The 140,834-nt window shown below is 34.8% G+C and overlaps 4 protein-coding genes across 4 annotated transcripts; 1 reads left to right on the top strand and 3 right to left on the bottom strand.

The window, feature by feature from the left end:
• Window positions 1–24,784: 24,784 nt before the first annotated feature.
• MS3_00003628 (uncharacterized protein) lies at window positions 24,785–26,708 on the bottom strand (the record flags this gene model as incomplete). The annotated part of the gene is made up of 3 exons (XM_012939132.3): window positions 24,785–25,080; window positions 25,105–25,720; window positions 26,663–26,708. The coding sequence occupies 3 exons, from the start codon at window positions 26,706–26,708 to the stop codon at window positions 25,011–25,013; spliced, it is 732 nt and encodes a 243-aa protein (XP_012794586.2). The 3' UTR covers window positions 24,785–25,010.
• A 7,534-nt stretch (window positions 26,709–34,242) lies between these two features.
• Window positions 34,243–42,281, top strand: UQCRFS1 (Cytochrome b-c1 complex subunit Rieske, mitochondrial; the record flags this gene model as incomplete). The annotated part of the gene is made up of 4 exons (XM_012939133.3): window positions 34,243–34,485; window positions 34,521–34,667; window positions 35,443–35,745; window positions 42,115–42,281. The coding sequence occupies exons 1-4, from the start codon at window positions 34,290–34,292 to the stop codon at window positions 42,279–42,281; spliced, it is 813 nt and encodes a 270-aa protein (XP_012794587.2). The 5' UTR covers window positions 34,243–34,289.
• A 9,585-nt stretch (window positions 42,282–51,866) lies between these two features.
• Window positions 51,867–106,032, bottom strand: TGIF1 (Homeobox protein tgif1). Its single transcript, XM_051211469.1, has 9 exons — window positions 105,959–106,032; window positions 103,540–103,795; window positions 86,333–86,892; window positions 84,288–84,379; window positions 74,391–74,467; window positions 63,965–64,480; window positions 57,575–58,324; window positions 54,553–54,946; window positions 51,867–52,921 (listed from the first exon to the last, which is right to left on the bottom strand). The coding sequence occupies exons 3-9, from the start codon at window positions 86,588–86,590 to the stop codon at window positions 52,165–52,167; spliced, it is 2,844 nt and encodes a 947-aa protein (XP_051071533.1). The 5' UTR covers window positions 86,591–86,892; window positions 103,540–103,795; window positions 105,959–106,032; the 3' UTR covers window positions 51,867–52,164.
• An 8,247-nt stretch (window positions 106,033–114,279) lies between these two features.
• On the bottom strand, window positions 114,280–137,040 carry TXNDC11 (Thioredoxin). Its single transcript, XM_051218763.1, has 10 exons — window positions 136,867–137,040; window positions 136,602–136,809; window positions 136,100–136,565; window positions 134,999–135,229; window positions 129,477–129,843; window positions 123,051–123,463; window positions 121,780–121,828; window positions 120,433–120,736; window positions 119,461–119,541; window positions 114,280–115,161 (listed from the first exon to the last, which is right to left on the bottom strand). Exons 3-10 carry the CDS (start codon window positions 136,202–136,204, stop codon window positions 114,597–114,599), a joined length of 2,115 nt encoding a protein of 704 aa, XP_051071532.1. The 5' UTR covers window positions 136,205–136,565; window positions 136,602–136,809; window positions 136,867–137,040; the 3' UTR covers window positions 114,280–114,596.
• Window positions 137,041–140,834: the final 3,794 nt, after the last annotated feature.

Genomic DNA, 140,834 nt, shown 5'->3' with positions numbered 1-140,834 from the left:
GTTTCAAACAGCCGTTAGCAGTGACGCCTGATATAGGCGATTCTGTTCATTTGGAACTACTCAAATAAATTTGTCAGTATTCTAGTGTTTTTAATCTCACTGAAAACCTTATCCATGACTTCGAATCCGAGAGTGGTGTTTACTAAGCTAATGCGTCGTCATGACCACTAGATTGTTCAACGAGTGCTCATTTAAGGAGTTTATATTTTCAAAAGAGACTGATTGAATCTAGTTTCTCATACGTTCAAAAGGAAAACCTAAACCCTTTACATTTTTGGAAAGGTTCATAGATAATTTATTATTTTCTATATTATGTTCATTCTAAACTTTAAGGTAACCAAATAACAACATTGTTATCATTTCTAATCTGGAGTAAATTCTGTTGGAGTCAACTGCACTATTAAGTGATTTCAGAACTGTCTCTTGGCTCATACTGAGTCAGGATTGACAAGTACTTTGAATACAATTAGGACAGCTTTCGAGCAAACCACAAAAAACTATATTTGTCGTATATTGTTAAACTACAGACATAAAAAGCTGTATTACTTTTTATAAGATTTTACAATGAATCATCTACATATTTACCCATTGGACTGACTAATTCATAATCTTATACATGAGAAAAATTGAATAACTGCTCACCGTAATTAAATATGTTCCATTGTTATACAGAAAATTTTTTATTTAAGGCAACGGTTTATAAAACGTGAGTTGATCAGTCTACATTCAATAAAACTAGTCATTATTTCTTTTCTCAGTGGATGAGAGATTGTAAAGCAAACTTATACCACAATGGTGAATTTTTCAATTTTATAACAAAAAAAACATAAACCACTGAGTCAACAGTTGACAGAAGTATATAACAGTCGCAGTTCATCATCAATATTCTCAGAATGTTGATCCTTTAGTGATCTCGTAATTCATTACATGATTTCGTGTCTTGTCCTGTTCTAGTATTGACCAAGTAAGTGGTTGATATCGCTTTAGTCGATTGACTTAAATAAATGTCATTCGATATTAGATGAAATCATGTCTATGAACTGTTGAAGAGCCCCAAAGTCAAACACAATAGCTGTTCAACACTTTATGATTTCGAACGCTTCCCTTGAAGATAACAGTTCATGATGAAAATTACTTTAACAAATCTGATTATCAAACTAATGATAAAAACTTGAATTTTGCCGTAATGAATATATGTACATGGTCTACCAAATACAATGTGTGGTCATTTCAAATAACTTTTTTAATCAAATAGCATATCAAATGTAAAGTGACAAATAAATGGATATTTTATGAATGCTGAAGATGTAATTTCTGCTTTCAATAGAATTTTATTTCCTAGGTATTTCAATCATTCTTTTTTTTCTTGAACAGAACATTAGCTCATACTGTACCATAAATGTTTTGAATATACAATAATGCTTTTTGTTTTACAAAATGAATAATCTATTCTCTATTCATTGTTTAATTACTTATAGTTCAATCATTAACATAATTCACTTGGTATTGTTTTACTTGAATCTTCCCATTGATGTTTTTAGGACTGAAATTGATCAGTCTCTTATTGGCATATGTTCATACTGTGAGTATGCCTCGATATTGCCTTAATTTACGAGCATTATAAGCAAAGATGGATAGTGGCTAGCAATGGAATCCAGGACGCGCATTTCGTTCTGTTTGGGACTCGTCAGCTGGATGTACCTGCATCACCCCCATTGCACAAGCAAGTGGCTATCAGGACTCAGTAGCTAAGTGGATAACGCGATGGCGCTTGAAGCGAACGGTACTAAGTTCGAGTCCCAGAGTGAACATCAACTCTGAGATGCGGGTACATCCAGCTGACGAGTTCCGAACAGGACGAAACGAGCGTCCTGGATTCCACTGCTATCCACTATCCATCCTTGCTTATAACATTTACATAATTGTCTATATTCTTTTACTTCTTCTTTAAAAAAAACAATAAACTGTCAACAAAACGATTTCGTTTATTTATTTTTTATAGAAACTAGAAATGTTGTTTGCATTAGTTTCAAACCAATAAGGATAGTCGATCATTAAAGCTTGAAATCTCCTGTTGTTGATTTATAAGTTTGAGGTTATATGTAAGTGTTCTAATATTTTGTCTCAGCATCATTAGTGTATAGTGGAAAAATCTATATTATCGACCTCGTATGTTACTAGAAACTGAATACATTACTCGTATAAATCACTAGCAGTATATCACAAATGGCAAGAAGATTAATTAGGCTTCAGTAACGGAATTATTAAGTGATCAGTATTAAAAGTGATTAAATCCTTAAACAAATATTTTGGTATTTAATAATACTTGTATACTGAATTATACATAAGCTCAAATAGATTGAAATAAATGTTCTCAATGTTACTACTGGTCCTAATGAGCCAAACTCTATTACAACACATCGTTTCTAAATAGTTTTAAGGCAGTGAATACTTTAAAACGATAGAGAAAAATCAGTACAAAACATTTGAATTCTGTACAAAAATACTAGCTTATTCGGTCAAACTGTGTTACGACAACGTATAATGACATGTAAAATGAATGCCAAAAATAAATTACTTAGTATTCACGTACAGTTTTGTAAATTAAACTCGAATTTACAATCATTTTGTGTGATACTACTTAACTTCGCATACCAAGCTAGTGAGTAGCAACATTCAAACTTACAGCTCGTTAACTAAGAGTCAAATAATTTAAGGCCCTAACAATGCAAATTGATAGACAATGGCTTACAGAATCACCGACATTTCAACGATCTGCTTGTGATCTGTCCCTTAATAAAAGTAACAATAATTGAAAAAATGCTACCTTGATGTGGCGGTTGTGCTTGCCTATTTTGATGATCCAACCGAGCTATGTTGGCTGGAACATTCATTACTTCAGATCTCACAACCTCAGGAAGATTGATTGGAGATCGCTAGTACTAAAAGCAGTAGAACTGTGGTCCGAAGGTGTTATTGTACTACCAACTGTACAAAGGTACGATGGTATTAGGGTTTTTGCTTCAAATAAATGTTACCTACACAAATGCAGCCCTTATATAACGCAAGGAGAAGGTACAAAAATATCGAGTCCGAAATCGGAACACACCTACTGAGTTCCGTCTGTGGTTGGAAGGCCTTGAACGAACTACATTTTCTCGCAAAACGTCATGTGTGACCGGTCTGAATTAGCTGTCTAATCACCGACTAACAGAGTTATCATCTGATCATTATGCTTAGGTTTTTCTCTCACCAAGGGAAACAATGCATAAATTGTCAGTCAGTACTTCTAAAATTTTGACAAACACTCGTGATCTAAAATAGTCAATAAAACTGATCAAAAGAAAACCATCGATAATCAAACATTTAGCTTCATTCCATAGGTTGTCGATATAATCTGTGAGTGTATTTTTCATAAATATTAACCAGCTACTCATTTATTTCAAAAAGAACCAACCTATGTACGATGTTTTTACTTACTAAATATGATATGTGAAAATAAAGATAAACAGTTACCATGATATTTACTTGGATGACAGTTGAAATTTACTACAAAATTTTGAGAAATAATGTTAAAGGGTACTTATATTTTAACAAGATTATGTTAAAGCCTTTTAGATCTGTCAGATAGGCAGCATAATAAGTCACATTATAACTTTATATGAATCAATATTTCTGCACTCTAAAACCTCGTGCGATTTTTTGTATTTAAATAATACAGAATTAAAACAAGTAGATTTTTGTAGATTGTTTAAATTGTTCTTCAGTGAAAAATATTAGACAAAAGAGTTTAAAAACACCCTATAGAATATTTATAAGAACTCACAAGGATTATTTACTAATTTTCGATTTCTATTCGAATGATCAACAGAGTGTCTGTAATCAGAGTAGTATAAATTAATGTCTAAAAACAAAATAAGTCTGCACACAATTTGGAGGATGATACCATTCTCAAATTGTGACCAGTCTCTCTGTCCCTCTCTCTCTCTGTACATATATATACATATCCTTTGAAAATTTCTTTAATTGTTTATCAGCTATCTAACACGACTAAGTGAAATACTTAGAAATCGACTATTCATTAAGTAAATTATACTTTTCTCATTTAGTAATTTATTCTAATGTAAAGTAATTACATTCATTTAATTAATTACCAAAATCGACTTCAGTGTTCTTTAGTTTTTTTCTCCATATTTCACGTCAAAATGTTACCTAATTAATAGTTAACTAAAACTTAGAAAAGAAATTGCATATTTTATTAAAAATAAAGTCTGATTTTCCTGTTCTAATGATATAAAACTTGTCGGATAAACACAACTAATTAGATTGATTTAAGGTACGTCTTTCAACTCCGCCTGAAGCCCCTCCGGTCCTAAGCCCGGATAAAGAAGGAGGGTTGGGCATGGGACTAGTCAACCCATCCCGTAGAAAACTAACTCACTAAAAAAACGCTAATTAGAAAAAATAATTCAAACCACTCGAACTCTGCTCTAGGAGTTAGAAGGTCTTCATTTAGAAGAACACAATACGTTGAGAAATGGCGAAAAATATGAAAAGAATGAACATCAGTTAGATAAAGCTAGAAAGGAAGGTCCAGAACAGAGTGGGTTGGAGGATGCTGGTGGACGGCCTACGCTTTATTGGGGGTGATAAGTGTAAGTTAATAAGTAAGTCAGTAAGATGATTCTTTTAGAATTTCAAATTGTTTTCTTGATAATAAACTAACATTGATCAAATACTTATTGATTGTCTAAAGGTATTTATTTTATATACAACCTCTATCGAATCAAGGTACATATAAACCTCAAATCAACATTACCGGATAAATAGCACAACGTGAGAACATCAAATTCGTACTTAAAATGTAATAATATTAGCGTATAATGTAGAGTGATGCTAGATAAAAGAAAGGGATAATAGCTTGTTGAATGCGGTTGACAAAAACTGGTTATTTTATTGTTTAGTTTAAAATTAACTAAACTTAACCAAAAAAAACCCATAAAATGTTGTTCTGAATTATTTAGATACAATGACTTAAGATGTATCCCCAACCTGTGCAAAAAGGTAAAATAAATTTATATTATGTTGTATGAAAAAGCCATGTTTATCCACATTATAAGTATAATCCTACAACGAAATGAAAATATTTTTATTTATCTTATGAATTAGTTAAATAGCTGTGTTGTCGAAAATTTCACAGATCAGTAGATTTATCTGTTCTGCAATTCCATGTGAATGGGATTACCGAGGAATCTTTTTGTTAACTACTACTTTCTTCACATGAGTAGTATAGCTGATAAATTGATATTTTCCAACTTCGGAAAATATGATCCGAAAAAATGGACAAACCAAATACTGTAACAAAATATAAAGTCAATAATTATTTCATATTTGTGTAGACTATCTGTTTCTCGACAAAACAAAAAGGTTCAGTGAAGTGATATTTTGTTTCAATGAATTGATTCTTCTTTGATCATCAGGAATTTTTAATACCAATAAATAAACTGTAAATCAATCAGTGACTATCGAAGGAAATAAAAATCATATTTTGGTAGGATTTTGTACATGATATTATCCACTGTTGATGAATGCAAAAATACTGAATTATTCAAATACTCAAAATTAGCATTGAAGACTTGAGTATCATTTGTATTTGTTACCAAAATACGTACTGGTTAGAAGTAAATGAACTACTGCTATTAAATAATCCTAATCTAATTAACAGTCATCACTTACTTCAAATTTACTATGAAACAATCATCGGAATAACATAATAAAAATGCTATATACATAGTATTAGGTTGAATACCCATGCAATGCATTACAATAGGACAAATTCATATTCGACGGCTCATGTCGTTATTTTGGTCTACAAATACTGTAAATTCATTAAATTTGATTAAAATAAAACACAAGCAGAAATGGATAGTGGCTAGTAGTGGAATCCAGGACGCGCGTTTCATCCTATTTGGGACTCGTTGACTGGATGTACCTGAATTTGTTACAATTGACTCTCTTACACCTCACATGCATACCATTGATACAAATGCTTGCACTCTCTCACTTCATGACATACATATAAGCACAATCACTTTTAGAGACGGTTGGTGGTCACCTCTCCCAAGTATTTGCCACCGTATCTTTTCGTTATATCTTCAGCCTGTTGGTTTAAACCGTTGATTTTATTAGACATAGGACAGACATTTGCGCTTACGTTCCTTTTGAGAACCTAGCCCGTACCCATTACATATACATACATACGCAAATACAAAGCCGATACCCATGCAGTTCGTATACATCAGCATACAAATCAGGCAACCCGCTAGATTTGAGAGCCATTTTCAGCATAGTAGTGGTGGGTAGATCCGACCTCTCTTAACCGACCAAATTAATTAGCAAGGTTGCCCCCACTATCCTGGAGCGTTACGTGGAGGCCTTAAGTTAGAATTTTCTGTCAATAGCCGGTAACACCCGATGTCCACAGGCGGTCACGCGTGCGAGTGCTGAACAGACCCAATGTCGCTTAACTCCAGTTACCTGGCAAGGTCCAGTGTTTTCGACGTGATATGGTTGTCGGCTCTATGATAAGATTTTTATTTCATGTTTGACCGAATATAATTCACATATAATAAGCAAAAAATCTTAAGTTCTAACTAATTAATAGTATTATATTGACGATGAATTGCCACTATACTGTTACATGGATAAATCATTAATTCAATGTTTTTTGCTGATAATTTGAAATCACCTAAAACATTCTATCGATATTCAGAGAAAAATTTAATAGAGAAATAATTCTTCCGTAAATTCTACATTTTATGGAAATTAATTGACTAGAAGCTGAAATGCTCAGCCGGTTGATTGCAGTAGAAATTAATGACGAATTTGAGGGAATAATTGTACGATAAACATACTTGATAATACTATATATATATATATATATATATATATATATATATATATATATATATATACAAAATGTTATTTAAGACTTTTGATGTCACAATTTCTGCTAAATTGAGTAGTTATGCCTAAGTAAAGAAAACCATTTGCTTTCGAGACATCTGCATTACAAATGATCATGTTACTCCTAAAATCAATATTGATCATGGTTAAGTTTTGGTCAAGCCCTTGTTTAGCTTACTTAACAGACAGTGTTATTCGAACAGTAACAATATCCAAACTTCTTTGTACTATTATGATCACTACCATATCTGTCTAAACGTGTACGCTTGATCACATGACAGACTCTAGCTAAAATGTTGGTAGCTTAAACATCACTCGATGAATCATTCTCTTCTCCATGTATACATGTACTCAAATCCTATTATTAGCCTTTGCCTTGCCTAACTGAGCCTTATTCATTTGACTATAAAGTTGCCTCTGCATTTGCTCGCATACACACATTCGCCTCTGCTTCAAATTCACTCGAAGTGCATATAGCTTTGTGATCTGTGCCAACCACTAATAAACTGTGGTCGTTGCTTCTTATCACCTTGTAATTTCAAACACCGTGGGATTTATGTAATATCGGTTACCAAGGTGATTGTCTAACGAAGCTAAACCACTACAAGTCTGAATATGGAATAACGGTATTGGTTGAATCAGACATTCGCGATTTATAACTTTTAAAAAAACTAAAAATATTTGAATATTCCTAAGTTCATTTTATATTAAGTAATATTTAACAAGACCAATAATATTCCTTTTCGGATAAATATTTTACCTAACACTGACAACCTATGGTTTCTTTGCACGTGTAATCAACCATTTCATCTTAAAAACTATTAAACTCAAGGAATAAATATCTTCTGATTACAGACTTTATGAATAATAGGTATAAAATTTTCGAATCTTCGGCTTATAGTAAGTAGATCACTGTTTATTTCATATACACATGACAAATGATACTAAGTAATTGGGCTCAAAGTTAACTCATTCTAGAAACAAATAGTTATTAGAGTATAGTTGCAGTAAGTATCCATAATTTATCTATTGGATGATATAGAATAGTGAAAGCTTCACCTAGAGAACTCTTCTTGACCAACTGATTTGCATTATCTACAATTTAGTTTTAAGTAATCGTTAATAAACACACACAATAATTTGCAACAGAATATAATTATAGTTGTTTTCTGACCATCATTTTGATCATAAGTTAAATTGTTAGTACTCTGAACATATTTCAGTTTCATATAACAAAAACGAAGAGCCGCCTTGTTCGATACTCAGTTACTCTGTTTTGGTTTGTTGTCAAGATCTTCTATGATTAAATATAGTAGAGGACCTTTCAGTTATTCAACAATAAAACAAATTATTCATTACCTTGTTATTACACTCATATATTCTTATTTCGATTATTGGTAATATCAGAAGAGGTTTTTCGTACAGATTGTAGTAATTTCAACAGTTGAGATCATGAGTCAATTGAAGCTAGACCACCATGGATAACCTGGAAGCATTGGATGGCCGTTTCGTCCCAACTTCACAATGGTGGATGTGTCGCTTAATTTCGTGGATTAGTTGAAGTTAGATATTAACACCGTTGGATGCCGGCTCTGTGGTCTAGTCGGTTGAGCGACTGGTAGGTCCTGGGTTCGAATCCCGCGAGGCATGGTCGTGGATTCGCACTGCTGGAGAGTCACACAATAGGACGAAACGGCCATCCAGTGCTTCCACGTTTTCCATGGTGGTCTAGCTTTAATTGACTCATGATCTCAACTGTTGAAAATATTTGTAATATATTTTCCTTCTATTAAAAGAATTTTGTATTTCATTGCCATTTCCAAGAAGTATTTCTCGTACAAAATCATACATTAAATATAAATTTTGTTCAGACAGATTTACACCAACAATATCTCCTACATTTATTAGAATAAATAAACTAATTCAAAATTGTTAAAATATACTATTCTTCATAATAAACTATTACATATGATATAAATTGGATTTGTCATTTAACATAAATAAAATCAACATTTCAGTAAGTAAACATTCAATATGCCATAGAATCCGAATAATCTACATGATCTAGTCAGGTGACAATAGATGGTTATAATGATATTTCATAGAGGATTTTATGAATGAAAGCAAAACACTATTGTTAGTTTATTTCCTTATTAATGTTAATTTGACGTTTTTTTATTTTTTTTTTCTAATAAAAGCTTATAATAAATACTTTTTATCCTGTGGCGTTTACTTTAATACTTTCAACGCAGAATAAACTGAAATTATTAAAATTCGTCACAAAAGTTAACTATAAAAGTGGAAAACGCATGTGACCAAATTTTTGACAAGAGTTTATGGATATATATATATATATATATATATATATATATATATATATATAACTGTTTTGCCTATGAAACTAGCGGCAACTTATACAAATGACTAAAACGCTCAGATCAGGTACTTTTACATACTTTATATGATTTACAAATGATAAAACAGAGGCGAATAAATAATTTCATCCTACTTATAAACTATGCTGTAAAATATTGAAATAATTTAAAAATAATGGCACATTTCTTATTGATAGTGAATGTTAATCTTCTTTTTCCCCTGTTTTTTCTTGGTTGAATTTTTAAAGCATTTTCATTTAACTGATGTTTATGTATGATCTCATGATTTGTAATGTCAGAAGATGAAATAAAACATCGAAAAAAAAAACTCAAACTGTGCATAAATGTGATTCTCATTAACAAATGCACATTATCCAAATGTTATGTGACAAGTAAATAGATAGTTAAATGTCCTTTTATTTTAACAATTAAAATAAATACACATTTAATGCTATATAATTTGTAAACATAATGAAAGTTAACCGGATTAAAATTCAAAAGATTGTAGATAAATGTTATTAACTGCTAACTAGCTAGAAATCTAAGTGTAGAGCTTCCAACCGATTGTTGGCTAGCATTTAGTATTAGAAGGGTCGAACATTAAGCTGAGTCACTGAAATATAATTATGATGATTAGGAGTAAGTGTATTATAGTAAAAACTAAGAATCCCAGAAATAACACAATTTAACCAAAAAGTAGTAGATAAGCACAAACGAATATACTGTATTTGGAATTCGAAACCAAGCATTCAACAAGTACAAAGGAATCATTAGTTCATTCAAACACCACAATAATACGAGCAATATAATTCAATAACTAATAGGGACTAATTAGCATGCCGTCTACCGCCTGGTAAGTAATTATAAACAAGAAACAATACTTGCCGTCCAATCTCTACTTAGATTTCTATAGTATATTATAAGTTATTTAAGATGTGTATTGTGATTTAAACAAGCATGTTGACGATATCTATGAATGAATTCAACTTTTAATGATCTCTTTTGTCGGAGGGTAATCGAGATTAGACAATTAACAAGAATGAAATGAATCATTCAAAATTGTTTCACTACTGAAAATTCAATGACCACTATATTGTAATTTCTGATATATTACTTTGATAAAAGCACTATTTACTTGTGAAAGTAAAGTGACAGGAATTCGTGGCATCCTGACTTCATAGAAAGTGAGAATTTTATTGAACATTTATCGACTGCTCATGTTTAGATTTTGTTTGTTATGTCGAGGATTGGTCAACAATGTGCTAGAAAATGCTTCTTATCTTCAAGCCATATGCTTTTGTTTCTAAAGTGGCCTGCTCCTACAATATTACTTACATTTGTTAACACAGTTGGAGTGGCTTTGGACACACACCAGCATTCACCATCGAACCCAGTCCTGGGAAATCCTAGGTGTTTCCAGTTGCTACTCATCCTTTTCATGTCCGCCTCCAACTCCCGGAGCAGTGCGTTCTTTGGTCTTCCTATTCTCTGTTCCCCTTCAGGATCCCAAGTTAGTGCTTGCCTCGTGATGTAGTTTGGTGATATCCTATCCACCTCCATTGTTTGTTCCTAGCTCCCTCTTCAGTTGAGCTGGTTTGTTCTCTCCCATAGTAGGCTGTTGCTAATGGTATCCGGTCAACAGACGTTGAGTATCTTGAGCGGACAATCGTTTATCAATACTTGTACTTCTTTATGATGGCTGTAGTAGTTCTCCAAGTTCCAACTCCGTACAGTAGAACTGTCTTGACGCTCGTATTGAAAATTCTGACTTTGATATTGGTTGACAGTTATTTTGAGTTCTACATGTTCTTCAACTGTAGGAATGCTGCCGTTGCTTCGCTAGTCCTTTCCCTTATGTCTGCATCAGATCCACAACGTTCATCGATGATGCTGACCACGTACGTGGAAGTTCCCACCTCTTGCAGAGTTTCTCCATCAAGTGTGATTAAATTAGTGTTCTCCATGTTGTATTTGAGGGTCTTGCTTTTTCCCTTGTGTATGTTGAGGCCTACTGCTGCAGAGGCTACTGCTACTCTGGTTGTGTATGGGATAGAAGAGCCAGGTCATTTGCGAAGCCCAAATCGTCTAGTTGCATCCAAGCTGCCGATTGTATTCCGTGCTTCCCTTGAGATGTGGAGGTCTTCATAATCCAATCAACCATCAAAAGGAAAAGAGTAAGTAGCTTTGTCGAACTCGGTCCTTACTGGGAATGCGTCTATCGACTGTCCTCCATGCACGACTCTGCAGTGTGGTCCGTCATATGAATTCCGTATGATATTGACCATCTCAGGTACACCATTATGTCGAAGATGGTTCCACAAGGTTCTTCTATCCACACTGTCAGTCAGATGGGATTACGTTCAACTCCCAGATTTTAGTTAAAATATTAACCAACCTAATTGCTAAAATTGAACCGCCATCCTTAAAGACCTCTGGAGCCAATCCATCTGGACCAGCTGCTCTTCCTCGTCCTATTCTAGCTATGGCTTATGAACTTCAATCAGAGGCGGGAGACCTACTTCAATATTCCATTCAAGCTGTTTGGGAATGGTGGGTAGCTGTAAAGTAGCTTAAGATATCAGCTCCTTAAAGTGTTCCGCCCATCGTTCTAAACGTCTGGACTGATAGCAGATAAGTGTCGTCTTTTCCTGACATCGTCTCACATTTGACTTCTTAATTCGAGTCTATTTTGTTGGTCTGGAAGACTGTCTTGTGTTGCCTACAGCCGCTGCCTTTTCCATCTCTTTTCTTTGCATTGCCCACCACTGATCACGGTCGTTCCTTAGACTTTTGATTAACCTAGATCTGATTTGTTTTCGCTCTTCATCGTGTTCGGAACCTGATGGGATGAGTTTACGAGAGTCTATCAGTGCAATAGACTTAGCAGAAATCCAATGGTTCTTCCTGACCCTTTGGTTCAAATCACTAATAGATGTCGCCGCTGTCTCTACAGCTGTTTGTTTATCTCTCCAAGCAACATCTGGGTCAGCCACATTTTCAGAACTGCCTAAGTGTGACCTCAGTTGTTCCTGGAATCTACTTTTGTCTTTCTCAGCCCTAGTGGGTCTTCCCAATGTGGTTTTTTCTGTATCCAGTGAGGCGCAAGCAAATGCGTGCTCGTATTAGAGCATGATCAGATTCTAAACATGTACTCCAGAACTAGTTGCAGTCTTTTACCGAGCCTCTCCAACAATGACTGATGGCAATATGATCTATTTGAGTCCACCGTTGGTTTGGTGCAGGGGGTCTCCATGTTAGACGATGTCTCTCCTTATGCTTAAAATTAGTGCTTGCTAAAAATAAACAGTGGTTTGAACACAGTTGCAGCAGACGATCATGATCATGTTCTCTGAGCAGTGATATTAAGTACCCACCAATGTCTTTCTGTTTGGTTTAAGCTATCTACTTGAGCATTAAAGTCACCTGCTACAAGTACTATGTCTGAACGTTTAGCTTTTTGAAGAAGTTCAAAAAATTTTCTGTAAAAGTCGTCTTTCACTTCATCCGGGCTGCATCCAGTATGAGCGTGGGTAGGAGACGATGTATGTCCTTATCCTTCCGAGTTCTTAAGAAGACATTGAGCCGAACAGCACATAAGTGACTGTTAACAGGAATCCGTTATAATGGTGCTTGTTATGCCCTCGTATATAGTACTATGCCCACACTTGCCAGTTCACGAAAACTAGCCATCAGGTCGCCAGGTACACGGAGGGTATATCTCGTCGGCTCTCCGTTTTGGCATTGTGAGGTCAAATGAACGAGCACACTAGGATCCTGTATGCGTGTTTCGGAGACACAGTATACGTCAATGGTACGAGATTCTAAGGTTTTAGCTGAAGAGACCTGTCGGCTGATTTGACATAGGGTGAGTACTTTGAAGGCTCCAATCTGTAGTTTGTAGAGAGGTTTCAGTAGACGTGGGACAGTATTTCGCGCAGTAGAATCGTTGGTGATTGATGAGAAAGTTTGGAGTTGAAAGTCGAGGTAGGAGAAATAATAGAAAATGAAGAGGGAAAATGAATATGAATACAGTGATCTTGAGTGTATGAGAGCAGTTTACACTTTCCAGTTTCTCACTCAGTGGAAGGGTTCTTCTAGAGGTACCTGAAGAGGGAATTGTGTTAGGGGTGGTCTTAGTGACCTGAGAGCGTGACCGCAGTGCCCAAGAGACAACTGCTTGTGGTCGGTCACACATGACCTTTTTGTAAGTAGTTTTCGTGTTACCTCAGTACTTGTTGGGACCTTACCACCGGAGACGGATATCTATTAGATAAAACAAGGTGTGCATTTTTAGAGCCAACCTTTTCTAACCCCACTCCCTCTTGTAGAAGGCAGCATCGCTTTTATGCTGGGCGTCTGTGGAAAACAACTTACTGAAGTACCACCTCTGTACAGTTAACAGTACGACTTCGCTTTTGGCGCTTGAGTTTGCCGCTTTTAGTCTTACCGTTTTTCAACCACAGCTAAGGCGGTCGCAAGAATAGTCAGATTTTATTAGAAAGGCTAAGGTCTCTTCTCGCATACTTTCTATCAATTCGATTTTCCGCATGACCCTTGCCTTCTGATTGGTTGTCATATTCTTTTACTTCGCTAAATTGCTACACGCTCAAAGGTCACATTCTGCTATTATAGTAACAACTTTTGTGTCAATTTCGTTTGAGTTGCTTGTTCTACCACATATATCAAGTTACCTGCAATTCCGTCTTCTTCTTGTCTTAGCTTTCGAAGCTTGATGTGTTGACTATAAATGACTCTTGTCAGTTTTGAAGAGAACCTATCGTATCAGAGAAGCTCAATCGTTCTCGTTCCTAAATCCGTAACATCGTAGGCCGTACTGAACCCTAATAACAAGGTATAAAAACCAATACTCCCATACCACTAGTTCTTCAATCGATTACTTTTCATTTTGAAAATTGCTTTCATATTTAAGAGTCATCATTTAATTGCCCTCAATTATTATATAAAAGAGATCAGTTTGGCTCATTATACAAATGTTATAATGCTATTCCATAAATTTTCATTTTGATGAAACAGATGAAGACCATGAATTCTGATGCTTATGAACAGAGGTGACTATACTGCCAGATTTCGACTTCGTGTTTTGTTATAGTACTGTTAATGTCAAGTGATTACGATTCACATGGAATGAATGAAATCTTTAACAACACTGATGTAGACTTAAATCGGCTTACATAAATACGACTTTCTCTTGATAACTTTTGCTTAAATGACTTAATATTCAGGGAATAAAATGCCTATAATCAAGACAAGTTACATAGATCTTGTAAGATCTAATTATCATGTAAGACGAAAAGTATATATGATTGACGAGACAGTATAGTTTTAATTAATGTTTAAAATCTGGTGTACTTCTGTCACTTAACATAAATTTTACACGTTAAAAAATGATGAAAATGGATCTCCATGTAGCTCTGAAAGCACAAATAATGTGAACTCCCTACAAGATCAGTAGTTGAACAGTACAAAGAAAAAAACTATTCAAAGATATATAAAAAATGCAGGAGAAGACGACCAATGTAGTAGCAGCCTCAGAAGCAGTAGGTCACAACATACTTAAAAAGAAAAGCAAGATTCTCCGATACAACACAGTATGCATTAGTCAAATCACACTTGATAGAGAAGCTTTGGAGGATGTAAAAACCTTTACATATGTTGGTAGCGTCATTGATGAACACGACGGATCTAATGTAGATGTGAAGGCGCGGATCGATGAAGCAAGAGCAGCATATCTACAACTGAAGAACATCTGGAACTCAAAACAAATGTCAGCCATCACCAAGGTCAAAATTCTCAGTACAAATGTCAAGATAGTTCAAGTGTATGGGGTGGAAACCTGGAGAACTACGAAAGCCATCATCCAGAAGATACAAGTGTTTATTAACAGTTGTCTACGCAAAATACTTCGGGTCCGTTGGCCAGACACTATCAGTAACAACCTACTATGGGAGAGAACAGACCAGATTCCAGCGGAGGAAGAAATCAGGAAGGAGCGCTGGAAATGGATAGGATACAGATTGAGGAAAGCACCCAACTGCGTCACAAGGCAAGCCCTTGCATGAAATCCTCAAAACCAAAGGAGAACAGAAATTCCAAAGAACACATTATGCCGAGAAATCGAGAGACATGAGAAGAATTAACAACATTTGGATATAACTAGAAAGGAAGACCCAGGACAGAGTGGGTTGGGGAATGCTGGTCGGCGGTCTATGTTCCATTAGGAGTAACAGGAGTAAGCAATTAAGTATTATGTTATGCTTCAAATGATCAAAGTCAAATAAAAAAAACGTTAACTGGTTATTTAGATGTATTAAATTAGTGTTACAATATGCCAATCGAACTGTATAATAAAATACAAACCAATGTTATTAAATGTAAAATTTGCATCAAGTACTTTGGGAGTACCAATTTGATGTTAATAATAAACAATACCACTTATGCTACTTACAATTTTATAAGTAGACAAATGAAAAATTGAATTGTTCAGCAAAAATGTCAACTGTTCAACAAATGATATGACTGATATCAGAAGGGGTTTTGTGGACATTATATTAATTTTAATAGTTGAGATCATGGGTCAATTGAAACTAGACCACCATGGAAAACCTGGAAGCACTGGTGGACGAGCTTCAATTGACTCATCATCTCAACTACTAAAATGATATGACATTATTCTTAAAGAAATTGTTAATTTCTTCATAAACGGACAAATAAGAATTAGACAAACAACGAAAGGATTTTGTGCTGCCTAATGCTTATGTCTATTAAGTTTGTGATTTTAGAAATTTACAATTTGATTGGCATTTCATGCATACACCTACTAACTTGAAAACAGAAACAATGATTTGAGCAAAGTAACACAAATCTATTTTACTAAGTTCACGTGTCATCAGCTATCCATAAATAATATGATTTCAATATCAAGAATTACAAATGGAGCTTAACACAGGTATAAACATAATTTGGTCAAAAGTTAATTTGAGTATATTTTTTTTATTAATTGATTCACTTATCAGTCAGCTACAACGTAGGACCAGGCACATTTATGCATCGGTCCAAGTTGCCATACCTCATTAACACAACAAGATGGACACCACATTCATAAAAGTAGTTAATTCGGAGGTGGTAATATATAAAAGAAAGATTGCAATAAGGATATATTACAGGAAGAAAGAATTAGTTCGTAGAAAGAAAGATATGAAGCAATTTTAATCTCTTAGTTTAAGGGAAGATAGAGAGTGTATACACCGACGCCATTGTGATCGATTCTGAGCCATGTCACCAAGTCTCCAACCATTGGTTACGAAAGTCACGCGGACCCCAACCAAGTAGTCTGCATCTACCAACATGGCTCAGACTAGAAGTTAGTGACTTCAAGCACTGGTGCTACGTTTTGGTTCGGCCGCCTCTTTCTTCCAACCATCCCGAACGCCGGTTAGCATTGCACGTCGTGGTAATCGGTGTTCGGGCATACGTAACACGTGGCCCAACCATCTCAGTCGATGAAGATTCACAACCTCACCAACTGATTTACCATCCTTCCCTAATACCCTGCATCTAACCTCACTATTTCTTACCCGGTGATCCCAGTAGACGCCAGCAATATTTCTGAGGCATCTGTAGTCAAATACTAGTAGCTTACGAGTGTATTCTAATCTTAATGGCCATGTTTCGCTGCCGCAAATTAAAACAGAACGGACTGCCGCGCAGTATACTCGTCCTTTTATCGATAGACGGATATCTCGCCTTCACCATAGGTGACGTAAGTTGGCAAAAGCCAAGCGAGCTTTTCGAATCCGTGCTGAGATTTCGTCAGACACCAACCCATTAGGGCTGATCAGACTTCCGGGATAAGTGAAGTTGTCAACGCGTTCGACTACTTCACTCATTCACTTATATGTTTGCGCCATCCTTTAACCACTGTTGGGATGGTAATTTTATTTACTAACCAACCTGAATTAACCCACTTCATCCTTAGTTATCACGATTCTTTATCCCGTACACTTAATCCCAATCCTATAATATTTTGTTCCTATCACAAGTAATAATAACATCCACGTTGACTGCTTGATTCGCAAGGCCATCATGTACGAATATGAAGCTAAAGAAATATACGTATCTCAACGTATAAATTAGATAAAATAAGGCTTAAGTAGAGCAATTCAGAGTTCAAACTACCTCCACAGTTACATCTACAGCAAGAGAACAATTTATAGACGAACCATTAAGAGTTAAGATAACGAGTCTTGCATTTTAGCCCGAAATTCACCCATCTATATGGCCAAATAGAATTTTGGCATTGCTATATCCTAGCGAAGATTAAATTACTATAAACTTCTGAGACCTATTAATGGACTAATATTATCTATATATTCTTATAGTACAACTATTCAGTAACTAGATTGCGTATATCTATACTCCTCTTATTATAAGCTTTATTTTGAACGATAGATTATTGTACGATTTGCTGTTCTTAAGTTATGTTCAGTCCCACGTTCACAGCTACATTCTGGCTTTATTGTGTATAAATGTTATTTCCTATTTTATGGTGTGATGAGGTCTGTTTGGCTGGTAATATAAACCAAGTATGTTTGAAGTAAATGATTCGCATAGTGGAAGCTGTTATTGGTATTTTGGACTCAACTGGACGGGTTAGGAGAGCAAAGTACCAATAGGACGCTAAGTTGATCAGACAGGTCGAACATCGTCGGTTTAGTACAAGAGTGAATCAGTCGTATTTTTATTGGCGAATAATATTACGTGATAAAAAGCCACATTTAAAGCCACAACAGGCATTATAGCTGATGCCAGTTTGTGATGAAAACTCTAACTCCTGATTCTAGTTTCGCACACTAATTATAACCCTCTTAAGACCCCAGGAGGTAGGTGGACTCTCTTAAGGTCACTCCAGCGTCGCTCAAAAGTAGTTCACAAATTTTAGTCTCACCGCATCTAAACAAACAAAAAACAGTTGAAACATACAATTAACACTAAGAATAGTAAGTGATTGCATCCTGTACATTATAAAGCACCACGAAAGAGAACAGTCCACCGTGGACGGCATAAATGGCTGTAATTCATTCAAGTGCACACGACACCATGAAAACTTAGGGAGAGGTACTAAGTAAGCCAATTATTAAAAACCAGATCTAATCAGAAAATTCCGTAATTACATTTAATTGTCAGATGATTCAAGAAGCAACCATTTAACTAATGTTGAATTACCGACACCAACACAAAAATCTATTAAAAAATTGTCAACCCAACATCTCATGAACAGTCAGAATACTATATGTTCACGATAGCAAAACTTTTAGCAGAAAGACTCGTCCTTTTTTGAGATACTGCTGTCAAATACAGATGCTTTAAGCAGATAAAGTGAAACAACAGTCACAAGATCACTGATAGTTTCATAACATTTTTTTAAGCGCAGTAACATAACCGAATAGGCAATCGATCATCATGATAGATAAGACTGTTCATACAGCTCCCCAGCTGCTTGTGACTTCTTATTAGTCCTCATGTGAACATGTATATCAACCAGTGATATTTGGACGAGTAATAAGTGCAAAAGATTAGTTATGTTTGGGTGCAAATTGATTTCATGGCCTCCATTGCTATGAAGAGGTTGAATTCAAAGACTCTTATTTTCAACAAAACTCAAGAAATTGCAGCCAGGTATGGTTATATTAAACCCATTGAATTTTTTATTACCTACCTGCTGTAATTTAAACAATTAACCCATTGTGTCTCAGTCAATACAATGTAAGACCAGACATATACATGCATTGGTCCAAGTGTCTGACTGAACACATGTCCGCACCTCAACTATATCTATCCTCCCATTGGTTGCTGATACAGGCAACCATTAGCTTACCCACAACTGATTAACACTCATAAAACACATGGATATTCTAACGTTTTACTCTCACCTTCTCGCCTCCCAATGTGGTTGCCTTTTGTGCGCTTTTGGATTTGATTAATCATTAACCATGTACTATCCCAACAATTGGTGTTCTGGCTTTTGGATATTTTCGAGTAACTCCATAGTACGACTCAGAGAATTTGCCTGCTTAAATACTCAGCTAACGGAATATACATCTATTAGAGTCAGATGGAATGGAATCAACCTCTAAATAATAATATACTTGACTGGATTCTCAGTAGAAATTCAGCCAACTAACTGAAGTGACATGTGAACAGCAGTAATAAAAGAGTTCTCCAGATTCAATAATTAAGTGCACCATAACTTTACAAGAAATAAAGGACTAGTTGTTCTCGAAATAACCAATAGAAAAACTACCAAACTTACCTTTATTATGAATATTACAATATCACACAGGAAACTGAGATTTTCAGGTGGCACTAATAGTCCTCATGTTATGTTGGGAAATTACACAAGAATAATTGTAATTATTAGTCATTCTGATATAAAGAGAAAAAACCGATAACAATGGGAATAAACGAAGCAAATTTGGTGTTTTATCATCCATCTCATTAATTTCGTGATCAAATTAGAGAAACAGCAACTCAGAGTATGAGAGCACTGATAAAGCTTGACCAACAACTGTTCTCCAAGAAATTTGACGAAGAATACAAATGAGACCCAAAAATGAGTCAATTTTGCTATAACTTGTTGTACAGGTTAGAAATATTGACTCTAGGGAATGTAACAGGAGTTTGGTCATTACTATTAACAAGTCATGGTTTCATGTATCTAGAATATTTTTCACTTGTGAACACACATGAAACATGAGCAAACGAACTTTACGTTTTTCTAACACGTATCCAAAGAGCGACAATACTGAGACAGATTTTAGCCGGTTATTCATTTAATGTCGTGAGGGAATATATTTATATACCAAGATTAATATTAAATATAAGCAAAAATAAAGCTCATAAATTTCAGGCCGACGAATCAGCAGTTAAATGGTGTGATTTTCAGTACCAATCGGGATTTATTGACAAAAAAACGTAGTGTACATCAAGAAATTCCTCATTAACTCGATTAGCTATGCTGATGAATGAAATGAAGTCAGCGCCCTCAGAAAATGCTAACTCCTTAACCACTACGAATAAACTTTAGTGTTAAAGGTCGAAAAGTTGAAATAATTCCCACTAAGTAAAAAATGTTTCAACAATTGCAATCCTTTATTAAAACAAATAATTAATTTACCATAGGTATCAGTTAAAATGCATAGAAAATCAGAATTATATAGTTTAAAAAATAAATACAACAAAATTCAAAGAAATATATGAAGACAGTGAATATAACCACTTTAGTAACAGGTGCATCGTCACCGAAAATCTATTGTAAAGTGAAAAACTATGCACATAAGCGTTGGTGTAAATATCCGCATCAACTCGTAAAAATCGATCAATCCATCATGAGATCTCGGAAATCCCAAACGAAAGCAAGAGAAGAGCTCTCTACTCGAGGAACAATATTTACATTACATTATAACAGTCAAGTTAGCATATATATAAGACCAGTACGTCAAAGACACTACGTCAAAGTTCGGTCTTTACTGCATGTGGAGAAAATACACAAATTATCTAAGGAACTATAACATGGAAGAATAATGAAAATAAACAAAATAATAGCACATATCCCACAAGGTTTACGCTCTAAGAAGAAACAAACAAGGAATAAAAGTATATATATTGCATGATAAATATCTGCGGCCGGATTAGATGGCTTCGGTAAAAAAAGCAATGGGATTATCAGTTGCAGGCAAAACATCTACAAAACAAAAACAAAATTCCTTTATAATGTATCCATTAAAAAACACAAGTTATTATGAGCGTATTACACTCATTTACCATGCATGGATTTATGTAGTCGGCTCCGAATTGCACATGTTGTATGGGGGCCAGCGATACTATGTAGCTGTTTAAACAAATGTAGATGGCGCAACGTTTGAATGTGACATGCTGTCAAGTACCCGAACCCTTTAAACCCTACGCTTTGGCCCCAAACATTAACAGAGAAAATATGAAAACAAGATTGGCTATCAGACCAATTTATAGTGTATCAACAATAACAATAATCAGAGAAGCCTAAAAGGAAACAGAAACGAGAAAACTCTCGCAACACAACATAGAACGATAAGTATCAAATTCTTAACCATGCTAACTACCCTACCTAACTTACTTAGAGAACATAAAACCGCTACATCACCCACTTCTTGTAATGATTTGAGCTAGCAGCTGTTATGAGGGGCAACTATGACATTATTATTTAGAAACATAAACATTGATACAAGTAAGCAACAAATACATGCGCCACATAAACCATTCGATATGTGAGGGCTGTGATACTACTCGGACACCCAAACCAAAGCAAGTGGTTTTCTTAGGGGGCCACAACGCAAGCCTTTGACGTAAAGGTCTAATCCACAAGGTAGTGGAGCAACGTAAGGAGATACAGTACCACGGTAGCCGGCGACCAACAATAGGTTCATACGCCAATTCTTTCCGTAGGATTTTGCAGCTCATCTGCACCATTGGTTTGGAATCAAGGTTTTCTAACTCCACTAGGTGGATCCTCTGTATCTACTAACCCGATTAAAGCTCCGGATATTCGCTTTTCGTCCTCTTAATTTCGTGAACAACAACCCCGCCGTGAGAAGGCAGTGAGTAGGACTTTACTGACAGTAGCTGTATGTACGTGGCAATGTAAGAGCATTTCGAGAGGGAGAGCTGAGTCTTATCACTCGCGGACGTACTAGAGCATTTGGGGGCTATGAATATCTAAAGCAGTGTTTTGGATGTCGGAGTGATAAAACAAGTTATCTAATCCTATCGTTATGACACTTAATTTCAATTAATTTCCCTTATAGTGATCTGTACTTTGTACGTGATCTTTATCACAGATATGAATTTTACACTGCTCACAGCTCGATAATTACCAATTTATTTATTTATTTGAACACATAAATATTGGTATAACTGGGCACCAGATACATATGCGCCACGCAATAACAATGAGAATGGGGAGAGAAAAAGTGTAACGTGCGTATAAGAGAGAAAAAAGGAAAAAATAGAGGACAATAACGACCACGGATTAGTGTATGGTAGTGTAATAATAATGGGAGGAAACGGAAAGGTAAAACCAGAATGAATTCCTTCAGTTAAGGAAGTTACGGTCACTTCTTATGAAGAAAGTAAAAGGTTACAGCAGGATCGCCACTGGCTTCTATTCCGAGTCATATCTGATAACGTCTCTAGCCCCTGTGTTGCATCATCCATTGAATCCCAGCCAGGGAGTCGAGAAGGACCAACACAAGCCAGTCCTGTACAGTTCTCTTTCCTGTCACGGCACCATGTCATACACTGACCACCTCTCCGCTTTTTCCAACCAGTCCCAGAGTCGGCAAATAATGCACGACGAGGGATTCTCCGGGACGACATTCGTAGAACACGTCCAAGCTACCAAAGTCGATGTTTCAAGATGGTGACACCAATTGAATTATCGTCTCTGCGCCCGAACCTCCGCATTACTAACATGATGTTGCCATTGGACGGCAGCAATCCTTCGGAGACAACGATGACCAAACAGAGAGTTGTCTAAAATCCTCAACTCGGAAAGGCCAGGTTTCACATGCATAGAACAAAACTGCTCTCACCGACGCGTTGTAGATCCGACCTTTTACAGCCAGACTAACATTATGAAGGCACCAACGATGGCCCAGATTGACATAAGCCGCTCTGGCTTTCACTACACGTGAATTGATCCCATTACTCACGCCGTCACCAGCACTTATGCAGCTACCTAGGTACACGAACTTCTCGACTACTTCTATCTGCTCACCATCCAGGGTGAGTACAGGATTAGAATCCTGCCAGTCTTGTGGAAGTACTTTGCACTTCGGAGGTGCGAAGCACATACCGTACCTACGAACACTGATTGCCAACTGATTAAGTGCGGACTGCATGGCTTGGGTATTATCACACAAGCAATTACCAATGCAGTCATTAAACCCAAGTATAACGATAAAAACATGTGTTATGGTGTGATATGATACTGAATGCTGACAAGCACTCGAAAGGCATCAAACAAAATTCTTCCGTCATTGAAAGACTATGGTGCAGGAGATACCATTGACATGGGACGCTCGAAATTCATTTAATTAGGGGGCAAATCTATGAACCCACACTTGAATGATTATGAAAGGTACATCCAACAACCAATAACGCAGATAAGTCAATTAGAAAATCTTCTACACACTTACTACATCATACGTTTTCATCCCTTTCAACTGTGGTTTATATATTGTGTACAACTTTACTTAGTTTTTCATCCCAAAAACAATAAGCACCAAATAAATCGATTTCAGAATAAAATTGCGCTATATAGGGTACGCCAATTTTTAGTGAGACATTACAAAAGTAGAATCTCACTTGACATCACATAAGATTATTTGTCAAGAAAAGGTTTGCCATAAGCTCTAGTTATTCACGCAGCTGTGCAAAAATATATGTCAGTTAGTCAAGCACAATGTGGAACTTGACGCGTGCAAACCGGTTAACGTTGCGACACCACATTAGCATAGTGAGATGAAATTGTAAGGGCGAATCCCAGAAAAGTAGAGGTAGTAACCGTACTAGTGGTGATAAAAAGTATTAGGTATCAAAGATACAATTCGAGAGGAGCATATAAATTAGCGAAATAAAGAATAACAGGGAATTTGGAGAGTTAGTTTCTAAAGGGAAACAAAGTGAATGCATCTGCACCCCTGTGAACGATTCTGAACCATATCACCCATAGTTCCTAACCACTGGTTACAATAACCACACAGGTAGTAAGCTTCTACCTATATGGCTCAGACCAAATGTTTGTCTTAATGGACTTATCCCATGCCTTGGTTTGGCGAGCCCTAGCTTTTTTCAATCTACTTCTATAACGGTCATCACCACGTGTTGAAGCGGTTGGTGGATGGGCATGCGTAACACATGCGTAACTATTTTGGTAGATGATTCATTACCCCATCAAACAATTTGCCGTTTTTATCTAGTACAATGTGTCCCACATCGATAATCATCTAACGAGTTGTACGTGAGCTTAATAAGTTGAAGGATTTTCCACGAATATGCCAGCAATCGCTCGTATTCACCTTACTTTAGAGTACTTTAAAATCTAAGATTAACTACGGGCTTGAACTCCACTTCAGATTTTTTCCATTTCGATTACTTTATACAATGTAGGGCTTAAAACGGACGACACATACCTATAATAGGCAACTGAGTTACACTGTAACAAGCAAAGTGGGCGGTTACGTTAATCATCTACGAACCAGGAGTTTGAAATAGTTCTGATAAGTCACAAACATTTTAGATGCATACGCATACAAAATTCCTCAAATGGATGAACACAATATTCCAGAGAGGGAAGATGCAGTGACTTAAAAGACTTTGCTTCCTACCTGCTCTACAGATCCCTCGACATATTTGAAAACTTATTTTCAGATACGTCAGCCGTACTATAAAAGTCTACTTGCAAGCAGGAGTGATCTGAAACACAACACAACAGTCAGGACCGGTAAATGCCACTGAAGTAAGAACACGGCGTACTGGTACAACAGATATATTTACAAATTGAAAGACGCGGTTCGAGTACAAAGGGGGAAGCTTATTACAAAATGGGTTGATTCATTGTTTTGCAGGTTCAGGCTGCTTAAGGCTTGTTCCTCTTCTTCTAGTACGTTCACTCTTTGTTGCCCTGTAGTAAGGAAAACAAACTCACATTAGCAACGTCATATGTAATGATTTTAATACCGTCACAATACCCCCTCTCCATGAGACACTGTCCTCAGTGCCTAGTGCTGGACATGGGTATGCTACCCCTCCTTCTGGTGGCACTTCATAGTGGCTGACGGCAGTCAGTGGATTGACAAACGGGGTATCTGAGTGCATCGTCGTTCTGTCTGGCTTCAATTGGTTGTAGTGTGCCGTTATAACATCGTCTTGGGGCCATTGGAGGTTACGTAGGACGAATGTAGTGGGAGACCGAGCAAACACATCTTCATAAGGTCCTTTCCAAGGTTGGTGGAACTTGCTGCATGTTCCTGGTGGGGCCAAAGGACGGTGCAGCCAAACACGATCTCCGGGTTTATACACGGGTCCATTCGCCTTGCGGTCGTACACATCATTTTGGTGTTTGCTAGCATTTTGTAGGTTGATCTTAACTAGGTGATATGCGTCGGCTAGACGGCTGCGAAGGTTACGGATGTATAATACATGATCTTGAGCCTCGCATGGTAACAACGGTATTTGTAGCTCAACAGGTAGGCGTAATTCATGTCCAAAGAGTAAGGTCGCAGGTGAAAATCCCGTGGATCCGTACACTGATGCGCGGTACGCTAAAAGACATTGTGGTATCACATCATCCCGACATTCCGTTGACAACTTACTGCCAGAGGTAGCAGAATTTTGCTACGTCTTCATGGAATTCTATAGAATTCCGTCCAAAAATTATCAAGCTTATTTGTACATTTTTCAGCTCTCTAAATGGTCTGAAATAATTTCCGCCCACTTAAAGAAAGAAGTAAAATGATGCTAAGAAAAAAGTTTCCAGGATATGCTTACCAATGGTCTTTGATTTGAGCATAAAGTCACCTGTGACAAACCAATTTAAAACCCAGGCATTCAATATCCAATACCTCAATGTAAAAACATCAAAACCCGAAGACACAGATGAGCAAATAGATCTTCAAAGTAAATACTTTTGAAAGCCTTCGGCATTCACGTCGACCTCATTAGTTTTAGTAGACACATCATTAGCTGAAGCAGCTCAGTTAAACATTTACATTAAATCAGATAGTTCGCACCGTACGGCATGCATCTCACTACAACTAGTTAGATTCGACTAGTTACAAAAAAAAAATCTCCAAAATCATTCGCTGATAACCACTGGTTTGCCTGTCTACAAGATACTCGTACAAAGATAAGTTGTGGACAACAGTGTTTTCAAGAAAGTCGAACTATGAATAAAAGTTCATATAGATATATTTCGACTAAGCGTCATGAGTTAAACAAGGATTAGGCAAGTTACGTATTGATTGCATGCCCATTTCGCACATTTAATATAATTCTATGCATCTTTGACGGTAAGCGAAATCCACAAACCAAATAGTCCCATAATTCCTCTACATTGGTGCTGACCTCATTAATTTTATTGCACTCATCTCGGCCACACATCCGCATCACATCACGATTGGGTACGTAGTGTTACACATCCCTTTAGACTTTTAGCTAGCTTAAACGAAACGCTTCTCGACATTTAGATAGCTCTCCAAATATACCTTCGAACCTCTTCACTTCTGACTTCTGATTTGACTGGTTTGGCATACTTTGAATGTGTTACCAAACTCCGAATACCTATAGCGCCCTTAACTTAATATGGTTTAGGAAGAGCCGAATCTCCATAGTGTTAACTATTAAGTGGACAGTTCTTTTATTAACATGACCAAAAACATGCCTCAGCGTTACTAGTGCCAAGTTTGCTCGAGACGCACTCTTATCACAGCATAAGATTTTTTTTACTATTGGGTACCAATAACACATCTTCAACACATGGTAGCACTTCTAGGGGAAAAATACACATTTGGTTTGTAGTATCTCGCAGATGAACTACTTTGTACGCTTAAGAGTTAAAAGCGATCCATTGCTGTCTTTCGAACCTTAAAGTTGATTAAACTTTTCCTTAAGTGCTCGCTCATCGTCTTTGTTGTCAAATTCTCTCCGAAACTCAGTATCTTTGTCAAAATTTAATATCACAGAGCCTACTTGCTGTGTAAGGTTATTCCTATAAATAGGAAGACTAGAATTCCTGCTACTAGGCCATGTGAGACCTATTCAAGATGCTTCGTAGACTGGGTTAATCAGGTTCATCTCCGAAGTTCCTCTTGTGCTGCAGATTATATCCTTGCCTATATGGGTTCTTCATAACGGTTGGAATGCTTAAAACACTGTATTTTGCAATAGCACCACGGCGTTAACTTCAATGTTGTTTGTGCGTTAAGGACCTAACGACTTTGGTTCCACCCTATCAAGAGGAGCTTGCATGGTAAAGCAAGATTTCGCATTAAAGACAAATATACTGACTTCCACTTAATGCGTTTGAGCAATCGTTCCTAGCTTGTTAGAACTACTTATACAATATAGCTCCTGCACTGTTTGTACTTTGTCCAGTAGTGTCTCTTTTGTGTCGACAATTTGGTGTCGTGATTTCATGTAATTTCAGGTTGCTTAAAACTCACAGTGAACGTTTGTAAGAGACACTGATATGTAGTACATATTATCGTGTGTAGTAGGCAAAAATATAATTTAAAATGAAGACAATCCACCTGCTAAACATTATCTATTATATCTAACACAATTAAATTTTTAAAATTTCAGAAGCTTTCTTGTGGACGTAATTGATTTACGACAGACGTTGGCCAAGTTGAAAATTATCTTATACAGTCGTTCTTAACTTCACTGCTCGTCAACAAGGAAACTCTCCACAAGAATTGGAAATATCAACGTTGTAATTTTTGTTTTTTAGTTTTCATAGTAAATGGAATACAATAGGGATCTTAGATTCAACTAGACGATTTGGGCTTCGCAAATGACCTGGCTCTTCTATCCCATACACAACCAGAGTAGCAGTAGCCTCTGCAGCAGTAGGCCTCAACATACACAAGGGAAAAAGCAAGACCCTCAAATACAACATGGAGAACACTAATTTAATCACACTTGATGGAGAAACTCTGCAAGAGGTGGGAACTTCCACGTACGTGGTCAGCATCATCGATGAACGTTGTGGATCTGATGCAGACATAAGGGAAAGGACTAGCGAAGCAACGGCAGCATTCCTACAGTTGAAGAACATGTAGAACTCAAAATAACTGTCGACCAATATCAAAGTCAGAATTTTCAATACGAGCGTCAAGACAGTTCTACTGTACGGAGTTGGAACTTGGAGAACTACTACAACCATCATAAAGAAGTACAAGTATTGATAAACGATTGTCCGCTCAAGATACTCAACGTCTGTTGACCGGATACCATTAGCAACAGCCTACTATGGGAGAGAACAAACCAGCTCAACTGAAGAGGGAGCTAGGAACAAACAATGGAGGTGGATAGGATATCACCAAACCACATCACGAGGCAAGCACTAACTTGGGATCCTGAAGGGGAACAGAGAATAGGAAGACCAAAGAACGCACTGCTCCGGGAGTTGGAGGCGGACATGAAAAGGATGAGTAGCAACTGGAAACACCTAGGATTTCCCAGGACTGGGTTCGATGGAGAATTCTGATAGGTGACCTGTGTTTCTCCATGAGAGGTAACAGGCGTAAGTAAGAGATCTTCCTTATCGGTGTTTTATGTCTCAATCCCTAGGAAAGAAAGTCATTTCATGACTGATCAGTTATACTTATCACTTAGTAGTTTTCTGATTGGCCTACTGTATCACTCTGCCTTACTGAAAAAAAGTGTGAGTTCCCTGATCTAGCTGAAGGCGCTGGGATGGGTGCATATCTTCTACTATTTTGAGAAACATGTGAAACCGAAGGTTTATTGCTTCTGGCTGCAGATAGTTTGTAGCTCTAATCATATATTTTTCAAACCCCAACATTCATACTGGTTGATTGGAATTTACCTGCATGCAGTAATTACGGGATCATGTCACAAGATTCATATTTTTAATGTCTGGTCGTAGTTTAAGTTACTCCTCAAATTCAGCGTTCACATAAAACCAGTCACAAAGAAGAAACTATCAGGGAAATATAGTAAGCCAGAGACCAGTCAAGAACAAAGAAGGCAAGCCAATCACTGAGACTCAGGAACAAAGCGAAAGACGGGTAAATCACTTTGAGGAACTATTGAATAAGCCAGTTCCACTGAATCCATCGGCACCTATAAACATTCCCATACATATCACTCCACCAACGATCGAAGAAATCACGATGGTTACCAGACAAATCAAGTGTGGGGAAGCAGCAGGTCCTGACAATATACCAGCTAAAGCACTGAAGTCAGACATGGAAGCAATTGCGAACATGCTCCACGTTCTGTTCAGGAAGATTTAGGAGGAGGATCAAGTGCCGACAGACTGGGAAGAAGGATACCCCATCAAGATACCAAAGAATGATCTGAGAAAATGTGAGAACTATGGAGGCATCACACTACTATCAGTACCAGGAGAAGTTTCCAACAGTGTTGCTGAACCGGATGGAAGACTCAATAAACGCCCAACTTCGAGATCAACAGACCGGATTACGTAAGGATTGATTGTGTACAGATCAAATCGCGACAATACGGATCGTCGTTGAACAATCAATTGTATGGAATTCGTCACTATACATCAACTTCCTTGACTATGAGGTGCTTGACAGTGTGGATAGAAGAACCTTGTGGAACCTTCTTCGACATAATGGTGTACCTGAGATGGTCAATATCATACGGAATTCATATGACGGACCACACTGCAGAGTCGTGCATGGAGGACAGTCGATAGACGCATTCCCAGTAAGGACCGAGTTCGACAAAGCTACTTACTCTCTTCCTTTTGATGGTTGACTGGATTACTCCTCGAATCCAGCTTTCAGTTAAAACCAGTCGTTTTTGAAGTCGCTACTGTAATATACGACGCAGACAAGTCTAACAACATTGATTTCAGTCGCGCAAACAAAACCGATCCTCCAACATAATGGAGGTGTGTTTAGTAGATCTGTTACTGCTCATCGGCGCATTGAAAGAATATGTGCTCCAACAATCAAATCCGAAACCACGCTGAAAAATCAAATATATTTATTGATGTAATTGATATATTTCTTATTGAAGTAAAGAACAAATCTATGGTAGGGGAAGGTCAACAAAGTCCCTGATTAGGTAAACTCTGGACCATGTTCAAATGTTCTTTATCAGATTCCATTCATTCTAATGACCCGATCATGTCGAGTGAAATTCAAAATAATTGAGAAGAATGTTTCAAATAAATCAAATTCTAAGCTTTTGGTGTCATATTAGTTGCTTGTCTTCGCAATTCATTTTTCAGTGAATAGCATATTTAATGTGGATATCAATATGTTACACATAATGATCACGCCTACAGGTCTGATCCATGCCACACGTTCTTTCTTGCTGACTTCCTCTCCACATTAAGTGATGAATATGAGTTTTTCCAGTCATCTCATTTTCAGCTTCGAGGATCATGTGGTTCAAACTAATACAACTAAAACTGGTTTCATAAAATGTGCAGACCGTTTCACACAATAGGCAGAGGCAGTACTCATCAAGAACATTACTGCTGAAACAGTGGCTCGCACCTTCGTTGAACAGTGGGTAGCAAACTTCAGCCGCCCTTCGACTGTCACTACAGACCATAACTCCACTTTCAACTGCAAATATTACACAATGAATAGAAGCTCTTCCACTCATTTAACTCCGCATTTGCAGTGCTATGAAATCTGACATTGGATATACTGTAACACAACTGGCTTACGAAACAACGCTCCAACTACTAGGACAACATGTGGATGCTTCATCTTCCTCAATGGATACGGGCCTAAGCTTTTACATGAGCAGGCTTACAAACACCATGTATTCAATCAAACCTGTTTCAACTTGACCTCAGTCAACTGATATTTTTGTTCAACCTATCTTACGACAGTAAACACGTTTTCCTACGTTGTGACTCACTTCAACGACTTCTCGAAATGACATACGAAGGACTCAACAAAATTCTTCAGTGTGAATTTTAGTGCTATATTATCGGTAATGACAGAACTAACGATATCATCTACATCGATCACCTCAAAGCTGGGTACTTAAAAGGAAATCGTAGTCATATGTATTCTGCTTCGATATAATCGAAAGACATGAGTCTCACAACTATGATGCCTCATCGGATAATCAACAATCACGATGAAACGTCATTGGTGCCCAACAACCGACTTAAAACAACGCGTTTCCGGAACACTATAAATGTCACTGTGCGTAGGACACTGACTAGCATTTTGTTCTATCTCGTTTGTTTGTATTGTTACGCCAAAAGAAACTGAAGACAAACAATACATTATCAGATATCATGATACGTATATGTATACTTTTACCGAAAAATGTCCAAAAGGAATACATTGTACATATCCACCACTTTATTTTTTTTCAGACCATTTGTGTCCTTATGCATGTACGAATGTATTTCGACATGCACTCACAATCTCTTTTTTTTCCTGGACGGCTGGAAAAAATAAAAAACCGATGAGAAATGCGATGAACAGAAAATTTCATCGAATAAATCATCTACAAATTTACTTGTATTGCATAAGTATTTAGCACGATCAGAATTCTTACCTAATTATGCCAAGCTTGAATCTGTTACGCAACATGGACGCTATGCCATTTTGGAAAAATATTTGAAAAACCGTACTCAGTGCAATACTAAAACATAGACCTAGTCACTAACGCTCTGAGACATCTGATTTCAATTATTTAACGACCCTATTTGGGAAGCATACTGTAAGTGTGAGTACAGCAGTAGGATCTAAAAAATAGTTTTTTGGGTCTAAACGTAAATACATCGCCAGTGTAAAGGAACAAATTATGAAAAAATGCAGCAGACTCATATATGTGCATTTACTAAGTCACTGTTCAACAAAGAGTCTGAATAAAACTGCTATCATTTCTTACCAACGAAGATTTCAAATATTTCTAAATATGTAATGCAGTGATTTGACTGAGATACATACACTTTATATAAAAAGTCTTATTTCATCTAAAGCTTTCGGTTATGCAGAAAAACTCATTTTGCGGATGCAACAAACTTTAGCGAAGTTGACAATTATCTTATACAGTCGTTCTTAACCGGACTGCTTGTTAACAAGAAAACTCTCCACAAGAATGAGAAATATCAATATTTTTATTTTTTATTTTTATTTTTCAGAGTTAATGGGGCGGAATAAGATACTGAATCAATTGCGTCCATAACAAAGCCTCTGAAATTTTAAAAATTTAATTGTGTTAGATATAATAGGTAATGTTTAGCAGGTGGATTGTCTTCATTTTAAATTATATTTTTGCCTACTACACACGATAATATGTACTACATATCAGTGTCTCTTACAAACGTTCACTGTGAGTTTTAAGCAACCTGAAATTACATGAAATCACGACACCAAATTGTCGACACAAAAGAGACACTACTGGACAAAGTACAAACAGTGCAGGAGCTATATTGTATAAGTAGTTCTAACAAGCTAGGAACGATTGCTCAAACGCATTAAGTGGAAGTCAGTATATTTGTCTTTAATGCGAAATCTTGCTTTACCATGCAAGCTCCTCTTGATAGGGTGGAACCAAAGTCGTTAGGTCCTTAACGCACAAACAACATTGAAGTTAACGCCGTGGTGCTATTGCAAAATACAGTGTTTTAAGCATTCCAACCGTTATGAAGAACCCATATAGGCAAGGATATAATCTGCAGCACAAGAGGAACTTCGGAGATGAACCTGATTAACCCAGTCTACGAAGCATCTTGAATAGGTCTCACATGGCCTAGTAGCAGGAATTCTAGTCTTCCTATTTATAGGAATAACCTTACACAGCAAGTAGGCTCTGTGATATTAAATTTTGACAAAGATACTGAGTTTCGGAGAGAATTTGACAACAAAGACGATGAGCGAGCACTTAAGGAAAAGTTTAATCAACTTTAAGGTTCGAAAGACAGCAATGGATCGCTTTTAACTCTTAAGCGTACAAAGTAGTTCATCTGCGAGATACTACAAACCAAATGTGTATTTTTCCCTAGAAGTGCTACCATGTGTTGAAGATGTGTTATTGGTACCCAATAGTAAAAAAAATCTTATGCTGTGATAAGAGTGCGTCTCGAGCAAACTTGGCACTAGTAACGCTGAGGCATGTTTTTGGTCATGTTAATAAAAGAACTGTCCACTTAATAGTTAACACTATGGAGATTCGGCTCTTCCTAAACCATATTAAGTTAAGGGCGCTATAGGTATTCGGAGTTTGGTAACACATTCAAAGTATGCCAAACCAGTCAAATCAGAAGTCAGAAGTGAAGAGGTTCGAAGGTATATTTGGAGAGCTATCTAAATGTCGAGAAGCGTTTCGTTTAAGCTAGCTAAAAGTCTAAAGGGATGTGTAACACTACGTACCCAATCGTGATGTGATGCGGATGTGTGGCCGAGATGAGTGCAATAAAATTAATGAGGTCAGCACCAATGTAGAGGAATTATGGGAGTATTCTTGTTTCGGAAAACTTTTATTCACACAATTAGAATAGGAAAATAATTCAACACATCCTCCGTCGAGGCTCAAAATATATACAACGCACTAGGGGCTGGCTTTGTAAGGAAAGTTTTAAATTGACCGGTCTTTATCTATGGGAATAAAAGGAATGTTGATGTAGTCGAATATCCTTCAGAATTCTAACACTAATAGTCTTCTTTTAGTCCAGTTCGGAATCAAAATTTTCGGAAAATACACATAAATTGTAGAAGAAACTTGTAGAGTTGAGAGTTGGAACATGTCATGTGGTGAGACCATAACTTATGGACGATCTTTGAGCCTATTATCCTATACCTCATTGGTTCGTCCTTAAATTAGTCTCGTTTCCCATGCACATAACAAGTGGTCAGCTCTGGTAGTTTAAACAAATCTTTAGGTGATCTAAACAGCCCGACTGATATCCTGTAAGCAGAAATATTATATTTTCCCTAATAACTAAGGATTGTCACTCTAATTTACTGATTCCTTCCATATTTCAGTTTATTTTGTAACTGTAGGATTTTTTTCGACGCACTAGGGATTTATTCTCAGTTGCAATTTCAGCTGGTTTAGTGAATTCTTCAATCATGTTTTTATTGTTTTAACCCTTAGAACAGATGTCGTCAGAGCGCAATATTTCAGAATTGTTTCGTTATGCGTTACCTTAAGAATTTGGGAGGCGTCGTCAAATGCAGAACTATCCCGTTTTGTTGTGAAAACAATGAACTTTTCACTGTTGTGCCTAAAAAGAAAAACGTCCTCCCTCTAAAACCTATTGTAAAGTCTCCGCATAGTCTACTCCGAACACTTCCGAGATCTCCGTACACTTCATGCACTTGCAGTTTATCTGGTAATATATATTCTCCTAAAAAGTATTTGTATTAGCTCCAATGCAGATCCGGTTTGTGCACACGGACGTTACAAATGTTCCTGATTTCACGAAATACCGCCTAGAGTCAACTAAAGACCCTCATTCACGGGCTGCTGACAGCGAAGTGCATCGCAAGATATTCTCTTATACGATGATGTTTGGTGAGTGCCTTTCAATGCCATTTAGGACAGATATCTAGGTCGCTGGTGCATCCGCCAGGTCGTACTATTTCGTTTTCTCGCAATTCTTGGGACTGTTGTTCTCCGTGTAATTGGGAAATGCGTCATTCGGCCTCACAGTCTGAGATGTTACCACTGAGTTCTTCAGACCGCCCAACAAGCTATGAGCACATTTAGGGTGGAGCGGTCTTTCACACTAGCACTCAGTGATCGTCTATCATATATGTCGTAGTTCATTACGCCAGTCCTTGGTGTGTACCTCTTTCCCGAGGTGTTTAGTAGTAGATTTTATTAAAATTCCGAGTTTTTGAGCATCCGGGTATGTCACCTTCATAAGTCAAGTTACATAAAATAACATCTTCATAGCTTGGCCATTATAAATTAGCTTCCTGAGACCAACAATGAAGAGGCTTTATTGGTTACAGGGGAATCTCACAACGTCGGTAATGTAGGCTATTTGTATATTGCCCAATGATTAGTGTTGATAGTGTATGAACTCATCAATCCACTTACGTACATTTCAGGAGGCTTTTGTGGGTCAGCTGCTTCTTACTTGAGTTAATATGCTCAGTTCATTACTTGAACATCATTTTGACTTTGGTAGCTCAGAAACATTTTAGCCACTTCATAACATAATTTTTGTGTAGTCCGCCGCAACTGACTTGCTGTATTTATGTGGGCTGAATTATTTCTGTTTTATTCTGTAAAAGGTACTCAATTAGTTGCGTAAACAATCTTATCGGTCTCATTATTTCAGCGACTGCGATGATTGCCACTACATCAGCCAAGTACACCGTTAGAATGTTCATTGAACCTCTGGGACCTTCCTCTAAAACTATGGCGGAGGCCTCCACGGAAGTCAATTTGGCTTCCATCCCTGAAGGGAAAAATATTACAGTCAAATGGCGAAACAAACCTCTTTTTATTCGCCATAGATCAGCGGACGAAATTGCCCGCGAACGCGCTGTGCCTCTGGAAAGCTTAAGAGATCCTCAGCTCGATCAAGATCGTGTCAAAGTAGATAAGTGGCTAATTTGTTTGGGCGTATGTACACATTTAGGTAAGCATAAAACTTATTATATGGTTAATACTTCGTTTCCTTAATTTTCTTCAGATCTCACTGTTGGGACAGTATATGCCTTTTTTACTTTAATCTATGTTGGTAGTTATTTATTGGCTCACTAAGTTCACTCATTTAATTTTCACTATAAGCTGCAGAACTGAATGTTATCAATCTTACATGTCATCCACTTAAAGTATTCACTGCTGCTGTGTTAACTTTCATGAAAACAGCAATAGTGTAAAAATAAAGGTGACGTGTACTTTTGTCTTTTTTGCTTTGTTCATGAAATGATTATTTTGTCTGAGAGCTATTTCCAACCCTTGAACATTATTTAGCCGCCTTATGACAAGGTTGTATGGGTTACTACACCGGTTAGAGAATACGATTTCAAACGTCATCTCTGAAAACGACAACCGTTACTTTAGATTGGAAGGCAACAGTTCGGTAAACGATTTGAAATCGGATATAAGAAACATCCTACATGCGACTACTGACCACTATGACAATGTAAAAGTGGCAGAACAAAGCGACAAAAATAACCTGTGACAAAATATTTATTCCCGATAACATTTATCTGGTTGCATCGTTATTGAGTGGTCTCTATAAGTAACTTATCTACATTTGATAGAACACAAGATGCTACACAAACGTAGTCACAATCCATGATGATAAGATTTGGTGCCATTTATCGTGCGATATCTTAATTTTTCCAATTATGCAGTGTTCGTTTGTATTCATTAGACAGTAGTTGCTTAGTAGTTCGTCTTGTACTAATGAATCGATGGCAACTTAACAATAGTTCCTTTATATTGTTCAGGATTCTTGTCAGAAACCATAAATAAGTCCTGTGCTTGATTTATCGAGCACTCAAACTGGAATGTCGAGTTCACGGGCTAATGTCTAATTATAAAAGAATTTTCAGCCTGGTAACTGTCAGCCAGTACTTGTATTTGAATGGTAAGTAACGAAAATTATTTCTGTAAAACGGTCAACTGACTTGGTGTTGGGAAAGGTGAATCAAACGACGCAAGTAAGGGCACAAAGATGTTGGATAAGAATTTATTTGACTCCTTGAAATAATATATGAACACCCTGTATTTTGTGTAATTTGTGTACAGTCTGGTTTGTATAAAGTGAATCGAGTGATTAACATCAATTAGTCAATAACTCACTATGTGAACGTGTTTCTAATATAATGTTATTAATCATCTTTAACCAACAGATATTTATATTTTATTATTTATTTTAACACATAGATATTGGTACAAGGAGGCACCAAATACATATGAGCCACACAAATCTCATTTGACATGTGTGAGGGTTGTGATATTGCCCGGGTGCCCAAACCGAAGCAGGTGGTTTTCTTAAGAGGCCACACCCCGAGCCTTTGACCTAAAAGTCTGGTCCATAAGGCAGTGGAGCATCGTAAGAAGATGCAGTCCCATGATAGCCGGTGACCAACAATTGGTCCATGCTCCATTTGTTCCTTCAGGATCCTGGAGCCCATGTGCACCATTGGTTTGGAATCAGGGTTTTCCAACTTCCCTAGGTGTACTCTCCATGTCCAATAACCTGGTTAAAGCACCGGACCAACATATATAACTTGCTAAGTTATATAGCTACTCAAAATGTGACTACATTGTACAGACGATTGGTGAAAAATTAACTAAATGTTATTTGCACTCAAATTGACTAAGTTATTGCTCCCCACATCACGTTCCCTGACGAAATTTTATGGGATCCTTATGTGATAGCATTGGAGCAATGGTGGTACTTCTGACTTGTTTGGTATTTACTTTTGTTTTTATAGAAACCTTTTTTTTGTTTCGCTCACAGACTGGACTTTCACTATTGGTGTTATGCTTAAGATATTCCTTCCTGATTGTTCATTACGCCCAAACTTTTAAGATCGATTCCTCTCACTGAACAGATTACTTGTCATATAAATTGACTTATAGCAACATAAGCAATTAATTGCCATAAACTCAGCTAAAGATTGTGAAATTAAGACTAAATGTGTTGAACTTAAAATGAGGAATATTTCGGAAAATTTTGACTGCGATGTCTTGGCTGAATTTGAACCGGTAGTGGCTAAAAAACTTTCCACAGACCCTGTTGTTTTACTTCCTCCAACTTTATTTTTATGTAAACTAAGATTTTCATTTAGGGCGTCTTCTTCCTGACGTGTATTTGATTCTGGGTAGATAATTTTGGAGTGGAGGAGTAGGAAATCTTTCATCTTAAAACGTCTTCCAAGATCCTCAGGAAGTAATCTGGGATGTCGTCTTTGTAATATGTTGATTAACTTTGTTAGACCTTTTCATGATTCTACTTGAACTCCATGAGATATGAAAACATTCAATACCTGCCATAACGACATCAGGAATGTGAATTGGATGTGACTCATTTAAGTTATAATTCTCACATTGATTAGAAAATTCACTGAAAAATGAATTGCGAAGACAAGCAACTAATATGACACCAAAAGCTTAGAATTTGATTTATTTGAAACATTCTTCTCAATTATTTTGAATTTCACTCGACATGATCGGGTCATTAGAATGAATGGAATCTGATAAAGAACATTTGAACATGGTCCAGAGTTTACCTAATCAGGGACTTTGTTGACCTTCCCCTACCATAGATTTGTTCTTTACTTCAATAAGAAATATATCAATTACATCAATAAATATATTTGATTTTTCAGCGTGGTTTCGGATTTGATTGTTGGAGCACATATTCTTTCAATGCGCCGATGAGCAGTAACAGATCTACTAAACACACCTCCATTATGTTGGAGGATCGGTTTTGTTTGCGCGACTGAAATCAATGTTGTTAGACTTGTCTGCGTCGTATATTACAGTAGCGACTTCAAAAACGACTGGTTTTAACTGAAAGCTGGATTCGAGGAGTAATCCAGTCAACCATCAAAAGGAAGAGAGTAAGTAGCTTTGTCGAACTCGGTCCTTACTGGGAATGCGTCTATCGACTGTCCTCCATGCACGACTCTGCAGTGTGGTCCGTCATATGAATTCCGTATGATATTGACCATCTCAGGTACACCATTATGTCGAAGAAGGTTCCACAAGGTTCTTCTATCCACACTGTCAAGCACCTCATAGTCAAGGAAGTTGATGTATAGTGACGAATTCCATACAATTGATTGTTCAACGACGATCCGTATTGTCGCGATTTGATCTGTACACAATCAATCCTTACGTAATCCGGTCTGTTGATCTCGAAGTTGGGCGTTTATTGAGTCTTCCATCCGGTTCAGCAACACTGTTGGAAACTTCTCCTGGTACTGATAGTAGTGTGATGCCTCCATAGTTCTCACATTTTCTCAGATCATTCTTTGGTATCTTGATGGGGTATCCTTCTTCCCAGTCTGTCGGCACTTGATCCTCCTCCTAAATCTTCCTGAACAGAACGTGGAGCATGTTCGCAATTGCTTCCATGTCTGACTTCAGTGCTTTAGCTGGTATATTGTCAGGACCTGCTGCTTCCCCACACTTGATTTGTCTGGTAACCATCGTGATTTCTTCGATCGTTGGTGGAGTGATATGTATGGGAATGTTTATAGGTGCCGATGGATTCAGTGGAACTGGCTTATTCAATAGTTCCTCAAAGTGATTTACCCGTCTTTCGCTTTGTTCCTGAGTCTCAGTGATTGGCTTGCCTTCTTTGTTCTTGACTGGTCTCTGGCTTACTATATTTCCCTGATAGTTTCTTCGTCGTGTCATATAGTTGTTTCATATTTCCTTCTGCAGCTTTATCCGCTGTCGTTGCTAGGTCTTCTGTGCATTTCTGCTTGTCAGCTCTAATATTGCTCTCCACTTTCATGTTTGATTGTGCTTGTGCGTTGAATTTCTCTGCTCCTGTTCGGCTGTTGTCAATCGATGTCTTCCTGTTCTTCCTTTCTTGAATATTGTCCAGGATTTCAATGGAGATCTATTTCTTGTGATGATGATTCTTTCGGTCGAGGACCTCCTGACATGTTAAAGTTAGTGCTTCTTCGGTCTTTTTCCAATTATCCTCCATAGTAGTTTCTTCTATGAGTCGATCTTGTAATGCTTGAAACTTGTTGCTGAGAACTATCTTGAATTCGTTGAGCTTGTCAGAGTCTCGAAGAAAGTCTGCATTGAATCTTTGTAATGCTGTTTACCCAGTTGTCCAGTGCTTCTTTAGCTTCAGATTCGTCTTGGCAAACACCATTTGGTGGTGATCTGAAGCTATGTCATCTCTCTTGGTTCTCACGTCTTCTATTGACCTTCTGAATTTTCTAGTGATGCAAATATGATCGATTTGATTCCCTGTAGTGTGTCCCGGTGATACCCATGTAGCTTTGTGTATGTGTTTGCTGGGGAATATAGTGCCATATATAACCACTTTGTTGAATGCACATAAAATTGTAAATCTGTCACCATCCTCGTTCCTTCCTGCTGGTCCATGTCGTCTCATGATATCTTCATAACCGATGTTGTCCATTCCGACTTTGGCGTTTAGGTCTCCCATAAGGATGGTCAGTTCCTTTCCTGAGCACTTCGCTATGATTGGTTGTAGCCTCTCATGAGACTGATTTTTATCGTCTTCATTGCCATCATTGATGGGTGCGTAACGTTGGATAACATTTAGTGTGATTTCCTCCCTTTGTTTTGAAGGATGCTTTGATGATTCTGAGTCCATGAGATTCCCATCCGATAAGCGCTTTTAGTACTTCTTTGGACAGCATCAGTGCAACTCCCTGAATGTACAGAACATTTTCTTCTTCGTGACCAGAGTAGAACGGTAACTCTCGAATCTAATTTTCCCCGTCAAATTTGGGTCCAATGTGTTTCAATCATTCTGAGCTTCACCAAATATCTCCTTATTTCCGTAACTATTTGATTGGTCACTCCAGTCTCCCACATTGTCTGGACATTCTATGCACCTATATTCACTGTTGGTTTGGTGCTTATAAAGGGCATGAGCCTCATGACTTTCGAAGTATCTCAGCTTTCACCATGAGGTATCATAATTCTTCCTAATGAAGATCACTTCTCTCCCAGAACAGAGTTTAAATGGGTAAATCTGTTTTGTTCTAGTCAGCGTTTTTAGGAAGTTGATTTCTACGGGATGGGGTTGCTGTCCCCATGCTCAACCTTCCTCCTATTTGTGGACTTGAGACCTGCAGTAACCCTTGAATAGCTAAAATCGGAGTTCCACTATAACAAGCTTGACTGAAAATGTAGAAACCTATGACTTTCCTTCAATCTTGAGATCCTTGATTCCAACATATCAAATGAAATCTGTGTGGCGCATATGTATTTGGTGCCTCCTTGTACCAATATCTATGTGTTATATTAAATTGAAATAAAATAAATGGGATCTTTGATTAAATTGAGAAACAAGTATCATTCTCACATGCACCCGAATCATTGTTCCCTTAGACAACTTTTGTTGGATTGTATCTACATGGTGACGTCTAGATTACCTAAGACTGAGTGTAACATTAATTTACCCTTTTTATGTGCTGTGGTAATACCAGCCCATATACATTTGTCTTGATTTCCACATTTTTTAAATTGATACGTTGCGTCCAACATTTTAATCAACTGGTTTAAAAGTTCTCACCTGTGATTTCTCAAATAATTAAGTATCAGCTAAATATAGTGTTAACCGTTAAAGTGCTGAGTTTCAATAATGAATTCTTTCCAACTATTGTTTGGTAGGCATTTGATGGTAAGATTATAACAAGGTTTGAAGTATCTTCCATGTCTTTACTTTAAAGGTGTTGCTGGGAAAAATATGACTGGTGTGACGGTTAAAGTACTTTGTCGTTCCCTCGTTCATCGAATACAAAATATTACTTTTTACATTTCTTGACTTGTAGGCTTGTATGTAACACACATGCCATCTAAGTAAAAATTAGATAGTGTTCATCTGAAATATTTTCATGATATTCACGTATCTTGGTATGCGAGTATCACTGAAGAATTATTGCTCTAATATGATTTGTTCATAACATCGATGTGGTTCCAATGTGTGATAATGTTGTTGAGATTTGCCTTATGATGTAACATTTATTGTACAAACTGTTAAGTATAGAAATTGGTTTTCTGTTTAGACTTGCGATCATCGTAGTATTTCCTCTCATACTTGATAATCACTATACCCATGGTTGATTAGGGTTATAATAGAAAAACAGTATAGAGTGGGATGAGAGTGAACTACTATGACACATTACTAAAAGGAGCCATAGTGAAGCATCATGTAAGGTTTTATGGACTTCCTTATTATTTTGCTGTAATCATGTTAGTAAACACGTTGCCTCATGTGTTGTGCGTTTGGTCTCATGTCTTGTAATTGCTAACCTTTCTTCTACAGGTTGTGTTCCAGTAGCACACGCCGGCGATTTCCCCGGAGGTTATTTCTGTCCTTGTCACGGTAGTCATTACGATGCATCTGGTCGTATAAGAAAAGGCCCCGCTCCTCTTAATTTGGAAGTACCTCAGTACAAGTTTGTGGATGAAAATACCGTCATTGTGGGATAAAACGGTGATTCAATCTCCTTGTTCGGAACACTAATTATAGCGATATCTCCCTTTTTCATAACAGAGGATGCTTCTGATTTCTATTGAGTGTATTTTGAGAAGTACTAACTTATCTTTTCGTCTCACTGTTAGAAGTTACATTTTCAAATATTAGTTTATCTCCACGCTCTTCATGTTTATTTCAAAAATATATTTCTGAGCTTAGATGACAGTATTAGTGAAATCGTCGACGTACTTATTAGTTAGCCTTTATCTGACATTCCTCGAAGTCTGCTTGTGTTCAGGTAGAAGTTTTGCGTGTGATGTTCGGAAAAAAAATTCTGCGAATAAGTCATTCAGTTCGGATGATGAAATCTTGCCGAAATAATCCACTTGAGCTACAAATCTTCATCTCAGGAGATATCATTTTTATAAACTCATACTAGGTACAGACTCGTGTGTTTCGAGCCACATGTTACGTGTGAGGGTTGGTGATACTAACTGGTTGCCCAAACCTACATAGGTGAAGTGAGGTTTGAATCCGCAACTTTGTGGCTACAAGCCAAATGCCTTGATCTTTAAGTCACCGCTCCACTAGCCACATGGTTTTTTATTGTTAGTTGAGTACATAAGTTATTCTTATTGTGGTGAAATGGGTGAGAATATATATCTTTTACAATCCATTAATACATGAACCAACCCTCGATGAACACTTGAATACGTTCCATACTTATTTCCAATTATTCCGATATTGATGCATTCGATGGGTATGTATTCAATGATAACTGCCCAATCCCATGTACGACATGATTTCTGGGACTCTCAAGTGTGATAACGTAAAACCTAGTTGACTAATTTAATTAAAAAGCATGTGCTTTCAGGTTGTAGTGGCTTGTTAATTACTGAAACCAAGTCTTGATCCTGCAGTTACCCCTCGTTGTACATAGAAACAGTGGGTAAATAATGTTGAAAACCGATTCTACAAAACTTCCATGAACTTTTGAAGGTGAAATATTATAGTTTCTCATTCAGATGACTGAAAAGTATGTGAGCATATAAATTTCTAGGTAACGTAATGTACCTTATTTACATTTTCCCTGGCCAATCTGGTTGTAAAATACTTCACCAAGTTCATCTGAGGAGAATAAATGATATTACGTCTTTGTTGTACAGACGAAAAACTAGGCCATCTAATCTATTCACGACTTCAAGTGCATAAATTCTGGGGTAATTGTTTGATTTATTTTTCTTGATAGTCTTGTAATATGAAGATAAAGAGAGCTAAATATGTGTAGCGTTGCAACTATCTGGCTGTATTTATCCCAATTAGCTTGAACTTGTTTGTTTTACGCGATAAAAGTATAAATTTTGTGAAAAGTTAGGTTTCCAATACGTGACACAAAATTCATCTATGAATAAAGACGTTCGCTTGGTTAGTTTCCTGTGAAATATTCTTTATATCACTGCATATTCCTTAAGTGTTGTGAGGAATTAATACCCGTTTGCTACTATTAAGCCATTCATCTCTAACGACCTTGCTTCTGACGGGTTTTATTATTCTTATGTTCACGTTTGTTTCTACGAAGGTTTCGCTCATTCGACTTCTGACCATGTGACTGGTTGACCTTTTCTGCGTGGATTGCCTAATTGGATGTTTGTGTCCGCTGTCTGACCTAAATACCACCCTTCCACCTAAAGCAAGCCCCAATGATGGGCAAAAACAATAACGAATACTGGACAGTTAAACCACACAGATCAAAGAACTCATCAGCATACCTATATGTATGTTCAGAGAGAGGATGAGGAACTAAAGTTTGTCTGGAGTACATTAACTGAATTTTGAGGAAAGCTACTTAGGAGTAATCGAACCAAGCACTAACTAGGAATTCCCAAAATAGTGCAAGTTAAGCCAGGTAGAACTATATGAACACAAGCGGGCGTATTGTATTTGGGATTCGTAATAAGCGGAGATCAAGTACAAATGAATCATTAGTTCATACAAATACAACAGGGGTGATGTGTCCAAATGGTTAGATCCCTTCTCTAATTAACTTCACGAGAGCATAAGTGTAAAGTTCGCATCACGTTACCATTTGTACCATTTCGACCGAAAAGAAGTCATCAGAAGATAAACTCCGTAACAGAAAGAATGTCAACGATGAGATATCTGTGAAATAGTCAGTGTATGTCTTAGTGGGAAGTGAAGTGAATAGTATATTAATATGAATTCAGGTGAAGGTAAAAATTGAATACACATGTACCATTGTGATGAACTTTAAGTCAGGAGATTCTAGCTGATTCCATGATGACATTAGATGTAGCTTCAACCAAGTGCAAGTTCATGTAGTTGGCTTTACCCCACGCTTTATTTTGTAATCTGTGATATTGGTTGGGTACCAAAATTTATGTAGACGAGATGTGGTTTGGATTCTTAACACATTATTATAAACTAGAGTCCTTTGACAATTGCTATCTTCGAATACTGATGCCTATAATCTCGAGGACATCAAACAAAAAAATATAACCATCCCAGCTAACTATATAAGCTGGTCCTGTTTCTCATAACCACTGAAGGTGCCACAGGTATTTGAAGTTTGACAACGTATTAACCAGTAACACCTACTATGAATCGTACCCACCAAGTGAAATCAAAAGACAAGCGAGGAGATTAGAAGATATACTTGACAGGCTATCAATATATCGAGGATCGACTGGTCTAATCTGGTTAGCGATCCCAGGGGATGCTGAGCACGGCGTCCCCACTCGTGATCTGATGCGGATGCATGACCGAGCGCCTTCAGCTAGGTGAGTCCATTAAAACCGATGCGGTCAGCGTCCAATGTCGAGGACGTACAGAGCTATTTCCTTACCGCTTCAGATCACTACCCCCTTGTAGGGTAATGATGACCTTAAGACGTGGCCAGCCAGAAGTTAAAACCCAACGAGTTTGTCTTTGGTAAACACTTCTGATAGCTTGCTATGCTTAGCAGCGTCTGGTCGTCTTTCCTTACCATATATTACAATGAAAATTTCGGTTCCTCAGAAACTTCATCGTTTTCTTATCGTCTCTTCCAGCCGTCCTGTAAAAAATATGTAAGTGCATGTCGAAATACACTCGTACGCGCTGGCGAAAAAAGGAAAAATTCATACACATGCGGTAGCGTAAAAGCGATTTTTAAAGAATTTCTTGCGTTTTTATAAAGAAAAAAATAAATATACACATAAGCAAAAAAATTTTAAATAAATATATAAGTATATACATATTAAGTTTTTTATCATATGTAATACAAAAGAAAATCGAGATAAACCAAACTGTTAATTGATGTCTTACGTGCAATAATCGTTTAAATGTTCTGGATTTTCACATAGAAATCCTTTAACTAGTATTTCAATTGTAGTCTAGCAGTTTTAGCCTCCTTAATCACTTAATGTCCAAAAGTGTTATCGATCGGCAAAGTCCGAGTAGCGGAAATAAATCCCCATAATCAATAGTTCTGTTAATCTTCGACATTTGATGCTGACATCATTAGTTTTAATGGACTCACCTAGCTGAATGCGCTCGGTCACCCATTCGCAGCAAATCACGATTAGGTACTTCGTGCTACACATCTACAGCCACTAGTCAGCTTAAATTAACCACTCCTCAATATTGATATTCTATCAGATATGTCTTCGAACCTCTTCACTTCTGATTTGACTAAGTTGGTATTCTTTGAATATAAAGGTATTACTGGTTAAGGCGCTATCAGTTCCGAATACTTGTAGCCTCTTTATCTGTCTTGAAGGTAGTACCTAAACACAACACTCCACTCATATGCTCAGTTGAAAAATACTTTAAAGATGTGAAGAATATGTATAATAAATACAACTTAATCCTTAACAACTATGTAAAGAAATAGGTTTTATCTCAGCGTACGGTTACCTGGCTTTCATAACCCATGATAGTTACTAGACAAATCATAAACTCCTTAGGTACAATAGGCTGGCAGGTCCTCAAACTGGCTACTTGTTCACTTGCGTTAATGTTTCTCGCCAAATATGTATTTATTCGTTTAAACACATAAATCCTTGTACAAAGAGGCACCAAAACGTTTGTGCCTCACTTAGTGAGAAAGTGAAGAGATAGAGGAAGGGAAGTGAGTATAATCAAAAAATATCATATGATTAAAAATTCGTGAATGAGAGTAAAATAGTGGTTGGAAAAGCAGTCCATGAGAAGAAAGACAACCAAGAAAAACTCTCTTGGTTACCGAAGTCCCACTCACTTATGAAAAAAAAGAAAATTACAGCAGGACCGCCACTGGCTTCTGTGATGAGTCATGTCCGATAACGTCTCAGGCCATTGAGTTACACTGTCTTTAGGACTCCGACCAGGGGGTCGTACAGAACCCTTGGATGTCAGGTATTTTTGTTCCAGTACCCTTAGTAATCTTACTTACTTACTTACGCCTGTTACTCCTAATGGAGCATAGGCCGCCGACCAGCATTCTCCAACCCACTCTGTCCTGCTTAGTAATCTGATCACCTCTTTTTGCAACCCATCCAAATGTCAGAGGATAACACAACCTAGAACTGATTGGGGTGACATTCGTTGCACATGTTCAAGCCATTGCAGTCGGTGTTTCAAGATAGTGACATCGACCGAGCTGTTGCCACCATATCCGAACGCATGTTTCCGAACCTCAGCATTACTAACACGGTGTTGCCAGTGAATGTTGGCAACCTCTCAAAGACCACGATAATCGAATTCCGAGAGTTGTTGCACATCATCAACTTAGAGACCAGGTTTCACAAGCACAAGGCAAAACTGCCCTCACTAACGTATTGTAAACATAACGTTTTACAGCTATACTAAGAAGATGAAAGCGCCAAGAATGCCCTAGATTGATTAACTTTGTTAGACCTTTTCATGATTCTACTTGAACTCCATGAGATATGAAAACATTCAATACCTGCCATAACGACATCAGGAATGTGAATTGGATGTGACTCATTTAAGTTATAATTCTCACATTGATTAGAAAATTCACTGAAAAATGAATTGCGAAGACAAGCAACTAATATGACACCAAAAGCTTAGAATTTGATTTATTTGAAACATTCTTCTCAATTATTTTGAATTTCACTCGACATGATCGGGTCATTAGAATGAATGGAATCTGATAAAGAACATTTGAACATGGTCCAGAGTTTACCTAATCAGGGACTTTGTTGACCTTCCCCTACCATAGATTTGTTCTTTACTTCAATAAGAAATATATCAATTACATCAATAAATATATTTGATTTTTCAGCGTGGTTTCGGATTTGATTGTTGGAGCACATATTCTTTCAATGCGCCGATGAGCAGTAACAGATCTACTAAACACACCTCCATTATGTTGGAGGATCGGTTTTGTTTGCGCGACTGAAATCAATGTTGTTAGACTTGTCTGCGTCGTATATTACAGTAGCGACTTCAAAAACGACTGGCGTTCATATCTTTGACGAGGATAAAATATGATCGATACATCCTCAACCAGGAAGAAAAGCAGCCGGTGTTTTTACGATTCAGTCTTTCCCGTGTTTTGAAAAACCTGCGACGTTTGATGGAAGGCAGTACTTTGGATGCAGTCGAAAGCAAACCTTTCGCTTAGTAGTTGTCGTTGCTTAGGCGAAGTAAATAATTCTAAAGACAGAGAATCTATTGCATCATTCCAGGATGTTGGAACTCTCTTCAATTTTTGAACTTTTGAAACAGTTTGCAACCAGTCTGAAATAAATCTCAGTTTTCTCGCTTACAACAATGAAGCACTCATTTGTTTTAACCGAATATCTGCGCTAGATGCTGTTCAAATGTCTATTTTACAGGACTTCAGCACAGCTGGGATCACGAACACGTGATTGGCCTGAATAGAGCGTGAGTGTATTTTCATATCAACAACTGACAACTTTTAAAATAACAATAAGGGTTGGGAAATGTATAACATAACTAATGCCTATCAGACTATCCACTAGTCTGATTAGGTAAACAATTGATCATTATTTACCTCATCCACATTTCGAAGTTCTGTAAACAGTAGTTCATCTATATCTTTAAAAAGGATCGGTGATAAGTCGCCTAGGCCTAAAATTTATTGCGCTTCTGGAGCTGGAGTTCCCTGCAAACTTGCGACTAATCAACCATCACCATCCATGGATGGCGGAACATTCGGATCGATGTTACTTGGATAGTGGGCCAGATTAACAGATCCCTGAAGAAATCTTTTAATATTCAGGACGCCAGTATGTTTTACTGATTAGTGTTCTATCACTACAGATTGTTTCACCAATATCAGGCTGCTAGCTACGATTGACTCGAATGAGTCGAAAGAGCTCCCGGCAGTTATAAAATTCACCTGCTACTTCCAGTATGTTAGCGTGGTTTTACCACGAGGCTTCTCAGTCCCTACACATACCTTGCTTAATTTCATTACCTAGGTATCTACGTCTATCATCAAACTCACTGTCAACCGTAATGAACCGATATGCCTTACGAAGTTGTAAGGAGCTTGTATAAACACAGTGCCTATGGGCGGAACGTTTCGCGAAGCTAGGGTCGACTTTGCCCGCTATATCTATAACGTCGTGTAAGTGCGGCCAGTGCTCATTCATGATTTTAAGTGGGTTTATAGCCAGCGTTAAATTCATCTTGGTTTTGATACTTCGTCGCATCAAATGCTTCTGTCGACTTGCTAACATCGATCCGCCTGGGGAGATGAATCTGTTGGGGGCCGGAACGTAAGATGAGATTAGCGCAAACAAGTGCATGGTCAGAGTACAGATAACCACTTCAAAAGAAGCAGAAGTCTTGTGCGAAAATATACCAGCTGTAGCAGATCGCTATTTGGTCAATATGAATTCAGACTTGAGTTTTAGAGGGAGACCTCTAGGTAACATATCGGAGATGGCTGCGTTGAAAGTTGTTGTTGATCAGAAACAGGTCGTGATCTGTGCGAAGCTGGAGGAGGTGGTCACTACTTTCTGATTTGAAATCAAGGATTCCCTTCCGGCCATCGAAATGACGCAGGTGATTTTCTGGATGAAGCTACAATGCTTGTTGAAAAAAAGGTATCGTTTCTCCCCTCGATTTATCACTTTGATGAGGCTATCTAATCTGACAGCATATAATTGACTGTTAATAGAGGTACAGTCCATTAGTGCTGCCTCAGTTTTTGCGTTTAATGCGACATTAACTCCAGCAAAACAAGACGAAGATGCTAAAGAGTTCACGGATTAGTGCATATGAGATAACCTGTGCAAATTGAAAAATGCAGAGTGAATATGTTATACTTCACTAGAGTCTTGAGAATGGGTCTAGGACAGGCAACAGACATCAGTGTTCAGATTTTCTAAAGACACAACCAACCGTATCTGTTATTCAATCTGCATTAGGATGCGAACGTTGAAGGAAGTCAGTTTGAATTGTGTGAGTGGTTTCAGAAAGACTGTTTCAGTAATTGTAGTCGGTGGTAGCATTCAACTTTTGACCAGTTACTAACTTCGGGCCGTTTAGAAAGACAGAACTTCCACCACTGACGAGTTTCTGTATGAAATGGGGAACAAAATACAGAAAATGGGGATAAGAGGAAATTAGCACGTGGCGCAATGTGGAGCGAAAATGAATTTTACCAAGCATTCGTGAATATGATTCGCGAGAATGTGAATCAAAGCGAAAATGTTTTCACTGGTATGAAACACCAAATTCATGTTTGGGCTAGAATGATGCATTTTGTATAGGCTGAAGCTTGTATTTTTCTTAAGTGGCCACTACCCAAGCCTTTGGCATAAATATATAATCCACAAGACAATTGGCCACTGTTAGAAGATGCGGTCCCATGTTGGTCGATGATCAAGAATAGGTTTATACTCAATTTAATCTCTCAGGATCCTGGAGCTCATATGCATCGTCGGTTTGGAATCGAATTTTCCTAACTCTTTGGGTGGGTCCTCTGTACCCTGAATACCTAAAGTGTTCAACATACATAACTTCCAATTTTAAGCTATTTGTTAGTACAAACCAGTCTTGAAAGTTCGTACTGTATTTTGGAGTTGTGAGAAATGTAGATCATTCTTGGTTACTGTGGTGTTTGTATGAACTAATGATTCTTTTGTACTTGATGTGTGCCTAATTTTGAATTCTAAACACAATACGTTCGTTCGTAATCATCTAGATCCGCTTGACTTAAATTGCGTTATTTCGGGGATTCCTAATTCGTATAATAATTAGAACATTTTTAAATATCACAGTTACCTCATGTTAATTATCATTTCAAGTTTAAATGACATCTCAACCAACTCGAGTAAAGCTGTGAGTCTTTTAAACTTTTCTAAACGTCTTACACCTAATGTTTCAACCAACTGGTTTGAAAAGCCACTAATAACACATCTCCTCTAATACTGATTCTCTGACTAACCATCATCTCTCGGTCCCGTCCCTTTAATATGTCCAACCAATTGCTGTCTATTATATGACATCCAAGCCTTTTCTATCTCTTGCTTTCACTACATTTAGAGGGGATGATCTTTTCGAAGACAAATACGTAATCCTCAGCATACAAGTTTCGGCCGCCTGAAATAGAAATCACATAACTTCAATAATAGTTATTAAAAATCTCCTATGTAAGAAAAGTAACACAGTAACTTAACACAGACACCATTGTATTTGATCAATGAGGTCCCAGTTTATTTTAATCGTATGAAATACTGTTTTATGCAGCTTAATTTGAGTCATTGGTTTGTTCCTTTTGTAACTGAGGATTTGGTTAGGGTTAGTAGGCTTTCCAGTCTTGAGTTTCTCTATATTGATTTTGATGATAAACACCTTCAAGAAGAAAATAGCTCGTTACTTGATCCCATTCACAAAGCGAAATTTATGTTATCGATGTTATTGTAAGTGCTTGCAGCCTATCCGTTTTCCTGACGAATGTGTCGTCTACAGAGTATGCCGAAATTCTAGGCCTGTTTACTGACAGGATCGATGTTACCAGCTTCCACATTACCGTTTCTGTAATTAATCCAGATATTAGTGACCCAACTAGTGTTTTTGGACTGTTTGTGTATTTTGTAGTTGAATTGGAAATATATTGTAAGATATCAGTCGATGAGTTTTATTAAAATTTGGCTTTAAAGACTAACGTGTCTTATTCATCGCCAGTGATACAAATCATTTAGTATATATATCTGCTTATGACAACTGATTAATAATTTTCATGATCACTGTACTTATTTGCCTAGACAAATCTTTTGAAAAAAGACAAAATGTAATTTAAATAAACTGATAGTCATTTAACAGTCTACATTTGTGATTGTTTAGATTAATAATCCACTAAGTTGTGTATTTCCGACCTTGAACCCTTACTGATGAACAGCTGACTTCTCTACTGAAAAGTCGGATACATATTCCATTGTAAAACTTTGAATTGGTTATAAGTAGAAATATCTTCCATCTTTTTATTCACTTGATCGATCAAATAGTCGGTGGTTTCTAAAATACATTCCTCTAGAAATGCTTGTGTTCAGTTAACTAAATATCTACCAATATTTGAAAAAAGTGTAACATTATATATTTCTAATAAATCTATTTACGAGTAATATAAAATTTTCCTGAGTTTAATAATTAAGTAAGGAGAAATATGGAGTTTTATTTATTAAGAATGAGGTAGGCTTTTCTTTTGATTGACTAATGAAAGTACTGTACAGCAGCTCACGGTGTCTTAAAGTAATTTCATTTGTTTATTTATATATGTAATATTATTTAAGAGAAAATATGTACACATTTCATGTTAATATTCCGAATGTGTACCCTTTTATTTCTTGACAATAAGCGTATTTACTCGATGTAAAGATGAATACTGCTGTAGGATGTTCCGCTGATTGGGATCATTTAAATGTATTCTCCATGTCTCGTATAAGGTATGTCAGATGAAGAAAATGAACGATTCATATTATTGGTTATATTCTCTCTTGCTAGGAAAGATAAATTCAGTGGATTGGATTCACTATGAGATATCGTATATCTTTCATTCAATGATGGTACAGTATAAATCTTAGCATCAAACTTCTTTTCAAAATCTCTGACACGTTTATCACACTTAGTATCGTTATTAGCTGTGCTGCACAGACTGCCACTTAATGACTGAATTTTGTTGTTTAATAAATCTGTGTGTTTTTCCGGTCGTGTTTTTGAATGAAAATGACATGTTTTATGTTTATGTGAATGGTTAACTCGTTGAATATGTTCTGTATGCATAAAATGTTCGTTGAAACATTTCCTCGAACGTTTGCTAGTACGAGTAATACTTACATCAGTTGTAGCAGGAGAATCAGAGTCAATAATTTGTGCTTTACTATCAAAATGTTTTGAATGTTTCTTGTTGCGGTACCCACAGTGTTTGACCGTATACATACCGCTTGATTCTGATACACTACCATCAGAATATACACTAAGAATATAATGTCTGTTCCTGTCATTTTTGGTATAGTGATCTAGAATGAGATGGTTGTTGACCATACCTAGATGCTCTTTATGTTTTCTTCTATAAAGCTTCCGGTTATCACCACGCTTTGTTCCAGTTTTCTTATTGAAATTAGTGATCATCTTAGTATTTTGCTCTTTTCCTACAGTTTTCTTCAGTAATAACCTAAAACAAAAGAAAATATTTCAATAAGATTTTCAATTCTAAAATAAGGTACAATAACTATACTTAAGGTGAATTCAGATTGTTCTAACTGCTGAAGACAAGTGAAATTTGCATATTTCACATTTGACGATGAGCCCAATTTAAGATTTAGTTTAACTCAGCAACGATGTATATACTTGTGAACTTGTCTTTTGGCAATGTTTCAGTATATGAGTACTTGTTTTGAGACTCAGTGGCCCGAAAAATGACTCTGATTTGAATTAAAGATTACGATTCACCAGTCTAAATTATAGCTATTTAACCGATAAGTCACTGATTCATGTTTTGAATTAAAACCTTTCTCTAATTACTTGTACAAATTTATTTTAGCTCTTTCTTTGAAGTTGATTAGAAAATAAGAACTCAGTTTTATAAAATTCTTGCTTGTGATGAATCTTCTTACATTTCCTATCAGAATAACACCAGACAGCACTTTCAATTGGGTAAAGGAATTATTTTATAACAGTCCTTAGTAAAATATTAAGAACGAATAAAGTCAAGTATATATTATTTCGGTTCTTATGAATATTCTTTTCATGTCATGGGGCTTGCTATTCAGTTTACAATGAAAACGGATGCCAGTGGAAAAATAAGTGAAAATGATGAAAGATTAAACTGTTTTGTTTCAGTTTACCACCTCCCTTTGATAAACATTCTTTATCCAATAGAAAACTGGATTCAAAACTGTTGTCTGATAACTATCTATAGTCTATTTCTCACCAACACTTTATGCGAAACTAGTCCAAGAAGAAGCTACTGACAAATTAGTGATTAAAAAAAAAACCTAGTGATTTACATCATTGATAGTCTCAAACTGTAAAGAACAAACGGTGTCAAGGCCTTATGGCTTTTAATAATTCTTCAGGTATTATAGTTTGAGGTGTAAAGTCCAGATCACTAACATAAGATGATATGTATGAGACTAAAACAACCATCCAAGTGCTATTCCTTTTTTCTATAATTACGAATCTTAGAATTAAAGTGTACTACTTTGTGTTAAGATGTAATGGCTTCAAGCTAATAGCGATTAACGTAATTAATAAAACCAATTATTGGTCAGTTGGCACTTTGATGTAATTAGGTTTCTTTGTGAACGCTAACCTAGTCTACTTCGAGTTAAAATGCTGAAACAAACAACATTTATCTACTTTATGTTGTGAGACTACTAGTTTTGGTAATGTGTGTGCTTCACCAATGAAAAAGTATCCAGTCTGAAAATCAGCATTTAATAAATATCCTTAGATTGCCTGTATTTGATATCAGTTGAAAAAAGCAAAGTGAAAGAAACCAGAAAGGCGATAGTCAACTATTCCACTTTATTTTCAAACACTCCAAATGTAAGATCGTGATCGTTCAACCGACTAGTTAAAATCTAATTAAATTATTTTGAAATAATGTATCCCTAACAATACGAAGTCTATGAAAAAAACTCAAGTTCGAGTCAATATATCTAAATTTACATAAATCTTTATAGAATAACAGTTACAGTTCTGCTGACTTTAGTTTTCATTCACTCAATAAACGTGCTTAAAAAGTCTATCTAAGTTTTATATACAAGAAAACATGACAAATCAATAACACCAAGAACGTACTTTGAAGGAGATCTTACAACATATTCATCTGATTTTCCCAACTCTCCCAGGTGATATTTTATTTGTTTTGATGCAGTACATGAGTTAATCAGTCTATGATCCTTTGGATAAGGTGGTGGTGGTGGCGGTGCTGTTGTGGTAGAATATTGATGATGATAATGTAATGGATGCTGATGTAATGGTAAGAACGTTGTAGTTATAGAATGTGGTATATTTGTTTGGAACTCATTATTAATTGGCTGTAATAGCTCGGTTTCGTTGCCGAATGATGCAGATCTCCATAAATTATTATATGGTACAATATCGGCATTTAACATTTGTGTTTGGGAATTATTAATATTTGAGTATAGACTTGTATGAAATAGTGTTTGTGAACAATTAGTAAACATTTGGCCTACATTTGATTAAAAAAAATTAGAATTATCACCAGCATTGTTAAATTAATTAATCAACTCTGTCATTTATGTTTTGTAACTTTGTTACTTAAAACTTGACTTTTTACTAACTTTAATCTGAATTTCTCTTACTCTTTATTTTAAGATCGAGTTATTCAGAGTCACCAAAAATTAACACGAACTGAAAATCTGTTGAGTTTCCCTTCATCTAAAGACCTTCACAAATTCAGCCATTTAGGGAATGAATAGTCCACAAATCTCTCCTAGTAATAATAATGTGTTCAGTAATGACTAGTTTCAAGAAAGTTAGAAAATATCGCGAGCTGACTGTAGTTAGCAATATGGATCATTATTTTCTTACTCACTGGTCTGAAGTTGACGTGTTCACAATTTCCTGGGTCTCATCTAGTGTGATGTCGGGTAAACGCACAACTTTAGAGTCATGATCTAAAACTAAGTGATCATTCAGTACTTTCACGTTTTAGTGATCCTACAGTTCACGTTGAAATTACATACTTATTTTATGATGTGAATACATTTGGTTTCCCAAATGATTTCATGTATTGATTATAACTTAGATGTAACTATGGGCATACGAAATCATCCATCTAACACGGTAAAATATGTAATGCACGTAATAACAACGTGATATTTTATTTATGTATTTAACTGTTAATAATATATCTACTGTTTAAATAAACCGCTATAGATGATAGTTGGTTAAGAAATTTCATGACGGTCTCAAAACAGTTAAATTGTGATAAATAATATATTTTTACGAGTGAAATCCATCAAACTGATGAATCTGAAAGTGAATCACTAATGAGTAGAAAGAAGAACACATGGTTATTCCAAAAAAATTAATTGTCTACAATTTCAACTACAACTATGCATTTTTTGTCTAGATATTATCTCAATAACTATCGATAATGAAATTTAAGTTCAAGCTCTGAAAAGATTCAGGATGATCAATAAGAAAAGTGATCCATCAAATAAGTCTTGTGAATATACTGTGAAGTGATCATTAGATAACTATAAGTTTATAACATTCTCTTCAGCAAGATTTGAGATGAGGAACAAGTACCAGCAGACTGGAAAGAAGGACTTCTGGTCAAAATACCAAAGAAAGGCGATCTCAGCGACTGTGACAACCACAGGGGCATCACTCTTCTCTCAATACCAGGAAAAGTCTTCAACGGGGTATTGTTAAACAGGATGAAGGACTCCGTAGACGCCCAACTTCGAGACCAACATGCAAGATTCCGTAAGGATAGATCGTGTAAAGACCAAATCTCAGCTCTACGGATCATTGTGGAACAATCAATTGAATGGAATTCATCACTCTACATCAACATCATTGACTACGAGAAAGCATTTGACGGCGTGGACAGGACAACACTATAAAGGCTTCTTCGACACTCCGGCGTACCTGAGAAGATAGTCAATAACATACGGAGATCTTATGATGGATTCGACTGCAAAATCATATGTGGAGAACAGCTGACGGACTCGTTCGAAGTAAGGACCAGTGTCAGGCAATTTACTAACTCTCACCCTTTCTCTTTCTCCTGGTGATCGGCTGGATCATAAAGACGTCAACACCTGTGGAGAAGCGTGGGATACAATGGACAGCTAGGATGCAGCTGGACGATCTAGACTTCGCAGATGATCTGGTTATTCGAATCGCACTTGACAGAGAAGCTTGAGATGATGTAAAAATCTTCACATATCTGAGCAGCATCGTTGATGAACACGACGGATCTAATGTAGATGTGAAGGCGCGGATCGATGAAGCAAGAGCAGCATATCTACAACTGAAGAACATCTGGATCTCGAAACAAATGTCAGCCAACACCAAGGTCAGGATTTTCAATACAAATGGGGCGGAAACCTGGAGAACTACGAAAGCCATTATCCAGAAGATACAAGTGTTTAGTAACAGTTGTCTACGCAAAATACTTCGGATCCGTTGGCCAGACACTATCAGTAACAACCTACTATGGGAGAGAACAGACCAGATTCCAGCGGAGGAAGAAATCAGGAAAAAGCGCTGTAAGTGGATAGGACACAGATTGGGGAAAGCATGCAACTGCGTCACGAGACAGGCCCTTGCATGGAATCCTCAAGGCCAATTCGGAAGAGGAAAACCAAAGAACACATTATGCCGAGAAATCGAGAGAGACATGAGAAAAATGAACAAGAATTGAATGGTACTAGAAAGGAAGTCCCAGGACAAAGTGGGTTGGAGAATGCTGGTCGGCGGCCTATGCCCGATTGGGAGTAACAGGTGTAAGTAAGTAAGTAAGTTTATAATACAACTATGGTGGATTGTTATGCACAGAACTTTGACAATCCATTCCTACGTGGTGCTGTTGATTGTTAGACTGACTTACGCATAAAAATCAAAACGTAGTTGAGAAGTTTCACTCTCTGGACCAAATGGTCGTTATCCTGATGTTTAGTAATTCGTATATTGACGTAGTTGAAATTTTTTAAAATTTCAACGATCTCTCGTAGTATTTCTACTTAGATAATCAATGATTTGATGGTAAGATGTAACTATCATTATTTACCAAAGTAAACAAATAATTTTAAATAAAAGGTGCTAACTAATGAAACCAACCCACTTTTATTCATTATTGGGTAGCATATTAACTGTTGAGAATTAGTTTGCCAATTTATTTGGATTTGTTGTTGTTGATTGATGAAAGGAACCGTTTCACAATATGATCCGAAACATTGAGGATTAATAGAATTCACACATGGTGCTTTGTAATACTGGTTTGAATTTTGTGATATATTGTTATTATTATTATTATTATCATCATTACTGTTAGGTACATCAAAATGGACACTTTTTGTACTATTATTATTATTATTATTGCTATGGTAATTATAATCATTTGATTGAAGTGAGTTTCTACTAATTGATTGGGGGATCAGTGGTCTATTTTGTACATAAAGGGAAGATTGATTGATATCTGAAGTACATTTTTCATTTTTATTTGATCCTGGGTAGGATTCAGCAAGCGTACTTAAAGTACCATCAGTTGCACTACGACCTATCATATATTTTCCTAATCCATTTTGTGTGAAACATTCTTTGTTCATGTCTGTTTTTTGCTCTTGGTTTTTTAAGTTAGATTTAACATGATCTTGTGAAATAATATTTAATCCTTTCATTGTTTTAAACGATGACCAGTAAACGATTGACTTGTTGGGTATTTGTATTGTTCGTAATTTCTTACGATAACAATATTGGTAACATGAATATGCAAATACAATAACAACAAAAGAGACTAGTATAATACATCCAATTATCAGTGTGTTAGCTGTTGAGCTGATTGGGAAAAAAGGTGGTAAATTTGTTCTGTTGTCTATAGATGTGACAGAAAATAAAACAATATATGCCATAGTTTATTTATCAAGTAATTTAAAAGGAAAAATAAAATCTAGATGAAATAAGAAAAAGTCAAGTTTGAAGACACGTTCGTTTGTTACTAGCTATCGCTGAAAGAAGGTCTAGCATAGGAATTAAAGTTTTCTCTCTAAGGTTTACAATTTGTTTAATACGGACAGTAGTTCCGAAAATAGAATCAAAACTGTATACATATTCTAATGAGCTCTGATTTAAAATCAGTTACTTCAGTAACTAATCAGAGTGTGAAGTATTAAAACTAGAGTACAACCGTTTCTCAGATAAATTCACTTTCAGAAAATCTCAGTATACAGACATTTTTATATTCGTACAATTGAAGTGAGAGAATGTTGGCTTATCAGTCACAGTACTCCATTTTCAGTCAATAAATAGTAGATCTAAACACCATTCCACTCATTTCATCTTGACCAGCCAAGTATTATCATTGACGTACGCATTTTAAAAAATCCCGTCTCATTATTAAGTACACGAATACAAACTTGTTAATTAAGTTAAAACTTAAAGATGCTCAAAAACACAGAATATTTAACTAAACGATTGCTTTCATTAACTTTTTGGTCGGACCCTGCAGTTATAAGTCCATAATTATTACGTTATTTTAAATAAGCATAAAATAAGGCATGCTAGTGAGCTAATGTTAAATGTTAAAAATGGTAAATTAAAAACGTATATAATGTGTAAAACTCTATGTTTATTTAACAATCACTGTATAAAAAAATGAATTTAACATGCAAATACAAGGAGATAGTCTCCCAAAATATACCGAGATTTTCAGATTACTTTTACCAGAATTATATAAGATAACAAGATAATAGTTTATCACCAAGTGTATGAACATAAAAATTATGTAATTAAGTACTACTTACTTATTAGTAAGATGATTAAAATACACAAATTTTACGATTTCTGTATGCTAAAATGGTGTGAGCCACTGTTCTGTCGGTTTTTATATCCTTTCTGTAACATCCTTTCCAAAAATGGTTTGTTTGGAGTTTTTGTTGGGGATGTTAGATCCCCAGAACTCACTTGGTAAATGCCTTAATTTTATAATTTTATTTTGGAAATTTAAATTTCCTTGTTTTCGCGCCACAAGCGCACTTTTCACCTTCATGTCGTATTTCCCACTTGGGAGAATCTTTAACGCTATTTTTCCTACGCTTCCCAAGGACAGTTTTATGCTGTATATATATGTTTGATTTGTGTCTGTTATTATTCACTCGTGTCTCTGGCTTACGGAATATACTTTCCCGTCCCAAGCTTGGAATTCTTCCTCTAGCTAGCTGGGCTGGGACGCATCGGTCACAAGTCTTTGTTCCGTTCGCATGCTAAGTAAACTCGTAATAGCTTCAAACCTAGCAGTTTTATATGCATAGTTGTTAGCTTTTGTTTCAATTACTCAGCTATGTAGAACATACTTTATATATGTAACAACGATCAAAAATAGGTTTACATTTGAGTTTAACTTAATGTTTCAGTAATAACTCTTGATTATTTACACCTGAAAAATCTTTTGTACATGTAAACCTCATCATATAGTTTTCGTGTATAGATAAATGGTTTTATGAAATAAACAGTCCGTCAATCTTATTTTTATTCTGTTATACTCGTTCACTGGAGATTATAAGCTTTGTCGGCTATCAACAAAGGGATACCGATGTACAGCAATAAAAGATTTATTTAAAAGCTAGGTGATTATTTCAATGTTAAAATGAACGACGATGACATTAGATGCCTATATTCCGCTATGGCGAATACTCATACAAGGAAATGAATTTCCCCTGAGAGTAAAAAATTATTTTATTACAAGTTATCCTGAATCAACGTTTTTATGTAGGGTAATATGTGTGTAATTTAGGTTAGGAATGAATGTTAGATGATGAATGAATGTAAAGGAAGAAATGATCGATTAATTCAAGTTGCTACACTCTGAAATAACAGAAAATTAGAAAATTATGAAAGGTGAGATGAAATAAAACGATATTAAAGCAAAGTATAACTGTAATAATCATATGTCGTGAGGTAGCCATAATAATTGTGGCAAAACCTTAATACCATATACTACAGGTCTCTTTTCTTCTAGCCTTGCAGGCCTGAGGAGATGAGTCCTAAAAAGGAGATTTATTGGGAGAGATTAAAGAAGATTAATTGATGTCCACGTCAATTCAATTATATATCGATTGAATCCAGCGGTTTATAATTATAAAATCTACCAAAGTGTGCAGTCGTCACTCATGCACAAAACCACAGTAAATTTATAACCATAGTGATAAGTCCATTATTTATTTGAAATTGAATAGTATTCTTTATTTTCACTATTTTGATTTTCGGAACCTTTAACGACTTTTCAAAAAAAATTTGCCGTTTTCCGCTTAAATCATCTTTTAACAACTGTGTTTGATTTAAAATAGTCTGAAATTCAATAAACTAGATTTCTGAACAACTGAAGCAGTCGGTAAGTTCTCATAAAAACGAAGCTCAGGGGTTCTTTGAATAGTATTTAATAATGATGCAAACTACTACAAAACTATCTGTAGAACTATATTTTACAATTCGAATATCGTCGTTATTGGTGCAATGAAACATTCTATTAATCTACAACAATTGTTTAATTGTATTGTATATAAACATACAAAATGTCAAATTGGCCTTCAGATATAATCATAATACTTAATAAAACATGAGGAGAACATTCAGTCTTGCATGGTTGCCCATTTCTCGTAAACAAACAAACTGAATAACTTAGCATAAATTGATCGTGTTTTCCTGTGACCTTATAAAGTTCTCTTTTAAGGTAGAAAAAATCAGTTTATTTGTATATCTTAAATGTATTACTAGTAGTTAGTCAACGAATTGTCAAAATGCCTACTGTAATAAATGATAATACACTAACATATGTTTTTTTCCTGGATTTACGGAAAACAAAAACAAATTGAACAATCGTTGTAAAGATGATATACACTGGATGCATATAAGTGCAGTGGGGGGTGGGGGAGAATAAATCACAAAGAATTACTGAATCTAAAAGCGAAAGCCTAAAATACATTAGGTTGTTTTCAATATGGAATTAAGTATGGGAAATAAGTGAATGTGTGGAGGATTGTTACAGAAAAATTCCCATTTTTTACTTACCCCACTTATAACCACTGATTTGAGTGGTTATAAGAAGAATATTTCACCAAAACTGTCACAAGAAAAAATTTGCCCAATCAGAATGAATTCGATAGAAACACTGTATTCTCGTTAGACTACCTATCATAATAACATAAATTAGTGTATCGATAGGAGTGATAAGGTTGAACAGTGGTGTGATGAAAAAAGTATATGCAAAAAATAGTTTGGATAGCACACATTAATCATGCATCCAGTCAATTTTTCATATTGTGATTTTACACACCAGATCATTTAGTATAATCTCAGGTATTCAGTTAAACAACAGTAACTTAAGTAAGAACAATTAATTATTACTTGTGGTAATTGTTAAATGAAGAAATAGATGATTGATGGAAAACACAAAAGTGCTAACCAAAATACATTGGTGAGCAATAAATATATCTCTAAGAATATCTAGCTATGAGGATATAGAATTAGTAAAGGATGTCTATGTGTACTTGGATTTTAAAATGGTTATAATATTCTTAATGGCATTAATTTTGACGATTCCCTGTCAAATCAAATTACATCGTTTATTTTGTCAGTTATTTATATGTTGAATTACTACTATTAGTTTTATGTTACAGTCTTTTAAAATGCTCTCCAAGAAATTTGATTCAGTTAAATCTTAAGGATTTAGTAACACATGTCTTGTAGTTTCAACATAGTTTATCACATCAGAGTAGGACATTCTCGTTCAACTTTGAGTTTTCGACTTATATGTCATAGCAATCGAATAACAAGACAACTGATTTTCTGAGTAAACAAATTGGTGGTTATGTTATTTGTTCAACTGCAACACGAAATTATATTAACTGATGGTCTGGCAAGAACCGACAGGGATAGTTACTAAAATCATGGTATGTTTTAGTGTAAACCTTCTCAGTAATTCATATATCATACTAAATATGAGATTAAAACCAGGACACCTGAGTCTTGCAACCAAAATAATACAATTGAGCAATTTCATAGGAAAGAATGGTCAGCATTTTAAGCTTGAACTTCTAGCGAGTTATCTCCTTACTCGAAAATTTGCCGAATTCACACATCACAGTCTTTTATTAGTGTGCTGAAAATTTCATTTCACATTTATTCACGAGTGGATTTTATCACTTATTGTAAATCATCTGACAACAAAACTCAGTACTTTTATATTAGGAAAAAGACAGATTTTTGGAGTTCTGTTTTGTATACTTTGAAAGGAGTTCACTAACAACTGATAATTAGGTTTCGATAATTTCTCCAACTAATATACACAATTTTCATTAAAAACCATATAAATAAGTTTGAGATAAAATGAAATTAAATGTAATCCGTTTATAAGGTACGGGTTTGTATACTTCTTTGTGAGTTACACTGTTTATATTATAGTTACTAATACTATCCGAGTACTCGAATGTAAGTAGGTGGGGTGTTGTTTGGATTTGTGACCTGTTCGTCAGAAACAGTGCTCTAAACACTGAGTTAACAACTGCTTTGTTCATCACTTGTGGTAACAGTGCTAGTGTCATTTATATGATAGCGTCATAACTATACAGTTTTGTTTTACTTTATAAAATAAATATTCTTCAAATAATGTTGTACCATCATAAGATTTGAATGTAGTTTCGTACAAAAAGTAAATCTCTTATACAAATATTAGTTGAAAAATCTTTGCTACAATAAATTACTCAGAATATAATAATTGGTAACCGGGTTACTTTCAAAAATAAAGTATTTACGATGATCCTACATACGTCATTCTTGACAAAGTGTTCATTGATTTTTTTATCGAACACAGACTAAAGCTTACGGTCCATAATTTTTGTGTATTTTTTCAACAACCCAATTAAACAACAATTAACAATTTGTTGGACTATGTTATCCACGTAAAATCAATTTCCGTATAACAATAAATATTACTTAATGTTCTCAGATATTTAACGAAAACCATCAAATATTTTCTTTAAAGTAAATCATATTAGATGTAGGGTTTTATTGTACTATATCCTTTGCTTAATAACATTACTGAGTTCTTAAGCTATTAAACTGTAAGCATTATAACAATATAACTGAGTGACTGTATCTGCGTTGAATGATATATAAAGGATTTATGTTACCAAATGCATTACGTACGGGCAAACATAAACTCCATGTTTTTGCACTTTTCTAACATTCGTAAATTTTTCTCTATCCTTAACTTTATTCAGTTTTTTTTTTAAAACTCACTCTTTTCTCAAATAGACACTATTGTCCAGAATGATAATAGAAGGCATTGCTATTATATCATCCAGATTAGGAAATGTGACATAATGAAAAGAATATTTTTGTTCTTATTAAATGAAGAAATTTACACAATGAATTCAGAGAATAAATTAAAAAGGCTTTTAATCATATGCATAAAGTTGTTTAGGTATAGTTTAATAATAAAAGCAGTTTAAAAACTTACTTTCCATTTGTGAGCTAGGAAATAAACTTTTGACTAATGTGTATTTATTATTATTGTTTATAAGTGGATCATTGTTTAATTTATATACTGTACAACCAACATTGTTTAAATCAGCAGGAGTAAGATAAGCACCAACTAATGCATGTAATAATTGATGAGGTAAATCTGATGGATTCATTCGTAAACTAGGTAACTCATCTCTTGCATTATGACAATGTACAATACTATCACATTGAAGTAATCTTGAAATACAATAACCATAATCTTTACGTTTGGATGCTCGACGTTGTTTTAGTTTGACTGATTTAACTTTTGATAAATTATTTTGAACAATGTTTTGTAAAATGTGTTTAGTAGTTATTGGCTGAATATCAGTGGAATAGTTTGTTTTATCAGATGAGTTTAGTATATTGGTTATTAAACGTTTGTTTCTGTGCATATATGATAACTGAGATGGTTCCACTGATATATGTCCACAAAAGAATTCATTATTTTCACAAACACCTGTAGATTTTGCTTGAAGAAAGGTTAGTTGAAACAAAGACAATTTATTATGATAAATATTTATATTGAATAATACTACATGACTAAATAAACTAAAATTTTTTAGAAAAATTACGCTCTTATCAAAAGTAATATTGATATCACTAGTTGGCAATGAATAGCATTTTAACTACGAGGTTATTGTTTACATTAGTCTCCAACTAAAACCTTAACGTTTTATATGTCAGTTAAGAAAAATTCAGGCAAATAAATTATAGAACTGAAGAAACCATTCCCATGGAAATCAGTTTGTACATATATATCTTTATATGTACTCGTTAAACAATTAGCTTTTTTTAATTTTTCATACTTTAAGTTGTAAGATACTTGTTTATCTATGAAGTGTTACTGTCTTTTACTACGGTAAATTGACCAATCGGTGTATTGTTTAGGTCTATATCAAAGTCCTGCTGTTATGTACGTGATATAATGTATTATTTTTGGTGTGTTGTCGTTTGAGTTTCTAAACATATAAACACGCTAGTTGTCTTAAATATACAAGACACTTAACTGGCTTTTTTAGTGTTGTAGTAGGCTAGTTTGGAACGTGTAAACTATGCATGGAGCTATCAACTGTGGTAAATATCATCTTAAAGTTGATGGATTTGATGTTATTGGTATGGGCTCTAATTTATAATAATTTTGACTAATACGATACTTGGGTTTTCAACATCCTAGGCAAATCTTCAAAAACATTATGCAGTAAAAAATGAACAAACGAACAGATTTTAAGTTTCATTTTTAGATTGCTAAAAATCGACCGTAAAAACTTTGAGTGTAAATCACTGAACACTGAACAATAAGGTAATACACAATCGCACTATCCGTATATGCAGACACTTTTTGACTTTTCGATATTGATAATTAAAAATGGGAAACTGAAGACAACACTGAATGTATCTATGCCACCTTCTTGGAGAAATAAAGCTCAAAATTCTCAGAAAATTAGCTTTAATTAAAAGTCTAATAGGCTTAATTTCCTTAGCACTATAAACGCTTATCAAACAATGATTGTAAAGACAGGTTACTACTCTACTGTATAATTGTGTTATTTTTAGTTGAGACAGTCAACCTTTTCAAAAGACCTTAATTTTAAAAACTGTATAAAATTTAAAAGTTACTGATCTTCTAGAAAAGGTTTCTTGTAATATAGACTTATATTCTGAGTCTATACAATAGTTAATTTCATGAATATATATATCAACTTAACTATCGCTATTCTGAGTTTCAATGTTTTCAAACATTTTATAAATAACTCCAACGTAAAAATCAAAACAGAAAGGAAATCACATTGTGAAAAATACTTGTTTCACCATTTTTCATTTTCATATCAGTTTCACTTGGTAAACTACTTTTAAAAGGAAGTTAGTTCTATTAACGGAAATGAAATACATACAAACAAGATGAAATTGTGAGAACTGTAGATTTAAAAAATTATTTTTCATCAGAATATGAAAGAAATCATATGATTATTTATGCTTATTTTAAATTGAATGCATTTTCTAATATATCTGGAAGAAGAGGAAGCTCACAATGTAGATTATTTGGTTTCTTTTTTATTTTTGGTGGCCTAAATCTGTAACCTAGTTTTTCGGCGTCGTTTGACGTTTGATATAATAAAATACCTGTAGGATGCAAAAATACATATTTATGCATCGAAAAAGAACAAATAATTCTGATAGTTTAAATTAGTTGTATACTGGTGGCATTCAATTGACAAAGATAATAAATAACTAAATTAGAAGTCACTAAATTTAGATAATACTAAGTTTTTTCTCTCATAGTATGGCTGTTACTTCGTATTTTATTGAAACTGAAATTTTCATTATCCAGTAGCTTAAAGATAAATAGAAGATAAAAGTCCAGTCTTTACGAGATCTGCTAGTGTACTGTCCACTGGTTTGTTGAGTTACAATGGTGATTCCGTTTTATAATTATTGTTCGAAGAATCTGACTGATTGTTTCGCCTCGGACCATAAGCTCATTTTTATTACTAAGAGTTTTGCTCAAATATTTAATAAGTGAATTGTGAAAGGAGATAAAAAATTACATCAACAACATAGCGTTATTTATATAGTCTGACGTTCGAAGTTGTTTCGAACCATTTATCAATCAATCAGTTGATAACCAGTTGTAATTTAACTCCATATAAACTGGGACAACATGATCTGTCAAAGTGATTAATTGATCAAAATGTGTCTAGTCGTATATACTTTAGTTCTATAACAACCAGATGAAGTTTGAATAACCTCTTAGCGGTCAGTTTTTTGAAATAAATCCGTATAACTACAAACCAGCGTGTCAAACATTGTATGCACTTAGTTATTCTTTTAGATTCAATCGTTAATGAATTAAGTCAATCTAGGTTGATCGTCTCAACCAACTAATACTTCAACAGTTATGTAAACCAAAAATATTCTCTTTTTGATAAATTATTTGTTAGATTCACAGTTATAAGTTATTATTTACAAAAATACTAGAAAAAAGAGCTACGTACAGCTTTCAATTTGTACCTGGACATTATGCAATAATAATTTATTTCTCATAAACCTTACTGATTTGTCTACTCAGACAGCAATAATTTACATACGATCAAATGATGCTCAAGTATCTACAATGAATGCATGTTTCCAAACTGTTATATATGCGATTAGATCATTATTACCCAACTACGATTAAGCCTGACATCATTTGTTCAATATTCAAGGAACATACTCCATGCTTCAGTTCCCTTTAAATGAACCGGTTTGGTCGTAATAAATATTCTTATGAACATATGTGTGAAAAATCAAAGAATACTAACCCTCTTACCATCAGTATACGCATCTAGTAATACGAATGTTGTTGTAAAATCTAGATACCGTGTTTAACAAACAAACGCTTAAGAATTTAAGACTGAGATAATCTTCATTTTTATTAGCAATTGTAGAAATATTAATTACAACTCTAATATATGAACGAAGTATATTCTTTTATATTAGTTACCTCTAGAATTAGTAACGGACAAAAAAATCGAGTTTTAATATGACTTGTTTAAATAACTGGCTAACAGAAAACTTTGATTTGATCTGAACATTTACAAAATTAGTAGGTCATGACATTTTACAATTGTTATAACGGTTGGTTTCCCGCGTTTACATGTGTAGGACGTTAGTTTACCTTAGATGAATATCTACACTAGATTCCCTTCTAGTGTCTATTCTACAGGACTTCAACACAACTCAGATCAAGAACACGTGATTAGCCTGACTAGAACGTAAATATGTTTCCACACCGAAACCTGACGCAATCCAGCAATAATGAACAATCAATAATAATTATTATAAGGATAGGGGAATATATAACTCATCTGACACCTGTCAGACAATCTACATATCTGACTAAGCAGACAACCAATCCATATCATTCTCGCCCACACATCAACAATGTTATTTGGAAGTTTACTCATTATGTTATTCATTTTCAATGTGAATTCTTTCTTTTACTCTCAATCTGTTGTTGTAATTTATCTGAAGTTTCGTATCTTGCATTCGTAAATATAATTTTGCCGATATTATTATAGTATTCCTATTTAAACTTTTTTGGAAAATGTACTATGAAACAGGAAATTCCTACAAATCATCTTTCGATTCTATTTTATTTAGTTAAGCTCAACAGCTTCTCAATTACATCCTATTCAGCAACATTTATATATCTTTTAATTTCAACTATTCTGTTTGTATTAAGGCACTATTTGCTGAACAAAACGAATATTTTGATATTACAAACTCTTCATTTGTCCAGAAAACACAATGAAAGAGATCAATAAGTTTTACAAAGGATTCAGAACCAAATTGGACAAATGGAGTGATTGAGCTAAACTTCAATAAAAATCTGCGCAAATTTAAATATTTGTTTATAAACAGATGTTTTGATGACATACGAATACATTTGATAAAAGTATGAAAATGATTAATATTGCTCATTATGCTTACGTAGTTTTCTAAGAAACGACTGCTTTATAGTAGTTCGTTAAGTAGCAGCAAAGATATTGGTATTATTGCTCAACACCCACTATGTCATATCCGAGCGAAGATTAAATCACGAGTAACTTCTGAGACATATTATTTGACCAATATTATCTATACATTCTTATGGTATAATTATTGAATAATTAGATTATTTATGTTTATATTCCTCTTATTATAAGCTTTTTTGACATAAAATTTATTATTGTACTATTTACTGTTCATATGCTATGTTCAGTTTACTGACTACTGCCTCCCACGTTTACAGCCACTTTTTGGCTTTATTGTGTATGAATGTTATTTCCTATTTTATGGTGCGTTGCGGTCTGTTTGATTGATATATAAACCCAGTATGTCTGAAGTAAACGATTCGATTCGGATAGTGGAAGCTGGTATTAGTGTTCGGGACTCAAGTGGACAGGCTAGGCGGACATAGGACTTATAAGGACGCTAGGCTGCCCATGCTGGTCGAACGTCATTGGTTTGGCACAGTGCTAAGATTGTATAAGTCGTATTTTGATTGGTGGATAAATCACGTGATAAAAAGCCGAACCTAAACTCACAACACACTAGACAAAATTTAACAAAAGAACTTATTGGTCATTGAAACCTAGGACTGATAAGTTGATTAATATGCGCGCCAAAAGTATGTTAATCACGTTAATGCTAGTTTAAAACCTTTAATACATGTTACGATTAGAAATATATTGGCTTAAATAGTTTCGAATGAAATGGCTTTTATTGTAAATTGATCACATCTACTATTTTAAAATAACTCATTTATTGACAAACAATTCGGTTGTAACCTTACTTTTAAAGATATTTGGGACTATTTAGTGGTATATGTTCTTACCAAACAGTTAGAGTTTTAAATCACCACGGGCGATGATTAAGTTTAGTAATGAAATACAGTTACGGAATCCTTCTACCACTTAACGTCTAAAACTTTTCACAGTGACATCGAATCAGTTACCTTAGTATTCATATCTCAACTTGATAGATCAACAACAAGGTAAAGTCAGCGGGATAATAGGTAGCGAATATTGATTAATTTGTGTTTAGATTTGTGGATCGAAAATTTGTGATTGTTTTGGAACTGTTAAAGTGAAATCGATCATTTGATAAAAACAACTTTAATATAATTCTGAGACAAAAACAAAAACGATAAACCCTTTGAAGAAAATCTTTTTCTTTCAGAAAGTACTAATATATTATAGCAGTGGATTGTGTATGACATTATCAATGTACCCATAAATTATATTTAATTTAATTAATCATTAATCATTAAGTATTGAACTAGATATCAAGAGGTCATTTTTCTCTAATGAGAACAACTTGTCTCTAGTCAGATTACGTGGCGTTCTAAATGTGCGTATATCATAAGCGGGAACAAAAGTATGCAGTTCAAAAGAACTACGGTGATCAAAATTAATTTAGCCTTGGAAGATGATCGCACAATATAAATAGTGTTATATCATACAGACGTTATGTTTTCGTTTTCCTTAAGTTTTTACTGTAGCAGTACAGGGATATGGTGCACAAACGTTTCTAACCTATTTCAATATCACAGGTTGCCAAACAAAGTATTCATCACTAACCAACTATGTAAAATGCGCGGAACGAATCCAGGATATCCCATAGTTTACAGGAGAACACTATGTTTTGAGATAATTGAATTGGAGTTCATTTGTCTGACCTATAAGCCATAAGGTTATTAGTTATATATCATGATTCTTACTGAACAAAACATGTGCAACAGTGACTTACATAATTGATTAGTCAGTGAGTCAATAACTGACTAATGTTTTGTATATATTTATATTATTTGTAAAACCACCTTGTTTGCCAAAAAAGAAGAATTAATTCTTCTTGTTCTGTTAGAATCCTGTTAAAAAGCAATACTTTTATCAGATGGCATTCATTAGAAGTATAGTCACTAGATACGACTATCTATTATTTTTAATGGTCCTGACTGTTATTTGTTCGACGTTGGCTAAACTTATATAAAAAAATATTTCTCATAAAAAAGCTAAAACCTAACATAACAGAAAAATGAATGTAATAGTACACAATCAAATAAACGGTTTTCAAAAACAATGATCATACGTTTATTTCAAGAAAATGATCCATTAAAATCTCACTTTCAATTAAACTTCACATGAAAACATCACTTATTACAGTTTAAGCATCTAAAAAAAGTCAACTGTTGAAATCGTTTTACAGAATCATTTTGATGTATTGCACTTATTCACTGAAGTTTACACTAGTTAGATTTATATAAGAAGTCAAACGTAGATGCTGTTAAATGAAGTTATAATGTTGGTCATTTACTTATGCCATTAAAATGGTTGATATCATTATAGGGTTGTGGAGATTATCAAGTTTTTGATTGAGATCATGAACTGATTGATTTTAGACCACCATTGAAAACCTGGAAGCATTGAACGGTCGTTTCGTCCTACTGTGGTACACCTCAGCAGGGATTTGAGCCTAGGAACCTCTAGACCACTGAGCTGGCATCCAGTGGTGTTAATATCTTACCTCAACCGATCCGCGAAATTGCGGGACCATCTTCCATTGTACTGAGGTAGATACCTGTTTCTACCCGACACAGATTCGCTCCACTGGCCACGGCTTTTCCCTAGAATTCCGAGAATCGCCTCACGAAGCCAGTCAACAGTGAGCACACGATAATTATCAGTATGGGGTTGTGGAAATTATTAAATTTTTTGATTAGGATCATGAACTGAGGTTAAGCGTTCACATGCGAGACCTAAGACCGTGGGTTCGAATCCTGCGGGCGAGATCGTGGATGCACACTGCTGGGGAGTCCCACAATAGGGTGAAACGACCGTACAACGCTTTCAGGTTTTCAATGGTGCTCTAAAATCAGTCATTTCATGATCTCAATCAAAAACTTGATAATCTCCACAGCCCTATAATGATATCAACCATTTTGTTGGCATAAGTAAATGACCAACATTATAACCAATTGATTGTGAATAAGAATGTTGAATTGAATTGTAAAATAACCCACTGAAAAACAGTAATAACTATGCAACAAAACTGAAAATTGTTTATGATTATAAAATGAAACTTTTAATAATTCCATTCAATTCTCAATCTATAATTCGTAGTTAGTGATTAATGATTAAATTAAATTATTTATGTATAGCTAAGTGTACAATGGAAAAAAAAGTATATAAAGTGAACAACAAACATAATTATCATCAAATGAACTATCAGCTTCATCTAAATAACTTTGTTTCTACCGTAAATTTAAATAACAACAATTAAAATGCAAAAGTCTAATTAATGGAATAATTTTCATAATTGGTAATTCTACCAACTTTAAAAAATTAAAGGAAATATGTTTAATGCACGCAAAACAGTTTGATGTTTTTCGCGAAAAAAATGTTTTGCATATAGAAATTCAATCTGACTGATGGTAAAGTTTTCAAAAATCAATTCAACTACCACTAATAGACATATTTTAAAAGAATCATTCACTTTTTCAAATCAGCGGTTTATATGAACCTACATACTGACTGTGGTTATATATATATATATTAAATAATGAGATGTGGAAGTTACATAAGTTTAATAAAAATGAAAATACAAACTTATTATATTAATGTTGTCTAAAGTTTTATGCGAAAAATATTTCACAACTGTATACTGCTAATTACCATGTGATCACTAGTGATTAGCTTCTTGAGGAAATTCTCGAAATTCTAGGGAAAAGCCGTGACCAGTGGAGCGAATCCGTGTCGGATAGAAACAGATATATCCAAAGTACGTGTATTAAAGGTAAGATAAAAACTCATAACTTTAATTATTCTTAGTTAAGTGTCGGTGTTCAGACTTGGATCTTGGAGGTCGAATACAATAGCGATACTAAACTAAATTTTATAAGAACAAACTAAAATATCGGCTGTGCAAAGAGGAGAAAATAAAGTGATCACTTGTCCAATGTGACGATGTGTTACCAAACAAGTTGATCAAGGTGTTAAAATGGTGAGAGAAATTCGTTGTTTTTTTAAGAAATTTGTCAGTGTTGCTTTGCTTATCTAAGCTAGAAAATCTGCTAGTGAAAAATTTACTTTTATAGCCATTAACGTTCTATACTGACAGGAAAACCCGTTAGTTATTTGTAAAGAAACTCTAAAATCTCATTTATATATGACATTTTTGTTAAAATTGTTCCCTAACAGAACAATAAACAAGCTTTACAAGCCAAGATGGATGTTGTTGATGTTCACTCCGAGACTCAACTCTGAGATGCAGGCACATCTAGCAGACGAGTTTCAAGTAGGACGAAAAGCGCATCCTGGATTCCACTGCTAACCACTATTCATCTTTGCTTATAAAGCTTGTGACTTAAGGCAATACTGAAGTAATCCACACGGGATGCACATATGTCAACAAAAGACTGATCAATCGTAGTCCTAAACAACAATGAGAAGATAAAAGTAAACAACATTAAGTAAATTTGGAACAATAAACAATTTCATGAATAAATTATTCAGTTTCGAGAAATTAACACTGCCGAAATCATGTGCTCATTTAATCCAAGTATTACCAATATTCACAGCAGAATTTACCCTATAGTTACTTTTATTATATTACATTATATTACTAAATTATCATTTAAAAATGAAATAGATATTTACTTCAGTAAAGTTTAAAAGCATAATTCACTTTGTTTTAAAACCATAAAAATATGTTATTTAACTAGAATTTTCACAGTTAATCAAATAAACGAATTCAAAGGAAATTATCCTCTATGTTAGGAACTCATATTATATTTTTGATATTATCATAGTATACTTTACTTTAAATAGAGGGTTTTGATTAGGAAAACTAGAGAAGTAATTTGCATTACTGTAGATAATATAACACGATTTTGTGACTGTATAAACACGTATAACAATAACAACAATTCTCAAAGGATATTGTATGTCAAGAACTATCATCATTATTCCATATGAATTCTGGTTGGAATGTAAAAGGTAATATTAAAAGTTATAGATTATGCGTATGCAAATATCATGACTATCACCATTAAGTATTTCCAAAAACTACAATTTACCACCTGAGATTATAATTCTCTCTCTTGAGATGTGATTATTAGGTGATAATGTCAAGTGTTGAATGGACATAATTAAATGTAAATGTGATATCTTAAATCTATCTATTAGCAGAAGTAACAGAAGTATACTGGTCAGTTACCAGGAATGAATTGAATCTCGGTGGATTTCACAGTTATGGCCACTTAATAACATGATACATTTATCAGTAATTGTAGAATGAATACATCCGTATAATTTTTATTCCATGATCGGAATACAGATAACAAATATAACAGACCTCAACAGTTTATTATTGATGTTCACACTGTTTTTTATTTGTATGTTATGTGATTTGGTGGCAACATTCAATTTAATTTAGCTTCTATGATAAGTGTTTGAGTATGTATCCTCTTTTAGGTAGAAGATTCCTATTACTTATCAACATCAACAACTATGAATGAAATATCATGTAAAACAGTTGACCTACTTCATTCAAGTCAATAAATTTTGATAAACAAAGAAAATATTGGATTGTTCCAGTTTGGTACATTATTATTATTAAATTTCGTCATTTTATGTTCAGTTACCAAAAGTTTTACAAGCTATTTCACCAAGTTCAATTTCCCTACATCTCGATGGATCGTCTACTATTTTATTTACTATTTTCACAGGTATACATCTAATGAGGATATATGTGGAAAAAAACGTAAAAATTAATTATGTTAAATCCATAGCTATTCAGTTATACACATGTAGCCAACCAGAATATAAGCCAACTATCATCTCATGAATTTAATAAATTACCATCAGTTATTGCTGTAAGTATTAATTTGAAGCCAGGTTCCATATCCATTGATGAAGATGATGAGAATGTTGTTGATCTGCAAAAATTAAAAAAAGAAGAATATGAATAACCATAATATTCACTAGACAAAAAAAGTCTCATGATTTATGAAAATGATTTTATGAATCTTTACACGTAGCTTGAGAACCATTATAAAGATAAAATACAATAAAATGATCATATTGTTTTAACAGTATAGATCTCAACAATTTCCACTTTTCATTTTATATGACAATCAATGGTCTTCAGCTCATTTATGTTCATAATCCTTGATCCTGAATACCAGTCCGTTTCAAACTAGAACCGAAGTTAGCTCATGATATGAAACTTCAATCAGAATAAAATAGGTTACGGTAAAATTTGACTCTGGTCAGCAATTAAATCAAGGCTCCGGATTTTGCATTATTTAGTACTCGTCAAGTGGATGTTGCCATATCCTAGTATTGATGTTCCCATTGAGATTCTAAGCAAGTACATTTTGTTCCAAACACTAATGCGTTTTCTACTAAGCTACCGAATCCAGATAGTTATTGACTTATTCAGTGTGAATAAAGCCATTTGGGGGAAAATGATAAAGTAAAATTATAAATACAAACTCTTGTAAATAGACAAAACAAGCTCTTTAAGAACTTATAATTTCGGTTAATTCTTCAGCTGTTTACTATCTGTAACGAAAACATCACACAAATTATACAAATCTTCAAATAATAATCCACGTCAGCCTACAAATAACGAATACAAAATATTAATCTATTTAAATAATAATCTAATAGCGGGTTTATGTCATTTGAAACTTGAATAATCATGAAGCAGAATACAGTTACATTTTCTTTATTGCAGTCATCTTAACGTCATCTATTCTCAATGTTATCTAATGTTGAGTATAAAAAACGTTGTTTACTAAAGTTTCAAGATCTAGAGTTTTTTAAGTGCTTCCAAATGACATAAAACTGTTGCCTAATTACTCTTCGAAATTTCGATATTGTCTTACTTCTAATTAGAACAATACTAGCTAAATGCAGTTGCATAAACTAACGATTTTAATCACCATCTGGATGATGTATCAATCATTATCCATTAGTTTGTTTTGATTTATTGAAGTTCATCAATCATTTTTCAGTCTATTTTTCTTTGAAGAAGCTGGTAACTTCAGTGTCGGAAACATTCTATTGTTCCTTGCTTACTCATTGGTATGGATTAAAAATTCATCATTTCTGATTGTACACTAAAATAATCTATTCAATATTCGTTTGACTATTTGTTTAACTGACATAATTCAATATTTTTATCAGTACAATGTTGTATAAATATATTCTTAGGTCTATTGATTCATACATAATAGATGTCAGTCGCGATAACAATATATAGATTGATTAGTCACTGAGCAACAACAAATATCACGTTTGTCTAACATTTAGTGCTGGTTGAGTCCTGTCAATCAAACTGAAATGCAAAAAACTCGCTGTAAGGAGATAAGTTATAATAAATGCAATAAAATTATAAAGGTAAATAGAGGGGCTGAACATACTTTCCTAAAATACACACGTTAAATTCTATTGGTCAGAATTAATAGGCTTTAGAAATGTAGAGTAAGTGTTATAATACTCCCTTTGTTAGATAGTTTGGAACTTGGTGAAATATTGAGACGCGGCCTACTATTGTGAAATAATGTTCGATATTTGTCAGACAAGAAGACGATATAATTGTTTGGAGTATTACAGTTAATAAACTGGTCAGTGGGTGGAAATAATGATCACCACCCAATAACTATCGTGAAGTGAAAAGAAAAGCTTCGTGAATAAACTGTTCATTACGCAAAACCGTTCACTTCAAAAATCATTCCACTAAGGTACAAGTTTTCGACATCATTGCATTGGTGAGTTTCAGTTACTAGCATTGTTCCCATCCCTTATAACAGTGGCATAAAACCATAGATTAAGTTAATATTATTAAAACGCATTAAAAGGGAAATAAACCCTAGTTTACATTTTATAGTTCGCGAAAGAACTCCTACTGTGACGAACTTTATTTTGAATATGTTCAAAGTATTTAAATTCGACATAATTATTTTATCATAATAAAAGTCAAGCCATTATATCAAGGGACTGGATCTAAAATTTTTATTTAAAAGTTGTAACAGTTAGTTACACAACAAAACATACAAAATATACTTTTCAGTGAACTGTCGTAGTTTAATTGTGCTACTTCATTTGTAATTTAACTGTTATAACTTGTGCCCTTTGTCCTATTAATGCATAACGTGATGATACTGCTAATTAGGGAATAGTGAATTATCGACCAAACCAATGACGCATGAACCAAGTACGAGCACCCTAGAGTCCTTACTGGTCCTGCTTCCCACCTAGTCCTGTCTGTTAAGTCCAGAACACCAATCTCAGCCTCTGAGAAATGAACCATTTACTTCAAACGTACTGGGTTTATATACCAACCAAACAGATCACATCGTACCGTAAAATAAGAAACAACATTTGTACAAGATTTAGGGGAAAGTGTCCGTGAATGTGAGAGATAGTGGTTGATTGACTGGGTATAACTCAAGAATGGTAAATCGTGTAATAATGGTTCGCAGGTCAAAATAAAGCTAACAATAAAAGGAACAGGTATATGAATAGTTTAGGTATTTAACAATTATACGATAAAAATATACGCATAGTATTTATCCATAAATGGATCCCAAAAGTTACCACGCATTATTCTCATCGATATAAAATCAAAATTTTTAGTTTTTTTAAATACACTAGTCGTTGTCTACAACTTGGAAGATATTTGAGATCGGATAATTAAAATTTTCGAAGTTTGTATATGATCAATGATCATATCTAACGGACATAAGAGGGCACAGACTTAATTACAAACTTTGTTTACTAATCTTTATATAACTATTCCGGATTCAGTGTGATATAAAACAATTAATTATACCTAATGATAGTTCGAGTAATTGATTTCTGTTCTGACTGATTAAAGGACTATTGTGGTGTGTGCTACTTATATCGACATGAGTAGTACATAACGATAGTCAGAATTAGAATGTCTGGCAGCAGAAGGTCGGGAAGGAAAGAACGGGAACAGAAAGCAATTGGTATAAAAATGTAGGAACAATGAAGTCTGAGACGACTGACTTATATTTTGCAAATTAAGTATTTACTGTATGGTTCTCAGATTTTACTAAGATGTACTGTAATGTTGTGTTCAAATACACTCGATTGTCCCCCACTGGTGTTCTCATTCAGAACACTATTATAACGATTTTTCATTATCTGAACAACATATTATGTTATACATAGCATATATATTATAGTACAGAAAAGCTTTAAGAAATTCATTCTAGTTTTGAGTAGATAAACTATGTCCTCATATTTATGTTCCATTAACACAGTTACACAGGAATAAATTATTTTAACATCGTTCATTAGTTTACACTATGAAAGTAGATTTACACAATAACCGGATTTATCACCACATTTCAGAATTTATAAATTTCAATTCTTCTGTATCATGTATTATAAATTGAAATGATTTTTCAACAGTCTGTCTTACTACAATTGATTAACTAGAGAAGTTTAAAATAAACATTTTACTGAAAGCTATTTAAATGGAACAAACGTTCTTGACTGAACGAAACAGAATTCAAGAAATGGTGGGGTATTCACCGCCGAAAAAAAATACTAGTGATAGAGTTTTCTCACGTATTACTATAAGAAAACTATAAAAAAAGCCATAGTATATATTTATTTCTACAATTCATTTCTTGGATCAAATCTTTCACGTTGATTGTGCTATAAGGTGAATTTTCTTCAGTAAATGGCAATAGCTGGTGAACCAGTGAAAACCATGAAGTATTAAACTGGTAAATCGTTCTGATTTGAGACCTTACAACAGGACATACAGATGACTGTACGTAAAATCAGATTGTGAAAGCTCGGCTCTCTTTATGAGCATGACTCTAGTTTCAATTCCTTGTATTTCCAACTTCAGAAAACTCACAATATATAACAGTTGTCACAAGATAGCATCAACAGTATCTATCTTAGCCGTATGACAATTAAGCATCATCAGTCATTACTGTTCCCTTGATCCTCGGATATCCATGTGGGACTCAGTCCTCACATTGGATGAATTGCCAGCAACTATCTGACAAACATTAGTTCAATCATGTTGTTATTCTGAATTGTTCAACATATTATATTCGTTTAAATAAACACTCGCCGGAAATCAGACAAAACTGGATAGGAAATCAGAGGTTATTATATAGAAACCATTAAATGTAAAATTAAATTAGAAATAATTTTAGCGACTGAAATATAATTCCAACGTTTCACTCAGATATCTGGTCCAACTAATCGAATAAAATATATTAATCAAGATAACTAACATCCTTGCTATGGATGAAAGGGCATTTGGAGATGATTAAAGAAGCGTCAAGTACAGACTTATTTTGGATCTCTGATAATTTCGATTTTGATTATTCCTCTGAAAAACAAATCTAAATCGGTATTCTCTATGAAACTTCCGAATCATTTCATTTTCAACCAATAAAATTAGTGTCAAATGTCATTGATAAACAGGATTTAGACAAGAAATCTTGATTATATAAAATAAAATATATGAATATCATTCTTTTTTTCACGTGTTCTCATTTATTTAACGTTATATACTAACTTGACATATCTGTTTACTCACAAAAAGATATAAACCCAAGTCACAGTGGTGATTTTCTTTTTTCAAACTACTTTTTTTAAATTATAAGATAATGATTATCAAACTTTTTCATGGTCTATCAGCAATTGTCATCAATGTTATATGTCATCTAATATAAATTGATATGACTTTTTAACTGAAGTAAACAATCAGTGTAGGGAAGAACACATAGTAATATCATTTGATATTTAAAAAAAACCTTAGTAAATGTCAAACAAAACAGATTTCAAAAAAAATTTCTCTGATTTTCTCTTATTTTTCCCCCATATTTACTTAGATACTTCAATCACTATTTCATGTATAGTTCAAAAACTTGGTGTACATTAAGCCAATTTAAAGTCTATCTGTACAATAAGTAAAATAAAACCCTACTAGACTTATTTGTGGTTGCAAAAAATGTGTCTTATTGTTTTTCATTTCAGTCGTCAAGTTACTATTTATCAGTATTGTTTGTACTTATCATCACTTTCTGATGACAGACTACTTTGAAGTTGTCTCTAATTATTCATTTTGCTTGGTAGTACGAATAGTAATGATGAACTATTGAACATACTTTAATTGACAAGTTGAACCAAATGTGGAAGTATTGATAAAAAAACCTATTTTAACTAAGCTATATTGAAGTTTTTAATAAAAAAGTTATAGTCAATGCAATTTATTTGTACTTTCCTATGTAGACCATTAGAAAACTTCTAGATGTGAGTTATATTCTCATTAAAACTTGTTAATAAATGCAATCCATTTATTTGCAATTATAATCAACGGTATAACATTATTATTATTATTATCAGCTTTATTCAATATTATATTTTTGGTACAATATAGAATTCTCAGCGCAAAGTATTTCAACAAGTTTCCGTTTCTTTCTTCTTGGTCAGTCCTGGCGATAAATATCGAGTGATCGCCAGTTAGATGTTAGCAGTTCAGTGAATAAACATCTGAATAATGTGTATTCTTTTCGTTGTATATTGCCAGCAACCACATTGTCTCTTATTCAGTTTTTTGTAACTTTGACAACTAAAGGTTGTACATCTTTCAGAAACGCAGCAGAGTAGGTTATGCGATTACTAAACATAATGATATATTAAAACAAAGAAAAGTAGATAACTTGTTGAAATATCTAGATGGCAGGAACAGGTAGCCCAGATGCTCAAGCAGGCCGCCCTACAATCAATAAAAGCTTAGAGATTATTATCTGCCTAGCTTAAAAATTCCGATTGAGTTACTCAGAAACAACTCTAGTACATAAAATAATCGAAACAAACAACATTTCATTTCTAGATACAACTGTTAGTATAAAAGGATAGAGATAAATAGACATTCATTATCAACCAAATTGATAATCTTTTGTCACATTACATACATAATAGCACCTTTGCAAACTAAACATAAATTGCTTTCAATAATTCTCAAAAAAAGTATTTACATCAATACCAAGTCAATTAAACCACTGTTCATTAGTATGAAAAACATTTCCCTTTTTAAAAGGAGGTGACTTTTTAGCTAAACGAAAAAAAAGAGAAAGAGTAAACAGTCGATTTAGTTATTAGAATAAGTACAGATATTTGTCGTAATAAAATTTTGATTAAATTGAGTAGATAATGTTAAGAGCATGGAAGGCATTTTATGAAATAGCTGATCACTTCACGGAAAATTACCAAGACTAAATAAATTAACATTTTTTCCGACTAAATATGAATTTCAATAGTTGAAATCATGAGTCAGTTGAAGATAGACCACCATGGAAAACCTGGAAGCACTGGACGGCCGTTTCGTCCTAGTATGGGGCTTCTCAGCAGCACACATCCACGATCCTGCACCTTCGAGATTCGAACCCGGAACCTATCAGTCTCGCTTGCGAGCGCCTAACCATTAGACCACTGAGCTGGCATCCCTCGGTGTTAATGTCCAACTTCAACCAATCCACCGAATTGCGCCACCGTACACCATTGTCATCAGTGAGCTGATATTTCACAACAGACCTGGTTGAACTCCACTGGTCACGGCTTCTCACTAGAACTCCAAGGAATGCCTCTTGAAGTCAGTCACTAGTGAGAATATTATTATAAGAAAGGGGTTTTGTGGAGACTGATAGGTCCTGGGTTTGAATCTTGTGGGGGGCAGAATCGTGGATGCGCACTGTTGAAGAGTCCCACAATAGAACAAAACGGCCGTCCAGTGCTCCCAGGTTTTCCATGGTAGTCTATCTTCAAGTGACTCGATTTCAACTATTGAAATTACTAAAATCTCCACAAAACCTCTTCTGACAAATATGAAATTATTTATAAGGCTTCAGTTATATTAGAGGGCAGAACTTAAAAGCGAAGCAATGTGCGATAAGGATTTGAATGGGTGATCTCAAATTCAAAGATTTTAATGGCTTATTACTTTTTAAAGTTCTTTAGTCAATCTATAAAATCAACAAACCCTTTTGAACAGTATCCTGTTGAATAATTCTTTACTCGATAATAACCAAGTAATAACTATGATTATGTTTCAGTGTTTACTGATAAGATATAATTATTTGATAACCAGTTACAATAAATAAATGAATCAACATTGCTGTGAATACATTCAGATACACACAAAGTTAATTTCATACTTCACGCCTAATTACGTCCAACTATTCTGCTTTGTCCCATACTTCATAATCTTTATTCTATAGAATATAACAAATAAATGGTTTTCATGTAAAAGCTTGATAAAAATAATTTCAATATTATATGGCTAACAGACTTTTTCTAACCCTAGTCATTAATTCATTATGAATCACTGCTGATTTCACATAGTTCTATCATTTTAACATGTTGACTACAAGCAAATTTATTTTTTCATATATTGTTTTCCTGTCTCAATGAAAACTTATTAAAAATGACTGACAGTATTGGTGTTAACGTTTCTTTGTTTTTTTTTCTCTCGAGATGTAAAGAATAATGCATAGCTGTCTATTGGCTGAAACAATATTTAAAAATGACTGATTTATTTTATTACAAATATGGTGGTGTGCTTTCATAGAATGCAAGTGAAAATCTTTTTTAGTTTATCTAACGGACAGAAAAATCGCTAAGATCCTTAGGTAGTGGAAGTATGCTTTATCCTGTTATCCTGTAAATTCAGTGACGAGCATCTATAACTCTTCCTAGGAAGGGACTTTGAACCTTCATATCGGGTTCTTTAACTGTATAGGCTTTCAGACCATTGAATCTCTATCTAATGGTTCACATTTTAAACACGTCATTTTGAAACATTACTGAGTTATGATCCATTTTCACTAGTGATACCCGTCTTATTTCAACACCGTTGAATTTCACTGGTTACAGCTTTTGATTGAACAGATGTGTGGGATTCTGTTCATTTTGGTGATTACCTAGATAGAGTTACTCAGTGATGTGAATAACAGTACCTCTCCCTATACTTGCAATATACTTGGGATGTCGTGCGATAGCTATTCATTACTGCTGCTTCTCAATGGTTATCCAACCAACTTAAATTACAGTAGTAATCATTACCAACAACATATTTTATTATTTTTAGGGGTGTGTACAATACGGTTGGGGACGTTCAGAAGTAAATCTTATTAGATACTGTTGGCATACGAGTTTTTTAAACTGATGTCTCGATATTGCTTGCAGTTATGCTTTTATAACATTTTTCGATGATGATTATCAGCTGATGAGTCTCAAGTAAGATGAAACATTTGTCTTTGTTCTCACTGCTATTCATTAGGCAGAAACTAATATTTTATATGACGATTTAGAAATAAAAATACGATTTACTTCTAATGATATTAAAAATCTTTAAACGTACAAATATTTATGACTCTGTGGTTGAATTATGATGACCAATAATCTCATTTCAAACGTAGACGCAGTCATGTCTTATAAAAACGATCTTCGGGAAGTTAAATGACGAGGATTTATTAATTTAAAGATATTAATTAACTGAAAAGTATGGTAGTCTTCTGTAGTGCACTGAGAGATGAGTTTACATAAGTATAGCACAGCTACAGCATAACTATTATGACTAGTATCAATCGGTGTGAAAAATTTGGTTTCAGTACACTGAAAACAAACAGCTATTTCAATTAGTCAACATCTACTTTCTTCAGCAAATGTGATGTCAAATTATTCAGGAAAATTCAAAATCTATAAGGTCTCAGGAAATCTCTAGTTGCTTACAGATATCAGCTTATGGAAAGATAGAATTCTGTAAATAATATATGTTTTCTGTAAAAGTTAGCACTTTCGCCTTCACTTAGTGTTAGATAAAGTTGCTGTGGGTTACTTCGAAATACTATTCAAGTTTTGATAAAGAATTTAACAATCCAACATCGTTGAATGTAATTATTTAAAAATTCAGGCAGACCACAATTCAGTTTTTGATTCCGATGTTTTTGTTGTTACTCACTTTTTAATCTAGTCCATAGATCATAAATTTAAACCAGATTTTTGAAAATTCAACTCAATTGTTAAAATTTGTATGCCACTTTCTGTCTTATCTTCTACGAAATTAATATTGATGTAAATCTATAGCTACATATATCTTTAAAGTCCACAGTTTTTATAATTCATCTTTTGACTTAACTTGGTATAAATGAAGTGAGCTAATGTTTGATTCATAGGAGCGGTCGAATGTTTCAGTGAACATATTAGAATGCTTTTTTGCCACATTCTTTAATATTGGTTATAAATTACTGTTGTCAAATCCTATAATTCTTTTCCTGGTGTATTCTTAAATTGTATACTTGTGAACCTGACTCAAATTTGTCACTCAATAATATGACCAAACTATTTTCAAGCGTTGAAATTTGGTTTTATATACTTTAATAAAATATTACTAGGCACTATTTTCAGTTAACTAATAAGCACAAATCTATCAACTGACAAGACTAGATTATTAATCTAACTTATTCTTATTTGTAAATTTTATTCACTAAAATAAAGTGATTTATCTCCGTGATGTCTGTATCTCAATAAAATGTATCAGTAATAAGCCATGCACAATTAGGCTTCACAAAACAAACTGTCAAAACTTCGTTTGAAGAATTGTATTTATGACAGTAAATTAGTGAATTAAGTATTTATATAGTTATTATAATGACGATCGACAAATTTAATTTGTAAAATCATAATACTTACCTGAATACAATTGTAACAAATGATTTTGTTGTGAAAATTGGTTGTGTAGGGAAATGATGCTGACAAAGACCTCTTTCACCACCGGCTTCTGCCTAAAATAAAAAATCATTAAAATCATTAAATTTCAACCAAAAAAGTAAAAGTATTCCCAAATTGGAAAGAAAAAAAAGCAGAGGGTAACAAATATTTGGGAAAATTAGTTCATTTTTTTCAAATTTTCCAAATGATTATTTTATTTATAAAGATAGATATTAAAACAGGGATACACTTGATTATTTTCCTCGAAATCTTTTCATCACTCAATCAAACCGATATAAAAAGTGTTTCATAGATCATGATCTCTGTATTTTTTAAATTCTCAATAATTACCAGAAATAAAAATAAAGTTTTATTCTTAAGAAGAGAAACGATATGTAATTTTATATAATCAATTCATTAGCCATATATTTAGGTATAATCCTTACTTTAGTTGTGAGGATTAGTTATACTACTACCCGGTTGCTCAAACCAAATTAAGTGAAGCAAGGTTTGATTGTCTGATTGAAATGAATTCATAACGAAAATGGTCTATAATAATTTTAACCCTGTTTTATTTTAAATTATATGCCAGCTAAAATTGGTAAATGATTTACGTGAAAATACGTTTTTTTAACAATATGGTTGATAAAATAGTACCCATTATTTCTCTTCATGCCATTATCTGCCATTAGTAACTAAAATACCATTACATTTCATGAAATCTATAACAGAAAATCAGTAATGTTTCCTATATTTATGGATTAAAACTTTAGGTGTTGTACAAGTCATCAGTTGATTGATTCCTCCTTATCATATAAATAATCTGAATGCACAAAGTTACCTTTACAGCTTATCAAGGGTAAACAGTACTGACTGTTTCATCCTACAATATCTCCTGTAATATAGAAGGCGAAGTATAGAGTTTGTTATTTTCAAACGTTATAAAGGGATAACGTTAAACACTCACTATGAAACTGGAACTATTTGTACGTCAAAAAAATTTAGTACCCATGGCCCACTGAATTATTATATAGTTATTTAATTCATTAGTTGCACGAACATTAATATCTACAGTTCGTTAGAGAGACTTGTATCAACGTTCTATACGTGACATTCTGATAACCTTCGTGGTTTGTAATGATATTTATGCCACTAAAAAAATACTCCTTTTTCCTGACGTATGTAAATAGTGCTACGCGAATACTTAGCAAATCTTATTTTAACGACTTCAAGGATTAAAAAACAAAAAAAAACATTTATTATGCATTAGAACTTTGATTTCTTCTTAAGAACTATTCATCTAATAGCTAATATATAAAGCTAATCGAACACTAAGCTTTTCAATGATAAAGTGATCACACTCAGTTCAAATTTTACCATAATGGTCAACACTAGGATTCAGGGAATTACTGAGTTTTCAATAGGAAAATTATATAAATATATAATTTCATCAAAGCACTTTTTTCAATAGGTATTTTAATGTTGTGTATAAAACTATGCCGAGCTTGTAAAATTAGTTCCGTGTAATGTATGAAACAAACGCTTAATCAGTAACCATAAAACTAGTTGATAATCTCTATGCTTGTCATTTATTGATCGGCTTTATAAAGTTAAAAAGGATAAGTGTAAAATTATTATAACTATATTTCCATCATGCATCACGAATTATTCAATATTGAAAATGTTACTACTTGAAAGAAAACAAAAAATTAAGCGCTTTTTAGAAAAAAATAATCGTCAGCATTTAAATGTAAAATGAATTTTATTACATAATTTTGATGTGTTAATTGAAATTTCATATGTTTTGAATGTATTGGAAAATGGATGGTAATTTCGGACACGTTTTATCCATTGAATGTCATTTTCATTCAACTAGATCCCAATAAATAATGATATTTCTGTATGAATATTCAAATCTTATAACCTGCTGAAATTAAACTATACAGACAGTATATCAACGACATATATAAATACCCAAAAATATAAATCATTAATAATTATATTGAATTATCCTAAAACAAACTAACCATAGCACGATACTGTGGTGTATTTGAATCAAATAAATATAGATAGTTTTCATCACATAATAAATGCTGTTGTGATGGTATATAGAATGATTGAAATCTTATCATAATACGTGAGTTAACACGTGAATGAATATAAATTTCACAACTAAAATTAACTGGATACTTATGATCAAGGTTGTTCTCTAATTGATTACGATTTGTTACAGTTTCAGTTGATTGTTTTAACACCTTTGTTGTCATTGTTGTTGTTGTCGTCATTACTATTGAATTTAGATGGTTTTTTCGATGTTTATGAGAAGTATACGGTTGTGGAAAAATAGTTTCATCAACTGTTACAAATTTATTCGATAATTTAATCGATTTTTTATGATTATTAATATTAGTTTTATTATTTTGTTTAAATAAGTTTGATTTTGATTTTGATTGATGTATATTTTTATGAATATTTTCATATAGTTGAGCATAATTTGGATGAGAATAGATTACAGCTCCAGTTAATTCGAAATATAATCGTTTTATTGTCAATCCTGGTATATCATGACAATGTTGAGATAAATAGTCTAAATTTCAATGAAAAAAGAGGCAGTGAAAATCAATATTGTATAAGATATCGTCATAAGTCTATAATTTATGGACGGTCTTTGAGCGATGCCTTAATGACCTTGAGAATGTCCACCTGCTTACTAGGGCTAAATGAGGGTTATATAGCAGTATGAAGAATAAGGACTATGATTGTGGAACTATAATTTATGGACGAGCCAGTCAGAAGCGTTTGAAGGATTTCAAGGTCACGGCACCAATTTCAGTATCTGATGCTCACGTACGATCGGTTCAGAACGTATTTTAGAGAAGACATTGTAATTGAGCGGCTAGAACAAGTGGAATTACTAAGAAGTTCCTTTACTTGTGATTGTGTTATTTAAATCACCTGTGGACCTTGTGCAAACTAACATGTTGATGTTGTTTTTTGATGTAATGTATGTTGGGGGAAGAAGTCTGCTAGAATAGGAACTTTTGTTGCTCGATATAGATTGAGGCTATAGCGAATTGTGATAACTGTTGCTAAATGGATAATGAAAGCACCAATAACACTGGTTACAACATTTACTGAAGCTTCGGCTATTCAGTGGTAAGAGCATTATAGAGATATATGTGCAGTAAAAATGACGAGCTTAGATGAGTCGTTTGGGGGAATAGGGAGAAACTTTGAAGTGTATCCACTCAATTCTTCGGTTTTGGATAATATATATTTACTCTATATTTACTGTTTTCTGATTCCCAGGGTGATTTAAGATTCGTTCAAAGGTCGTCCATAAATTGTAGTCTCGCCGATTATGTTTTACAATTGATGGTTAGGGTTGAGAATTAGATTTATGGTTCCCATCACGAAGTGACATCAGCCAAAATGTCAAAACACTATTTAAACAAAGGTATGAATGAATTTCAAGTCAAATTCTGAGACCTGTTACCCTAAATCAGATTGGTTCGTCCATAAATTATCATCTCGTCGATATTGTTAAAATAAAATTGGAGCAATACCGGAAATTACAAGCGCTTTAGTAGAACTTTAAGATTTATTTTACCTTACAAAGTGGGTGTTAGCAATACAGAAAACAATCTTTTACATTACTATTAGCAGAAAATCGGTTCAAACAATAACTGAATATTATTTTATCTTATAGAGGCTAAAATTCATCATTATGACTTAGCTATAGTTTAAGATGAAAAACGAATAACCACAAATTAACGAGACATGAATACCATCCTAAGTTACTTTTAATCCAAACAGAAGTTGCTGTTCTTCATTAGATCTCATAGTGAAATCCCATTTTATCGAGTTAAACTACCGAACAAAAATTTATTTGTATATTTGTATTTAGTTATCATGAGACTATGCTCATGCAAAATGTATCCATCCATGTTGCTCTAAAATTGAGATAGATAAACGGTTTTCATCAGTTCCCTTTGTTATCTAACTCTCATTGGTTTTAAGATGTACAAGCGTAACGATTTGTAAAGAAGTTTAATGTGTTAAACACTCACACCGATAACAGTGTAATTTTTTTTAAACGATAGACATATTATAAATGCATTTAAATTTGCCATGATACCCTGTGTACTTTAATATGTTATCAAATAATAAAGACTGATAAATATACTTGAATATTTATTGTATTTTTTTTTACCTCGCAGGGATGGTTTCGAAAGATTTGTTGATAATTTCTAGAACACGAATAGGTGAATGAAACCAGCATATCAAAAGAACAGTAATCTTTTTTTTATTTATGACAGTTGAATTACCGGATAATTTGTTTCAAGTAATGACATTTTTGTTCATCCAAAATGTGTACATTATGATAGAATCCTCTAGTTCTCTATAATTTATCATGATATCTATATCGGAATTGTATAAGCAATTCTTTCCTGAAACATTTGTTTATTCGAAACTACAGTTCTTACGGTTGATCGAATAGTACTGAATTTCGCTTTCAACTCATTTCGATGCAGCAGTTCTATGGGACTTTTAAGAACACTGATCATATATTTTTCTATGGTACTACTACTGCTTTAAAGTATATGGCTTCATTATTAACGACTGTCAGTTGACAAACATCTATTGTTAGTTTTCATGTAATTTAATTCATCAAATGCTGGATGTCAAAAAAGCAAAACATATCTAAATAAATGTTATTATCTGAAGACATGAACAGTAATTATTCACGTAGGCGGTATATAATACAGCGCTAAGTTGGGGAAAAAGTCATCTTAGTTATTTTATTTGCGGGATTGAGTAATTTGGTAATAACTGTAATGGGTAAGTAGAAACAATACTCGTACTTTGTGACAGGCTTAAGCTAATCACAGAAATCAACAGTCACAAAATTTAAACCAAACTAGGGTTTTCCTTCAGGTGAGCAAGCGAATATAAAAAAATGAGCACTAATAAATATTCATGAGTAAACTAATGGACAAAAAGGTTTCCTAATTAGTGAACATAAGCAGTGACCTTACTACTGAGTCAACTATGAAGTGACTAAACGTCTACTAAAATAAATCAAGTCCTTTTATCGATAACCATAACTGGATTATCTAGTTTTCAGTGTTGAACACATCCTCATTGATCAAATGCGCCAAGTGATCATTAGTCCAAAGAACAAAACAGTACGTATTATATTCTGTTAACCACTAATCAAAAGCCTTCTGGTAATCTCTTCGCATCAAATATTCATCATGAAATATAGTAGCATGATTTTAAATTATCTTTGCTCATAACTTTTCGAACAACTGAATATGGCTAGGCAAACTTATCATCAAAAAAAGCCTGTTTAATTTGTGCATTCAAATTAACTCAATAAACTGTTAATAAATTTTCATTTATAGTAATACATATGTGTATTAAATTATAGGTCAATAAGCAAATCGTATTTCTGTTAGAATTTTGATACGATGATTGACTATGGAAATTTACTACATGGTTCTAAACAAGTAGACGTATCAGAGAGAATTTTATCGTCACTAAGATAAGCAGAGTAAATGCAGGTGTCATGAGCCGAGAAGTGGAAATAAAGGGCAAGTAACATGATTTATATAACTTTAAATAGCTTTTGAAATGATCCTTATATGTAATTTAAAAGCTTAACACTGATCGTATTGCATTTTAAATCAATATCCATGCATATATATTTTTTATCAGGACTGTAAACTTATTCTATGTCTACTGCTTCTCCCTCATATAATCTCCAATGAATTAGATCGGCTCCTCGTTTTATATAGTAGGTTTCAAAATACCCAGTTCATTACATTTTACCATAAGGTTTAAAAATATATCAAACAATAAATACACTATGTATTGCACATTTTACATGCGTTCATAACTCTAAATTCTATTTCATAATTTGTAAAGAAGCTAATCAAATGAAATTCCCATGGACTGTTATCATTATTGATATTAGTTCAAAAATAGGCTACATAGTAATATGACTGACATTTAAAAAATCGGAGTTCAAATAAATATGTTATTAGCATCACATTTATTGCAAGGATTAAAGTTCCTGTTGCATGTTATTGTAGACCAGCTGTTCTACTTGTTTAGGTGACTATAAAACTAGAATAAAAACAGTCGTCTGTTTGTTCTTAGCCTTAAATAGTTCTTTATATAATTTTATTTTTTAAAGGAACGTTTTTTTTCTGAATCATTGAGAATTCACCAACCAAGAACGGAAGACACTTATTCACCAATTTTTTTAAAAAAACATTAAAGAGGTCAAAGATTTACAAAGGAAATCCTTCTAGAAAATAACAGTTTTCTCAATACTTTTGTCAAACTAAAAAAAAACAAACATCGATTGACCTCTTCAGTAAGATGTTATTTATAATTTTCCGTTATATTCGTAAGGTAAGGTATGTGATAGCCAATTACATTTTTAAACGTACATGTGTACTAGGCGAGGTAAAGTTAATAGATAATAGAATACATTTAACTAATAAAATATGTTTCAGAACAGTAACAAATGCGCTTTTTTTCTTAATTCCCAATATTTAATTGTGATGATTCATATGCAAGTAAGAGGTCATTATTACTCGTTGATTACACAATTATATACCGAAATCAGCTGATGCAGTACTGAAATCTGAAAATAAATAACTACTAATAAGAATAGACAATCAACTAACAAAGTAACAAAAGATTCATCAGCGATGACAAAAATAAAAAACAAACCATCATTTTTCCCCATATATATGTATATATAATTCAATTTATTTGACCATATCTGTTTATTTCAATCTTTATTGTTTGTTATTGTTGTCGACACAACAGTCCTGTTCGCATACACTTAGTTATTTTTTAGGCTTAATTACTCATCACTATTTTTGTAAAGATTTTTCATTTTACAAAAAACATTTTTAACATTGGATTAAAGGACAGTACTGTATATGAATAAGTGAACGTTAAGCAGTATGTGATTAAATAATACAAAATAAGTGGTTAAGCGAGACTTTGACGAATACAGTTGTTAAACCTTTGAAGAACAAGCAAAAAGAACACAAGGTGAGAAGATAAACAGATAAACAGTATTTAGAGAAATACACAATCCATTATTCAATATCACTTAGTTATATTATTATAACAATAAATTATGACCATAGTACTCTTCTACTCTTCAATCACGTTTTCATCACAGCATTTGACTGATTTGTAAAAAAATTAAAGCTGTATTACGTTAAATGTTTTGTCCCAATGTAAACTTTTGTACAAGGCAATATAAAACAACTATCATATAACTTTCAGTAGTGACCAAGAGGTTCTACTACTGTTAGAATTTGAATGACTTTCTTCAATATATCTTTATTCAACTAATATCAAACTGAAGAATCTACAAATGAAATCTTGTATCTTCGATATTTTTTTGTATTTTATCAAAACCTAAAACGATCTTCAGTGATAAGCCTCAAGTATGGATTATAGAGATTTTTGTGACACTCATTTGTGCTAATCCGTGTCGGGTAGAGACAGGTATCTACCTCAGTACAATGGAAGATGGTCGCGCAATCTCGTGTATTGGTTGAGGTCAGACATTAACACTATTGGATGCCGGCTCAGTGGTCCAGTAGGTTAGGCGTCCGAATACGAGACCGAAGGCCCTGGGTTCGAATGCCGCCAGCGGGAAAGTGGAGGAGTCCCATAATAGGACGATACGGCCGTCCAGTAATTCCAGGTTTTCGATGGTGGTCTAACATTAATCGGTTCATGATCTCAATCAGAAACTTAACAACTTCCACAACCCATAAACTGATAACCGTATTTTCATTGGTTTAACTCAATATCTATATGTTTTTGCCCATTTAAAGATTTTCTAGATTGAATTAAAAATCTTGGAAACTAATAACTTGCATCTCATCATTTATTTAATAGAAAAAAACACGTTTATTCAACTTTTATTTAAATTGAGTAAAAACCCTGTTAACAAATTATCAGGTGGCAACAGAAACCCACTCAATTGACACCTGATAAAAATAACATCATATTTACCTTCAATCAAAAGTAAACAAATGCCTTACAGTGATTTAATCAAAACCTTAATCTTACTGTTTAAAAATCCATCCGTTTTATTCAGTCACACTCTACTTATACTACTCAAGGAAATGAAATAACTATCAAGATACAGAGAATCTCAGTTGTGTTATTAGCTATGGTTAATGAGAAAAGTAAATATATTCAAATATAGATTAAAAATCATTTCGTTTCTCTATAAGAACCCTTAAATTCTTCAAATATGAACAAATACTGTTTAACCCATATAACACAGTCATCAATCAATTCAGAATTATACTAGAACTTTACACATTTCCATGTTCATCTATAAATAACACAATAACTTGAATAATCGTTTTCTTTTTTGTTGTATTTTATAATCCCAGCAAATTACCTACTCGTTTATTTAATTAATTACTCATTAATATCATCTGATTTATTACTTTATCTCGTAACACTTAATGCATATAATTCATCATTATTTATCATATACCATGATCATCTATTATTCATCTTATGTTTATTCAATGTAAAAATTAGGGTAGTTACACAATACAAAACACAAAAATATATATAAATTGCCCATAAAAAGTTAAGTAAAAATACATCTCACTAGCCACTTTCTTAGCCGTATGCGTTTACAAAAAAAATATTTTTGGCGACTAGTTTAGAGCATTTAACTTTTGGTTTATATTTGTCAAATGAATATACGACTAATAAACATTCACTTAACTAAGCAACATTATTCACACTGTTCAAGGTTGACCCCCCCCCGCAAAAAAAGAAAGGTGGAAAAAAAATAATTTTATGAATTAGTATTCATCTAAGTGTAACTAACTACAGGTATATACATTAACATATACTTTATAAAACAGTTGCTATTATTTTTCTAATCCTAGACAAACATAATATCAACAACGAAAATAACAATAACAAACAGCTTATGACAGTATTTTGTGACTGAATAAAAATACATTTAAATATGGTGCCAAAACTAATTTATTATACACAATTACATATATGTATAACTGCAAGTAATAAACAGACAACATCGTCAATTTATTAATAATGGTAATAATAATGATAATAACACCTTATTTAAAATTTTCTATTTCAGTGTAATTAAGTCCGTATGTTATTTCAGGAAGTTTTGCTATCTTCTGAGATGATTGATCTATTGAGACTTTACAACACTGATAATCTAGCATAACTATAATTTTGAAATAAAAACAAATCCAATTATTTCATGATGTAAATGACTAATTTAAACGTCTACAAGACTTTGAAGATGAAACTGTACATGACTGCATTATTATTTAAATTGAAGACTAAGTTTGACAATCCAGAAATTTATTAATCTCAATTCAATGTTACACTTAGTACGTTGGTTAGAAATTTATTTTATCGATGTAAGCTTAATAAACTGTTCAAAGTGTTTCATAACTATATCAATTTTTTTAACAACCTTATTTATATTAGTTGCACGAACTTGAACGTTATATTAGATAAACTACATACAACAGTTCACAAAATTATATAAGCTTCATTAATATGAGCAATATGATTTTATACTATATTGCTGGGGGTACAGACGACAATTTCACACCAATCACTTTAAATATTCAAGATCTTCCAAAACCAGGTATATTGTGCATCAGATTCCATTATGAAGAAGATTTGTAGCTCAGGTGGATGATTTTGATAGAGTTTTTTTCTCTGAGCTCGATGGTTTGGTCGTGTCCTATATCTTTTCTAGTTCTGAGTTCCTTTAAGGCGTTTTGGTCCTGTGGGGCCAGTCGGTTGTTGTCCGTCATCCGTTCAGTTAGCGGTACTATAGTTTGCTTTATTTCTTCTTGCATTTCTTTACTTATTCGGTGAGTTTGGAGTGATGACTGTAGTGTTGCGAAGAATTCCAGTTTTGAAGCATCGCTTGTATCGTAGTTTAATTCTTTTCGGAGTAGGTGTTCTATATTTGTTAGTGGTCGTTTTGACAGGTTGACAACTCAGTGGTTTGTGTTTTCATCCATGGGTGGTTTTGAGATCTTGATTAGTTTCTTCCTTAGGGTGTTTCCTCTTTGTTCTGTGTCGTTTGCATGATGTCTCGATGGCTGTTGTGAAGATTTTCAAATGTTCTGACGAACAAACTATCCAGCTCAGAGAACAAAACTCCATCAAAACCCCATTGTACTAAACAGCCTGAAATCATCTTTAGTCCAAAACACAACATTGTCAACAAATTAATTATTCCTTCTTCAGATATATTTTCTTCAAATTAAATGTATTCTGCTATCTTTATATTACATGAATTTCTTGAACAGCTGACCTAAATAATCTGTGCAAACTTGACTATCATTGAATCTTTGTGCAGTGTTAATTTTAACGTGAATTCAGTAACGATGTATTGAAATGCCAATAGTTTAAAACAAAGGTAAAACTGAAATTCGATTCGCTTTTATTAAAACTAATTTCGGTTCACTTAAGGAAAGGTAAATATTAAAAACTATAATAATTATCTTGTACATTGAGAAAAAGGTTGATGAAATATGTGACACAACTAACTTAAACACATTTTCTGGAAATATATTTTCAACAGGATGGTATTTTTTGTTGTTCACATCATAATATTGTTGTTTAGTGAAATCGAAGAAGCTTTTCCGTAAAAGCTCGTATTCAGTTTGTACAGAATCATTAACATTAAAGAGGAAGAATGTATTTGTAAAATCTCAGCGAAAGAATTAGAAGTAAATCTGACGTTTCGCCTGGCAATCTGGTCCAAGCTTTTTCAAGGAATCATTAACAGTTATCTGAACATAAAAACTATACCAATCTGTAACAAAAGTGTATACATCTTTATAAATCCAAATTAAAGATTTGTAACTGTTAGCATTTGAAGAACGTTTTCATGATGTGTTTGTTTCATATTCTGCACCCTCTGGTATGCAAACATGAAATATTATTGAAATAAAATGATAAACCTCAATTAACAATCGAGTTATAATATTCACCATTCACTTAATCTGGTCGGAATCACTTGATGAAGGTAAAATGCTAATTAATTTTGTCACATTATTAAAACTATAAATGTATGTAACCCTGCATAAATTAGTAGGTATGCATACTTAAGAACATACTGAAAAAACAGAACTTTAAGACGAAACATCTAACATCAAAATAGTATTTAATGAAGTGGAAAGACAACTTGTGAAACAAAATGCTTTCATACGAGTATTTGAAATGAAACGAATACAAGGGTTATTCATTCAGCTTCCATCAAATCAATGAAAAAATAGTACAACAAAATTATTTTACTCTACTTCAATGTTTTAGCTTTTTCTAATTATTTATTTCTAAATATGTGAATCTTCCTACCGTTAATGTTAAAGACTGAATGTTGATCAGTCTCTTTTGGCAGATGCCGACTGCCTCAGTATTGACATCCTTACTTAAATACTTGTGAATTAAACACAACTTGAAACCAGTTCACTTGGAGTCCATCTAACCCAACTATGACTAATCAAAATTCAATCTTTAATGTTAACAACAAGAGAATCATCTTCTTTACACATACCAGAGGCTATATAGGCTCAATACCCCAGTTTAAAAAAAGTTGGGGATTTGAGGTAATACAGAGTAGGTTCGTGTCCTGTTGAGCACAGTGAAACAGGTATGTCCAGAAGATGAGACCCAAATAAAACGGAATGCGTGTCCTAGATCCCACTACTAGTCACTATCCATGTTTACTGAAGTACGTTTTAAATTGTGTTGTTCAACCATGCTTCTGTTTAAGGCCAATATATCTATATATATCAGGAAAATATTACTAAGAAAAATAGTTATTATTCTTTAAAAAACATATCTGTTCACATATAAACATCAGATGGAAACATTCCAGTATCAACAAGCATAAAATAAGATTATTGTTCAGTATTTCTAAGTAGTACACACTTATGAGTCTACATAGAATTAGGGCTAGAACCATCATACTTTGCTACAAACAGGTCACAACTTAACTGTTAAGTTGAAATGCACCAACTGACATTGTTTAACTTTAAGCAGTTTACCGCACAAAGTTGTGTACATTGCGGACTGTTCTTGGAAATCTATTTCCCTTTCCAATTTTTGATCGTTGTCAGCTAGAACATAAATTGATAATAATCAAAGTAAAAATTATCTTTAGTTCAGGGGAATGGCTACATATCATTTCAATTATTCAAACAATATATCTGAATCTAAAACATTAGGATTGTAAAAGGTTTAAAGTTTATACAGTTATTTACGACAACAAAGTTTCGATCACACTTTTTCCAGAGAAAATTGTATTATTTAAGTTAGACCATTCTTTTCCTGGTCAAGCATACTTAGTTTCCTCTTTCATCTTATTTTATATGAAAAAAATCATAAATAAGGATGGTTTTGAATTTTAATAACGACCAATTTATTGAAACCAAATTTAGACATCCATATGTCACATATATCATGGTTATTCACTGGGATTAAAAGCTTATGTTATTCTCTCTTTTGATCACAAATTAGATGTCATTCATGAGCGTCACTGATTCATAGTTGTTCTCCGTGACAGTGGCTAATACAAATTTACATTTATTTGAATATATTAGTCTTAGTGACTACCGACTTGTGTAGGTTAATACTCTCGTACTGGAGTGATTTAGCCATCAAATATCATCTTCTGTGATGTTATGATTCCAAAATGCTTAACTGGCTTGTATTTGATATCAAGACTTCAAATTAAACGACACAGTGAAAAATACTGGTGATAATTATTTATTTGGCTGCCAAAATAATACAAAATGAATTATGCATAAGTAACTTTCTGCGTGATCTTCTTTGAAATCACGAACCTATCCAAGTTTGATCAGCATCTTAAACCTGGGAGTAGAGGACGGTCATTTCTTCCTAGAACGGGCCTCCTCAGCAGTGCATATCTATAACCCCATAGTCATGAATCGAACCCAGAGCCTTCGGTTTTTCGTGTGAGCGCTTAACTTCTAAACCACGTGAAGGGTCTTGGGTACACACTCCTGAGGAGTCCCGTACTAATACACAACGGTCATCCAGTGCTTTCAGGTTTACAGTGGTGGTCTATCTTATATCGGTTTATGATTTCAGTGAAATTCAACAACTTTCACAATCCCTTACTGACAATGAGATCTGTATAATTTAACTGAGTAGCATTTGACATCAGTCAATCAACAACTTACCATGTGAACATATTCACAATATCATATATCTTAGTATCCTTAACTGACAGATATAACTAACTAACTAAGCAGTATAATTATTCACATTACACCATTTGAATTGTGATGAAACCTTACATTTTGTTTAAATTATTTGCTTAAAATCTAAAAGCTGAATGCAATGTTTATTACATGAAAATCATATTTCCTTTAATGCCTTGAAACATAGTAAAGTTATACTTAATGGAAAATATCTACTAAAAAATGATTAAATAGTAAACTTCTGAAGAAATACCCTGACATATATTGATTCCATAGATACAAACTATTTATCCATCTTCTTGTTTTTTTAAATTCACAAGTATCTAATGTTTAATAGAAACCCGGATATAGCTTACTATTTAACTCAATAATCACAATCAATTATATGCAACAAGTGCTGATGTGTTCGTAAGGGCTTTTATTATTTTTTTTAGTCAATGTAAGCATGAGCACAGATTGATTGTTCTTCATCATCTATCAACTCTGACAGTAGCTCATTGAATATGTTCAATTTAATTCAGAAAATAAACTTTGAATTGCTTTATTGTTTTTTTAAAACATATAATTCTTGAAATTTTGATGAAACATTTTTCTAAACAAATTCAAATAGTTTATATTGAGCTTTATAGTAAAAGTGTTGTCCATCTTTGTCTTTTCCAAGAATATTAACAAAGTAAATGATCTGTAACTTGCCATACCAGACATTTTATGACAATCGTTATCATGATATTTCTGAACAAATGTTATGTAATATCAAATTTCAATTTAATTCCACAAAAGTTTTGTTTAGTTCACAAGATTTGATTATTTCTTCAGAAAGAGAAAAATAAACCAACGATGAGTTTCAACATAAATTAATTCTAGCCCAGTTTTTTCAGTTATTTTTTAATGTATACTATAAACTTTATTAAAAGTAAAGCATCTTCCCCATAGAATTGAATGAAAATTATTTACCAGTTCATAACTGAATTGTATAATTTCGTCGATTGGCTACGTATCGTTTGAATTCGATATTTTTAATAATTAAATTTCAATCAGCAAGAATTAGTTATCGAAGTCAATCAAATACAGCATCCGTTCATGTCACACTACGTTTAAATTGTTGATGAATTCATGAAACCTGTTAACGAAATGTCAGTAACTAAATTTGAAAGAGAAAAATGATCCTCACAAGTGGTAATATATAAAAAAAAAAACAGATTATAATCCGGATTATTTATGAAACTTTCTTTAGTAAAGTAATGAATGTCTTACTAAAGTTGAACTATGATTAACAATATAATTCATGTGATGTGTTTCATCTTTTTGGGGACGTTTTGGTCGGATGTGTGCTTGCATTCTAGTCCTGATGTTCATACCAAGATTCATCTTCTGTACATAACACTTCAAACACCGACATGTTATCTATCAAGCTTCCGAATCCAGTTGATTACTAACATATTCAACAGGTATAAATTTTTAGTCAATAAACTGCAGTCCCCAATATTAACAATAGGAAATGTGAATTCTTACTAGCAGCGGTTGTTTCATTAATAATAAATATATTTTTTGTCATATCCCAATAAGTAGAAAAACTGTTTCTGACGTTTCGTGAATAAATGTAGGCCACTTCTTCAGAGTAAATAAATAACCGAACTAAATTAACACAAGTTTAAAAAGTGGAAAATCAACAATTGTTTCCTTTATCCAGTGCTCAATTTATTTGAAATTATCAAGTTCAACCTTGGCATCGATACCTATAATGGTTGTTTTATTTTTGTCCAATGAAATCGTCGCTTAAACCTTCTTTTTATCGTATGACTTAAATGTTTTGTTTACTTTATGTGTATGCCTTAAATAATTTTCCTTAAAAACAAAACATTTTTTCCATTACATAATTGTAGTTTAAGAGCTACTTTTAACATTAATCGCATATTGAACGTATTAGTATGTATCTCTTTACCTTATAACGACCTGGTTAGTTTTTGAATATTTTTCAGCTACTGCAGAAATGAACAGCCCTACTTAAAAGTCGTGATAGACCATTATCTGGTCACATTTTCTTTATCAAAACAAAAAATTGGTTCTGAAACAAAAATGTTCATGTCTCAAAGCTTATCATTTTAAATATTGTATTTCACATAGTTTGCTGTGGGAAAATATTTACGTATTCTAATTCTTCCAATGTATTCATATTATTTGAAACTTAGTTTACTCTGAAAGTGATTCAGAAAACCTATATTTGGTGGATATGATTGTTTTTGTCCAAACATTAGGTTAATTAACCTTTCACAGACATTTTATCCCTGGTGTAATAAATGGGAAAGGAACCTAGAGCTGTGAAATATGACGAATAAGCTATCTTTGATCAGTAATAATAATGCTCTATTAAATGAATTATGAAAATCAAACAATAATTGAATATTGACTTATGGATTTTACTATTCATTTTGTCGTACACTTATAAGTTTTCAATTGTTATTTTATTGTGAATAGATGATCTTTCAAGTGGTTATTAACTCAGCTCATATGTACATAAGTACGACATTATTTGGCTGAATGGTTCTTAATTCAGACAATCAAGGTTATAGCAGTCAGATCCGTTTTGGATATTTTTATAATTGCTCAGTGTGTGTTAACTTCAAATTGTAAAAACTTAGTGTGGAGTTGAAAATTTATCAGAAATATGCATCTGTTTAGTACAGTTTATCACAGTGAAACGTCAAATGTCTTTTATATGTTTCAATCTAAAAAGAGTAATATCCTGAACACAGTAAATCAAAAAATATATAGATAAAGGATTTTCGATTAAACAATGAAAAGACGGAGTAAATCTAAAAAATGTGATGCATTTTTCCCATACATCTTGAACAGTGTGGTCGCACATACTTTTCAAGGCATCTCATATGAAAATTAATCAAGGTCAAACAAACGAAAGCTTAGGTAAACATTGATCATTGTAAATGAAGGAGAGAGGAAATTAACACATTATGGAAAGAAAATGAAATTGCTGCACTATCCTAGACCAGATATTGGCTTCAAGATTACCAAAAAATCCAAAGTTACGACAAATGTTTTTTGTACACATAAGAGGGGTTTGAATTTACCAATATCCAAAGCTTCTATAAACCTAAGAATTCATCTTTGACAATTTCTATGCAGCATTTTAAAGGCTATGATGATGTTAATTCTATGCTTCGTTTCAATTGTGTGCTTTGCTATCGATGAAAATGGTTGTCAACTTCTCACGTTTATCGAAACATTAGACACTAATTGATTTAGTAGCCATCTAGGCGTGTAGTTCATAACTCTTGATTGCACTGAAATTGTCTAAAACCTCATTGAATAAATGAAATCCCTAAATCAGAAAAAGAGAAATTAACTTAACTATTCTTAGCATCTAATTGTGATGGTTATTGTGATGTGAAAATTTTATGAATGGTTGCTCCGACTGAGTTCTTTAAATTTATCTTCACTTAATTGATAAGTGAATCGCAATACGCTTAACGACGAAACAGAATTAGATGCACTGATTTGTGACTAAACGTATGATTTACTAGTTATTGTACATAAGATGGGATCTATTCACATGTATATTCCCAATCATAGTTTACATGTACATCTTACACATAACAGCAGTACACAACAGTTGTCCCTCAATTTAACTGTCACTTAGAATTCATCATCTATCATTTATAAGTTGTTTCGTTTTAGTGTTTGATGGTATTGACTATGTTTTAGCAAACAGTCTTCAGTAAAAAGCACAATTCACATATCTCTTGTTATTTCCACTTTCCTAGTTTTCATACTCAATAATGAATTACACAGAATTAACAATATCGACGACACTTATATAAATTAATGAAAGTCAATTTATTTATGTGACAAAATTCACAACGTGGATGCTTTCAACCGTTTTAAATCTGAAGTTACAAGCACTAGAATTAAATTCTTGATTTTATTCAAACTTTCTTCAGTTTGTACAAAATGTAACTTCCTCATCAGCGAACGAGATCAAATTGTTTGTCTATTCGAATAATAATTTTCTTTATGACTACTAATCCATTGTATACTACTCAAGCTTTAACATGAATAAAAATACAAAGTTAACTCTTTTTATGTTCCATATAAAATTACTGACTGTATGCCTTGATTTTGCCTAGAAAAGATAAAAAAATCCTATTCATTTTTACTTCCTTTAAAAGATAATAAAAAATTTGGATTCAAATAAATCTTCTATCAGTTGCTGAACACTGAAAGACAATGATCCGCAATCCGGTGAATTATTATCCTTCTTATAATCGTAAATTGTTAACTTATTACGTAATAAAATACAAGTCCAAAACACTATACGTTTGCTTCATCTCAATAAAATTGTCCACCTGAGTAACACTAAATCAAGGAAATTGTTTTCTGTTCACTTTTACAATCTTTATCTTACAGCAAACCCTGACTGGTTTCATTTCAGTGCAATATATTCATGTTACTTCTTATGTAATGTATCATGACATTAACCCTTCTTTTCAATTTCAACTATACTGCATTGTTTGTATTGTCTGTTTCCAACACAACAAACCATTACGAGGTTTGAATGTGCTGCAATTTTAGTAAATTTTCACTTGGTCAGTTAGTTTTACAATGAAATTTTTTTCCCTAATCTTGTTTAAAATGAACATAAATCTAACAAACAACTCGGAAAAATGGTCAACATAAATGTGTATTTTGCTTACCAAAGACATGGAAGAAAAATGACAGTATACAAAATTTATGAAAATTTACCTGATATGTGTTCTTTCTATTGACATAAAAGTGTACTAAACATCACTATAAGCAAACTAATTGTTCAGTGCATTTTGCTGTTTTAAAACTGTTAGTGTTATTCTGTTATTTATTCTTCCCGGTTTTCTTTGCTTCAATGCTTCCATCGGTTACAAACGTCAGTAAAAACGCATATATGAGACCACCCAACCACAGTGGGGTACTCAACTCTGTCCGATTTTATCACCAAATATGTATATATAGATAATTTTTAATTGTAAACATTTTTTACTGTAAAACAATAATTTTTTCAAGGACTTAATCCCATTATCGTACTCAGTGGTGTTTCTAAAAATTCTAGTCCAAAAGCAGTCACGATTTTTATTAGCCAAAAAGGTTTCAAATAGACTTCAGTCTGTCCTATATAAACTCATTCAGGGTTTTTTTTATGATTAACACACGTAAACAAAGTTAGGTGGATATAGACAAAGTATTGATCGTCCAAAAGGATTCTTTTTTACCGTTAGTCACATTTCGCATAAATCTGAATAATATGATGCTGTCAGCGATAATAGCACAGAGAATAATGAGACATTTATTTATAATTGCTTTTGGAAAACTAATTATTGAGAAGTAAGGTTTAGTTTTTATTGTAAATCCCGAACTCCAAAATAAGTAAAGGAATTATTCCACACTACGCTAACAATAACGTGTAATATAATGTTTAGCTTAACCAAAACGTTTATGAAGATGCTAAAATAGCTTACCTACCTTATAGCTTAAAAAATGAAAACGAGATGAGGATAGAGATTTAGTCAATGGTTTTATGGTAGAAAAATGAGTAAACGTTATAGCTGATAATATTTTATACAGAGATAAACTTATCTAATGAATTTTACCATTCACTAAATTAATGATACCAGGGGTATGATCTCAAATTCGCCTGAAAATTGGAAATTTTGAGAGTACTTTTAAGTGCATGCACATTTGTTTTGTCATTCTCGTAAAAATAAAAAAAAGAATGATTTTTTCGTGGATTGTATGTCGTTTGAACACAGAAATATATTGTTCGCAAAAGGTAATAAAATCATTTTTTAAAGAGTACGGGAGAAGTATACTTATTTTAGATTTTTACTTTTAAAACAAGTTCTGTGCCTTATTAGAATAAAAAGTTCATTTAAACTGAAATTTATCACTTTTGTTCCGTCTGATTCAAGCCCAATAACTGAATTCAAATGAATCTTCTTGAGCAGTAATTTTACGATACTGATTGAAGTTTTGTGGCCACATATCTGACTCCAGATAGATCGTATGAATGATTGTTATTGAAATACACACTTTGCCAATCCTCGTAAATAATCACTGACTTAACTCGCGTTAGCGTATAGCGGAATTAAATAAGTTGAATATGGGAATGAATTTCGAATACGTATATTTTGAAAACTCGATGATCTGGACAGACAATCAAAGAAATGAAGCAAAGGAAGCAAAGAGAGCAAAGTCAAATGACGCACAGTGGAGAAGGCGGGTGAGACAACTCGATTTAACCAAGCGTTAATCGATATTTATGGTCACAAAAAGGTAAGTTACAGGCATGTGATAAGTAACATAAGAAGTGAATACACAAACACTAACATAAAAACAGTCAAGATTGATAAGCGAATAATTAACAAGATCAAAATGTAGCCTCAGAATTTAAATATGCGCAATTATTTTCACTTATTATTGCTGGTGTTCTAATAGCATTGAGCCTAATATTAGTTCATGAGCTACATCAAAATATTATTTTCATACACATTTTAGTGTCAGATTTTTGATAACATGTTTTGTCAAGGCTTATGAGTTCTTAACGAACACAGTTTTTGAAGTAAATCAACTTAAATTCTTAAACATTTTAAGACGTATCTGATCACAGAACATAAAGCTAAATCTTAATTTTTCCGTTTGCATAAACAATATTTTTCATAAATATTGTGCATCAAAATAAGCGCTGGTTTTATCGATAAAGAATACTCAGTTTCAGTTCTATTTACGTGAAGATTCTAATTACTACACTAAACTAATTATTTAATTAGAAACGTACCTCTGGCTCTAAATCATTCATATAAATAATCAATCAACATGAGACAGCCTAACGGATTAACTAGGGGCCCGAGATAAAAATATATACATTTAAGCTGAACAAACTGAATCACGTCTGAAACAGATTTTATAATTAGTAATGGAACGTTATAAATCTACTATGTTCAAACCCATAATCACATAGTACTATATACTTTATGCAAATAAAACCCACACCATGTGAATGACAGAAAAAAGTCTGAAGACAAATACAATCTAAGAGAAAAAGATGTTCCACTAGTAAACCTGTGGAACAATACTGAAATACTCTGCTACCATGATTTTTAATTTAAAAAGAATATCTGCAAACAAAGTCAAACAAAATATAGCTAAACAGTGAATTTTTGTTTTGCCTTTTGATGAGACAGTTATTACAAAGACCATAAACAAAGTTCCAAATTTTTTGAATGAACACTACAATTCGATGATTTTTAGCAAATACGTTAACAATCGACAAATTCTTGAAACCACTTTTGCTATATTCAATGTTTTCCACGTCAGACAGATATTAGAGCAGTACATCAAACCATAAATCTATTTAAGTCTTTTGCTGTTGGATATATTATAATGCTGATATCGGAAGCCATATTGATATGCCTCTCACTATATCCTATATTAACGTATTTGTTTCTCAGTCAGAATAAAACTCGCTTCAAAAAGTGAAAGTGATATTTACAATTTTAGCCCCTGATGACATTTTTTCTAACACATTTTATGTAATACATGCGAGAGATAAGATGCAAAATGGAACTGTGCAACCCATGTTCCATAAGGATTTTAAACATAGAGGTAATAATCATATGAAACTACCTCAGCACGCACAGAAACCATATTTTGTAATCAAGCTACGTCGGGGCTATGGCGGACGATCTGTTAGTTGATAAAAACATTACATTTTTATATATACATTTCGCTGACAGTTAGGAGAAGCAAATTAGCTATTAGACGGACGAACGTCACTGTGCTACGAGCTATTTGTCAATTAGTAACGTCAAATACGTCGTCTATAATGGTCGATTAATGCTATTTATCAGTCAGATTGAGTTATAAGAAATTGAAATATTCGAATTTCGTAGCACAACATAGCAGGATGTAAAATAAAGGCATTGGACGTCTTGATTCATCATGCAATACACTTCATACCTCAATATGATTTCAAAAGAAGTTTTCATTCACAGTGTTTTTAAAGTATTTATAACTAACGACCGGTTATCTTGTGTTGACACACCCGAAGGGTTTATTCTTATTTGAAGCTGAAAACTATGGCTATCAAATAAAATGGAATATGATCTAATTCATTTTGAATAACACAATTTTGGTTAGTTATTTACACTGATACGCTTGTGCTATATCTGCTTCAGAAATATTAAACATTAGTTTGTCGAATCGAAAACCCTGTTGAAATATTGACATAAATACAAAATAATTTGATGAATACACATTGTTTGACAACAAAAACAGTTTTAAACAATTGCAAATACTCAGAAAACTCACATATTGAAGTTCCGAACACACTAAAAGTGCTTATGGAAATGACTAATAAGAAACGAAATATCATTATGGTTTCCAAAATTATCAAAATGTACTCAGATATTAGGTCAATGACCTTCAAGAGAAACTGTCTAAAGAGAGTAAAACAACAAATTCCGATAAATATACTCAGCACTTAGTGCAAGTCGATTAAACAATATCTACAAAGTTTGAAAAAAAGCCTCAAAATAAAGTGTTTTGTTGTCCTAACAAGGTACTTCCTATTATTCAAGAAGTTATATCGTCATAAACTACACCGATCCAGAGAGATCTAGAGAGGTATATCGACTCAAAAGACCATAAACAAATTTAGCCTTCTATGCTCAGTGTCTTTCACTGTGACCCTTATCACTAAGTTATCTCTGAAAGAGTTTGTGGGGAAGATTTTCATTCAGCAGTTTATATCATTGGCATAATTTGAACATACAACTAGTGTAGAACAATAAGAACTAGAGGATAGTTTCATTTTAGCGTAAAATCACCTTATTATTACCTTGTGTAAATAATTTTTAATCATCCGGTCACTTGATAAGCCTCTAATTCCAACACTACTGAATCAGGACTCGTCCAATTACTGAGGACGAACAACTTTCCAAAACAATCCAAAGACCTGTGGCGGAAAACGGAAACCATTAGAATTTGTATGTCACGGATAAGCCAAATTTATGGTCAATGACAATTTGAGAAAATATTTAGAATCTGAGCGCGTCCTATTTCACCTGAACATTTTATTCTGGGTCGCAATCCATGTTCACTGAAATGATGGAATGTGGATATTTCATATACCTAATCTCATACTAATTGCAAGATAAGGAACTCCATACTGGAATCAACTGACTACATCAGAACTGGTCACTGGAAGAACCCGCGTTTTCACTATAGACGTCGCTATTTCCTAATATTCACTAATAATCTCTTGCCAATTCTTTGTCACCTAGTCACTATTCGTGCTAACGATGAAATCTCTAGATATCCTCTAAGTCGAACAATGTTGGTGAAACCTTCAAAAGGATGTGATACTATTTCGGAAGTGAACATACGATAGTGATCTGAAATTTAATTTTCAGGAATCTCACACAGACATCACTAGCTCTTCCACTGAACTCTAGAATTGTATCCGACCCCAGATCCTGGTCATGTGATCTTGGCATACTAGTAACAACCAAAAAATGACTGTTTTCAACGGGGAAAACTATGATAACTTGTGACCGCCGATTAGAGAGCAGTGAGTTATCGATCGGATCAATGACGTGTAAACCCGTATGAGCAGCCTAGAGTCCTAATTGGTCCTGCTTGCTGCCTAGCCCAGCCACGTGAGTCCAGAACACCAATCCGAGCCTCTGCGATATAAATCATTTATTTCAAACATGCTCGGTTTATATACCAATCAGACAGACCAAATCGTACCAATGAAATATGAAACAACATTTGTACAAGAATTAAAGAGATGTGGCTGTGAATGAGGGAGGTAGTAATTAATATACTGGGTATAACTCAAGAATGCTAAAACATACAGTAATAGTTTGTGGGTCAAAAAAGCCTATAACAAGAGAAATATGAATATGCATAGTTTCGTTACTTAATAACTTAATGACTTGAAAATCCGGCCGCGCTTTTCGAACGGGAAGTTTAGTCCTAACGTGATTTGCATTTATCAAACTTTTGCTGTGTTCTTACGCAACAAAAGTACCATTTCAGTTCTAAAGAATCTATCCTGAGCTATACGTTCGGTAGATTACTTTTTTTTTGAGTTTCACTATATTTAATAGTTACCTGTGGTTTTGCCTCAGCTTACTATTCGGTTTTTTTTTGTTTTTCACGTATAGACTAGTTTCAGTTTATATCACTCGTTTTGTCCATTTTTGTCCGTTTTCAGTGTGCTTTTTAGTGTTTTTTTTAAAAGGTCCTAGGCTCTTGCAAGCATCTATAACATAATTTGCTTCAACACCGTCATGAAAAACTCATGCAAACGTCCGGGATGCCGTTTTGCTGTCACAACTGGCATGCAGTGCGACAACTGCAAAGGTTGGTTCCACGAAGCATGCACAGATCTGACAGCAACTGCTTACAACAGACTCAGCAAGTCAGAGCAAAAGTGGGCGTGTGTCACGTGCAACACAGACTCCGTAGTCTTGCTGAGTAACATCATTGTCCTACTGACAAGTCTTCGGAACAAGTTGTCAGTTAACTTGGAATACGATAGTAAAAAAACTGATATACAAACAAGAGAGTGCAACGGACTCAAAAACAGGGATATCGATAGGTATTCCATCGATGGAGCATCCATCCACACTAACGACGACGTGTCGAGGCTCAGTACCATCATTACGTCGACGGTACTGAACTCCCTAGGCAAACTCGGGTCTCCCAGCTCAGGGTCCCCGAACACAACAGTGGTTGCCAAAAACCCTGTAGGTGATTCGACCCACGTTAAGAGAGCCCAAAAGAACCAGGCATCACCGCCTAAGCCGAGCAACCCAAGAGTTGCTGCACGGAAAATAACTGGTAATTTAGTCGCACAGTCTACCCCCAAGACTGTTCGTCCGGTCAATAAAGAGCCCATGATTCATAAACGCACACTGACCTCCAAACAACAAGTTACTAAACCTGAACCCATCGTGAAACCTGGTAAATTAACAACAGTTCGTAACGATTCTCTCATTATCATGAACCTCGTTGACAAGCCTGATCTTCCTCTCAGTCTGCAGGACAAAAACGACAGGATGCTCTGGGGTGAATTGAACAAGAAGCTCGAACTTCCTAGAATAGAGCCTTTGACGGTCACCCGGCTCACTCGAGGAAAGGATTCTAAGCATCTAAATCACCCGAGGCTTCTCCGAGTAACACTTAAGGCTGCTACCGACGTAGAGGACGTCTTGCTAGCAAGCCACTTGCTGAAATCAGATGGTAACGTAAGAATACTGCCCGACATACCGTACTCTGAGCGCAGTATCATACGAAACGTCCCTAAAGAATCTCGTGAGAAGTTTTTCCGCGGAAGAAACATAATTGTCCAAGGTATACCGGAAAATGCAGACCCTACTCAATCAAATTCTGACATCAGGGAATGGAAATTCATCAAACAGTCCTTGAGGCTCAAACACATACTGACTCAGCATGTGACGAGACTAGCCAAGAAGGACGGTGATCTTAGACCCCGTCTAATGAAGATAACCTTCCCATCTTCCCACATGGCGGCTGCAGTTCTGGAAGCATTTCGTGCTAATAGACGTCGATTGCCACCTGGAATCCACATGCACCCGGATAGGCCATACGAAGTTAGGACCAAGAACAAAGACAAGTTGGAGCTGACCATTCCACTTGTGGACTGTCTAAACGATAAAAAAAACGTGTAAAGGACAGGGCCTACCACCTCGGCAAACCTCACATAGGTGGGCTACCTGTCCATTCACATAAGGTTCATACAGAAAAACAGGACGAAGCTCACGCGTTCCAAATTGAAAGCATAAACTGCTTATATATGAACAGGAATTGGGGGCGGAGTAGCCATATACATAAGCTCTTGCTTGGAGGTGCACCAGGTTCACAACCTCGAGTTTAACAATCTTGAGGAATCCATATGGTGCTCTGTAAGATTGTCTAGTACTTCCAGGTGTCTAGTCGGAGTCATTTACAGGAAGCCAACTGCCGACACCGAGTACGATAGTCGTATGCTGGAAGGACTATCCCGCTCTATCCGTCTCGGTTTCACACACATCCTGATTCTAGGGGACTTTAATCTCCCTAGAGTCAACTTCGCGGAACACACGTACACTGGAGGCGACAACTCAATTGAAGCTCGGTTCTTCAACCTCATCGATGACTTGGGCTTATATGAAAATGTGAGGTCGGCAACTCGTTGGAGAAACAGTCAGACACCATCGCGCTTAGACTGTGTATTCACTAACGAAGAATTCCTAGTCGACAACCTCTCAATCCTGGCTCCTCTGGGAAAAAGCGATCATGCCGTCATAGCCTTCAGTTTTGTCATCAAAACTAAGCTAAGGTATCCCAACAATAATTTGCGTTGGAATTTTAAACGGCTGAATGTGCCAGCTCTACATGACTATCTACAACAGGTGGTTTGGGATGTTCACCCTCAAATCGATGTGGATGGTCTTTGGGACTTCTTACTGCACACGCTCTTATGTGCTACAGACCATTCAGTTCCTCAAACGGTTCCCAAAAGCTTCAAGCCACCTACAGTAATCAAGAACCGTACCCTTCGCCTCCTAAGCCGCAAACGGCACTGTTGGGCGGAATACAAACGAACTAATAACGATGGAGCGTACAGGCAATACAAACATATCAGGAACACATGCACGAAGGCTATAAGAGAAGACAGGCTTCAGTACCAAACAAAGCTTATGGACAAATTCGCCTCTAACCCTAGAAGCCTATTCCGTTATGCAGCCTCTCTTCGTCAAGCCAAAACAGGAGTTTCTCAACTGCTAGGTCTTAACGGCCCGACCAACAACGATGGCGACGCCGCTAACCTTCTGGCGGCCCATTACTCTCAAACATTTCAACCGGCTGACATCAACTTTATTGACGACAGTCTCATCTCCAACTCCACAGGACTTTCTGAAGTGGACCTAAGCGCTGACTTGGTGTTCCGGAAATTGCAGCACTTAAGACTTGACACTTCTCCTGGCCCGGATATGGTTCATCCTGCCATACTGAGGGAGGCAGCCTCAATCCTGGCAACGCCGCTTAGCGTGATGTTTTCACACTCGCTTAGCCGAGGCAAATTACCGGAAAATTGGAAGTTGGCTCACATCACACCAATTTTCAAAGGTGGTAGACGCAATGAACCTTCAAGTTATCGGCCGGTGGCTCTTCTGTCATTACCTTCAAAACTCATGGAGTCCCTGATATGCGACGGTTTAAATGACTATCTACTGTCCTTAAATTTCTTCTCACCCCAACAGCATGGTTTCAGGAAGGGTTACTCTTGTATAACCAACCTGCTGACTGCGGTGGACAGATGGACAAGCATCCTCGATTGCAAGGGAAAGGTTGATGTCATTTACCTTGATTTCTCAAAAGCTTTTGATAAGGTTAACCATACATGTCTTATCAACAAGCTCAAACGACTAGGTATCAAACCACCTCTAATCGATTGGCTTACTTCATACCTAAAAAATCGACACTTTAAGGTTAGGGTTAATTTCACTTTATCTCAGGCTATGGAATGTCCTAGTGGGGTCCCCCAGAGCTCAGTACTAGGGCCTCTTCTCTTCTTGATCTACATAAATGATCTTCCTCAACAGGTAACGTCAGACTTATTACTTTTTGCCGACGACGTGAAACTTTGGAGAGAGATACGCAACCAAGACGATACACAGGCACTTCAGGAGGATCTGACTGGACTTCAAAGTTGGGCAGACGATAATGGACTTACCTTTAACACTTCAAAGTGTAAAGTAGTCCATCTGCGATATGTCGCAGACTATAGCTACAACTTAGGAAACTCCTCTCTAGTAGTATCTCAAGTCGAAAAAGATTTAGGAGTCCTGGTGCCCTACGATTTAAAGTCTTACGCTAACTGTGACAAAAATGCCTTCCGAGTAAACCTTGCACTGGTAACGTTGAAGCGCATTTTTGGACAGTTTGACGGACGAACTTTCCATACAACCTTCAATAGTTTCATCCGTCCCCATTTAGAGTACGGAAACATAGTACTCCCCCCCTCACTCCATAAGGACAAGGTCACTTTGGAGCGTATCCAACGGCGAGCCACGAAATCAGTTCGAGGACTCAAATCTAAGCCTTACGAAGAACGCCTCCGTTCACTAGACCTTTACCCACTAGAATATAGGCGTCTTAGAGGTGATTTACTAATGGCTTATAGTATTCTTAACACTTCTGGACATCCTCTTAAACACCTACTTAAGCTTAGTTCGAATAATAATCTAAGGGGTAACACCCAGAAACTGGAAACACAACATAGCAAGACGGAATGTAGACACAACTTCTACTCCTTAAGAGTTGTCATAAGCTGGAATTCGCTGCCGGCCGAGCTAGTCCAAGCGACTTCTCAGGAGTCCTTCAAGAGGCGACTTGACCTATTCTTAAGGACCAAGGACAGCATCACATTATGATTTACCAATTTCTTTTCCTTTTTTATTGTTAACATACCTAGGTTCCTGCCTGGAGGATTTGGTGATCCCCTGCTACTAGACACGGAAGCCTGTTAAGCGAAAGCTTCTTCAATTCCGTCCACAACCATTTGAACCATTTGAACCATTTGAACAACAGAAATATACGTTTAGTATTGGTCCGTAAATGGATCCAAAAGCTACCATTCATTATTCTTGTCGGGACATAACAAAAACACACAAGAATATGCTGTCGCTTCCTAACTTGTTCTTGTTCAAGTATACGGGTTCGAGATAAACCAGTGTCTCGCTACAACATAATATATGATCAGGACATTCGCAACGAAATATTTCCATTCAAGTGCTACCAAGTGATCCGAAAGTGGCTTTCATAGGACTATATATCGTAAGCTAACTAACAAAATGAGATGTAGTGTTTAGTACCGCGAATTCGTCTTCTGACGCAAGCGTCTCCGTCGCAGGAAACTGTTTCCAGAATAACTAAATTCTACTAACAATTACATAAAGTGTCGTTCACAAGCTGGGATCTTGGGAAAGGATATTAAATAAATGCCAGTAAAGTTGTTGGGTTGCTTTATGACAAGTGCTATTCCCTTTACATTTTTTATGGTCATCTCATTTAACTCGAGAACTTTATAATTACATACATATTTCTCCATATTAGGGCATCTATATTGGCTTATTTTCCACTATATACGTCCTATATTGTCATAATTGAAGATCTTCCTACTTATCACAGTAATCCGATACAGAACGAGTGACACAGAATTTTTAGATGACACAAGGATGTGAGTACGCAGAAATCAAAAAAGTAGCAACTAGGAAAAAGAAGCTAGAAACACACTATTTAAGTCACAGACACAAATGGTAAACTTTTGACACAGGAGCATTGAAATTCTGATACTATTACAGCCCTAAATGTTTGGATGTAACCATTCTGTTCGTTCAACAACCATTTTGTTTCTACTAGTTGACAACATATTGTCCAATATCATTTATCCTTAGTACTTGGGGGCGCCAAACCTCTAAATAATACAATGAATAAGAAATTTTTTTTAAAAATTCAGATGTTAACTTAGAATGGACTTTGTCACTGACTTTTAGTATGCTTTGTTTGGATCCACTCACTCAGTATGAAGTAAGTTTATTTTCAGTGAACCTTCATTATATTGCTTAATTCACTGCATTCAGTAAAAACAGCTCAAATTGATAAAACTGAATAATAATGGCTTAATCGTCGATGCATAATTCGAAAACTTGAATGCAAATTAATTCTTGTGGGGTTTTGACTAACATAAGACTTCCCTTCTCTAGCCCTACTCGCAGAGGATAGTTGTTAAGGTATTTTGTGTTACTCGACTGGTCTAACCAACTAGCATAGATAAGGTCCTGTATTAGAATAATCTCGCAGTCGTTTTTATTTAGGAAATAATAAATTTGATTCTATCTCAATTCGTAATATAAATATCTATCAAAGTTCCATTGATAATCCTCCTTCAACCACTAAGTTCTTGATTCAAATCCTACACGTTAGTCAGTCCTAATTAAGACAGAAATTGGAACAAATGTATTTTAGCCATACCATATCAGAAAAGGGAAATTAACAAGATGAATACCAAAAGTTGAATAGTAGTCTTATTGGCAGTGAGAAAGACTGAACACTGAATAGTGTGGTTCGAAAAGAAGAGATGGACTTGAATAGCATGCGAAAAATGGAGAAAATACTGAAACTCAAGACTTGAGAATAGATGAAGAATGAATACGTATGAGCAATTGTTTTCTATTTCCAATCACGCCGTCTCCAACAATTGGTTGCGAGGACTCCAATCAGATAATTAACACCTACCATAGTCAGTGATTTTGCATACTGATGTCATATCTTAGTCTAGCCGTCACTAGTTCTGTTCTGAACTTTTTCTAATACGGCTAGTACTACAGAAAATGAAGATTTAAAACATTACTAGATATATTTTCCTGAGCCGAGCTTCACTACTCATTCGGTTGTTTTACAACCTCATCCTTCTCAATTGTGTTTAATGAGCTAAGTAGTATCAATACACATCATGCAAAAAATGTGTCTCAAAGCTTAACAAATGAAATCACTATCCAGCTATGAGTTTGCATTTGTACTCAAGTAATACTTCTACATCAATACAACTAAGTGAATTGCATTAACTTTATTTGTTTACAAAAAAATATTCAATCAAAATACAATAAATAAATATACTATCTGACAATTGGGTTTATTCATCTATCATACATTACAAATCCATTCGAAAGACAAAAACAATCAGAAATGTACATATTGTGTACAAAAAAAAATTATGAATAAGTGGGATAAAGTTATATAGATCAACATACATACATCTGTCATGTTATACAAAAAGTCGAAAAAAGTGGGACTATAAAAGACGTTGAAGAATTCTCTTTCAAAAATTAAAAATCATAACTTAGAATACGAAAAAAAATTAAAAGAAACTTTACAGTTGTAAATGTGTATAATTTGAGAAAATCTTTAATTTATCTAAAGTTTGGGAATTTTGTTTACTAATTACATTCCATAACCTTGAATACACATGCATTGACTTAAACAATAGATTATTTTGAACACTGAGCGATGATAAATTTAAAAGAAAAGAAAAACCTTCTGTTAATTGGCTATTGATACGATTCAATTTTCCACTTAAATTATTCAATATTTTAGACAAAATTAACTGTTTTTTATTCAAGTCATGTGCAATTATGAATATAGCCTTGCGTATACCACTGAAACATAAGGTTTTTGAATAAGATAGAGGTTGTAAATTACAAGTTCTAGATGTTTCGTTCAATAGTTGCATTAATTCACTTAGTGGTTTATTCTTGACATTGTTTATTAATTGTGATGTAATAGCAGCGGCGAATTGTGAACTATTTTGAAATCGTTTTAATTGTTCATGTTCATTTTGTTCTGCATTAATTTGTTCATAGATAAAACTAACTAGTTGAGGAAAGAGATCAGTTGAACTTATTGCTTCCATGGGAAAAACAGATGAATAGGACGACCTAATTAAAATAAAACAAAAATATAATGGATTGATTAATTCTGGATACAAGATTGATAAAAGTATAAGCTGCATTTATTTTTGTAGTCAAGGTAAATTTGTATCATAGTATAGATGGTTTGCGGCTAACAGTGAAATCTACAACGCGTATCTTACCCTATTTGCGACTTATAGGCTAGAAGTACATGCATCCCAGTGTTCATGTCTACACTGAGATTGCAATGCTAACTACAATTCAACCATTCTATAAAAACGTGTGAGTTAACAGATAGATGAAGACAATCCACATAGGATGTACATGTGCTAACTAAGACTCATCGAAATTCAGTCAAGATTATTAAAAACAGGATAATTCAAATCTTCTCCAACTGTGATATAAAGTTGTGTAATGCCTTTAACACATATGCATTTACTGTCTATCTTACTTTAGATACTTAAATCCTTGCTATTTTAAACCTATCTACTCTTTAGTTTCCAATACGTTTCTGAATACTTTTCATATCCCCTAATATGCAAGTCAGCATAATTAGCCCCTATCCAAACAGTATGTGTGTATAAAAGCCTGTTTGGCAGACAAGTTACTTAAATTAGAAGTTGTACAACTGCGATATACTATTGATTAGTCAAAAACTGAAATCATAAATTCAAATCGAAAGCAAGAACTAATGTCGTTTGTTATTCACTCCATTCAACGAGTGGACGATATCTTGGTGGATAGAGCACTTAATCTTCAACCACTAGGTACCACATGTACTGAGTCATATTTATGAAGTCAGTTAAAAAAGACCAACAAATTCTAAAAAATGTAGAAATATTGTACAAACAGAAATTACGAGATCAAACAAGCACCTTGATCATTTGTCTAATCATACTTATTCAAGTCATAGACTACTATGGCATTTTATAAATTATATGAATGAAAGCGATTGAACACTGAGGGAATTCGAACCACATAAACATTAAAATAAAACTTTTTGTAGGAGATTTATGGAGATTTTTCGAATTTCATAGTTAATATAAACGACTGATCTTGGTCTAACAACCACTGGAAACCAGGAAGTACTGAATAGCTGCTTCGTCCTAGTTTGGGGGTCTCCTCAACAGTGCCCATCAACGACCCCGCGACTGGGGGTCGAACCCGCGATTTTTGGTCTCGAGCGCGAGCGGCTAACCTCTCGGCCACTGAGCCATCCAGCGGTCTATGTATTTAACTTGGCTTAATTTTTAATACCCCGCAACTATCTTGCAATGTGCTTGAGTGGGTAACTGCCGCACACTCAAAATGGTAGAGCTCGACTGGTCACAGCTTCTGACTAGGACTTCGGAATTACCTCTCAAATTTAGCCATTAGCAAACACAATTAATTACTAAAGGGAGTTTATCGGTATATATCCGGTTATTCGATAGTCTCAAATGAGGTCATTAGAAGTAATCAATTGACGAGATATGAAATATCTTTTTTTTTATGTGATAATTAACCTGACCTACTACATGGTAGATTAATAAAATAGTGAAACATATCACATCTACTAAGTAGTTGGTCATAAACGACATACGATCTTACATAGATTTGCATTGGACCGAATCGCCATGCCAAATCAACAAAATAAGTAACAAAAGTTAGAATAACAGTAGCATAAATACTGTTACTAAGGATTGGATATATAGAATATGGCTCACAAAGAAGGAATGAATTCAAGAAATAAAAGTATTAAATAATATTGGGATCTGATACCTAAGAGAAAACGAAGAATGAATGCATGTGTGCTGGTAAAATTGATTTTAAGCCATGCCAATTAAGATTATCAAGCGTGACATGCTCACTAAATACTTTATCAAATGATTATAATCAGGATGTTGATAGTCGTTTCAAAAAAAGATAGATATATAAAAGAAAGATTCCTTTTTTAAAATAATCAATAACACTGAATAGTTTTGTTACTTTACACGATGAATTCAATTAAATCATCAGATCTGTTTTATATGAAGCTAGATGTTGGTTAAAGTAACAATTTTATGGAACTGTAACTGCAACATGATTATTAAAGTGAGACACATTTATTCACACACACACACACACACACACACATTTTTATTTACGCAAAATACACTTATTTATTCATCAATGATAAACGAATAATACCAACACAGTCAGTATTTTAAAGAGATCAAGAACGAAGATTGGTGCAGAATAATATGGATTCATTTTATTTTGTTAGGTTTTCATCATCTGCTTACAACTGAGAAGAGAATCAAAAAAGTACTCAGGGATCTCCTGAAGATGATGATCGATAATTTCACTTACAATAACTTACAACCTCGTGGGTCTCGTTTGCTCACATGTATGGTTTACCAAACATACATAAACAAGGTATTTTTCTTAGACCTACTCTGTAAATGGTCAATTGCTGACAGCATGAACAACATAAATATTGCTGGTAAGCTTATGGTTTCCGTTGATGTGACATCATTGTTTACAAAAATACTACTTCTTGGAACCATAGACATACTTCGCCAGCATTCTGACATCCTAACTCTACCAGGATCAGAATTCAAACGAATATTAATCATGTGTACAAAAGATGTTTAGTTCCAGTTCAACAATATCATATACCGACAAACCGATGGTGTAGCAGTGGGAAGTGCGTTAGTTCCTGTCCTAGCAGATATTTTCATGGCTAACCTCAAAAGAACAAAGCTCAAAGGAGCGACTGATGAAATAATGTATTATTCGAGGTATGTTGATGATACCCTCATCGTACGTAATAATCAAAAACATGCAACAAATCTGCTAAAAATTTTCAATGAAGCCCATCCAAATATCCAGTTTATTGTGGACCAAGAAAAAGAAAACAAGTCCCATTTTCTCGATATCGCAATAAAACGAAGGAAGGATGGCACAGTTCAACGTTCAGTTTATAAGACATACGGAATGGGATTTATCTCAATTTCGATAGCTTTTATCCAATGTGTTACAAAAAGGCAGTTTTTAAAACGTTTCACAGAACAGAAAGAATATGAACTGCCGATACACTAGAAGAGGAAGTAATGAATGTTAAAAAAATGTTTGAGGAATAACGGATACCCACTGAAATTTTTTGAGAAATATGGAAAACGTGAAGACAAAAAAAAACAAAGAAACTACAACAAATAAAAAACTTATTTTTATTCAACTTAAATTCAAAGGTGATAATGTCACAGAGTCAATCAATATGAGACTAAAAACTCCATTGACAAGAACTTATCCTGCAGCAAAACTGATTGTCCTGTTCAAAACAACATGTTCTTTAACACAATCAGAGGTCGATAGGTATCCCTTTCATGCTACCACCAACTGCGGATACAAATTTACATGTATCTTCCAAAGCAGTTACATTGGTAGAACAGAAAGGAGAGCCTATGTCTGATTCAAAGAACATTCCGAAAAGTTTAAGGTCAAATGGATTAAAAGCATTCAGCAGTGCCATCGCAAGACATCCTGACACAGGATGTGAAGTCGATACACTGAAGCCCTTCAAGGTGATTAACAAACGTTTAAACTTCAACCTTTTGAAATTTGCCTAAGCGATAGCAATCAAACGTCTAAAATCAGATCTATGTATCCAAAAAGAGACAGTAATAAATCTTTCTCTGCCCTGATAACATTAAACGTCTTTTTTATTTATTACGACATTCATTATTTCAACTCTTCCTGAAGTTTAAATTGCATCATTGTCATTTTTCTTCGATTCATAGCCGACTGACTTCAATTCATATCTTTCTTTATTACCATTGATCTATTTTCAGTTGCTTCATTACACAATCTTCTAATGTTTGTTAAGTCTATGATTTCTAGTGACTGATTCAATGTTTTGGAACTTTCCCTGCCAAACTTTATTTATCCGAAACAAAACTTTTATTATCTGTAACAACGTTGATTTTAAAAATATCCTAGGTTCTAAGCAGCTGATGAGAACCTAACGAAATAAAATGAATTCATATTATTCTGAGCCAATCTTCGTTCTTGCTCTCTTTAAGATAATAAGGAGAACTATATGTATGAGATTCCTCAAAACAGTCCCAATAATTTCAACAATATTCACAGTTTCAGTCCAGATTCAGTCTTACTATAACTAAGCAATAAATAATATTGAAAATTATACCAAGTAAATTGCTTCAAAATACTTCAATATATGCTTGAGACACTACTATTAAAAGATATCCCAATGAATTATTTTAGTAATATGTAAATGATTTTTGTTTGAAGTAGCATTCAATAAGAAAACCAACAGCAGAATAACTAATATAAAACATAGCTTACCGATTGGTAGGGAAAAATATTATACACGGAACATTCTCAACTCTCAGATGCCAAGGTAGGTCTAATTTCGACACATCCACTCTAAAGAATTGATATAATATAAAAACAGAGTCCAGATCGAATTGATAACTAAATTTTACATAGGCCGTACCTGTTTTATAAATGTAACAATTTTAATTTTTGTACTAATTTTCTAAGAATAAATCTTTACATTCAACTGTCAGTCGGCTTAACGATGACTAACACTTCATTTATTGATCATTAAAGTTCGAATGCATGCTATTATGTCTGAATCTCAGGGTGTCAACTGCATCATATCAGATTACAACTACTTCACCTATTTTTATAGTCCGTAATTCTATGAGATAGATTAATGGTTAATACAAAGCTAATAACTAGTGAGTCACAAATTTAAACTCTGTTTAAAGTAAAATACTGGGGATTTAAGTGTTCTATGTGTACTAATAAAGATGACTGCTAAAGAACTAACCAATCCACAGTTGTACAATTTCAGAACAAGACATATGACCTATGTGTAGAAATTATATCCAAAACAATCGTGGCAATTAAAATTTAAACAATTCCAACGTTTTCCCCTAGCAAACTGATAAGAACTTCCCTTAAGAAGCTACATAGAGTTTCATCAGACGAAGTTCCCTATGAAGGTACGTATAACTGGTTAGTAAAATATTGTGTTTTACTGCCCTGGAGCTACAACGAAATCGCTTCAAGACTATTCAGGGATCCAGTAGGATTTAAGTGGTCAAGTAAAGTAAAAATTCATATATATATATATATATATATATATATATATATATACCTGATAAAGGAATTTATAGGTAGCTGTTGAACTGTTCCTGTGAATAGATAGATCCATACCTTTAAAGACAAATACAATTACGCTAGTTCACCAATAACTACACACAATTTATCACTGCTTTAGAATTTGAGATAATTATCATATACACTTACCTAGCAAACAAAAGATATTGGTTTGATTTGAAAAACCGAGCAGTTGCTTCAAACTGCCACAGAGCACTATTCCCACCAAACGAATATATACATGTTGACGAGTAATAGAGTAAAATTAAATTTTTCCTTGACTTTTCCAAACCAGATGACTGATCAATCAAATTCGTTAAGTGTACTGAACTTTTAACATCAAGGATAAGTAAATCACTAGACACTGAAGAGTTGACTGATGTGTGTTGACTTGCTTTTGGATATCGTAACCAAGGTCGTAAAGTGGAATTGTGAAAACCTGCGACGAATTGACCTGGATAAGAATATAGACGTATAAATAGTTGATATAACACGAACTTGAATGTATTACAAGATATCACACAATGATTCATGTGAACTCTCTTAAAGACTTGAAATAGTAGTTTCTCAAGCTTGGGCCAGATTAACGAGCTAAACGTTTGGAATTAAGTGACTTCATTAGCTGATATGTTTACAAATATAATTTCATTTCTAATATCATATCATAATTTACAAATATTAGCCGTGAGTAAGAAGTAATTAAACATGGTCATTATTTTAAACCACCTGGTAGTGAGTTTAAGATAGACATAAATCATACAGTTTTTGAGTCAAATAGTGCCCTCTTTCCTTCACAATTGTTTTGCAATTACTTCGGTCCTTTTTTATTGGTTTACTTCCCCTATGTTATTCAGTGTGCAAGCTTTCAAAGATACTTAAAATAAAGACGACAAAACTCGAAGAATCAAATGGTCTCAATTAAAAAAGTAAAAAACAAGTGTAACGAGAGTTCGTACTACTTCAAATTCTCGAACATATAGAGTGTAACACCATTTGAGAAATTTTGATCATAAACTTTCTCATAGTTCTTATTTGAAATGATCATAATACAAATTTCCAACCAATTTATTTATATAAGTGTAAATTCTGAACAACACTTTCTGCACAGCCTGAATTATTAAAGTAACGCCCTATATTGTTTTTTTTTAGAGGACAGTTTACCAGTCATATTAAATGGGTGGACCACAGTTTATAGCTATCTCAAGATACAAACAGTTTACAAGACTTTACGTTTCTGTTTAATTTTATAATAATTATTTATTTACTTAACAAAAACCTATTTAAATTCACTTTAATTTAAATATAAAATAGCGAAATTTAACATTTGTATTCTTTAAGTACAGTCACAAAGTAGTTGGACAGTGCATTGTGTTAAGAATTGAACTGAAGTTCATGGGCTAATTCGCAATGATGGTGTAAAAAATTTTTCATTTTTTTCATTTAAAGCATGGCATTGGAACAAAGACTGAAATAAATGAATCCGTAACTACAACTTACTTAAAGACTGAAAATTTACAGCTTCCTCAAGACGAAAAACATTTTCATTCTAAAAAGACAATATTAATTACTGAATAGATAAAATATAAGTGAACTTTTCATTTCTTTTTAAATAATATAAAATACGCACTGATAATAAATAACCACTGTTAAAACAACTGTGCTGTTAGTCATAGACAACGCAGGATCTGGTACAAATATATTTCGATCCAAGTTGCTACAACGAGATAGTGAGGTGGAAGTCAACTAATCAAGAAACGAAAAGATCAAAATATTACTTGTGGTTATAGGAAACTAAACACTGAAAATGTAGTTCTATTACAAAGGATTACTATCTAGCGGTCTAAAAAGATAACGCTTCCCAATACAGCTCAAACCATCGGTCAATGACCTCATAAACAGAGGCCATATTTTAATGTACTGAAGCACTTCTCAACCTTCTCTAGGCTAGTCAGTGTAATCACTAACAGAAAAAGTATAATACCTTATGTACTGCATTTGGAGAAAACTTAGTTACAAGTGGTCTTTATGCAATAGTTGTGCCTTTTTATCTAGTTTATGATTTTTTTAATTTAGAACGGAAATTTTGTTAATTTTTTATAAAAACGAGCTGATTACAAGAATTCATTGAATGTGGTGTTAATCAACCTGTATATAAACTCTTTAAAAACTGATATACAAATATTTTTACAGCTAATCGTATTATTTTACCGCTTAGATAAATGAATCAATCACTACCATAGACTAGCGTAATTTGAAGAAACATTAAAAGTCAAAGAGTCTTCGATAACAATTTAGAGACCTGAAACACAAGCTTCGAAAGAAGCGAGCCATATCAACTGAATTTATGTAACTAGATTACTTGGAAGATACAAACCGAAATCTTTTTAACGACGCAATTAATAATCTTAAAATTTTAGAATGCTTAAGGAGATGTACCAGCGATGTCTGAAATAAATCAGGTCTGTCAGCTGTGGAAAGCTTAGGAAACTTTTAGAGGTAGTTATCGGTTCAGTAAAGTATCACTGTTTATAAAGAGGTTCAATCAAAGTTTTCCATGATAGAAGTTTGCATCTGTTTTAAAAGATTAATCTCAACAAGTGTTTGTATATATTGATGCGGAAAGTTACATTTCGAAAAACCAACCAAATATCTTTGAAAAATATTTTGTTATCTTCACCTCTAGGGTCTTCATTAAGAGGAGAAGTTTAAATTTATTGTGGAATCAAAGTGGGATAAAAAACGTAAGATAATAATCATCACTTATTCACCTGCATATCAATAATTGCAGCGCCCCATCTGTTAGAATTAAGCCAACTGGAGTCGTTTGAATATCCACCAATTTCCCAAGCTAATGTTGGTTGCAAATGTGAATCCAATGTATGGAATTCTAATGTTCTGTTTAATGAACAACCTAAATTGTAAATAACTGAATTCTTCAGACTTTCATAAGATGTATCTGCAAGTATCGGATCTAACTGACATTCAGGACCAAATGTTTCATGCATATTAACCAAACGATCAACATGATACCAATGACAACACATAAAATTCAATTGTTCCACAATAACCCCACTATCAATCCAATGATAATCATTGGGTACTGATGATGACGAGTACATTTCATTCTGTTTATCATAAAGAGAAATTTCATACAATAAACTGACAGCATACTTGATAACATCTGAAAACCAAATATAAAATCTCTCTTACGATATATGAAATAAATACTTTCCATTTATAGATACTATGAAAAATACAAATAAAAAGAAGCAATCTCGTAAGAAAAATATAAAATGACCCTGAATTATAGAATTAAAACAGTTACTTGACATAGAATATGATGTAACTCGCCTACCGAGTAAGTATTTATGCACTAATGATATTTCTTGACTCCTGAAACCGAAATAGGTGAACCTCGGTTAGTAGCCGCGACTCTGGTTGGAAGTCTGGTCCTTCAACTGCTGCATTAACATTTCACAACACAGAACAACTTCATTCTTGATTTTATTCATGAACTGAAGTTTCTATTTCTGTAGCTTACAAAATTGGTACAAACCATTAAATGCAATGATTCCTTTATTCAGTTATGCTTGTCTTTTTACAACAATTCTACTACAAACCTTTAAACAATTTCAAGTGTTTTTAAACACAACCATACCGAATACAATAAATTCCCAGAGTTAGCAATTTTAGCTTACAACAGGTCTTAAATGGATAGTTTTATTCATGAAATTAAGTGATATACAATAAGTACTTGAATTTCTGCTAATTACAGGCATTCAGTCACAGTAAAGAATAACGTAACGTGATATCAATGATAATTAATTACTTTGCATGTCGTCGAAAAATGGCTTTTCTCGACAGCATTCATTCATAATCAAAATACGAGACCAATGCCTAAAAACCCGGAAAATCATCCTTGGAACTACATACTTGACTAAACTGGATATAAAAGGGGGAAGTGGGGGGTTCTTGGGAGATAGAATTTATGTGGTTTAATGAACTTCTGCGATATGCTTTCTAATAATAGGCAGTCCCACAAGACATTTTGACTAACAAAGTCAAGCCGTGTCTTCAGGTCAACAATATGGTCAAAATTAGATGTTTATAAATGTCTGCGACCCAGTGCCTGACAAGGGGTAAATAAAAGTGCTTTGGCACGAGTCGACTTTACCTTTACTAATTTCATGAAGTGAGATTTTCTGGTCTAATATTCTCTTTAAAACATGAATTTGAATGTCATTGTAACCTATGATCAAAAAACTAAAGTAGTGTGAAGCACCACCCTACGTGATTAGACATCACATGGTACACGATAACCAAGTAACAAAACCATGGTCCACACAATGTGAAAATATTGAAATGAACTTTTTAACTCAGGTAACTAGGCTACTTAGTTTCTTTATTTTATGAAATCTGATGTTAAACCTAATATTGATAAAAACGATCATGGTATGCCAAATACCGAGTACGTGGTAAATAACTCGCTTATTATCAGTCAGTTGGTCATACGCAAACTATAACCTGACATATATGTCCATTAGTTTAAGTTGTCATGCTAACTTAGCTCAGCGAGATAAAATCATTTCAATGCAAATCTTAGAGTGGTTGGAGTAGTAACAGTATTAATAGTAATAGAAAAGATTAGGTATTGTAAAGGAGAAAGGGTACAAGGATATTAGGAGGCTTATGTTCTAAAGGAAGATAACTGGTAAATGCATCTGCATCAATGTGAACAACTCTAAGCCACGTCATCCAACGTCTCCAAATACTGGTTACGGAAATCACGCGGACCCCAACCAGGTAGCCTGTGCTTATCAATATGGCTCAGTCCAAATGTCAATGACTTTATGGACTGGTACCATGTGTGGTTTGCCCCCTACTAGCTTCCTCCAAACTATTCCTACGCTAGACATCGCTTGTCGAGGTAGGCGGTGGGGACGCGCAACACATGTCCCAACCACCTCAAGTGATGAATATTTACTACCTCATCAATCGATCTGCCATGATGTTCAACCAACATACTATGCCTAACCTTTGGATTGCTCATTCGCTAGTCCCAAAATATACGGACGATGTTTCGAAGACAACAATAGTCAAACATAATTTAGAAATGTCCACTATTCCCAATGGCCATGTTTCACACCCATAATAGAGCGAAGAAAACTGCTGCACAACAAACTCGTTCTTTGGTTGGTAGACAGATATTCCACCTAAGCCACAAGTGATGCAAGTTGCCAAAAGCTAATTGAAACTTCGTAATCTGTATCGAGATTGAGTCAGATACCAGCCAATCAGAACTTATGAGACTCCCAAGATAAGTGAAGTGATCGACACACACAACTACTTCACTCTCTAACATTAACTTAAACCCTGACGTACGCCAATCCTGAAGCAACATTTTGCAGTTAAGGGAGAGTATCACATCCCATTATTGCTTAAAGAATGACTAAACAGGACCGTCATCTACGTATTCTAAATCAACAAGTGAATCTCCTGTCAAAAGACCAACTTCTGATAAGTCAGATACTAAAAGTGTTATCTGTAAAAGGATGTCGATGACAAAGTTAAAAATGAAGTGGACATCCATGGTGAAAACCACTTGAACTTGAAAATTCTGATGACAATTCGTCATAAGCTATAATTCGAACGGTAGCGCTCCAATAGAGAGCCTGGACAAGATTAATGTACTTTTTGGTACGCCTTCGATTGACAGACACTACCACAGAACCTTACAATCAATAGTCGAATGCTACCTTAAGGTCAAGAAATACAATTATAGTCGGGCGGTGGACAGTACGTCTGAGATTCAGAACTCAATGAAGGGTCAATGTGTAGTGGACGAGAACACAAGCGTATTTGAATACAAAATTGCAAACATCTTAGTAAAATCTAAGAACCATACAGCAAAAAACTTCATTTGCAAAATTTCAATAAATTATCCCAAACTTGACTGTTCCTTTTGCAAATGTCAATCAATCGTCTCAGACTTCATTGTTCTTTCAATTCCACACCAATCATTCTCTGTTCTCGTTCTCTTTTCTTTGAACTTATCAACCTTCTGCCTCCAGGCATTTCACTTTCGATTGATGATGCATACTACTTATGTCTGTCGAGACCAGTAGTACACACTACATGTATTCAGTTGACGCATCCACGTCCAGGTCTAAAGCCAGCCTGGTTTTCTTGGGTTTGCTCTTCATGAGTCCTGGTTGAGCGCTGGATTATTGTGGGAGCTAACATTTTAGATACCATATTAGTCAAACTAGTTTCTCTGTGGTTACTATAAAAGGATGTTTGTCCTTTCTTAGAAACTGGGACGACCAGCGATCGAGACCAGCCAGATTGGATGACGTTCAATTCCTGGGTTTTAACTAAGATCTGGACTACTACCCTTAAAGATTTTCGGATTTAATCTATCAGGACCTGATGCTCTCTCTTTTTAGATTACCCATAATTATTTCAACTTCATCAACGACTTAGAGAACTTATGTCAATTTGCCGTTCATGTTGGTAATTGAAGGTAGGTAACCGAAGGATAGCTGAAGGCTAGTTGAACTGTTCCCTAAAGTGTTCTGCCCATTGCTCTAATCTCCTGAACTGAGTGTGAATAATAGTTTCATTTTCTTCCGAGATATTTTCGCCAACAACCGAATTTTTAATGTCGATTCCCCTGATAAATCTGAATAATTTTTTACCGATATCTACTGCCACTGCCTTTTCCATTCCTTCTTTTTGCTTCCCACCAATGCTCATGATTATTTTGTGGGTTTTTTATCAGTTATTTCAATAAACGCTACATAAGTTTCATAATTCTCAACTTTTTGATTTAAGTTACTAGTACCCATTACTTTGTTTCTACAGCTGTATATGTATCGTCCCAAGCTACTTCATGGTGTATATCACTTTCATTGTTGACTAACTCTTTCGCTAGTGGTTTCTGAAAAATATTCTTCACTTTTTCACAATTAGGCTGAACTCTAATGAGTCTTCATATTGTGGCCTTTCTGCGTGCAGTAAGACGCAAACAAACACCCTCGAATTAGAGCATGATCAGAGTCTAAACACTTGCTGCAGGATGTGCCAGTCTTTAATCGAGCCACTCTAACGACGGTCGATCGAAGTTTGGTCCATTTAGTTTTATCGACTGTGAGGGTCTCCATGTTAGACGATGTCTTTTATTAAGCTTAAAGTTGATGGTTGTAAGAAATAAATGGTTATCTGGGCAAAGTTGCGGCAGCTGGTTGCTAATATCAGTTCGTTGAGTCCCTACACCGTCAAAACCACCTAGGTGTATTTCAGTTTGGTTTAGACCACTTATTTGGGCACTAAAATCAACTACCACAATTACTGCACCACAGTGTTTACCTTGTTCACGGAGGGTGGAAAGCTTTCTACAAAACCTTTTACTCCATCCAAATTGCAACAAGTGGAAGTGTATGCAGAAACAATGAAGACACAGCGGCGCGTGTCTCTATATTTCTGAGTTGTTATTATCACGTTTAGTCAGACAAAGCATAAACAACTACCTCTTGGAATCTGACAAAGCTTTTGACTGAACGCTTAAATTGGTTTCCTAGGCTCTTCTATTAACCCCAGGCTAAATCTACACGGCAACTTGAACACGAGAGGATAGTCGCGAAATATGAAAAAGAACTCTTTACTCCAAGATTCATTTATGTACAGAAAATTTAGGATATTTATAGCATTTTAGATGACCTTTGGCTTCTGGAAGGTTCTGGAACCTTACTAAACACAGTAGCAGAATAGGAAATCATCCAGTCAGGAATGAGACACATGACTACTCACTTTCTAGATGTTTCTGGGAAACTTCTATTCGATACTGATTGGATAAAATGTTTTATAGTGTTTTCAGGACCCCTCTGGACTTCTTTTGAGGAATAATCTGCATCTCCCCAACGGAATCCAGTAAAGGAAGGTCTGTTCCGCTTCTGAACTTATTGCTATACCTACATCAGCGAGGTCACAGGAAATGGCAGTGAGGTCTCCAGATACACGAAGGGTAAATCACATCAACTTTTTACATTAATAAGGTAACATCAAGTGAATAGTCGTACTTAAATTCTGTATGGGCGTTTCGGAGACGCAACTTACATTGATGGGACCAGATTCTAGAGTCGCAGCTAAGGAAGCCTGTTATCCTATATGACAAAAGGCTCGAATATTGAAAGCTCTAACATATAGTCCAGAGCATGATTTTGGGAGACCAGGAATAATATTTCGTGAACTCGGATCATTAGTATTGGTGGCGTGTGGTGATGAAGATATATGAGAAGGGTTAGTTTTAGTAATAAGAGGAATATCAAAAGTTAAGGAGGGGAGTTGGCAGTGAACAGGATGATTTCGGGTGCAGTAAGAGGTATGGGGACGGTTTTCACTTACCGGTTGCCCAAACCATGGGAAAATATTCCTTCTTGAGGGACCTGAAAAGAAAACTGGGTAAGTGGTCTTAGAGACCTTGGAGCGTGACCACAGAGGCCAAGGAACAACTGTTTGAGGTCGGTCATGAACGGCCTTCTTATTACAGAACTTCTTGATGTATTAACTCTGTATTTCAAAAGGCCTCACCACTGGAGATGGAAATCCTATGGATAAGGGTAAGGTGTGAAACTTTTAACACAGACCTTTTCTAACAACTTCCTTTCGTTGTGAGGCAGCATCCTTGTAGATAATAGTTGTCTGGAGGAAACACCATACTGATGTCACATTTCTGTACAGCAGACAGTATAACGTCGCCGATGGAGCTCAAGTTGCTTCTTTAGGTCTTACTGTTCGCCAACGGACCTACCTGACACGGTAGGACCTAAATTGAAAAGCATCTCAGCCAGTATAGCTCGTCTGGCTCATTACGTCAAGGTACCAGCTACAGCCGGGCTTATTATGAAACCTAATCGGTCCACCAGTTTTCTTCATTTGCTGTGGATTTTATTAAAGGCTGCACCTCACTAGCACAATATAACTATAGTAGACCTTGTACAAATAAAGTCGATTTCAAATTCAAGTAATCCTATCTATATATAGGTAGTCATCAGTATTTAAATTTAGAATCATACAAAAAATAAACTCTAGGTGATTGGACTTCCTGTTGAATTATTTCTAAACAAAAACTATCCAGATAATAAAATGAGTGATCACATCAAATCCTTTGAAAAATATTTCAAAAACAAACTTGCCTTCCGCAACAGTTTGATTTTTAAGCAACGCAAGAATTTTCGATGCAGTTGAGTTTAGTTTATGACTCCGAAGTAAACCAGACATGGGGCCTGATGAATTATCACCAGTGATAAATTCAGAAAATCGTTCTCGCAGCTCACAAATGCTTTCGTTACTGATCCCAATGTGGAAGCTGACAAAATCCCACCATTTTGGACAATAAGCTGCTAATTTGCAACGCTTACGTGCTGTAACAATCGCGCCTCTATTCATAATTTTCAGTGAATCTCTCATGGTGAGATTCAAACTGAAACTTGTAAATGCTGGATTTACCATGAAAGTGTGACACTCATCATGTGGAAAGTAAGACAGTTTTAACAATTTTAGCTAAAAGCAAAGATAATTTTTAAAAATTACTTCATAAGCTGTTCAGATAAATTATGAAAGAAAACTGATTAAACCACCTCGATTTCGCTGACTGATCAACGGTATAGTCAGCGTGAAGAGGTAAATAAATACTCTTTTTTGTAGCACAAAAGCATTGAACACAAAATATTATGGTCCTTCCAGACAGCAGAATATGAAAAGTGCGAGATATTACTTGGAAGCAGTTGCAAATTAATATTTTCGTGTGAATGTAACTGAACAGTCAGTCAATAACAACGTGGAACTTCGTAAGTATGTACATCAGTTCGAGTTGCCATACCACATTAACACAGAGATCCAGCTGTCGATTCAAATCCCGTAGTGGTAGAGGTAGTAAGAGTATAAGCAGTAATCGGAAAGACTGAACTACCTCCACTTACAGGAACGGCCAACAAAGACCAATCAAAATCAAACGAAACGGTTAAACTAATGACGCCAGATCCCCGACTAGTCTAGACATATGAAAATGGTCACGAGTTTCCAGTATAATATCAACTACTGCTGCCTGAAATCAGAATCAAAATTATCAACAGTTTTGAGTTTAAAGCTCATTAGAATGGGGCACCAAAAATTAAATAGTCAGATAGTCGCTGAGGTACATCGCGTTTAGTCAACATCCGACGACAGGTTGCTGTTCATTTCTACCAACGTTTTTACAGTATATTGTTAGTCCTGCCAGACTATATGAAAAGTGGGTACTGTTGTTAGATTGTAATGGCTGCGAAACTGGATCAGCTGAACGATCCACATTCTAAACATCAAATTCATGGGTACTAGTTAGTAAATTATGAAGTCATAAACCAAATTTCTATGAAAACTCTGAAATCAGTATTAACTTGATCATTTAAGTCAATAACGTCTAATAAATACATATAACAAGCAAAGCATAAGGGAACGAATTTTCCAACTATGTAATTCTCCATAGACTACAGAAATGAATTTACATATTTCCCATTTTTGAGTTTTTACCACACTTTTTAACCCGATGACACTAAAGATTGTTTAGTGGCATCTGCTTGTGAAATACGATTTCTGCTCCATGGATCATTGTTGTATCTAGTAGCAAGCTCATTCAACTATTGTATTATTTGTCTACTCACTGTATTCAGACACTTAATTCACTATGTTAATTTCTGTGTGTGTATGATTGAGCGCATGTCTGCACACCAACCTTAATCTATTCTCCTATTGGCTGTAACATATTGATAATCGATAATTTATCCACACTTGATTGACACTCAAAAATATATATGGATTTTTAACTCTCTCTCTCTCTCTCTCTCTCACACGCTCTTGGTTTCACAGTGTGCTTGCCCGCTGTACGCTTGCGGATCTTATTTATCTTTAACAATAAAATATCTCTACAACTGGTGTTCGGGCTTCTGAATAATCTCGAGTAAATCCAAAGTTCCACTAGGAGATTTAGCCTACCTTAAATACTCAGTTAACGGGATATTATTTATTGGAGTCAGATATAGAGGAAACTTGCTTCAACAATCTACATTTTTGAAGGCCATACAGACTAGTTATTATTTATTTATCTATTGAACATAAATATTAGTACAACGGGGCACCAGATACATATGCGCCACACAATAATAATGGGAATGAGAAAAGATAAAGAATGTAAGATGCGTGTAAAAAGAAAAAAAGGAACAATAACGACCACAAATTAGTGTATGGTAGTGAAATAATAATAATAATAATGGGGGTCTTCTTTGCAGAAATTTAAAACAATTAGTCTCATTACATTATCAAAATAATAGGGGGAACAGAAAGAATTCTTTCAGTTGAAGAACTTACGGTCACTTTTCATGAAGAAAGTAAAAGGTTACAGCAGGATCGCCACTGGCTTCTGTTCTGAGCCATATCTGATAACGTCTCTAGCCACTGTGTTCCATTATCTGATATCCCAACCAGGGAGTCGTGAGGGACCAACAGAAGCCAGTCCTGTGCAGCTTTCTTCCATACCAATACACAAAGTCATACACTGACCATCTCTCCGCTTTTTCCAACCAGTTCCAACGTCGGTAAATAATGCACAACGAGGAATTCGCTGGGACGACATTCGTAGAACGTGTTCAAGCCACCATAGTCGGTGTTTCAAGATGGTGATAACCAGCTGAAATATCGTCTCTGCACCCGAACACACGATGCCGAACCTCTGCATTACTAACATAGTGTTGCCACTGGATGGCAGCAATCTTTCGGAGACAACGATGACCAAACACACACACCCTCAACTCAGAGAGGTCAGGTCTCACAAGCATGAAGCAAAACTCCTCTCACCGACGCGTTGTAGATCCGACCTCTTACAGCCAGATTAGCATCACGAAGGCGCCAAAGATGGCTATCTAAATACACGAACTTGTCGACTACTTCTATCCGCCCACTACCCAGGGTGAGTACAGAATTAGGGTCCTGTCAGTCTTGTAAAAACACTTTGAACTTCGAAGGTGCGAAGTACATACCGTACATACGGACATTAATAGCCAACTGATTAAGTGCAGATTGCATGGCTTGGGCATTATCACACAGTAAGACAATACCATCCGCATACTCAAGGTCCAGAAGTCTTTCTCCAGGCAACAGATCCACACCACCATTACTTACATCCATCAGAGCTGTTTCCAGAATGTCATCGATGGCGAAGTTGAAGAGGAATGATGAGATTCGGCAACCTTGTCCAACCCCACTGCTTGAGTGCAACAGTGGAGAGAGGTGGTTGTATGCCCTCACTCTGCCTGTGGCGTTTGTTTATTTGTTTATTTATTTGAACACATAAATATTGGCACAAGAGGGCACCATATATATATATATATATATATATATATATATATATATATATATATGCGCCACAATTTTGTGTGAGGGCTGTGATACTGCCCGGGTGCCCAGACTAAGGCAAGTGGTTTTCTTAGGGGCCGCACCCCGGGCCTTTGACCTCAAGGTCTGATCCACAAGGCAGTGGAGCATCGTGAGGAGATGCAGTCCCATGGTAGCCGGTGACCAAAAATTAGTTCATACGCCATTTGTTCCTGCAGGATACTAGAGCCCATGTGCACCATTGGTTTGGGATCCGGTTAAGGTGCCGGAAATCCGCTTTTCGTCCTCCCATTTTCGTAAACAACACCCCCGCCACGAGAAGGCAGTGAGTAGGACTTCCCTGGCAGAGGCTGTATACGCTTGGTTGTGTGAGAGCATTTCGAGAGGGAGGGCGGGTCCACCCCACTCTTGGCCATACCAGGGCATTTGGGGGCGAGGTGTTTTTGTATATAGGGCTTTCAAGATGTCAATAAAATTCTCAGGAACGCCCTTCAATAGGTTATCCCAGGAAACAGTCATGTCCAACAAATCGAAGGCAGCCCTGATGTCAAGAAACACTACGATTGTTGGTCTGTGATAAGTATGACGTTGTTCTAACATCTGGCGGAGGGTGAATATGTAATCAATATTCTCGACCAGAATGAAAGCCAGCCTGCTCTTCTCGAGTCAATCTTTCTCAGGTTTTCAACAATCTATGAAGTATGACGGAAGTCAATATTCAGGACGCAATCGGAAGTAGACTTATCCCTCAGTTATCAAACTCTTAAAACCTGGACATCCATATAACATTTTGACTGCAAAAAATGTTCATTTTACCACATTCAGCTAACCCTCGTGACATGATATAACTAGGAAATAAGTGTTCTCAGGAATATGACTTAACCAGGTTATCACAGCAACCAAACTCAATCACCACGTCTACATAACGACCACGATGTTACAAAAGCAGTTAAACCTACAAATGCAGTAGTAAACATTTCACTCCATTTAAGAACTCTTATTAGTGTACTGTTGTTTAGGCGAAGTGGAATTTTGTTCTCTGAGCTGGATAGTTTGGCTGTCGAGCTTTCACTGTTTTGAACAAATCATCAGCTCAAACTTCATGTAGAAGCGAAGTGTCCGAATTTCTCCACATTTGACTCACAGCTTGTCCTGTCGACCTCGATCTCGATTGGTTATCGTTAACCTTCAACTTGTCATTGTCTACCTCTTTGTTTTGGTTGTAACTCCCTTTGATTTGATTTTTGGTCCTATATTTGCCCATGATTTTTCTGACTGGTTGATAGATTGGATCGATTTTAATGTCTGTTGATTGACGATTCACCAAAGTGCCGAGCTTCTAAAACTCCTTTGGTGCTTTTAGTATTCCCTCTATTCAAGATTTCAACATTTTTCCAGTCAGGTGTGTCCACAGTTCACTTCTACCTGAAGTTTAAGCTGATGATTTGTTTAGAACAGTGGAAGCTCGACAACCAAACTATCCAGCTCAGAAAACAAAACTCCACACAAACCTTCCAAATCAAAGTTTAGTCTATATTATTTTCTTCATTCAAACATGCTTTAAAAGAATGAATAAGATATGTGCCACATAAAACACGCATCAATCTGAGAATTACTTGTTCTGAACAAAACCATGTTTTTACATAGTAAAAACCAGCATCATCACATATTTTGATAATAACTAAAGTGAACATACAACTACTGCAATGGAAGATTTGCTCAGTGCCTTCTCGCGGCGGGAATGTTGTTTACAGAATTGAGAGAACGAAAAGCGAATGTTCGGCACCTTAGCTGGGTTGGTGGATACGGAAGGGCCACCTAGAGGAGTTAGGAAATCCTGATCAAAAACCAAAGGTGCACATGGGCTCCGGGATCCCGAGGGAAAAAATAGTGTATGAACCATTCGTTGGCCACCAACTACCATGAGAATGAATCTCCTGACGTCGCTCCACTGCCTTGTGGATTAGACCTTTAGGTCGAAGGCTCAAGGAGTGGCCCCCTAAGGAAACCACCTGCCTTGATCTGGGCACCTGGGCATTATCACAGCCCACACACGAACCAACTGACTTGTGTGGCGCATATGTATTCGGTGCCCCTTGTACCAATATCTGTGTTCAAATAAATAATAGATAAAACATATCCTTAATTTAAAAAATTCTTAGAGTTATCTGACTGTCACCAAACTACGGGGAATTTCTTTAAAATATTGTACATTTTAGTTCAACTACAACGCCAATAAAAAATTATTTTCAAGTATTCTACCAATAAAATATATTATATCTAGTCTTACCAAGTACAGTGGTAAGTCCATTGGCTCAGCCAAGGACATGTGAGGGCCAATCAACAAAAGTATGGGCGTTTTTCTCAGTATATTATTCCATAAGTTAGAGCGTCGATTGTTCAAGGGGGTTATATCCACTGGATTAAAACAAGTAGTAGTACTATGGTTTCGAGATTCGAACAGATTCTCAGATAAGTTGTGCAAGCCACGCTCACCAAAACGTTGAACATCAACATGTGACTGTAAAAGGCAAAAAGCAATTGTAGATTACTTTTTGACTAGGGTGGACTACTCTTCCAAAACAATAATTAGATTAATAAAGTAACCAGTTGTAACAGTCTACAATCTCACTAGATTAGATAACTTGGTAATCACATATCAAATAGTGATCTAACCGCTATATTGTAAAATACAGTGTTAATGTTTCGATACGTACTAATCAATGGCGGTAAGTTTATGTAGAAGAGTTTAAAGACTAGGATGCTCATGCCACAAATACCAATGACAGGTAATATTACAAGACCTATCAATTAAGGATCCAGGAACGTGATGATAGTAGTACTCATTTCCCAAGAACAAAACGAGCGGATTTAACATACACTGACTTCGCTTCGGTAAGAAATAGTTCCGTTGTAGACTAAGCACCTTATTGATTTTACCGTGCAAACCTGGAAAACTATAACAGTGGGACCAAAGTCACTGAAGTTTTGAAAATTCTATGCATATATTCCTGCAAAATTAGGTCAATCAGTAATAAATAAACCGATGTTTTGAGACGTTTGTCCAAGAAAAACTAAGACTGTACAGATTTAACTAATAATCAGCGAGCATTTAGTAAGAAATATGGGTATTACTCAACTCAAACCCGTTTTTGGACTCAGATTTATGGAGAATATCAGTCATATCAAATTTTAGATACTATAAAATATAAGCCATAAAACTTATTAAATTTTTCTATAAAAAACGGATATTTAGGACACTTTCTAACTGGATAGGCAACATGCGATTCCAGATGAATTAATAGTCAATTAGTTTAATTGGTTATAGACATTACATCAACCCCTTTGGTGTATAGAAAAAACTCGCTAGATAATGTAATTAGAAACTTACTGTGTTGCCACACGAAATAATTAAAGTAAGATGTGGTTTTATTTCACCAAAATTAAGGTGATAAAAATGTGGAGAGGTTACAGAAAACATAATATTTTTGTTCATCTGTTGTGGAACTTCTTTATATTTTGTCGAAACTGACACTTGATAAAAGTGATCGAAATGAGACACATCTTGTGTGCGCTGGAAATCAAAAGATCCTAGAGCAATCACCTCAAAATTTAAAACATTATCAAAGAGTATATACTTTATGACTTAGTATGAGAAGGTGCAGATCATCCAAATTACGGATGGTTTTCAACGGGAAGCCGATAAACTGAAACAGCTTGAGTAAATGACTGATTGTATATGGTCCTGAGTATTGGATCGTGGTTGTTGAAGTGCGAACATTTAGTAGAGGGAAATGTCTCACTCTATGTGTCTGTCCACATAAGGAGGATGATAAACCGCAATTAACTGCAAAGATCTATCTTGAAAATAACAGTGACATAAACCCACTTACATTATAAGGAATCATGTTCTGAACAGCTTCGAAATTTGATCTAACACTATTTGAATCAGCATCCCAATTGGCATACAGAAGCACACCTGATACAGTAGTAGAGGGCGCGTATTCTATATCATACGAGCTGTTAGCCAAATCATACACATTTGACTCAGAACTAAACAGAGCGCCGAATGATGAGCTGTCTTTAGTAACCCTAACTGACCTGAAAATAAATATGCATCAACGAAACATTCAGAAATCTCTGGATTAACCCATTTACTGTGAACATTTCGGAAATTCAGATAGCCACATTCCAACTGCACTGAACAATATAACGAGAACGTCGATGTGGTTTTTCATTTGGATGATAAATGTGTGAGCATCCCAAAATTTATTTCCGAACCAACAAAACATCGCCACACCTACTGACCTTGATTACGTAGTCGGCCTTGTGAGGCAGGTTAAATAAGCAGCACAAGCTCGTAAAGTTAAACAATACAAACACTTGATAAGATACCGTGACGAACTTGGTAATAGTGGAAGTTTGAGTAAACTCTGTTAGCTCTAATACATTTAGAGAAAAGAATTATCTAATGCTGGTCCAGGAAGTACCTCTAGGTTACGAATGTGTATAGTTAGTTTCAGTTTTGGAAGGACAGTAGGCTTGATGGCCTATGTTAGTCCTGGCAATGGTGGTCTCTCAGTTGATCCAACTTTCTTTTGAAAGAGTCGACGGATGGAGCCTCAACCACGTGCTGAGGTAGTGAATTCCACTCGTTGATGATTCGATGGGAAAGTCCATTGTCAGCTGACAAGTAATTTGTTCTCGGCTTATGAACTTTTTTGGAGTGTCCTCGTAAATTCTCTGTTTTGGAAGACAAGAAAAATGAGGGCATGTTAGGTGCAAATTTATCACTAATCAATTTGTAGACTGTAATCAAGTCGCCTCTAGTTCTGCTATATGACAACGGGAAAAGGTTCAGCTTGGCCAGTCGAGCATCATACGGAAGCTTCGCTATTCCGGGAATCAGCTTAGTCGCCGTTCTCTGAACCTTTTCCAGAAGCTCACTGTCTTTTTTTAAGCAGGGGCTAACAGCTTGTATGCAGTACTCAAGTTTAGGACGAACGAACACTGTATACAAAGTCAAAACGTTTTGGCGTCGACATGACTAAAAGCTCTACGTATTGACCATAAGGTTCTAAAACCTTTGGCGGCTATTGCACGGCAGTATGCAGTAGTCTTTAAGTCTTGGCTAACGATAACTCCTAAGTCATTATATGTCTGGACGACAGGTAGCTCAGTGTTATTCATCGTGTATGTATCTGTGCCTTGATGACCGATATGCATCACAACACACTTGGAAGTATTTATCGGCAACTGCCATGTTTGAGACCATTCAGATAACTTCTTCAGGTCATTTTGAAGTTCTAAGCTATCACTCTTACATCGTATCGTTCTCCATATCTTGACATCGTCAGCATATAGCAAGACCGATGATGATAGGAGATGAGGAAGGTCATTTACATACAAGAGGAATAGCACTGACCCCAAAACTGTACCCTGGGGCACTCCACTAAGCACAGTTTTCCAGCTAGACAACTTTGAGTTCGCCCTTACTCTTTGTTGACGCCCAACTAAGAAATCTTTTATCCACATCAATAAATTGCCTCCAATCCCGACTTTTCTTAACTTATATAACAGCCGGTTGTGCGGATCTTTGTCAAAAGCTTTTCTGAAATCAATGAAGGCGACGTCTACAGGTAGCTTTTGGTCCTTAAGAGTGCACCAGCTTTCACGAGCGACTAATAAGTTGGTGAGACAAGAATAACCTATTCTGAAGCCGTGCTGCTTCTCCGAGAGGATCCGGTTTTTATGGCGTTTTTCCAATCTTTCGGTAAACGACCCTGCGTAACGGATAGGTTAAAGCATGTACTTAAAGGGCTTGCAACGAAGTTAGATAATTCCTTCAGTAGCCTAGGATGTAATTCATCGGGCCCCGTGGATTTACCTATGTTAAGCTTATTTAGCAGACCAAAGACATCGAGTTATTTAATGGTCACGCTATCCAGTGTATGTATGGGGGATCTGTATACGCTGACGGGAATGGCGCTACTATGGTATATACGTTGCTAAAGTAGTTCGAGAACACTTGAACCTTACCAAAGTCGTCCTCCACTAATGATGAAGCAGTACTGTTTCCCCATAGAGCAGGAATATTTCCTTTTCTCCCTGTCCTTTGGTTTATATAGGAATACAAGCGTTTAGGATATTCTATGGATTCCTTAACAAGTTTTCCTTCGTACAATTTTCTAGACTTACGGAGGGTCAAGGCACAAGTATTCCGAGCCTTTCGATACTGAGATTTTGACTCATCAGTAGTATTCGATTACTAAAGGGTTAATTCTGTCCTTTTAAACCTTAGTACGAATCACCAAAAATCCGCTGGTGAGTGGTAAAGAGGAATAAATTTTGATTCGTGATTTATGTTTAAAGTGGTCTTCAGATGAAACTCAGCTTAAATCTATATATGAATCCTTGATGTATCAGAGGGATGACAGTCACCCCAATGGAATGGGAATTCACATTTCTACTGTAGCTGCAAATTGAAAAGGTGTAGAAGATGGGAACACCACTGCCTTTTATAGAACTGCGTTATCCGAAAATGCCCATACTGTGATTGCTGACGCCCACTTGGCCATATGAAGTCGTAGTGGCTGTGCTTCGTTAATCAGTCACCCTCGCGACCGTTATTATATAAACCTCAAAGGCATTTGAATTCAGAAGGCAAGGGATGGCGGAAAATATAGCTTACTAGTGGATAGAGCAGATTAAAAAAATGAAAGCACACCGAGCGAATTTGAAGCAGAGAGGCGAATACGCATATACGAGCAATTACATATGCAATTTTAAAGTAAAATTGCATAAGGCCTCAGCAAGGCAAAGCAAGGAGAAATAATAGGATTTAAGTATATACACACATGGATAGGAGAACGAATCATCGAGTAATATTCAAGCAATCGACAATTTTGGTAGTCTGTCATGTGCTCTAATGATCATAACGGTACAAGGGAATATGCGAATTGTTACAGTTCAAGTAGCATTGTCTGTTAAGTAAGTTAATAAAAAGGCTTAACCGAAATTGATTCAAATGGTTCAGATGGTTGTGGAAGGAATAGAAGAAGCTTTCGCCTAACAGGCTTCCGTGTCTAGTAGCAGGGGATCACCAAATCCTCCAGGCAGGAACCTAGGTATGTTAACAATAAAAGAGGAAAAGTAATTAGTAAAACATAGTGTGATACTATCCCTAGTCCTTAAGAATAGATCAAGTTGCCTCTTAAAGGACTCCTGGGAAGTCACCTGGACTAGCTCGGCCGGCAGCGCATTCCAGCATTTGACAACTCTTAAGGAGTAGAAGTTGTGTCTACATTCCGTTCTTCTATGTTGTGTCTCCAGTTTTTGGGTGTTACCTCTTAGGTCAGTGTTGGAACTAAGCTTAAGCAGGTGTTTAAGAGGATGTCCAGAAGTGGTAAGGATACTGTAAGCCATCAGAAGGTCAACCCTAAGACGTCTATACCCTAATGGGTAAAAGTTAAGTGAATGGAGGCGCTCTTCGTAAGGTTTAAATTTGAGTCCTCGAACTGATTTCGTGGCTCGCCGTTGGATACGCTCCACGGTTTCCTTATCCTTTTGGAGTGAGGGGGAAATACTATGTTTCCGTACTCTAAATGGGGACGAATTAAACTATTGAAGATTATATGGAAAGTTCTTCCGTCAAACTGGCCAAAAATGCGCTTCAACGTTACCAGTGCAAGGTTTGCTCGGAAGGCTTTTTGTCAAAGTTAGCGTAAGACTTTAAATCGTAGGGCACCAGGACTCCTAAATCTTTTTCGACTTGAGATACTACTAGAGAGGAGTTTCCTAAGTTGTAGCTATAGTCTGCGACATATCGCAGATGGACTACTTTACACTTTGAAGTGTTAAAGGTAAGTCCATTATCGTCTGCCCAACTTTGAAGTCCAGTCAGATCCTCCTGAAGTGCCTGTATATCGTCTTGGTTGCGTATCTCTCTCCAAAGTTTCACGTCGTCGGCAAAAAGTAATGAGTCTGACGTTACCTGTTGAGGGAGGTCATTTATGTAGATCGAGAAGAGAAGAGGTCCTAGTACTGAACCCTGGGGGACCCCACTGGGACATTCCATAGCCTGAGATAAAGTGAAATTAACCCTGACCTTGAAGTGTCGATTTTTC

This window comes from Schistosoma haematobium, chromosome ZW, assembly GCF_000699445.3.
Source record: "Schistosoma haematobium chromosome ZW, whole genome shotgun sequence".
NCBI lineage: Eukaryota > Metazoa > Platyhelminthes > Trematoda > Strigeidida > Schistosomatidae > Schistosoma > Schistosoma haematobium.
The sequence above is the reverse complement of the archived record's forward strand: the minus strand, read 5'-3'. Positions and strand labels throughout refer to the sequence as shown.

Coding starts and splice junctions, on each gene's coding strand:
- TGIF1 (XM_051211469.1), bottom strand. CDS start 86,590: ATGACGACAACAACAACAATGACAACAAAGGTGTTAAAACAATCAACT. Junction 84,380..86,332: donor CACCACAGTATCGTGCTATG/GTTAGTTTGTTT, acceptor TTTTTATTTTAG/GCAGAAGCCGGTGGTGAAAG. Junction 74,468..84,287: donor TTTGTTACAATTGTATTCAG/GTAAGTATTATG, acceptor TAATTTTTGCAG/ATCAACAACATTCTCATCAT.
- TXNDC11 (XM_051218763.1), bottom strand. CDS start 136,204: ATGAACAAAAATATTATGTTTTCTGTAACCTCTCCACATTTTTATCAC. Junction 135,230..136,099: donor TTATTTCGTGTGGCAACACA/GTAAGTTTCTAA, acceptor TGCCTTTTACAG/TCACATGTTGATGTTCAACG. Junction 115,162..119,460: donor ATATTTTTCCCTACCAATCG/GTAAGCTATGTT, acceptor TATTTTAATTAG/GTCGTCCTATTCATCTGTTT.